The sequence below is a fragment of the Mirounga leonina genome, unplaced genomic scaffold (assembly GCF_011800145.1).
Source record: "Mirounga leonina isolate KUSES-001 unplaced genomic scaffold, KU_Mleo_1.0 Mir_125, whole genome shotgun sequence".
NCBI lineage: Eukaryota > Metazoa > Chordata > Mammalia > Carnivora > Phocidae > Mirounga > Mirounga leonina.
Genome location: NW_023270305.1, coordinates 18,132,680 through 18,264,999, shown reverse-complemented (window position 1 = coordinate 18,264,999; position 132,320 = coordinate 18,132,680). Strand labels below are relative to the sequence as shown.

Genomic DNA, 132,320 nt, shown 5'->3' with positions numbered 1-132,320 from the left:
GAGAGACACAGCGAGAGAGGGAACACAAGCAGGGGGAGTGGGAGAGGGAGAAGCAGGCTTCCCGCGGAGCAGGGAGCCTGATGCGGGGCTGGATCCCAGGACCCTGGGATCATGACCTGAGCTTAAGGCAGATGCTTAATGACAGCCACCCAGGCGCCCCTCAGCTTGTCAATTTCTACAAAAATTCCTGCTGGGAATTTGGGAAGATTTGACACCTTAACAATATTGAGTTGTCTAACCCAGAAACAGCATATGTCTCCATTTATTTGGATCTTCTTAATTTCTCTCAGCTATATTCTTTATTTTTTAGCATACAAGTCTTTCATATTTTTGGTCAGATTTATCCCTAAGTACTTCATATATCTTGATGGTATTATTGTTAAATTTTAATTTCAACTGTTTGTTGCTAGTGTATAGAAATAGTTTTTGTGTGTATTGCTCTTGTGTTCTGCAACCTTACTTAAACTCATTTATTAGTTCTAGTAGCTTTGTTGTAGATTCTATTAGATTTTCTACATAGATGATTACACTGTCTCAAATAAAGAAAGTTTTACTTCTTTCTTTCTAATCTGTATGCCTTTAATTTCTTTTTGTTGCTTGGTTCCACTGGCTAGAAACTCCAGTACCATGTTGCATAAAAGTTGTGAGAGCAGATGTCTTTGTCTTGTTCCTGAACTTAGGTGAATGCATTCAGGTTTTCACCATCAACTATGCTGTTAGCTGTAGGTTTTTTGGTAGATGCTCTTTATGAGGTGAGGAAGTTTCCTTCTTCATCCTAGTTTGCTAAGAGTTTTTTTTTTTTTAATTTTATTATGTTATGTTAATCACCATACATTACATCATTAGTTTTTGATGTAGTGTTCCATGATTCATTGTTTGTGCATAACACCCAGTGCTCCATGCAGAACGTGCCCTCTTTAATACCCATCACCGGGCTAACCCATTCCCCACCCCCCTCCCCTCTAGAACCCTCAGTTTGTTTCTCAGAGTCCATAGTCTCTCATGGTTCATCTCCTTAGTTTTTGATGTAGTGTCCCATGATTCGTTGTTTCCGTGTAACACCCAGTGCGCCATTCAATAAGTGCCCTCTTTAATACCCACCACCAGGCTAACCCATCCCCCCACCCCCCTCTCCTCTAGAACCCTCAGTTTGTTTCTCAGAGTCCATAGACTCTCATGGTTTGTCTCCCCCTCTCATTTCCCCCCCTTCATTTTTCCCTTCCTACTATCCTCTTTTTTTTTTTTTTAACATATAATGTAGAGTTTTTTGTTTGTTTGTTTTTTAACAGGAATGGATATTGCATTTTGTCAAAAGCTTTTTCTGAGTCTGTTAAGGTGATCATATGATTTGTCTTTTTTAGATTTGTTAGTATGGTGAATTGTATTGGTGGATTTTTTGAATCAATTTATTTTCTGGGGAAGACCCACTTGGTCATGGTACATTACTATTTTTTTAATTGTTGGAGTGTAATTGCTAAATTTTGTTTAGAATTTTTGCATGTATATTTATGAGGGATATTGATATGTAGTTTTCTTTTCCTGCAATGTCTCTTTTTGGTATCAGGGTAATGCAGGCCTCATAGAATGAGTTTTGGGAAGTATTCTCTTATCCTCAATTTTCTGAAAGTTTGTGTAGAATTGTTATTGGCTTTCTTCCTAAATTTTACCATTGAGGCATCTATATCTAGAGATTTTTAGTTGGTAGGTTTTTAACTATAAATTCCATTTCTTTAATAGACATGACTCTCAGGTTATCTATTTCTTCATAAGTGAACTTTCATAAATTGACAAATAAAGAATTTTTCAATTTCACCTAAGTTGTAAATTTTTTTGACATAAAGTTGTTCATAATAGTTATTTTTTATCCTTTTAATTTTATGGAATCTGTGGTGATGTTACATTTTTCTTTTTGGTAATTAGCAATTGGTATGCTCTTTTTCTCCTTATTAGTGTAACTAGGGTTTGTCAATTTTATTGAACTTCTCAAAGAACCAGCTTTTGGTTTAGTTGATTTTATCTATTAGTTCTGTTTTCTATTTGTTTGATTTCTGCTTTGATCTTAATTATTTCATTACTTCTGATTGTTTAATTTGCTCTTATTTTCTGTTTTCTTTTCATGGAAGCTGAGGTCATTGATTTGTGAATCTCCTTTTTTCTACTATAGACATTTAATGCTATAATTTTTCCCCTAAGAACTGTGTTAGCAGCATCTCACAAATTCTTTTATGTTCAGCTTTAACTTTCATTTAGTTCAAAATACTTTATGTTTACCTATTTGATTTTTTTGTGTGTGAATAAAGTTTTATTGGAACACAGTCACACCCATTTACCTATTTGAGTTTTTGCTTTGACTCTTGGGTTATTTATAATTGGCTTTTAGTTTTAAAATATTTGAGCATTTTCCAGATAACTTTCTGTTACTTATTTCTGTTTTGATTCCATATGGTCACAAAACATAATTTCGTATGACTTGAATTATTTTAAATATATTGAGACTAGTTTCATGGCTCCAAACATGGCCTTTCTCAGTAAATGTTGTGTTTATAATTTAATATAGTATGTATTTTGCTTTTTTGGGGTGGGTGCCCTATAAATATCAATCAGTTCAATTTGGTTGATAGTGTTGTTCAAATCTCCTGTATCCTTACTGATTTTCTTTCAGCCTGTTTTTTTCAATTATTGAGAGATGGGTATTGAAATATTTGGCTATCATTGTGTATTTCTTTTTGCAATTTGTATATTTCTCTTTGCAATTCTTTCAGTTCTTACTTAACATATTTTAAAGTTCTGTTCTTAGGTATGTTTAGATTGCTTTGCCCTCTTGAAAAACTGACACCTTTATCATTAGGAAATGTCCTTCTTTATCTATGACAATATTCTTTACCTTAAAATCTGCTTTTTGTAGTAGTAACATAGCCATTCCAACTTTCTTTTGACTTCTGTTAGTGTCGTTAGTCTGTTTCCATCTGTGACAGTTAATTTTTTGTGTCAACCTAGCTAGGTGATGGTGCCCAGTTTTTGGTAAAACACTAGTCTAGATGTTGCTGTAAAGGTATTTTGTAGATATGATTAACATTTACAACCAGTTGACTTTAAAATATTTTTTGAAATTTTTAAAGTTTGTTTGTTTGTTTTTAAGTAATCTCTATGCCCAACATGGGGCCTGAACTCACAACCCCGAGATCAAGAGTCACATGCTTTTCCAACTAAGCCAGTCAGGCACCCCTCCAATCAGTTGACTTTAAGTAAAGATTACTCTCCATAATATGGTTAGCGCCTCAGCTAATCAATTGAAGACATTAAGAGCAAAACAGGTTTTCTGGAGAAGAAGGAATTCTGACACAAGACTGTAATAGAAATTCTGTCTGAGTTTCTGGCCTGCTGGCCTAGTCTGTGAATTTCCAACTCAAGACTGCAACATCAACTCTTACTTGAATTTCCAGCCTGCTGCTCTGCCCTATGGTTTCTAGACTTGCCATCCTTCATATACATGTGAGCCTGTTCCCCAAAATAAATATCTCTGTCTCTCTTTCTTTCTCTCTCTCTTTGGGTGATCTCTCACTACCTAAATAGAAAAAGAGGGAAAATAGAACAAAGAACAAATAGGACAAAGAAAATAAATAGCAAAATGACAGACTTAAGCGTAACCATATCAATATTAACATTAAATGTAAATATTCTAAAAAAAACAATTAAAATATAGAGATTGCCAAATTGCATAAAAAAATCAAGACCCAATTATATTCTGCCTTTAGTAATGTACCTAAAATATAAAGACACAAATAGATTAAAAGTAAAAGAATGTTGTATCAGTCTGGGCTCTTCAGAAAAAATATAATCAATAGGATATCTTTCTCTTTGTCTATCAGACTTTAAAATGAACGTTTCTACTGTATTACCTAATTTCTGTAGATATCCTTTATTAATTTAAGGTTTTAAAATGTATAATAAATGCACAATTTTGTTAAATGATTTTTAAAAAATCTGTTGAGATAATCACATAGTGTTCTGCTTTGCATCTGTGTTTTGAGTAGTTAGTATATTGTTTTCTTTCTGGACTGTACTTATTCTGCATTGGCATAACAATTATCCTGGCTTCTTAGAAAGAGATGGGACACTCTCTCTTTTTATATGCTCTATAAATATTTCTGGGCTCAGTGGCTTATTTTAGCAGCAAATGTTTTTGTTTTTTTTAATGTGTTTTTATATGGTTATTTTGCTAACTTTTCAAAAAAGTGAAGAAAGATTTATTATATCTTTCTTTTAAACTTCTTTATTGAGATATAATTCAGATACCATAAAAGCCACACATTTGAAGAATACAATGTAATGGTTTTAGTATATTCAGAGTTGTACAATATAATGGGTTGAATGGTATCCCCCAAAAGATAGATCCACCCAGAACCTCAGAATCTGGTCTTATTTGGAGTAGGTGCCTTGGAACTGTAACTAGGGTGAGGATCTCAAGATGAGATCACTGTGGATTAGGGTGGGCCCTAAATCTGGTGATGAGCATCCTCATGAGAGCAGAAAAGAAAAGACACAGGGAAAGATGGGGCCAGCCATGTGATGATAGGGGTAAAGAATGGAGTGATGCATCTACAAGCCAAGGAATGTCAAGGAAGGACAGAGCCATCAGAAAGTTGGAGAGAAGCATGGGACAGAGTCTCCTTCAGACTCCAGTAGGAACCAATGCTGCTGAGACCTTGATCTCAGACTTCTGGACTCCAGAGCTCTGATACAATTCACTTCTATTTTCCTTAAGATTTTATTTATGTATCTATCAGATGGAGAGAGAGAGTAACAAGCAGGGGGAGCGGCAGGCAGAGGGAGAAGCAGGCACCCTGCTAGGCAAGGAGCCTTGTGCGGGACTCAATCCCAGGACCCTGGGATCATGACCTGAGCCAAAGGCAGATGTTTAACCAACTGAGCCACACAGGCATCTCTCACTTATATTGTTTTAAGCCACCACATTTGTGGTAATTTGTTTTGGAAGCCCCAGGAAACTAATGCAGATTTTGGCACTGGGAAGCAGCAAACAATACCTAAACAAATACCTCACAAATACCTAAAACTGTGGGGTTGGCTTTGGAATGGAGTAATTAGCAGAAGGTAGAAGAATTTTTAGGTGCATGATAGAAAAAGCCTAGATTGGGGCACCTGGTTGGCTCAGTCATTGAGCATCTGCCTTAGGCTCAGGTCATGATCCCAGGGTTCCGGGATCAAGCCCCACATTGGGCTCCCTGCTCAGTGGGAAGCCTGCTTCTCCATCTCCCACTCCCCCTGCTTGTGTTCCCTTCTCACTGTGTCTCTCTCTGTCAAATAAATAAATAAAATCTTAAAAAAAAGAAAGAAAGAAAGAGAAAGCCTAGATTACCAAGATGTGAATGTTAACGGTGATTCTATTGAGAGTTCAGAAGAAAGTGAAGAGCATGGTAGAGAAAGTTTCTTTCATCTCAGGAGTACATATATCGTCATGAAGAGAATGCTAGTAGAAATATGAATGTTAAGGTGCTTCTGGTGACATCTCAAAAGAAAATGAGGAGCATGTTACTGGAAGCTGGAGGAAAAGCAGTCTTTATTATAAAGTGGCAGAAGACTTGGCTGAATTGTGTTCTACTCTTGAGATGAAGTCAGAACTTATAAGCAATGAATGTAGATATTTAACTAAGGAGATTTTAGCAAAGGAAGGTGAAGCCTTGTTTCTTCTTGCTGCTTAGAGTAAAATGTGAGAGGAATGAAATAAACTGAAGAGAGATTTGTTAAACAAAGTGGAACCAGCGCTTGATGATTTGAAGTGTTCTTGGCCTATCTGGATTGCAAAGGATGCTAAAATTAGGAAGCTTATTATTGGAAAAGCATGCTCTAGAGAGAAGTCCAAGGGTATGACTGGTCAACATTTTGTTGAAGAGATTAAGTGTGTGATTCATGTAAACCATCAGCTATCCCAGCAGAAATTAGGAATACAAATGAGGTTATCCAGGAAGGATCTGTAGAGACCCACTTATCTAATGATGTGGATCCCCATGACATACACAGGAAGCCTACAAGGCTTTTGAGAATATTGTCCTATTCTCAAAGCTGCTACTGTGAGTCCACAGGCTTAAAAAGGCTGAATTGTGGGCCTAGACACTCAGTTATTGATTTGAAGTCTTCTTTTTCAATATAGGTATTTGTAGCTATACATTTCCCTCTGAGCACTGCCTTAGCTGCATCTCATAACTGTTGGTAACTTGCCTTTTTAAATTTTTCATTCATCTCAAGGTATTTTCTAATTTCCCTTGTGATATTTTCTTTGCTTTTTGGTTATTTTCAAGGTTGTTATTTTATTATTTTATTATTTTTATTTTTAAAGATTTTATTTATTTATTTGACAGAGAGATACACAGCGGGAGAGGGAACACAAGCAGGAGGAGTGGGAGAGGGAGAAGCAGGCTTCCCGCTCAGCAGAGAGCCTAATGTGGGGCTCGATCCCAGGACCCTGGGACCATGATCTGATCTGAAGGCAGACGCTTAACCATCTGAGCCACCCAGGTGCCCCTCAAGTTTGTTATTTTAATTTCCACACTATTTGTCAGTTTTCCAAATGTTGTTGTGTGTTGATTTCTAATTTAATGCCATTGTGGTCAGGGAACATACTTTGGATAATTTCAAACTTTGAGGCTTGTCTTGTGACATACATATGTTTTACTCTAGAGGATATTTTATGTGCACTGGGGAAAATGTATATTCTGCTGTTGTTGAGAGGAGTGTTCTATAGATGTCTGTTATGTGTAGCTGGCTTGTAGTGTTGTTTGAGTCTTCTATTTTCTTGTTGATCTTCTGACTAGTTGGACATATCCTGCCTGTCTTTGTTTACCTGTGGCCTTGGGCCACACTAGATAGTTTATACTGAAAATGTGATTTATGGTGGGTGCCTCAGGCCAAGTAGTATCAGTTGACATCTGAAGGGGCTGACGACTGAGTAACTAAGGTCAGCCACATTACCTTTGCTGATTTCAATCTCTATCTTTTAGCTTTAACAAACTGTAATCATGAGTATAAAAGTCTACAATTAAGTTCCAATGAACATGAACAAAGTACTAAACACATAAGAAAACCAGTCATTGTGGATGAGGGTCAGCAAAAACAACAAAATGTGAAGCCATACCAACAGATATGGAAATCATTGGATGTAGACTATAAAAAAGAGGAGTGTTTAATACCTTTAAGTAAATGAAAGAGGACTTTAAAATATTAATAAGGAAAGAAACTATCAAGAAATGACCAGGCAGATTTGAAGAGGAATCAAAGTACATTTTTTCTTTAAATAAGAAGATGCAATTTAAATAGAACATAAAATATAATGTTAAAAAGATTTAATAAAAATATAAAGAATTACTATGAATTCAATCAATCTAACAGCATAAAAGCAAATTCTAGACGAAATAAGGAAATAATGTAATCATTAAAATTTGGTGGTGGAAAAAAGGAAGGGGATATATAGAAAGTGAAAGGAAGTAGAAGTGGGGGTGATACTAAAAATGTTATTTATGAACCAGTATGGCATGGGCACCAACCAATCACAATGGACATTGGCCATTGTAGAAGTAGGATCCTGAGGGTCATCTGCTGTGCCAGAGATTGGTGTTTTGTTGCATGAGGAGGTTTGGGAGTTCCAGAAGAGTGGCAGGGAAGACACTTTGATTTTTGTTTTGTTTTGTTTTTTAAATTTAAATTATCATTTTATTTACTTAAGTTTCAAGTTCAAAAATTTCCTTAAACTTTTAAAAAATATTTTATTTATTTATTTATTTGAGAGAGAGCATGTGCATGAGCGGGGGGAGGGGTAGAGGCAGAGAGAGAATCCCAAGCAGACTCTTGCTGAATGCGGAACCCAATGAGGGGCTTGATCCCACGACCCTAAGATCATGACCTGAGCCAAAACCAAGAGTTGGACACTTAACCGATTAAGCTACCCAGTAGCCCCCCAAAATCTTCTGAAACTGTTAAACTCACTTCACATAGCTTATTACTCTTTTATCATTCTTTCTTTTTTTAACAATCACTTTTTAAAAATTTTATTTCATTATTATTTTTTTCATCCTTGTAAATGTACTCGTTAATCCCCATCACCTATTTCACCCATCCTCCCTACCCACCTCCTCTGGTAATCATCAGTTTGCTTTCTATAGTTAAGAGTCTATTTCTGGGTTTGTCTCTCTCTCTTTTTTTTCTTTGCTTGTTTATTTTGTTTCTTATATTCCACATGAGTGAGATCATATGTCTTTCTCTGACTGGCTTATTTCACTTAGCATTATACATTCTAGTCCTATCCATGTTGTTGCAAATGGCAAGATTTCATTCTTTTTTATCACTGGATAATATTCCATCATATATATATATATTATATATATATATTATATATATAATATATATATTATATATATATATATTATATATATATAATATACATAAAAGTGCCACATTTTCTTTATCCATTCATCTATTGATGAACACTTGGACTGTTTCCACAATTTGGCTATTATAAATAATGCTGCTAAACATAGGGGTGCACATATCCCTTCAAATTAGTGTTTTTGTATTTTTGGATAAATGCCTAGTAGTGTTATTTTTAATTTTTTGAGAAATCTCCATGCTGTCTTTCACAGTGGCTTTACCAGTTTGCACTTCCACCAAAAGAGGGTTCCTTTTTCCTCACATCCTCAGCAACACTTGTTGTTTCTTGTGTTGTTAATATTAGTCTTTCTGACAAGTGTGAGGTGATAGCTCATTGTAGTTTTGATTTACATTTCCCTGATGATCAATGATGTTGAGCATCTTTTCTTGTGTCTGTTGGCCGTCTGTATTTCTTCTTTGGAAAAATGGGTGTTCAGATACCCTGTCCCTTTTTAGTCAGACTGTATCTTTTTCTTTTTCTTTTTTTTTTGCTATTGAGTCATATGAGTTTTTTTTTAAATTTTTATTTTATTTTATTATGTTATGTTAGACACCATACAATACATCATTAGTTTTTGATGTAGTGATCCATGATTCATTGTTTTCATATAACACCCAGAGTTATATGAGTTCTTTAAATATTTTGGATACTAGCCCCTTATCAGATATATGATTTGCAAACTCCCATTCAATAGGTTGTCTTTTTATTTTGTTGATTTATTTGGAATCTTGAAGCTAGGAAACCAAAGCCAATAAACTCCACCAGATTTTACTTTGAATATCTATAAATTTGCATAAATTCCTCTTTTTTTTTTTTTTTTTTAGGTCTCCCAAATAGCCTAAGTCTCTTGGCCTTATTTCTGCCTTGTAAAAAATAATCAGAACAACATTCCTTTAATTTAAGAGACTTCATTATCCAATTTATTAATACCCTTGGGAGATAGAAAAACATTATACATTCACAGAGGTAAAGCCTTTCCAATTACAGACATACAGACATACAAATTGCTTAAAACTCCAATCCTATAATGTCAACCACAGTTCAAGAATTGAAAGAGAAACACCAAAACATTGTGGTCTAGATAGCAAACAGCTGTTTTCCTTCCCAGTGAGCATGAAAAAATAAACAAATAAAAACAAACAAACAACAACCAAATTCTCTGTCTTCTTTCACTCGATGAAAAAAAATGGTCTTTGTTAATAGAATCTATTAACTCAATTTTGGAGATCACCAAATGGTCATACATTCAAATGAAATTACCAGTTTTTGCTGACACCAAGAAGGAATAATTTCTCAGCCACAAATTCAACATACACACACATATATGCAATTAGTAGAAAGAGAAAATGCTAACTAGAGAAATGGAGAGTCAATGAAGTTCAACTTTTACTGTTGCTTGGCATTCACCTCTGGGAGCAAAGAGAATATGTGCCTAGGCTTAAGCTACTTACTGGGTACACTTCCTAATAATACAGTTTACTTAGTTCTGTCAGGTAAATTCTCTGGGCATCTTGGTGGAAGACCTCCAGAAAGAGAATTTTCAAAAAGGTAAAATCATGATTCCAATACAAATGTAAAATGAACGTGTGTCAAGATTTTATTAAGCCCATTTATTAATGAGGGAGCCAGTAAGCTATCACAACCAGTTCCTTCTTCCCAATAATGAACAAAAAATCCCCCAAAATTCAGACTGGGGTCTCCCTGGTCTGCCTGAAGTCATTTATACCCAAATTTGAACTAATCATTATGGCTAGGAAATGGAATGCTTTGATTGTTCATGAGTTGGGTCTATGCCCACACATGGACTGAGAATGGGGGAGGTGTGGTTCCCCAACAAAAAATGGGGCATTGTTATTGACAATAGGAAGGAAGATGGATGCTGGGCACACAAAACAACAGGCGTCCACTCTGTCAGTATTTGGCTGGGTAAGAGAGTAGAAAGGCTGGAGATTGGAAACCTAATTTTTTACTATCATATTGTAGGCCATCTAAAAATGGAGAGTCTGATAAGAGAGATATTATAGATCTTGGTTTGGCCAAACTTGGCAAAAGGACTAATATTGGAGGAAAAATGTCAATGTCTTCTAGCCTGTGGGTCTGGGATGATTATGGGAGTCATAATAAAAATGTACAACACAAAGGAAGAGCAGATGTGGGGGATAAGATGATGAATGCAGTCTAAACACTTAAAATGTGTTGGGACATGGGTGTATTTCCAGGCTTAGTCAAAGAAGCTAACAGAGCAGAAAAAAGTGAGATAAAAAAGAAATTGTTGGAGGGGCTTCTGGGTGGCTCAGCTGGTTAAGCACCCGACTCTTGATCTTGACTTAGGTCATGAGATGGAGCCCCGCATCAGCTCTGTGCTCAATGCAGAGTCTGTTTGGGATTCTCTCTCTCCTTCTTCCTCTGCTCCTTTCCCAGCCAGTGTTCTCTCTCTCTCTCTCAAATTAAAAAAAAGTAAATAAATAAAAAGAATCTTAAAAAAAAAAAGAAAAGAAATTTTTGGAGCAAGAGGTCAGCAGAGATGGAATTAACTGGAAGCGTTGGTATTGCAAATGGGTTGATATGATATTCCTTTAGAAGCAAAAGAGAAAGGTCAGAGGATAGCTAAAGATCTGGAAACATTTTGAAATGGGAGGCAGAGAAATTGCAGAAGTTTATGTGGGATGACTCCAAATTCCTTAGAGGAGGATGAAGAGACAGAGGTGGATTTACCATGAACCTAATGATGCCTAAAGCTCTGGAACCCTTATTTTCATGGGCCTCTCCCATTTCTAGTGATGTGTTCATATGTTTTTATAGAATTTGCCAAACTAAGATATTTAAACTGCAGTTGGTTTAGATTGATGTTTCTTTCCACTTCAGCTTCTTCTTTGTCACACCTTGCCCTCATCTGGATTGGCAATGAAATGGCAAAAGCATTTTTGGGATCTGGTTAATGGAAGTTGAGTTGGGGCTATGTTAAACTTGGGTTTAGTGGGATATATTTGTTTTGTTCTCAGTTACTTCTGTGTATAGTTAAGCAATTTCTAGCAATCTTGGTATAGGAATAGCTTCCGGAATACTCTGTCAACCATTGAATTAACTTAATCTGGCATCATAACATGTAGGTACAGGACCAAAGATCATAGGCCAACATGAACATTTTCTATGGTGCTTGCCATCAGAAGTATGTGGATGGTGGAAGAGAAACAAACTTTGAAAAATATGGAGTCAGAAGCTAATCTGTAGGAGTTTCTTCCATATCTTATAGGTTATATCTGAAAGAAAATTAACAGAGGTTTTTCCTAAATTTGACAATGATCCTAAAAATTTGTGTGACATAAACAATAACAGAATTAGGAAATTGAAAGAAACTTTTAAAAATATCAATTAAAACCCTCCAGAAATTTATCAACCATGCTAAGGGAAAGACTGAATTATCTTTTTGTTCTCTCTGTAGAAAATAATATTATAAAGACATTATTATATGAAGAGATGATCAAAGAGTATGCAGGCAAAAAATTGTAAGAAAAAGTATTATAGAGGTGTGTCAGGCAATTAATTACTAAAAACATTGTGTAATGTTTCTATATATTATGACATTGTGGTATTTTCCACTTTTAAAACATTTGTGCTCTGTGTTATTTCTTATGAACACAAAATATTGTATTCACAGTTTTGTATTCTTTTCCTTAAAGAATTCCTCTCCCTAAGTTGTGTAAGCTTTAGGTCATGTGTGCATTTGGAGGTGGGGTGTGGGAGAATGCCATGTGAGTTTCTATTTGAGGGCTTAAAGAGAGTGGAAAAAAGTCTGGAGTGAAGACTGTACAGCTGGGCTGGCGAGTCAACCGAGGAAGAGAGATGAAGGGGCAGGAGAGCTGCCCTGGAGGTCTAGCTGTGGCTGGATAGAGTATCTTTGCGATATGAAGAACACCAGATGATCCCTTGTAAAACAGCATGGTGCCATTATAGATTTTGAGTGTAGATCAATGTCAGATTAAGATTTTAAAAATGGATCTGACAGCTGATAAAAGGACTATAACTAGCTCCTCTGGCAGAATTTCATGCATCCTTTGATAACTCATTAACATGTCATCCTGAGATGATCTCACCTTTCACTGGGCTTTTGCCTTATCCATTACTGCTTTATCTCTTGTTGACACACCTGCACTTACAATGTTGGGATTCACAGTTTATGAGTCATTTGCTGTTGTTCCACTGATGCATAGACTCCTCCATGGGGATAGGTCTCTTTTCTCTCTTGGGATGTTTTGGACCAGACACATGATCTGATCTCAATTAGTGTTCTAGAAGCATTCTTGACGGCTAGGGCCGCTTCTTTCTGCTGGGGCAAATGTTTGGGACCCAATCTGAAGTGTTGATGCTGGTGAGTAGAGAGGAAACACCATTTTGCCTCTAAGCAGTCCTTCCCAAAGTCTAGGAAACTAACCCAGTGGGTGGCCCAGTGGGTAAGTCTTTGAAATGCAAAGGAGAGGTATTGCTTCAACAATGCACCAAGTGGAGACTAATGATTGAACTTGTAGTCCATCGGATTACTAATGTAGCTCTTGATAAGGTTCCAGGAGAGCTTCTACAAATGTTGCTTCATTTGATTGAGCTCCCATTCTGCTTCTGTTTATAATATCTTACTGTTTTCTTTACCAGAGAGTTCAGAACATAAGTTTCTCTCCACAGTAAACACAGGACCACGAAAAATTGACAGAAAAGGAGAGTGGAGAAAGTGGATTAGATAGATATGGGATGAAGTAATAAAAGTGTAGTTAAGATTTGTTCAGTGGTTAATGTGTGCCAGACATTGTGATAGCTTGCATATACAATACCTATCTATCTATCGATCGATCTATCATCTACTCTTATCTATTCATCCATATCTATCTATATTTATCTATCTATCTTCATCTCCACTTAGTTTTCACAGTAGCATATGAGACAGATACTCTTACTATCTCCCTTTTACATGTGAGATAACTGCATCTTAGAGAAACTTAGTAACCTGCCAAGGTCACACAGTAAGAAAGTGTCCAAGCCAGGATGCAGACCCAAGTATGTCTGACTCCAGATCCCATTCTCTTTTACCCCCATGAGAGGCTGAGAGGTTGGTAGATGGAGATGAGCTTGGGTGGGTGTAGATAGGGCACAGTAGTAGGTATGAAAGAGAATATCATGGGGCAAAAAACCTGGTATCAACTTTTGGTGACAATTTGAAACTATATCGCAAGTAATTTGTGCTACTAATTATTTGTTATTACTAATAATGCAATGTTTGTGAATGACTTACATGAAGATAAATTAGAGCAGATTTTACTATCACTCTTAATATTACTCTTACTTGGATTCTGCTATGTTCACTTTAAGTTAGAAAGAAAGTACTGGATTTACAGATGGGTGTTCCTTTGAAGGACTGGAGTTCCAGATGAAGTGATCCAAGAGGTACATTGACTATCATGGAATTTAAGTGGAAACCAGGTAAGAACCACCAGAGTGAAGATGCTGTGTGCAGAAGGATGTTGCAACTCTTGTGCATATGCTCTCAAATCTCCTTTCCATTGGGTTCCAGACTCTTTAATAGAGGTGGGAGTTGTTTATATCTGGGAGCAAAACTCTATGCAGAAAGTAGTTTGACCCATGCACAGGGCAGGAACCAAAGTAGACACAGAGGTCAGAAGCAACCAGGTTGAAGCTGCTACCTATTAAGCTGTACGACTCTGAGCAAGTCACTTAGCTTTCCCCAGCTTTAGTTCCCTTTTCTTAGTGTGGGTAATGGTTGGTATACTTGATTCACAGGCTCGTTGCAAGAACCAAAGGAGATTGTGACCTCTAGCTGTGATTGCTCTTTGAAAATCTGGTAGCAAGAAAGACCTTTAATTTCAGTGGGCTAAGGTCCCTGGAAAATGGCATCCTGATAGCATGTTGGAATGACCTTAACTCACAAGTCTCTTCCTTCATCCCTCCCACACACTAACACACACATTTTCAGGGACCCCTCCACCCAAGCCTCTGCTTCCCAAATGCTTGAACACACCACTTTCCCAACAAAAACTATTAGGAATATTTTAGAGGAGTTGAAGTCCCTGACAGGGCTGGGCCCCAATTTTGGTAACATGCTAATAGGATGTTTGAGAATTAGTTCTGAAAGTCATTACTTTCCCCCTAAATGGAATTTTTCCTGGGAGGCCATAAAAATGGAAAGATTAAAATTTTTTACTAGGTTGATCAGTAAACCTGATCCTCTGGCTTGATACATCACAAACAAGAAAATAATAAAAGGCATTTAAACAGAGGCTTTTTGCCAGGGGTCTTCTCAACACATTGTAAAACATTAGGACATGACAAGTAAGAGACTGGGATCAGCTGTGCCTGTAAACTAGCACTCATTCACAGACTGTGCATTCAGGGCAGGAGAAAACTTGAAGGGCATGGGGGGTTGCATAATCAGGCCTTGTGAGCCAGCAAGAGCGCACTCTGGGCTGGGCTTCTGCCCTGAGCCTTGTTGGCTGTTCTAGTGTCCTCTACCAAGGAAAATCGGAGTCTAGCTTGCTCATGGCTGCTCTGACCAGCAGCTTCAGGCTCCATCTGTTCCTAATACTGAGGACATCCCAAATGCTGGGCATGACATCTTACCCAGTGCCTACAGCCCTTTAAATTCAGTCTGTAAGAAGACAAGACTGAAAGAATGATGTTATCAATAAAAATGGAGATTTCCTTTGGAGGAAGTTGGAAAGTTCAGACTGTGATAATATTTCATACGTCATTCAGTTTACATTTGTTGGCTCTTTTTCATGGTCCATCCCATGTAACTGGATGAGAGCTAGGATAGAAAGGGATGCTTTCTCTCACCCCCACTCAACACTGTTTTGCCCATATTTTATCATAGCATTTACCATTGATGTGGCTTTCCACTAGACTATAAATCTATTGAGTGCTTGATGTGTTAGGCTTCAATGAATGTTTGCCTTTATATTCTCCACCTGACCAGGCTGATGAATTCCTCTAGATTTAAAAACCATCTTCTCATTGATAAAATTTTATCCTAGATTATATGATCTCTCCTTAGCAGTTATCTACTTGATACATTCATGAATTTCTCATAGAAATTTCAAAGTCAAAATGTAAAAAATGCCAACAGAAGTTTATTCCCCACCAACCTGCCCTTCGTGACACCCACCCTCAAGTTTTTTCTTATCTCAGTGAGTGACACCACATCTACTCACTTATTCAAACTGGAAACGGGGAAGTCACGTGTGGTTCTTTCCTTTCTCTGACTCAGACATTCAATTTGCCATCAAGGCCATGTCCCAGATGTGTCTCAAATTCTTCTACTTTGCTTCATTATTTTAGTCTGAGTCACCATCACCTCTTATCTGGATACAAGAGGCTCCTGAATGGTCTTCTTGTTTGTATTCTTATTCCCACTAACCCATCCTCCCATTCTCTACACAATATTCTTTTTTGTTTTGTTTTGTTTTCACACTCTTATCTACTTCTCATCTTCCTTTGTTAGTTTTAAGCAAATCTCAGACACCTTAATTTTCATCCATAAACATTATAGATCTATGTACATATATGTGTATATGGGTATAGTGTAATATATATATGCACACATATTCCTTTTCGGTAAACTTAACCACAATAGTATTATTTACTTAAAAATGTAATAATACTTAAAAATACCATCAGTTACTTTTGAGCCACTATTCAAATTTTCAACTATATCATAAATTTCATAGTTTTAACAGTTTTTAAAATATCAGAATCCCAATAAGATCTATGCATTGTGATTCTTTGATATGTCTCATAAATCTATTTTAATCTCTAGGTCCACCAATCCTCTTTTTTTCCCCTGTAATTTATTTGGTAAAGAAATCAAGTTGTTTCTCATGACTGTCTCGCAGTCTGGATTTTTCTCATTGCATCTTTTTTAAAAAAATTAATTAATTAATTAATTTTTATTCTTATGTTAATCCCCATACATTACATCATTACTTTTAGATGAAGTGTTCCATGATTCATTGTTTGTGCATAACACCCAGTGCTCCATGCAGAATGTGCCCTCCTCAATACACACCACCAGGCTAACCCATCCTCCCACCCCCCTCCCCTCCAGAATCCTGTTTGTTTTTCAGAGTCCATCGTCTCTCATGGTTCGTCTACCCCTCCGATTTCCCCTGCTTCATTCTTCCCCTCCTGCTACCTTCTTCTTCTTCTTTTTTTTTTTCTTAACATATATTGCATTATTTGTTTCAGAGGTACAGATCTGAGATTCAACAGTCTTGCACAATTCACAGCGCTTACCAGAGCACATACCCTCCCCAGTGTCTATCACCCAGTCACCCCATCCCTCCCACCCCACCCCCACTCCAGCAACCCTCAGTTTGTTTCCTGCGATTAAGAATTCCTCATATCAGTGAGGTCATATGATACATATCTTTCTCTGTTTGACTTATTTCACTCAACATAATACCCTCCAGTTCCATCCCCGTCGTTGCAAATGGCAAGATCTCATTCCTTTTGATGGCTGCATAATATTCCATTGTATATATATACCACCTCTTCTTTATCCATTCATCTGTCGATGGACATCTTGGCTCTTTCCATAGTTTGGCTATTGTGGACATTGCTGCTATAAACATCGGGGTGCACGTACCCCTTCGGATCCCTACTTTTGTATCTTTGGGGTAAATACCCAGTAGTGCAATTGCTGGATCATATGGTAGCTCTATTTTCAACTTTTTGAGGAACCTCCATACAGTTTTCCAGAGTGGCTGCACCAGCTTGCATTCCCACCAACAGTGTAGGAGGGTTCCCCTTTCTCCACATCCCTGCCAACATCTGTCATTTCCTGACTTGTTAATTTTAGCCATTCTCACTGGTGTGAGGTGGTATCTCATTGAGGTTTTGATTTGGATTTCCCTGATGCCGAGCGATATTGAGCACTTTTTCATGTGTCTGTTGGCCATTTGGATGTCTTCTTTGGAAAAATGTCTGTTCATGTCTTCTGCCCATTTCTTGATTGGATTCTTTGTTCTTTGAGTGTTGAGTTTAAGAAGTTCTTTATAGATTTTGGATACTAGCCCTTTATCAGATAATGTCATTTGCAAATATCTTCTCCCATTCTGTCGGTTGTCTTTTGGTTTTGTTGACTGTTTCCTTTGCTTTGCAAAAGCTTTTTATCTTGATGAAGTCCCAATAGTTCATTTTTGCCCTTGCTTCCCTTGCCTTTGGCGATAGGAAGAAGCTGCTTTGGCTGAGGTCAAAGAGGTTGCTGCCTGTGTTCTCCTTTAGGATTTTGATGGACTCCTGTCTCACATTGAGGTCTTTCAACCACTTGGAGTCTATTTTTGTGTGTGGTGTAAGGAAATGGTCCAGTTTCATTCTTCTGCATGTGGCTATCCAATTTTCCCAACACCATTTGTTGAAGAGACTGTCTTTGTTCCATTGGACATTCTTTCCTGCTTTGTCAAAGATGAGTTGACCATAGAGTTGAGGGTCCATTTCTGGGCTCTCTATTCTGTTCCATTGATCTATGTGTCTGTTTTTGTGCCAGTACATGCTGTCTTGATGATGACAGCTTTGTAATAGAACTGGAAGTCTGGAACTGTGATGCCACCAGCTTTGCTTTTCTTTTTCAACATTCCTCTGGCTATCCGGGGTCTTTTCTGGTTCCATCCAAATTTTAGGATTATTTGTTCCATTTCTTTGAAAAAAGTGGATGGTATTTTGATGGGGATTGCATTGAATGTGTAGATTGCTCTAGGTAGCATTGACATCTTCACAATATTTGTTCTTCCAATCCATGAGCATGGAACGTTTTTCCATTTCTTTGTGTCTTCCTCAATTTCTTTCATGAGTATTTTATAGTTTTCTGAGTACAGATCCTTTGTCTCTTTGGTTAGATTTATTCCTAGGTATCTTATGGTTTTGGGTGCAATTGTAAATGGGATTGACTCCTTAATTTCTCTTTCTTCTGTATTGTTGTTGGTGTATAGGAATGCCACTGACTTCTGTGCATTGATTTTATATCCTGCCACTTTACTGAATTCCTGTATGAGTTCTAGCAGTTTTGGGGTGGAGTCTTTTGGGTTTTCCACATAAAGTATCATATCATCTGCAAAGAGTGAGAGTTTGACTTCTTCTTTGCCAATTTGGATGCCTTTGATTTCTTTTTGTTGTCTGATTGCTGTGGCTAGACTTCCAATATTATGTTGAATAGCAGTGGTGATAATGGACATCCCTGCCGTGTTCCTGACCTTAGGGGGAAAGGTCTCAGTTTTTCCCCATTGAGAATGATATTCGCTGTAAGTTTTTCATAGATGGCTTTTATGATATTGAGGTATGTACCCTCGATCCCTATACTCTGAACAGTTTTGATCAAGAAAGGATGCTGTACTTTGTCAAAAGCTTTTTCTGCATCTATTGAGAGGATCCTATGATTCTTGTTCTTTCTTTTGTTAATGTATTGTATCACATTGATTGATTTGTGGATGTTGAACGAACCTTGCAGCCCAGGGATAAATCCCACTTGGTCATGGTGAATAATCCTTTTAATGTACTGTTGGATCCTATTGGCTAGTATTTTGGTGAGAATTTTTGCATCCATGTTCATCAGGGATATTGGTCTGTAATTCTCCTTTTTGATGGGGTCTTTGTCTGGTTTGGGGATCAAGGTAATGCTGGCCTCATAAAATGAGTTTGGAAGTTTTCCTTCCATTTCTATCTTTTGGAACAGTTTCAGAAGAATAGGTATTAATTCTTCTTGAAATGTTTGGTAGGATTCCCCTGGGAAGCCATCTGGCCCTGGGCTCTTGTTTATTGGGAGATATTTGATGACTGCTTCAATTTCCTTAGTGGTTATAGGTCTGTTCAGGTTTTCTATTTCATCCTGGTTCAGTTTTGGTAGTTGATACATCTCTAGAATGCCTCCATTTCTTCCAGGTTATCTAATTTGCTGGCATAGAGTTGCTCATAATATGTTCTTATAATTGTTTGTATTTCTTTGGTGTTGGTTGTGATCTCTCCTCTTTCATTCATGATTTTGTTGATTTGGGTCATTTCTCTTCTCTTTTTGATAAGTCTGGCCAGGGGTTTATCAATCTTGTTAATTCTTTCAAAGAACCAGCTGTAGTTTCGTTGATCTGTTCTACTGTTCTTTTAGTTTCTATTTCATTGATTTCTGCTCTGATCTTTATTATTTCTCTTCTCCTGCTGGGTTTAGGCTTTATTTGCTGTTCTTTCTCCAGCTCCTTTAGGTGTAGGGTTAGGTTGTGTACTTGAGACCTTTCTTGTTTCTTGAGGAAGGCTTCTATTGCTATATACTTTCCTCTTAGGACTGCCTTTGCTGCATCCCAAAGATTTTGAATAGTTGTGTTTTCATTTTCATTGGTTTCCATGTATTTTTTTAATTCTTCTTTAATTTCCTGGTTGACCCATTCATTCTTCAGTAGGATGCTCTTTAGCCTCCATGTATTTGAGTTCTTTCCGACTTTCCTCTTGTGATTGAGTTCTAGTTTCAAAGCATTGTGGTCTGAAAATAGGCAGGGAATGATCCCAATCTTTTGGTACCGGTTGAGACCTGATTTATGACCTAGGATGTGATCTATTCTGGAGAATGTTCCATGGGCACTAGAGAAGAATGTGTATGCCGTTGCTTTGGGGTGGAATGTTCTGAATAGGTCTGTGAAGTTCATTTGGTCCAGTGTGTCATTTAAAGTCTTTATTTCCTTGTTGATCTTTTGCTTAGACGATCTGTCCATTTCAGTGAGGGGGGTGTTAAAGTCCCCCACTATTATTGTATTGTTGTCGATGTGTTTCTTTGCTTTTGTTATTAATTGCCTTATATAATTGGCTTCTCCCATGTTAGGGGCATAGATATTTACAATTATTAGATCTTCTTGTTGCATAGATCCTTTAAGTAGGATATAATGTCCTTCCTCATCTCTTATTACAGTCTTTGATTTAAAATCTAATTTGTCTGATATAAGGATTGCCACCCCAGCTTTCTTTTGGTGTCCATTAGCATGGTAAATGGTTTTCCACCCCCTCACACTCAATCTGGGGGTGTCTTTGGTTCTAAAATGAGTCTCTTGCAGACAGCATATAGATGTGTCTTGTTTTTTAATCCAGTCTGATAGCCTGTGTCTTTTGATTGGGGCATTTAGCCCATTTACATTCAGGGTAACTATTGAAAGATAGGAATTTAGTGCCATTGTATTGCCTGTAAGGTGACTGTTACTGTATATTGTCTGTGTTCCTTTCTGGTCTATGTTGCTTTTAGGCTCTCTCTTTGTTTAGAGGACCCCTTTCAAGATTTCCTGTAGGGCTGGTTTCATGTTTGCAAATTCCTTTAGTTTTTGTTTGTCCTGGAAGCTTTTTATCCCTCCTTCAATTTTCAATGACAGCCTAGCTGGATATAGTATTCTTGGCTGCATATTTTTCTCATTTAGTGCTCTGAATATATCCTGCCAGTCCTTTCTGGCCTGCCAGGTCTCTGTGGATAGGTGTGTTGCCAATCTAATGTTTCTACCATTGTAGGTTACAGATCTCTTCTCCCGAGCTGCTTTCAGGATTTTCTCTTTGTCTATGAGACTCGTAAGTTTTACTATTAGATGTCGGGGTGTTGACCTATTTTTATTGATTTTGAGAGGGGTTGTCTGTGCTTCCTGGATTTTGATGCCTGTTTCCTTCCCCAAATTAGGGAAGTTCTCTGCTATAGTTTGGTCCAATATACCTTCTGCCCCTCTCTCTCTTTCTTCTTCTTCTGGGATCCCAATTATTCTAATGTTGTTTCGTCTTATGGTATCGCTTATCTCTCGAATTCTGCCCTCGTGATCCAGTAGTTGTTTATCTCTCTTTTTCTCAGCTTCTTTATTTTCCATCATTTCATCTTCTATATTACTGATTCTCTCTTCTGCCTCATTTATTCTAGCAGTTAGCGCCTCCATTTTTGATTGCACCTCATTAATAGCCTTTTTGATTTCTACTTGGTTGGATTTTAGTTCTTTTACTTCTCCAGAAAGGGTTTCTCTAATAACTTCCATATTTTTTTCAAGCCCAGCTAGTATCTTTAAAGTGATGATTCTGAACTCTAGATCTGACATCGTACTAATGTCTGTATTGAGTAGGTCCCTGGCAGTCGGTACTACCTCTTGTTCTTTTTGTTGAGGTGACTTTTTCCATCTCGTCATTTTGTGCAGAGGAGAATAGATTAATGAGAGAACAAAATGCTAGCAGAGTAACAACGTCCCCAGAAAATATACTCTAAACAAATCAGAAAAGACCTGAAGCAGTGGGAAAAGAAAGGGAAAGAGAGAAAAAAGAAAAAAAAAAAAAAGAAAAAGATAAAGATAAAGATAAAAACAAAAACAAACAAAACAAAACAAAACAACAACAACAAAAAACCAGAATGTGATCAAATATGATCAGGCTGGTATATAGATCAGTGCCACACACTAGATTTGGGGTGTATTTTGGTCTTTTAGGAGAAAGTGCCTCCCAAAATTTTAAAGAAAGAAAAACTTATATATGTACAAAAATAAGGGTTGATATGATGAAGGGATGGAATATAACTGTAAAGATGGAAATTATAAAAAATTTTATAAAAGGAATTGATAAGAAGTTGTTTGGAAAAAGAAAGAAGAGGATTTAAAAATAGAAAAAAGAAAAAAAAAGGGAGAGGATGTGATCAGGCAGGGGAATAGAAAACACCATATACTAGAGATTTAGGGTATATTTTAATTTGTTAGAAGAAACTATCTCAAAATTTTAAAGAGAGAACAACTTATATATATAAGCCAAAAATATGGGTAACTACTATGAAGGGATAGAATATGACTCTAAAAATGAAAAATAAAAATGTTTTTTTTAAAAAAAGGGATTGATAAGATGTTAGTTGAAAAAGGGAAAAAGAAAAATTCAAAAAGAAAAAAAAAGAAAAAAAGACAGTTAAAAAAAAATTAACTTTGAAAGACTAAAGAATCATGGTAAAAAAGCCATGATTTCTATGTGCAGTATTCCCCTAGCGCTGGAGTTCTGCCGTTCTCATTGATCGGTAAACTTGGTCTTGGCTGGCTGTTCTCGCTGATCTTCTGGGGAGGGGCCTGTTGCCGTGGTTTCCAAATGTCTCCGCCGGAGGCAGAATTGCCCCGCCCTTGCCCCCTCCCAGCGAAGTCATCCGCTCGGGTTTGCTCTCCAGGGCTTTTGTTCCCTGCGAGCTTTCCGTACAGCTTTGGAGGCGGAGAGTGAAAATGACGGCCTCCCAATCTCCGCCCCGAGGAGCCGAGAACTCGGGGCCCCGCTCCTCAGTGAGCCCCAGAGAAAAGCCGCCAGTCACTCCCGTCTCCCCAGTCTCCGGCCGCACTCCGTGCTCACCCGGCCTGTGACCGCGCGTTTCTATCTCTGGCACCTGACCCGGGGTGGAGTCTCCAAACCCAGCAGATCCCTGCGGTGCACTCCCGCGCGGCTCCTCCCGGGGGAGGAAGGTGAGTCTCCCCGGATCTGCCGCTTGTCGGGTCCCTGCTGGAGGAGCAGTGGCCCGACTGTGCCGCGGATCACGGTTTATGGCCACCCCGAGCTGAGACCCCGCGCCTGGGCTCCACCTCTGCAGCCGGCTTCCCCGCTCCGATACCTGGGAGCTCTGCCGCACTCAGGCACCCCCGGTCTTTCTGTGACCCCGAGGGCCCTGAGACCACACTGTCCCGGAGGGTTCCAGCCCCCGCTTAGCCACCAGAGTGACGTCCCTCAGCGGAGCAGACTTTTAAAAGTTCCGATTTTGTGCTCCGCGGCTCTATCACTTGCCAGAAGCGGCCAATGGAGGCCCCTCCCCCGCCGTCTATCCTCCCGAATATTGCCTCGGATTCACTTTCCCGCACGTCCTACCTTCCAGAAAGTGGTCGCTTTTCTGTTGAGAGAGCTGTTGCTATTTTTTTCTTTGATCTCCTGTTGGGTTTGTAGGTGTTCAGAATGGTTTGATCCCTATCCAGCTGAATTCCTGAGAGGAGACGAAATCCAGGTCTCCTACTCCTCCGCCATCGTGCTCCGCCCCTGCGCTGTCTTTTTAAATACAGCAAACTTCACGGTCACCTCTGAGCCTGCCGAACCCCTTTCTCCTTCATATCTCTTATTGCATCTTTATGATATATTTAAACCTGTCCCTTTGTCTTCAGTATTTCTTATAGATTGGTAGATAGATCTAGAGGTTTGACTAGATTAAGGTTTGAGTTTTTAGAGATGACTACCCCATAGTGGCATTGTGTTTTTCCACTAGGAGACTTGTGATGTCTAGTTGTCCCTCTTTTTGTCATATTAGCAGATATTAATTCAATACTCAGATTCATTACTTCATTAGGAGTTATAAGACAATGATATTCAAATTATTATTTCTTTTTCATTAATTAGATGGGCTACATCTATAAAGAGAAATGTCCTCTAATCTACTTTTTGGAGAGCAATGTTACCAGAATGACAAGGAATCTGGCTTTGGCAATATCCCTCCCTCTGAAGACAACTAAAAAAGCTGGACAGAAAAAAATATAGTCTTTTTTTTTTTTTAAGATTTTATTTATTTGACAAAGAGACACAGCAAGAGAGGGAACACAAGCAGGGGGAGTGGGAGAGGGAGAAGCAGGCTTCCCGCCGAGCAGGGAGCCCAATGTGGGGCTCAATCCCAGGACCCTGGGGCCATGACCTGTGCCGAAGGCAGACGCTCAATCACCGAGCCACCCAGGCGCACCCCCCAAAAAAGTCTTAAAGTAACAATGAGGGGCGCCTGGGTGGCTCAGTTGGTTAAGTGACCGCCTTCAGCTCAGGTCATGATCCCGGAGTTCCAGGATCAAGTCCCGCATCGGGCTCCCTGCTCAGCAGGGTGTCTGCTTCTCCCTCTGACCCTCCATGCTCTCATGCTCTCTTTCTCATTCTGCCTCTCAAATAAATAAATAAATAAATAAATAAATTTTTAAAAATTAACAATGAGGAAAAGCAATAATTATGAGACAGTTCTGAGAGATGAACCTCAGCTGCTTCTGCCCTGGAGGTGTTCAATAGACACCTCCAGGGCAGAGCCACATTTTTGACAGTTTAGTGTGGGAAGGGGACAAGAGTTAGTCAGGAGGTTGAGACCCTGAAGAATTGCACTGTTCAAAAATGTTCTTGCCCTGGGGGCACGTGACCATTCCAGGGAAAAGGATGAAAGACAGAGACAAGGATTGGAGTCCAGCACCCTCCAAGGGGGAAAAAAACTTGAAACATTCCCTACTCAGGCCTGAGAACTCAACAGGATGTGCCTTGGGAATGGGGATATGACTTTACTTTGGGAGGTCATCTTGGTGACTCAGAAAACCTTGGTTCCCAGTAGCTAGGACCCTCAGGTACCTGGTAAAAGGAGAAAAAACAAAAATACCTCTCTGAAGGAGATAAGACCATCTAAGGTCATCTAAGGTCTCAAATTATTTCTGTAGATAATTAAAAAAAGAAAAGGTCTGAAAACTATCAGAAACCATGAGATACATAGGGGCGCCTGGGTGGCTCAGTTGGTTAAGCGACTGCCTTCGGCTCAGGTCATGATCCTGGAGTCCCAGGATCGAGTCCCGCATCGGGCTCCCTGCTCAGCAGGGAGTCTGCTTCTCCCTCTGACCCTCACCCCTCTCATGGTCTCTCTCTCAAATAAATAAATAAAATCTTTAAAAAAAAAAAAAAAGAAACAATGAGATACACCAATGGATAAAACAATGGAAGCCAGAACCAGCAAAAAAACACAAACCACAGAGATGCCAGTTTCAGAATTATCAGATATGGGCTACAGAACTACTATACTTACTAAATTCATGGAGATAAATTTGAAATGTGAACATTCCAGCAGGGAGCTAGATACTATAAAGAGTGAAACTCAATGTTTCCCTTCCAACATCAGGAACAATTTCAAAAAGTGTATTTGCTCTTGTCACTCCTATTTATCGTTGTACTAGAGGTTCTAGCAAGGGCAATTAGGATAAGTAAGTAAATAAGTAAATAAATAGCATCTGGATTGGAAAGGAAGAAGTAAAATTATCTCTATCCATAGATAAAGTGATCTTGTGTATAGAAAATCCTAAGGAACCCACAAAAAAACTATTAGGACTAAACAAGTTCATCAAGGTTGCAGGATATAAGATCAATACATAAAAATCAATTGCATTTCATACACTAACAATGAGCATTCTGAAAATAAAATTGAGAAAACAATTCAATTTATAATGGCATCAAAAAGAGTAAAATAGATACAAATTTAACAAAAGAAGTGCAAAATTCATACACTGAAAACTGCAAAACATGGGCTGAAGAAATGAAAAAAATTTAAGTGAATGGAAAAATATTCCATGTTCATGGATTGGAATACTTAATGTTGTTAAGATATCAATATTCCTTAAATTTATCTACAAATTCAACACAATCCCTATCCAAATCCTAGCTGGCTTTTTTCCAGAAATGGACAAGTTGATCTTAAAATTCATATGGGAATAATTAAGAGTATACTTACCTTGATGCGCACTGAATAATATATGGAATTGTTGAACTACTATATTGTACACTTGAAACAAATATAACACTGTATGTTAACTACACTGGAATTAAAAAAAAAACATGAAAAAACAATTCATATGGCAACGCAAGGGGCTCATAATAACCAAAACAAACTAGAAAAAGAACAAAGTTGTAGGACTCATACTCTCTGATTTAAAACATTACTACAAAGCTGAGTAATGAGGATAGACATGTTGATCAATGGAATAGAAATGCAAATACAGAAATAATACCCTACATTCTGGTAAATTGACTTTTGACAAAAGTATCAAAATAATTCAATGGTAAAAGGATAATCTTTTCAAAACATGTTACTGGGACAATTGGAAATCCACATGCAAAGGAATGAATTTATACTCTGAGTTAACTCAAAACGGATCATAAAAATTAAATGTTAGAGCTAAAACTACAAAACTCTTAGAAATAATAGGAGTAACTCTTCATGGTCTTGGATTAGCCAATAATTTCTAAAATATGACACAAAACGCATAACAAAAAAACAGATAAATTGGACCTCACCAAATTTTTAAAAGGATTTTATTTATTTATTTGACACAGAGAGAGAGCAAGCGAGCACAAGCATGGGGAGTGGGAGAGGGAGAAGCAGGCTCCTGGCTAAGCAGGGAACCCAATGCGGGGCTCTATCTCAGGACCCTGGGATCATGACCTGAGCCAAAGGGAGATGCTTAACCACCAAAGGAGGTTATCTTTACATTAAGATAAACATTAAGAGAGTGAAAAATGTGTGTGTAACTTGCACACTGATAGATGGAAAACAGAATGATAAAAAATAATTAATTCAAAGGAAGGCATGAAAGGAGAGCCTTAGGAACAAAGAACAGGTGGCTTAAATAGAAGGATACAAGAAAATGATAGGTTTAAATCCAACTGGGCTAGCGCTAGGACCTAAAGGGACCAAGTGTTCCAGTTAAAAGATGAAAGTTTTTCTAGATAGAATTTAAGAAATATCCACTATAGGTTGTTTATAAGAGAAAGATTAAAAACACAAGGTTTTAAAAAGGTTGAAAATAAGTGAACAAAGATACCATGGGAAAAACTACAAGAACACTGGTGTAGCTATTATCAGGCAAGTGGACTTTAAGATAGAGAGCATTGGGGGCACCTGGGTGGCTCAGTTGGTTAAGCTTCTGCCTTTGGCTCAGGTCGTGATCCCAGGGTCCTGGGATGGAGCCCTGCATCGGGCTCCTTGCTCAGTGGGGAGCCTGCTTCTCCCTCTGCACCTCCCCCTGCTTGTGCTTATGCTCTCTCTCTCTCTGTGTGTCAAATAAATAAAAAAAAACCCTTAAAAAAAAAAAGAGACCATTTTTAGAGTGGGTCACTACATAATGATAAAAGGTTCAAATCACTAGAAAGATTTAATAATTTTAAACTTTTAGTTCTTGTAAATGTTTACAAATTTGTAATTTGTGGGATTTATTTTCTTATCCTAAACCAACTTACTTTTGTACCTAATTCTGTATTAAAAATGTATTTTTTTAGTTAGTCACCATACAGTACATCATTAGTTTTTGATGTAGTGTTCCATGATTCATTGTTTGCATATAATATAATATAATAAAAAATTATATAAAAAAAGAAGCAGATCCTTTAACAACACTTTTTTGGGGGGCATTTCTCAATAACTAAACCTGTCCACTTACGGAGATACAAAATACTGTAAAAAAGAGATGCTTGCACTGGAATCCTCCAGACTTGGGATCAAATCCCAGCTCTATCATTTAGTATAAACTGAGTAACATCTCCAAATCTCTGTTTTCTCATCCATAAAGTGTGAATACTATTATTTAAATCACAAGGTGATTGTGAGGACTCAGTGAAATAAAGTATACAAAGGCTAAAAAATGTATTTTTTTTTCTTAAAGAGTTCTCCTTATCACCTGGTTTCCTGCCTGTGTCAATCTCCCCCTTACTCACTGTGCTTCAGTCTCTCTGGGCTCCTTTCAGTTGCTTGAGTGTATCAAGTCTTGGGACCTTTGCATATGGCCGGACTACGGTCTCCTCATCCTGCAGGTCTCAACTCAGGTGACATGTACTGAAAGTACCTTCTCTGGCTACTCTGATTCTCCACATAGATTATAAGCCTCCATTATTTTTCATCTCAGCCCTTTTTTGAAGGGATAACCTGCCTTCAATTATAGAATATAAACCCTATGAGGTCAGTAACCATGTCTTGCTTACCATTGTATTTCTAGGATTTATAAAAATGTTGAAGGAATGAATGGGAAGGAGTGGATGAAGGAAGAAAGGAGAGTCGTGGAGCTAGCATGTATCTGCTCAGGGTGGTCTAAGCAGGTGTGATGAAATCTGGGGCCAGAGTAAAAGGCTTAGACTGAGGTAAGAGGTGACTACAGGCAGAGAATGAAGGAAGCCATGGAGATCCAAGGGAAGAAGATGATTCCATGCCCAGGGCAGATCCTGGGCAGCACAGAGGGAGAAGGAGAAGCAGGGTGAACCTCACCCAGGGGCCAGATGTGATTCTGCCTAGGGCTGGTGCTGTTCTCCATCCCTGGGTGTTTCCATTCCTGGCCTTTAATGTGATGCGAGAGCCATGTTCTAAGAACTCTGACTAAAAGCAAAGTCCTCCTGTTTACTCCAGCACCACCTTTTTTTTTTTAATTTAATTTTATTATGTTATGTTAATCACCATACATTACATCATTAGTTTTTGATGTAGTGTTCCACGATTCATTGTTTGTGTATAACACCCAGTGCTCCATTCAATACGTGCCCTCTTTAATACCCCTCACCAGGATAACCCATCCCCCCACCCCTCTCCCTTCTAGAACCCTCAGTTTGTTTCTCAGAGTCCATAGTCTCTCATGGTTTGTCTCCCCCTCTGATTTCTCCCCCTTCATTTTTCCCTTCCTACTATCTTCTTCTTCTTTTTTTTAACATATAATGTATTATTTGTTTCAGAGGTACAGGTCTGTGATTCATCGGTCTTACACAATTCACAGTGCTCACCATAGCACATACCCTCCCCAATGTCTATCATCCAGCCACCCCATCCCTCCCACACCCCACCACTCCAGCAACCCTCAGTTTGTTTCCTGAGATTAAGAATTCCTCAAATCAGTGAGATCATATGATACGTGTCTTCCTCTGATTTTTTGCTTAGCATAATACCCTCTAGTTCCATCCATGTCGTTGCAAATGACAAGATTTTGTTTTTTGGGGGGTGCTTGGGTGGCTCCATTGTTAAGCATCTGTCTTCCGCTCAGGTCATGATCCCAGGGTCCTGGGATCGAACCCTGCATTGGGCTCCCTGCTCAGTGGGAAGCCTGCTTCTCCCTCTCCAGCTCTCCCTGCTTGTGTTCCCTCTCTCGCTGTGTCTCTCTCTGTCAAATAAATAAATTAAATTAAATAAAAAAGATTTCATTTTTTTGATGGCTGCATAATATTCCATTGTATATATATACCACATCTTCTTTATCCATTCATCTGTTGATGGACATCTTGGCTCTTTCCATAGTTTGGCTATTGTGGACATTGCTGCTATAAACATTAGGGTGCATATGACCCTTCTTTTCACTACATTTGTATCTTTGGGGTAAATACCCAGTAGTGCAATTGCTGGGTCGTATGGTAGCTCTATTTTCAAATTTTGAGGACTCTCCATACTGTTTTCCAGAGTGGCTGCACCAGCTTGCATTCCCACCAACAGTGTAGGAGGGTTCCCCTTTCTCCACATCCCCGCCAACATCTGTCATTTCCTGACTTGTTAATTTTAGCCATTCTGACTGGTGTGAGGTGGTATCTCATTGAGGTTTTGATTTGGATTTCCCTGATGCTGAGTGATGTTGAGTACTTTTTCATGTGTCTGTTGGCCATTTGGAGGTCTTCTTTGGAAAAATGTCTGTTCATATCTTCTGCCCATTTCTTGATTGGGTTATTTGTTCTTTGGGTGTTGAGTTTGATAAGTTCTTTATAGATTTTATCTGATATGTCATTTGCAAATATCTTCTCCCATTCTGTCGGTTGTCTTTTGGTTTTGCTGACTGTTTCCTTTGCTGTGCAAAAGCTTTTTATCTTGATGAAGTCCCAATAGTTCATTTTTGCCCTTGCTTCCCTTGCCTTTGGCGATGTTTCTAGGAAGAAGCTGCTGCAGCTGAGGCCAAAGAGGTTGCTGCCTGTGTTCTCCTCTAGGATTTTGATGGACTCCTGTCTCACATTTAGATCTTTCATCTATTTTGAGTCTATTTTTGTGTGTGGTGTAAGGAAATGGTCCAGTTTCATTCTTCTGCATGTGGCTGTCCAATTTTCCCAACACCATTTGTTGAAGAGACTGTCTTTTTTCCATTGGACATTCTTTCCTGCTTTGTCAAAGATGAGTTGACCATAGAGTTGAGGGTCCATTTCTGGGCTCTCTATTCTGTTCCATTGATCTATGTGTCTGTTTTTGTGCCAGTACCATACTGTCTTGATGATGACAGCTTTGCAATAGAGCTTGAAGTCCAGAATTGTGATGCCACCAGCTTTGCTTTTCTGTTTCAACTCCAGCACCACCTTTTGCCTAGAGTCATCATCTATAAAACTCACTACTTGGACAAGATAATCTGTAAGGAATTCTCCAGATCTAACAGTTTATTTTTCTCTGCCTTCCTTCTTGCCCCCTCTCAGATCTTCACCCTTCCAGTCATGCAAGCTGGAAATCTTTAAAGCATTTTTGATGTTTCCCTTTGTCACCTCATCCCCCCCCTTTTCACCTCATCCTTCCCAAGTTTTAATGGTGATTCAGTCTCTTTCCTCTTTTTGGTTTCCTTTGTAGTCTCTCTGTCTAGACTTCATTATTTCCAACTTCCTAACGAGTCATTCTGATTCCAGTGCAGTCCCCTCACCTTCCTGGTCCATCTTTCAAAATTACCATCTTGTTCAAGTCAACTCAATATTAAAGCACTTTTAAGAGAATCTCAGTGTCTCAGGTTAGAGTCTGAATTCTCTGACCTTTAAGCGGCCCTAGATTTTTACCCCAACCTACCCTCCCAGCCTTATCTCCCACTATTTCCCTTAAAGAAACTTCTGGCCCCTCCATACTGACTTAGTTATTATTTTCCTCAATACACCATGTTTTTTTCTGATTGCCACATTTTGCTGATTCCATCTTTCCTTCATGGAATGCCCTATTCATGCTCTTCCATCAAAATCTGGTTAAGTTCTACCTTCTCAGATAATGCTTGGCCTCCTCCATGCTGACACGACATCAATTATTTATATGGTCCTCCACACCTCCACACCTCTTGCATTTCTGCCTATCTAACCCTGAGGCCCTTTTTTATGAAATAAGGCGATGACTTATTTCTATGAAATAAGGGGAGATGACTTTTAAGTTTCCTTCCCACAGTAATAGTCTGTAGTTTGCTGATTTCTTTGTGTCTGTGTCTTTTTCCTCGTATGGATCGTGATGCCTTTCGGTTTACCAGATATTCTTGAGACTCCGCCATGTGTCCAGATCTGTGTTAGGCCCTGTGAGGAGTGCAGAGGTGAATAACAGAGAGCCCTGGATTCTTAGGGACCCATAATGACGTGTGGGTGTGTATGTGGGAGTGATGGGGGATGGGCAGAGGGGAACAGAGACAGATCTACTCATGAGAAACTATGACATAAGACCAAGTAAGAAAGGTGCTATTGAATAATTATAAAGTGGGATTGGAGAGGGAAGGAGGGAGTACTTTTGACTGGGATCATCTGGAGAGGCCCCAGGGCAAAGAGGCCATGCTGCTAAACTTTGGCTGATGAATGACTGTTAAGAGCAGACATGGAGTTTTGAGGAGGGAGGGTGAAGAAACCATAATAATAAGGACATGAGCAGAGGGGTGGGAGACACAGGGAGAATCCTGGAAATTGTATGGACTTCAGTGTGGCCAACATATGGGGGATATGGAGCATTCTTCTCTGAGATAAGTTTGGAGAGGCCCTGCAGCAGTGAGAGAGGCTGACTCCTCTTCTCCCACAGCCTTCTCTCTTCCCTGGCTTCACATTGCTTGCAACTCTCCACACTCACCGACCAAGTTCCTGCTTTGTTTCTGTTGACAGTTTTGCCCCAGTGCCCTCCCAGGCCCTTTACTGGCTCTTTCTTCCACCCTGCCTGACTCATCCCATCATTCCCAATTGCACTCAGGCTTCAGCTCCTCCAGGAGTCCAGGCTGGGTTTGGCAGCTTATGTCTGGTCCCTTAACATCCCTCTCGTAACACTCACCGCTTTAATGCGATCTCCTCATGTCTGTTTTCTCCACTAGTCTATGAGTACTTCTTATTTTTTAAAAATGCCTACGTTGCCAATGTGTCTTGAAGGCATAGTGTGCTGTAGTAGAAAAAGCACTGATATAGGAGTCAGAAACTTTGAGTCCTAATCTCAAATACCACTTGGGCAGCATTGTCTCTGGGCAGCTTTCTGGATATTTTCTGGGGTTGTTGTGGTAACTATGAGAGATAATACATGGAAAATCCTTAAAGAGCAAGGTCCTAAACAGATAGACAACCACTAGTTACTTCCTAAGTCTCACATTTAATAGCTTTTCCTTATTTCTCATCATATAGGACCTTTCTGCATTTGACAGGCTTATAATCACTATGACCTCTGCCTTTTATATGTTCCAGCTCTTGAATGATTTTTCTCAATTCTCTGGTTCTTGTTTTTCCACCCACATCCCAAGTGTTCTTTCATTAGCATTATTTCCTCCTGTGTCCAAGTTTTACTGGTGGCTTCCATGCCTTCTATTTCCAGTTACAGACTGATGAATCCTTGATCTTTATCATCCAGGCTGACCTTTCTCCTAAGCTTCATATCTTTCTTTCCAACGGTATGCTCACTATGTCCACCTGTTATTTCTCCCTTAGGCACCTTGAAACTAAGGTGTCTCAAAAATAACTTCTCATATTAAATCTGGACTTTCTCCTCCATGTTTCCATGAATGGCACTCTCCACTCTATGAGTCAAGCTAGAAACTTCAGACACATCTTTAGCTCTTTGTCTTCTTCAACACTGCAATATGATGGAAAAGAAGGGGGGAACAGAGATGGGAGTTTGGGAGGCAAATCCTTCAGTGGGACAAAGAATGCAAAGGGAAACAAGGAGGGGCTGAGTGGTGAAGGAAGGTAGGCAGGAGCTAGATCTCAAAGGGTCACATAAGTCACGGTAAGGAATTTGGACTTGAGGAAGCCCGATGCGGGCTTCCTGCTCAGCAGGGAGCCTGCTTCTCCCTCTGCCTGCTTCTCTCCCTGCTTGTGTGCATGCTCTCTCTCTCTCTCTCTCGCTCTCTCTCTGACAAATAAATAAAATATTAAAAAAAAAAAAGGAATTTGGACTTGATTCTGGAGGCAGCAGGGATCCATCCATTGGATGGCTTTAAGGAGGGGGCATACATGCTGAGTTTGTGGCTGTGGAATGCTTAAACTGATTGCAGTGTGTAGAATGGGTTATAGGGTTCCAATATGAGAAAGGAAGAATGTTAGGACCTGGATGCAGAAGGGGAGATGATGATGTGATGAGAAGATGAGGTCCCGAACAAAGTCAAGGTGTGGGGCAGCAAGATAAAGTTGGATTTTTTAGTGAAAAAGAATCCTTGGAGGATGGCCACTTGGAGAGCTACTTCTCCCTCATCTAGGGAAATGGTGAAGGGAAAGGAAAGGAGAAGGCTGTGTGGGGATGAGAACACCCAGAAGTAAATAAACTAGCCCATGAGAGTGAAGGGCAGGTCTGGATTCTGACCACCTTTCTCCTCCTCATGGTTGGAGTTTATCTTGCTTGCTGAGCTTATGAGAGAAATAATCAGGTCATGATGAATAAAAATAATTTTGGAATAAATCACAAAGAACAGAACTTATTATTAAAAATCGGTGCACAATGATTGGAATAGGAACTGAAGGACAGCGAGGCTACTTTTCTTACAAACTATAGTTGTTGATTATTCACAAGTCCTTAATGTCTTTTTTGAGAAAATGGTTTTATTTTCCAGCTGTTGTTCATGGCTGCAATCACACTGGTGAGTGGTTACAAGGGAAAGTAAAGAAAACAGCAGGTTGTTTGATATTGCTAAAAAGCCTGTCTATGAACCATTCACTGAAGATAACAGATTCTTCCAAAGGATAATGTTTATAAATTCACAGTGCTTCTCTGCTTATAAAAAAATGAGAGGAGAAAATGAAAATCAGGAAAGAGGAATTACTCGTATACAGTACCTCTGCTCATAGAGACTTGGACTTGTAACAGCCAGGCCACATTTGTGTTTTTTTTTTTTTTTAAAGATTTTATTTATTTATTTGACAGAGAGAGACACAACGAGAGAGGGAACACAAGCAGGGAGTGGGAGAGGGAGAAGCAGGCCCCCGCGGAGCAAGGAGCCTGATGCAGGGCTCAATCCCAGCACCCTGGGATCATGACCTGAGCTGAACGCAGATGCTTAACAACTGAGCCACCCATGCGCCCCAACATTTGTGGGTTTTGTTGGGAATAATTGGAATAAGGAAGGAGAGAAAAGTCAGTTTCTTTTTCATTGTAACTTTGGGACTGATGAAGGGACGTGTGATGTGGCTGAGGGTGCTAAGGATCAGGTCTTAGGCTCTTTTATGTCCTGGAAGATGTTACTATGGGTGAAACTTAGCTACTGGTGAAATGATTGAAGAATCCACCCCCTACCCATGAGTAAAGTGGAGGCTTTCCCATTAGTTTGGTTAAGCGACTTAATAAGTCTCTCCTTAAAAATAGTGATTCGAAGGGGCACCTGCACCCCAATGTTTATAGCAGCAATGTCCACAATAACCAAAATATGGAAAGAACCCAGATGTCCATTGACAGATGAATGGATAAAGAAGATGTGGTGTGTGTGTGTGTGTGTGAGTGTGTGTGTATATATATATATAAAACTCAGCCATCAAAAAGAATGAAATCTTGCCATTTGCAACACCATGGATGGAACTAGAGGGTATTATGCTAAGTGAAATAAGTCAGTCAGAGAAAGACAAATACCATACAGTCTCATTCATATGTGGAATTTAAGAAACAAGACAGATGAACATAGGGGAAGGGAAGGAAAAATAAAATAAGATGGAAATTGAGAGGGAGGCAAACCATCAGAGTCTCTGAACAAACTGAGGGTTGCTGGAGGGGAGGTGGGTGGGGGGAAAGGATAACTGGGTGATGGGCATTAAGGAGGGCACTTAATGTAATGAACACTGGGTGTTATATGCAACTGATGAATCACTAAATTCTACCCCTGAGACTAATAATACACTATATGTTAACTCAATTGAATTTAAATAAAAAAATAAAACAAGGAGTCAATATAAAACTTAGAAACTTTTTTTCCTTATAAAAAGAGTTCAACAAAGATTAAGCTTAATTTACAAACTCCTCAAATTGACATATGATCTTTGTTAGTGTGCATTCAGTCATGTTTGCCTTGTTGCATGGTTTCGTGCACTGGACTTTAGGGTCCTTCAGACATCACCTCATTATTGCCTACTGTGATTTGCAGGTGCACTGCGAGAAATGGATCCTGAGTCTTACTTAAGTGGTCTAGTCCTTTCAGCAGCTGAGAGTTTGTTGCATTTAAAGGCAGCATTTTCATATTCATATACTTGATGCAGTTGTTCAGAACTATCTTCTTATTAAGCAACCAAACTTTCTGTTTATTGACATACTTTCCATAAATGCATCTAAACAGACATGGAGAAATAGGTCTCAGAATCAGTAAGTGAAATACCCTAGAGTAAGAAAAGAACACAAAGATTTCCTAAAAGGCAGAGGACCTAGGTCATGGCTAAGTTTTAAGAGAGGATGTAATATCATTAAAAATGGGATCTTGCTGGCCTCACCAAAGTACACGATGATGCTCATTTTAAGTGAAGATTTATTTTATAGTCTTAATATTACAGATGTGGACAAAGTGTTCCAAAGAGCTAGCCATCAAAAATGCCAAAGATCTAAATCTTAATGACTTTATCTCTGAAATTCAGTTTAAAAAAATCAATGATTGTCATTAGCTTTGGGAGAGCAAGCCCTCAAATATGACTTCCCTATAGCTTCTACAGTTTATTGCTCAGGAGTCTAAATTTTATTGATGCCTCATGCTGACATCAGAAGTGCCCCTTGTACATTTTTGTTCCTTCCCTGCCTAGTATACTGAAATTAATGAAAAAGGAAAAACTAAAGTAATGACATGGAGACAATAGGCCTGCTAGATCTTGCTAGATTTTTAAGTGAGAAATCAGCAGCTGGAGCTGTTGTTGCCTTTCATGGGAAGATGAAGGGACTCAGGTGAAAATTTCCATGTCAAATTATACTTTTCTGAAATGAAAGTGTGATAATTTTTTTGTCTTCTATTTTAAAAAGTTGTTTGCCAAAAGGATGAATGAGTGTGCAACCCAGGATGGCATGTCGATTAGCAAGGGGGCTTTTTTATTTTCTGTAAGCTTCTGTTGTGCAGCACAATACAGGCCTATACTCCAGGGCCCCCCTTTGGACAGAACTTGACAATGTCTTCAAATGCACTGAAGGCTTGTGCTCATACAGAACAACTCCCATGGTCCAATTTTGCATCGTCAACTGAAGTCGGAGGCAGGTTGAATGTTATGTTTTGCTCCTCCAAAGCCTAATCCTCACCAGGGAACAGAGGTTTTCCAGCCTGGAGGGGGACTCTGAGGCCTATAGTCACCATTGCTAGAGTAAGTAACACTGCAGAGTGTGTCAGAGAGCCACCTGTTCTCTCAACTCAAAACAAGCACACTGATTCAGATAATTGTGAATTTAACCCAATTAGATTTCCAAATGAGGGACTTAGAGGTCCTACTGGCTGTAGAGATTGTGCTTACCACTCAGGATGGTCCATAATGTCAAGAACTGGTTTTGGTCTAGTGAGTTTAACCTGGCACTGAGGTGTCAATGCATACCCCCCCTGGAAAAAAACAACAACAAACCATACATTTCAAAAACAAGCTGTTGCAGCCCTCTTTCCCCATTGAATAATATTTTTTTATTCATTTAGCTGATAAATAAAAATCAAATATAGCGTGCATCCTGCATTGCGCTTAGTGCGTAGACCGCACAAATATGTAAAGTGTGTTCTCTGCCTTTCGGGAAGTTTTCAATCAAATCGGGAAGATGAATCACGTATTCAAATATTCACACCCACGAAAGAGTTGAGGGAGCGGCAGGAAGGAGACAGGTGCACTGTGGGGGTTGGTTCTAAAGGGTTTCAGGGATTCTCCAAATGGGAGGCAGGAGCAAGTCAGCATTTAGACAGCTGTGATACAAAGACACCCGGGGACATAGAAGATATATTCCCTTTATCTTCTATCTCTTTCCAGGCCCTATTTACCAGATTGCTCACTGTGTGACACGCATTGAGCTAAACAAGATGTATCCACCTAAAACTCCCAGTTGACCTGAAAGGTAAGTGCTCTTTTCTCTATCTACTCAAAGAGTTTAAATAATGTGCCTCAAATCATATAGCTAATAAATATCAGTACTGGAATCTGACCAAGTTGGAGGAGCTTTCTAAAAAAGAATGACTTCAGTTGACTCCACGTTCCAGGAAAAGATATTGAAGCCAAGGCATGCCAAGAGGAGTGAGTCAGGAGTAGACAGTAGCAAAGTGCCCCTTTCTTTTTGGCTGATTACATTTCATAGCACCACACAACAGGGAAACAGAAGTGGGTGAGATAATGGTGATGCCACCTTATAAAGATCTCATTTAGTGGTAATACATTCTAAGGAAAGTTTTTTCATTTTCTCCTTAAATCTCCATTAAGGATAGTATACCTTTTCTAATATGTCCCCATTCTCCAGAATGCCATAGCTCCTTTGATTTCATAAAACGATATCCTGACAATGATATTAAAAGTGTGATAATTTCTAAATTAATAAATTGTGTATAGTTTGAATAAAATGAATATTGATAGCTGGTCAATACTTGAAATCATGCCAGTACTATGAAAAAGCCAGAGACATGATGTGAATTTAAGATAACCAAATTTTAATTTATGACTTATTCCTGTAAGAATGGAAATTACTGCTTGTATGTCTGAAATAAAGGGAAAAAGATGCCCTTTCTGCTCTTGGAAGATGTGGTGGCTCCCACCAGTTGTAGGTGGGTGTCCAGTGTGGCACTGGTTTGTTCCAGATGCTTAGAGTGTTGTTCAGACTGTGTCAGAAGGTCAGACACATGGAATCCTTGGATCATTGTAAAATTTTTGTATTGCCACTTAATAAATTCCCACAAACTTAGTGGCTTAAAACAACACACACTTATTGTCTTATATTTCTGGCTTCCAGAACTCTGAAACCAGTTTCACTGACCCCAAACCAAGGTGTTGGCAGGACTACACTCTCTGCAGAGGGTCATGGAATCAGTTTCCCTGGCCTTTCTCCAGCTTCTACAGTGGCATTGCTTGTATTCCTTGGCTCATGGCCTTTTCCTCTATCTTCAAAGCCCACAGTGTAGCATCCTGAAATCTCTCAGTCTGCCTGTCTTTCTGTCTCTCTCTGTGTCCTTTACACTCTACTGAGTGGAAACACATTGCCTTCTCTCTTCCATAGGATACATGTGATTACATGTAGGGCTCACCTGGATAATACAGGATAATCTCATCTCAAGATTCTTTTTTTTTTAAAAAGATGTATTTATTTATTTGATAGAGAGCAAGCTTGTGAGCTATCCAGGTCCTAATCCGGGTGGGGGTGGGCAGAGGGAGAGGGAGAGAAACTTTAGCAGACTCTGTGTTGAGCACGGAGCCTGATGCAGGGCTTGATCCCAGGACCCTGAGATCATGACGGGAGCAGAAACCAAGAGTTGGCTCCTTAACTGACTGAGCCACCCAGGTGTCTCTCATTTCAAGATTCTTAATCACATTTACAAAGTCTCTCTTACCACTTTTATTCAACATAATACTGGAGTCCTAACCAGTGCAATTAGGCAAGGAAAAGAAATAAAGTCATCTAAATTGGAAGGGATGAAGTAAAACTGTAAATGTTTATACTACTCAAAGCAATCTACATATTTAACTTAATCCCTATCAAAATACCACCAGCATCTTTCACAGAACTAGAACAAATAATCTTAATATTTGTATGGAACCACAAAAGACCCCAAATATCCAAAGCAATCTTGAAAACAAAGAACAAAACTGGAGGTATCACAATTCCAGACTTCAAGTTTATTATAAAGCTATAGTAATCAAAACAGTATGGTACTGGCACAAAAATAGACACATAGATCAATAGAACAGAATAGAAAGCCCAGAAATAAACCCACAATTATATGATCAATTAGTCTTCTACAAAACAGGAAAGAATATGCAATGGGAAAAAGTCTATTCAACAAATGGTACTGGGAAAACTGGACAGCTCCATGCAAAAGAATGAAACTGGACCACTTTCTTATACCATACACAAAAATAAACTCAAAATGGATTAAGAACCTAAATGTGAGAGCTGAAATGGTAAAAATCCTAGAAGAGAACACAGGCAGTAATTTCTTTGACATTGGCTATAGCTAACAACATCTTTGTAGATATGTCTCTTGAGGCAAGGGAAACAAAAGCAAAAATAAACTATTGAGACTACATCAAAATAAGCTTCTGCACAGCAAAGGAAGCAACCAAAAAACCTAAAAGGCAACCTACTGAATGGGAGAAGATTTTTGCAAATGACATATCTGAGAAAGGGTTAGTATCAAAATTTTTAAAGAACTTATACAACTCAACTCCACAAAAAGACCCAAACAAAAGAAACAAACCAAATAATCCCATTAAAAACGGGCAGAAGACTTGAACAGACATTTCTCCAAAGAAGACATAGAGATGGCCAAGAGACACATGAAAAGATGCTCTACATCACTCATCATCAGGGAAGTGCAAATCAAAACTACAATGAGATATTACCTGTCAGAATGGCTAAAACAACAAAACTCAAGAAACAAGTGTTGGCAAGGATGTGGAGAAAAAGGAACCCTTATATACTGTTGGTGGGAATGCAAACTGGTACAGCCACTGTGGAAAACAGTATGGACGTTCCTCAAAAAAATTAAATAGAACTACCTCATGACCCAGTAATCGCATTACTGGGTATTTACCCTAAGAATATGAAAACATTAATTCAAAAAGATATATGCACCCCTATGTTTTTTGCAGCATTATTTACAAGAGCCAGATTATGGAAGCAGCCCAAGTGTCCTTCGATAGATGAGTGGATAAAATATTACAAAGCCATAAAAAAGAATGAAATCTTCCCATTTGCAATGACATGGATGGAGCTAGAACGTATAATGCTAATAAGCAAAATAAGTCAGTCAGAGAAGGACAATACCCAATGATTTCACTCATATGTGGAATTTAAAAAAGAAAACAAAGAGGAAAAAAAAAAGACAAACCAAAAACCAGACTCTTAACTATAGTGAACAAACAGATGATTACCAGAGGGGAGGTGGGTGGGGGATGGGTGAAACAGGTGAAGGGGATTAAGAGCATACTTACTGTGATGAGTACTAATATATATAATTGTTGAATCACTATATTGTGTGTCTGAAACTAATCTAACACTGTATGTTAATTACACTGGAATTAAAATTCTTTAAAAAAGAGTGAAGGGTAGAAATAATAGGGAGGCAGATTGGCTGCACATTAGAAAGCACTTCACAATACTCTCAAGATAGTGCATGCCTATCACTGAGGGTGGATAGGCAGGACAGGATCATTGTCTGCTGGAATTGGGGCACAGAGCATTTCTGTTTTTTTATAGGAGATTGGGGGCGGGTAGACATCCTCCAAGGAAGATTTTTGAATGATACAAACTGAGAAGATTTCAAAATAACTTGGAGAACTCACATAAGAATACTAATTCAGTCATGATATGCTATAAAGGTGATGATAACAAAAACACCACAAAACAGGTTTATTTTTTGCTCGCACAACATACCCATTTTAGGTTGACAAGGGGCTCCATCTTATATTGCCCCCACTCAGGAACCCAGGCTACGGGAGCTCCATCATTTGGAATGTTGCCAGTTGCTGAAACAGTGTTTCACACTGGCAAGCAATTAAATATTCCAGCTCCCAAATCAATGCCCTATATTACATATGCTCCCAAATTATTGCCAGAACCAGTCACATGGTCAATCCTATCATATATATTGAAGGAGGAGAGATAGAAATTTAGGAGAATAAATTGATATCCACTATAGCTCACTTTCTGGATGCTAAATCCTTGGTTCACACTCCTTCCCATACCCAGAATGCTTCCATCCCCTCCACACGGGAGATGACCCCAAACCCAAGGATCCCTGTGTGATGACTAGAGTCTCTACATGTAGTGGCTCTTGATTGTGAGATTTATGAACTTAAAATACAAGTTATCTTCCCTTGCAACTTAGCCGGTGTCCAGTGGTGTAACAGGGATAGGGTCACCAGAATAAACATTTCCATTCTGAAAGGGAAAAAAAAAAAAAATAGAAACAGTAGATATTGATCTGTAGCGATTCTGAAATCCACCTAGGTAGATATTTTTGAGAGCCCTTTACCTAAAGACATGTAGATAAATGAGAGTTTGCACTTACCCTCAAGGAACTCAGTTTAGATGGGGGACATGCATGTACATACATGACTGTAATACAGGAGAGGTGTAAAAGTAGTGTTTTCACAGCATCAAAGAGGATGGTTAATTCTCATGGCCACACATGAAATGAGCATTGGGACAGTTTTTTCTTGGACCACTTGGGCTGTCCAAATATGATGTCATATTTGGAATCCAAGGGTTGTTTTAAGTTTTGAACAAAGACTCTTTTAGTCCTAGCCCATGCTTTCTTGGGTCATTCAGTTATCTCATAATCTTAGGAGCCTCTTTATTAGCATGATTAAAATCAGTTCCATGTGTCAAATAGTCACATCCACATTTTTTTTTAAGACACAGTCCTCAGATTTTCTGTATTTGCTTTCTCATCCTGATCTCTCTCTTGACTTAACTGTAATTGCAGATGCCTTGATGGCTTATTGGACTGTAGTGGGACAACCACACTTTTAGCACCTTTTTCCTGAGTTGTTTTGTCTAATTGAAAGAATTTCATTGGTGGCACACTTTAATAGGATTTTTTGTTTGTTTGAGATGACTTAATTCACTCACAGGTGTTAACTGTAGATATAATGGCTCTTGATTCGCTTCTTTCTTTAAGCCTGATTTTAATTAACTTGTTTCTCAAATATGTCTTTCCTGTTGGCGTTGGGCAGCAGTTGCCTCTTCCAGTCCTGCTAGACCCCATATTCTTTTTGTTATGGTTTGCAAACAAACAAAAGCCAAATGCTTTATGAGCTCATTTCGTTTTTGTAATTCTTTGCCAAATGCAGTGATACACACAACTCTTGTTCTGTTTTCAAATTCTGTGTACAAATTCACTGAGTACATAGTTGCCTCCTCCCAGCTTACTGTTAGCTACAGTCTTACCCAATGATTTGTCACTGGATAACTTGAATTGCTCTCTCTCCAGCCTCCAGTATCCATTTCCTCTCCTCCCATGGTGTGATTTTTTAGCCAGGGCCACAGATTTTAGATTATTGGTTAGCGATATCCCTTACCCCTTCTGTTATCAATATATGTATCAGTCATAATAGGTTAGATTATGTTACTAGAATAAACAGTCCCCAATCTCTATGGCTTAAATTGATAAAGAGTCATTTGGAGATTAGAACTGGTTAGGTTTGAAGCAGTAATGACCACATCCATTGGTGAAGCACAGATATTGGCGTATAGCGGCAAAACATCTACTTAAATTACTAACTGTAGTTGTCTATAAAAAAATGTCTGTTGAAGGCAAGGCTTTGGGGGACCAAGTCCTGCTTCAATAGAGTATTATCATGGATATGAGGAACACAAGGACTATGGAGTGGGATAACTGCTTCTGACTACATTGGAGAACATTTAAAAAGAAAAATTTTCAACTCAGGACCTAATTTTCTTGGCTGAAAGCATAGTCAGAAAAACAGAGAGCTTTTATGACTGCCTTAAAAGAACCTTTTATTTCTTGTATTCATAGCCATCGTTAATGTATCAAAAAAATCAGACTCATAATTTGATGCTGTGGATTGCAGAATTAAAGGAAATTTGGCTTCAGGGCTCACTAGATTTTTTTTTTTTTGTAAAAGTTGGGGCATTGTAAAGAATGGGATCCTAATAAATGAAATAGAGAAATCTAGGTGGATTTTAGTGATCTGAGTTCTTGTAATAACTTCCATTGCTTGAAGTCTCTGTCATGACCTCATTTATAGTTATTTCACAGGGATGCTTATTCATCTCAAGACTCTTCCTAACACCTTTTATTACTCCAGACCCATAGCCAGAGTTAGATCATCAAGGATTTCAGGGGACAGGTAATAATGTCTGACATTTGGAGGAGAATTATAAGATTTTACCAATTTGTATCAGTCTGCGGAAGGAATGCAGCCTTGCTGACACTTGATTACAGCCTTGCAAAACACATTTTCAGATTTTTGACCTTCAGAAGTGTAATATAACAAATTTGTGTTAAGCCACTAAGTATGCAGTTATTTATTATAGCAGCAATAGGAAACAAATACAATGACCTCCTAAAGTTTTATTTACTATGTATCATCAAAACAATTCTAGTTCTGGTGAACAGAGAAATAATTTATGTAGTCACAATCTATCACTTAATTCCAAGATCTAAGCCAGCTCTCAAAGAGGAGCCCCTTGAATGAAGTGAAGAACATGAAGGATCCTGCAACACACCTACAAGTATGTACTCTAAATCTTTCTCTTAGCTTTTCCCTAAAGGGTTTATGAACTGGAAAATGGGAAATACTTAAACTTTCCAGGGGTTATTGTACAGTGACTCTGAAGCGACGCTAATCCCTGACGACCAAAAATGCTACTGTGGTCTGTCAGAGTAGGGTTTATAGGTGTCAGATGATAGAGTTTTCACCTGAGTCCTGCTCACAGTGGGTAGTGTATTAGTTTTCTATGCTGTATATCAAATTACCACAAACTGAGTGGCTTAAAATGACACTCATTTATTAGCTCACAGTTCTGTAAATCAGCTGTCTGTGTAGGCTTGGCTGGAATCTCACTTTAGGGTTTTCCAAGGTCAAAGATATCATGTAGACTAGACTCTTATTTGAAGGCTCTATGGATAAACCCAGTGCAAAACTCATCAAGTTGTTGGCAGAATTCAGTTCCTTGTTCTTGCAGGACTGAGATCTCAGTTTCCTTGCTGGCTGTTGGCCAGGGAGGTTCTCCTCTGTTCCCAGAGGTTGCCTGCATTCCTTTGCACGTGACTACCCCTTTCCATATTCAAAGCCAGGAATGGCACATCGAGTTCTTCTCACACATTGAATCTCTCTGACTTTTTCTTATGCCGCCAGCTGGAGAAAGTGCTCTGCTTTTAAGGGCTCGTGTGATTAGATTAGGTTCAGCCAGATACTATTCTTGTCTTAAAGGCAGTTCTGCCATGTAACTATCATAATCATGAAGATGATAACTCATCATATCCACAGGTTCCTGGGATTAGAGTGGAACATCTTTGGGGGACCATTTTAGAAATTTTGCCTATAATACTGGGCCAAGTGGACCTATGAACCTACTCAGCAATTATTTTCTGTTTCATAGATGGAATAGATATTCTTGGCTACTGGGAGAGTCCCAACAATGGGTATCTGACTTGTGCAAAGGTACTATTATCATTGGAAAGGCCAGTTAGAAGTCTTTGGAGACATGGTAGAGAATAGTGCCAACATCAGTCTCTGGTACCTGATGTATAGCTTTAATTCTGGGATGTGCTTTATTCTCTAAATCAACAGAAAAGAACACAAGAAGTAGGTAATTATTTTGGCTTTTTTATGTTGTCGGGACAACAGTTTGGTTTTACTGTTTTATGCAAGGGCTGGGTCAACTGTCAAAATCGAATCTGCAGAGACCTTGAACATGTCAATTTTCTATAGAATATCATGCTCTCCACTACACTGATAACATGTATTGATGGACCTAGTAAACAGAAACTAGCAAATATGCTAGGTATCTTTGCTAGACATATACATGCCAGAGGGGGGGATATAAATTGACTGCACTAGTGAAATTTCTAGGAATTCTGTGGTCTGGGGTTTATGGAGATCATTTCTTTCAAAGTGAAAGACACATTGCTGCGTCTTGAGTCCTGTTACTAAGAAAGAGGCATAGCACTCAATGGGATATCTTATTTGTGTTTACTGCTCTAACTTATTTATTAAGTAATCCATAAGCATAAGCTGCTTTGCTACTTGGACCTTATGATCCAGCTGGTCCAATAATGCCCAAAGTATCTGGTAGGGACCTTAGCATGCACGCACATGTGTTACACACGCATATAGGTGTGATACTATATTATAATATATGATGTTAAATATTATATTGGTATTATAATATATAATGTTATATTACATTATAATATATATATTATATATACGCATTATAACATGCATTATAATATGTAATATAAATGTATAATACAAATTATCTATATCTATCTACCTACAAAATCAGGCTTGAACAAGTACTAAAGGTACAAATAAATTGTGCAAGTAGCTCAGACTCCTGGGGAGTTCCTTTTTTTTTTTTTTTAAAGATTTTATTTATTTATTTAATTGACAGAGAGAGAGAGAGAGAGACAGCATGAGGGGGAACACAAGTAGGGGGAGTGGGTGAGGGAGAAGCAGGCTTCCAGCTGAGCAGGGAGCCCGATGCGGGGCTCGATCCCAGGACCCTGGGATCATGACCTGAGCCGAAGGCAGTCGCTTAACCAACTGAGCCACCCAGGCGCCCCCTGGGCAGTTCCTTTTGACCAATTAATGAAGGAGAAGAAACTGGCTTAAAGAATATTCCACATGATATGCTGGTACCAGGTACATCATTATAGTTCCACTGATGGGCATACTGGAAAGACTGGAAGGAAAGAATTATCTATTGTTTACTCATTTATGTGTCCACAAGAAGAAAACACCTGATGGGTTAGGGTGCTGTCCTGTAAGATATAGTATATGCTCTGAACCAGTAAGTTATATAAGGTGATGTTTCTTCCATTTTCTACCATTATTCCATAGTCCATAAAAGGGAGGAAGTGGCCTGGCTCCTCTCTCTATTATACCTAGTAATATACATTTTGCTTCCCATTTCTGCAACTTTGGACTCTATTCATTTAGAAGTCTTAAGTTTAATTTCCAATGGAGGCTTATTTCCACTACTGGACACACAATGGCTCAATTAAGCTAGAAGTTGAAAATGCCACTTGGTCTCTTTGGATTCATCATGTCACTGAAACAACAGACAAAGAAGAGGATTACTGTACTGTATGGAGTTATTGATCCTGATTTTTAAGGGGGAACAGGGTTGTTGCTATACAATGTGAGTAAGAAGGAGTATATCAGGAATCTTAGAGGTTCTCTAGGGCATCTCAATGCCCAGTAGTAAAAATTAATGGCAGACTATAGCAACCCAGTACAGACTAGTGACTCAGACTCTTTGGGAATGAAACTTTGAATTATCCTATTAGATCAAGAAACATTTCTAGCTGAGGGGCTGGCTGAGGGACAGGAGCAATGGAATGGATAATGGAAGAAGTTATAGATACCTATGATGGACCAGTTGTAGAAACAAGGATTGTAATAGTTGTACATACTTTCTACTGAAAAACCTCCAAAGTAGCTTCCATATCAGTTTAATTTTACAAATAAGGAAACCAAGATAAACAGAAGTTAAGTAACTTGCCTATATTCACACAGGTGTCAGGTGGCAGGGCCAAGCTCAAACTAGATCTGTCAGACTTTAAAGCCCATGTTTCTTCAATCTTACTCCAGAGAAGACAAGACAGGAATGCAATTTATTTTTTATTTCATTTTATTTTATTTTTTAAGATTTATTTATTTGAGAGAGGGAGACAGTACAAGCAGGGGGAGGAGCAGAGGGAGAGAAACTTAAACAGACTCCCCACTGGGCAGGGAGCCTGATGTGGGGCTCAATCCCACAACTCTGAGCTCATGACCTGACCTGAAATCATGAGTCGGATGCCTAACTGACTGAGCCACCTAGGTGGCCCAGGTATGCAGTTTAAAAGAAGATAGCTAAATGGTTGGCATAATGATGGTATGAGGAAAATGGTCCATGCGGCATTTCAGTTACCTGGAAAAATAAAAATAAAACTCAGTAGGATAATTTTGCCATAATTTCAAATCCTGTGGCAAGGAGCACAGAAGGAACACAGGGAAGGAGACTCTAGCTGTGGGGCCTTCTAGCATGAAAGGGAAGTGCACTCCTTCCTCCTCTCCCCAGCAAATCATTTTTGTATATGTGGTTCTTAGGGAGGTAATTCCAGTATGGAGCCCACAGAGCAACAAAACCATGTGTCCTTCATGCACTTTGTAATTCTCAAGTGCTGTGTCATTGCTAAGTGAGTGGGAGGCTAAGTGTTTACTTAGGACATTGTGAGATGAGACTTCAAAGGAAATTTTAGGCACAATTCTGAATTTTCTTCAGTCTGGGATGGGGCTCGGAAGGATCCAAGACCACAAAGAGCATTTTTGGGTCTCAGCCTACTATTGTTTGGAATCCAGGGCTGCTCCTGGTGTTCTGGAGGAACTGGAGGGTACATCTGGAGGGTTGCCTTGCTGCTCAAAGTGCTCAAGAAAGCTCTGCCATTTCTTCTCAGTGCACTACAGAAGAATTTCCCAAGCCTGTGAATGGAATGTCAATTCCAAACTGGGACAGCATAAATCTTTGAGCCCTCTTTAAAACCAGTGCATTCAGAGTAGAGGAACAGAAAAGCTATTAAATCAGGGGAAGTCCTCGCAAAAAGCCTCTTTCAGAATGGAAGATGCTGGGTATGAACGGTACTGAGGTACCCTTGTCAAACTCCTGTTGCTCTGTGCAAGGCCATGTTCTGGTAGGTGCTTGAAGAATAGGACTAGCACAAGTGTAAAAGGAAAGCTCTGGTCTGGAAGAGCAGCACCACCACTGTCTCCAGCTCTCCTCCTTTTGGGATTTGTCCTTACAAATTGCCTATGGGTTTTTGATTGGGCTGGGGAGTTGCCACCATTACAGGTAGCCCTGAGGGGAGGGTTCCTAACAGAGTACTCTCAGACCACCTGCATCTGTGGCACCCAGAGTGGCACTAAAAATGTAGGTTTCCTCATATCAAATCTGGATTCCCTTGACATCTGTATTTAGATAAGATTCTTACACATTAAAGTTGAGACCCACTTCTTTTCTTTTTCTTTTTTTTTTTAAAGATTTTATTTATTTATTTGCCAGAGAGAGAGAGAGAGAGAGAGATGGAGAGCACAAGCAGGAGGAATGACAGGCAGAGGGAGAGGCAGGCTCCCCGCTGAGCAAGGAGTCCAATATGGAACTTGATCCCAGGACTCTGGGATCATGACCTGAGCCAAAGGCAGAAGCGTAACAGACTGAGCCACCCAGGTGTCCCATTGAGACCCACTTCTGCAAGGGCTTCTCCTTTTTACCCAATAGTAAAAGTTAACATCTAATGAATGCTTATTATATACCAGGCATCATTCTAAGAGCTTTATCTGTCTTATTTTATTTAACGTTCACACTATTTCTCAAGATGAGAGCTATTATCATCCCCCAAATTCTTGTAGAAGCCAAACCTGAGGCACAGGGTAAATAAAGAACTTGTTCCAAGTCACACAGTCATTGATGGAGTCAGGATTTGAACCCAGGTAGTCTAATACAGAAATCGTGTTCTTAGTCACTATGCTATACCCTATGAACTTGTCCTTCTTTTCCTTACTTTGGCCAAGAAATACTGGATATTTTTAAAAACAAACTTTCCTAAGAAATGAAGGGAAGTTGTGTTTTCAGAGAAGAATTTCTGTATCCCTACATCACAAGACCGTCTGACATCATTGGTTTGGTTGGCATAGCTTCCCCGGCACAGAGTCCCCACCTCCCTCCGGTCCTGGTCCTTCACTCATGAGGAGACATGTCACCCCCAATCTGCTTCAGTCTGCTTTCCAACTTTCCTTCTGCTCCCCTGCAGGAACCCTGGCTCCAGGTGGGCAGGTCTGTGTACTTCCTTATGCCTACATCTTGGCCCAGGGTGGTTGCTTTGGTCTTCCCACCTAGTGAAGGACAAATGTATCCTCATACAACCTCTAAAGAGCGTCCAGTTCACAACCTCCTTTCTCCAAGAAGCTACCAGGAAACCCACAAAGGTCCTTCCACCCCCAAGCTTTCAGCCCACTTTTCAGCCCTATCTTTCTGGGTTCTTCTTTTCATACAAATTTTAGGATTGTTTGTTTTAGCTCTGTGAAAGATGTTGGTAGTATTTTGATAGGGATTGCATTAAAGGTGTAGATTGCTTTGGGTAGTATAGACATTTTAACAATATTTGTTCTTCCAGCTCATGAGCATGGAGTATCTTTCAAACATTTGTTTGTGTCACCTTCAATTTCTTTCATCAGTGTTTTTATTGTTTTCAGAGTACAGATCTTTTACCTCTTTGGTTAGGTTTGTTCCTAGATATCTTATTTTTTTTGGTGCTGTTGTAAATGGAATTGAGTCCTTAATTTCTCTTTCTGCTGCTTCATTATTGGTGTATAGAAATGCAACACATTGATTTTATATCTCGTGATTACTGAATTTGCGTATCAGTCCATCGACTGATGAATGGATAAAGATGTGATGCTCACGCGTGCGCGCGTGCGCACACACACACAAAGGAATATTATTCAGCCACAAAAAAGACTGAAACCATGCTGTTTGTAATGACATGGATGGAGCTAGAGAGTATCATGCTAAGCAAAATAAATTAGAGAAAGACAAATACATGATTTCACTCATATGTGGAATTTAAGAAACAAAACAAATGAGCAAAGGGGGAAAAAGAGAGAGAGAAAGAGGCAAACCAAGAAACAGACTCTTAGCTATAGAGAACAAACTGGTGGTTAGCAGTAGAGAGGTGGGTGAGAGGATGGGTTAAACAGGTGATGGGGATTAAGAAGGATACTTGTGTTGAGTATTGGGGTGTTGTATCACTGTCTTGTATACCTGAAACTAGTATTACACTGTGTGTTAGCTAACTGGAATTTAAATAAAAACTTAAGAAAAAAAGAGGAGAGGAACTCAGTAGATATTTCTCAAGTCAGGAAAAGGGGGAAACATGTACTGTTCTAGCTTTGGAGGTTAGTCAGTGATGTGAGGCAGAGACTCCACGAAGATGGAGTGGGCCTCGGGGGCATTAGAATGTATGGGCTGAAGAGTGGACTCTGGAGTCAAACAAGCTAGTTTTGAATCTGGCTGTCTGACTTACCAGCTCTAGAAACTTAATATGGGCAAGTTAATGAATTGCTGTTTCTCAGTGTGCTTATCTGTTGAAGGATAATAATCATACCTACTTTGTAGGGTTGTTGTTAAGACTAATGAGTTAATATAAGTGAATGGCAAAGGGCAGTGCTTGGCATGTAGAAAGTGCTATATGGGTGTTAGCTACCTGAAGGCCATATGATGAGAGAGGGGGGTGGGGGGGACAGGGAGAGAGTATGGAAGTGTCTGGGGAAGAAGACAGGACTATAAAGGTGGAGGCACTTTCAGGAAGATCAGAGGAAACATCTGCTCAGCTTCTGGTGCGGAAAGTTTGGAAAGGGTGCTTGGGACTCTCATGAAAGGAACAAAGGGACAGAGAAGCCAAGGGGTACACCTGCCTAACCTGGAGGTGTATGGGGAGACTCAACAAAGAGAAAAAGGAGGTATTGAGAATCTCATCAGACCTCACAGTGAAGCCTGGCCAGAGGCCCTTCAGCTTGGGTATTCAGACAGTTGGCCTAAGGCGCAACTGGGATATGGGTGATGGAGCCCTTGGTGCCCAGTGTGTTGTGCCAGCCACACCAAGTTTCAACCAGGTTTCTGTTACACTAGGATGAAGAAACTATATTCGATAACTTCTTTAGTGCTTAGGAACACATTTAAAATTTCCCCTTTTCCTTGACAAATAAAAAAAAAATTACAGTCTGGTCTCAGCCAAAGTTAAAATTGTGAGCAGAAGCCATTTGGGCAGTGTTTCTTTTTTTTTTTTTTAAATGAATTTTAAACAAGGTTTTAATTTAAATTCCAGTTAGTTAACATACAGTGTAATATTAATTTCAGATGTAGTGTTTCTTAAATTTTGATATGCATCAGGATCACCCCCTTGTCTGGGGTGGAACCTGGCAGCTGTATGTTTAAGAAGGCCCCACATGATTTCGGTGTTTACCAAAATGTTTGGGAAACACTTCTCCCTCAGTGCTCCTTACTCTTCAGTGGAGATATATATATATCACCTGGGGATCTTGTTGAAGTGCATATTCTGAAGGTCTGTGGTGGAGCCTGAGATCCTGCTTCTCTCAAGCTCCCAGGTGAAGCTGCTGCTGGGCTGGTCGAGGAGCACAGTTTGAATAGCAAGACCGAGAGCAGGTACCAAAGTCCAGGGAGAATGCAGGGAGAGCCTGGAATGGTTGCAAGAGGAAGTGAGGCATGGGAGAGTTGGAAAGAGCTGTATCTGCTGTTCTCCTGTCGTATCTGCAGGTTAACTTAGCTTCATGCAGAATCACCTGAGACAAACAGGCAGGTAGTTACAGAGTCGTGGGTCCCACCCTGGACTTACTGAATCAGAATCTCCAGAGGAGGGTTTTGGGATTTGACATTTTTTATAAGCACCCAAAATGATCTGTATCATTAGACAAGTTTAGGAAACACCGATAAGAGTGTCAAGGAGAAAGACAAATAAAAACTACGAAGCTACGTGAAAACTTTGGTCTTAAAATGGAACACTGAAAGTTATGTGTGATATCAGAGGGGTTTTCCCAGTCATCTGTAATTGTTTCCCTTGTTGCTTGAAGAAATTTTCCATTTTACTGAATGTTAGTTTAATGATTTACAAGCAAAATTCACAATATTTTATTTTATGGCTTCAAGTTCAGAGGAAAACAGGGAAACTTTGGAGATGAGAGAAAGTGGCAACAAAATATTGGAACAAGATACCTGAAAAAAATGTGAGTTCCCAGAACAGTGCCATTAGCAAATGAAACATTAAATGCCTACCACATGTTGCATTATGAAATTATTGAAATCCGGGTAAACTTTGATTTTACTTGGAGACTTTGCAAATCAGCATTAAACGTTAAACGTCAGTGTTAAACACCAGGAAAATGTCTCCAGGCATGTTTTACAAATTTGAAAATCTTGATTAATGGGGTGGGCAATTTCATCATGTTAGGAGCCACAGAGAGGTTTTTATTTATTTACTTATTTTCCTTTTTACCTTTTTTAAAGTTTTAAGTTTTTATTTAAATTTCAGTTAACAAATAGTGTAATACTAGTTTCAGGTGCAGAATTTAGTGATTCATCACTTACATACAACACCTGGTGCTTATCACAACCAGTGCCCTCCTTAATCCCCATCACCCATTTAGCCCATACCCACCCTCCCCTTCAGCAACCCTCAGTTTTCTATAGTTAAGAGAATTCTATGGTTTGCCTCTCTTTTTTCCCCCATGTTCCTTTGTTTTGTTTCTTAAATTCCACATATGAGCGAAATCATATGTATTTGTCTTTCTCTGACTGACTGACTTCGATTAGCATAATACTCTCTAGCTCCATCCGTGTCATTGTAAATGGCAAGATTTCATTCTTTTTTATGGCTGAGTAATATTCCATTGTATATGCATTACCACATCTTTATATATTCATCAGTTGGACACTTGGGCTCTTTCCATAATTTGGCTATTGTTGATAATGCTGCTATAAACCATCAAGGTGCATATATCCCTTCGAATCAGTATTTTTATATCCTTTGGGTAAATAGCTAGTAGTGCAATTACTGTGTTGTAGGGCATTTCTATTTTTAACTTTTTGAGGAAACTCCATATTGTTTTCCAGGGTGGCTGCACCAGTTTGCATTCCCACCAACAATGTAAGATTCCCCTTTCTGCATATCCTTGCCAACATCTGTTGTTTCCTGTGTTGTTGATTTTAGACATTCTGACAGGTGTGAGGTGATATCTCATTATAGTTTTGATTTGTATTTCCCTGACGTTGAGTGATGTTGAGCATCTCTTCATGTGTCTGTTAGCCATCTGGATGTCTTCTTTGGAGAAATGTCTGTTCATGTCTTCTGCTCATTTTTTAACTGGTTTATTTGGTTCTTGGGTGTTGAGCTTGATAAGTTCTTTATAGATTTTGGATGCTAACCCTTTATCAGATATGTGATTTGCATATATCTTCTCTCATTCTGAAGGTTGTCTTTTAGTTTTGTTGATTGTTTCCTTCACTGTGCAGAAGCTTTTTATTTTGATGAAGTCCCAATAGTTTATTTTTGCTTTTGTTTCCCTTGCCTCAGAAGAAATGTCTAGTAAGAAGTTGCTATAGCTGATGTCAAAGAGGTTACTGCCTGTGTTCTCCTCTACAATTTTGATGGTTTCCTATCTCACATTTAGGTCTTTCATCTATTTTGAGTTTATTTTTGTGTAGGGTGTAAGAAAGTGATCCAGTTTCATTCCTTTGCATGCTGCTGTTCAGTTTTCCCAACACCATTAGTTAAAGAGATGTCTTTTTTCCATTGGATATTCTTTCTTACTTTGTCGAAGATGAGTTGACTATATAGTTGTGGGTCCATTTCAGGGTTTTCTATTCTGTTCCATTGATCTATGTGTCTGCTTTTGTGTCACTACCTTACTGTCTTGATCACAACAGCTTTGTAATATAACTTGAAGTCTGGAATTTTGATGCCTCCAGCTTTGTTTTTTCTTTTTCAAGATTGCTTTGGCTATTTGGGGTCCTAAATGGTCTATACAAATTTTAGGATTGTTTGTTCTAGTTCTGTGAAAAATGCTATTGGTATTTTGATAGGGATTGCATTAAACATGTAGATTGCTTTGGGTAGTATAGACATTTTAACAATATTTGTTCTTCCAGCCCATAAGCATGGAATGTTTTTCCATTTCTTTCTGTCATCTTCAATTTCTTTCATAAGTGTTCTGTAGTTTTCAGAGTACAGATCTTTAACCTCTTTGGTTAGGTTTATTCCTAGGTGTCTTACGGTTTTTGGTGCAATTGTAAATGGGATTGATTCCTTGATTTCTCTTTCTGCTGCTTCATTATTAGCGTATAGAAGTGCAATAGATTTTTGTACATTGATCTTTGTATCTGCCACTTTACTGATTTTGTGATCAGTTCTAGCAATTTTTTGGTGAGGTCTTTTGTGTTTTCTACATAGAGTATCATGTTTTCTGCAAATAGTGAAAGTTTGACTTCTTCCTTGTGGATTTGGATGCCTTTTATTTCTTTTTTGTTGTCTGATTGCTGAGGCTAGGACTTCCAGCATTATGTTAAATAATAGTGGTGACAGTGGACATCCCTGTCTTGTTCCTGACTGTAGAGGAAAAGCTCTTTTTCTCCATTGAGGATATTAGCTGTGGGTCTTTAATATATGGGCTTTATGATATTGAAGTATTTTCCCTCTATTCCTACTTTGTTGAGGGTTTTTATCAAGAATGGATGCTGTACTTTGTCAAATGCTTTTTCTGCCTCCATTGAGAGGATCATATGGTTCTTATCCTTTCTTTTATTAATGTGGTGTATCATGCTGATTGATTTGCAAATATTGGACCACGCTTGCAACCCATGAATAAATCACACTTGATCATGGTGAATGATTCTTTTAATGTACTGTTGGATTTAATTTGCTATTATTTTGTTGAGAATTTTTGCATCCATGTTCAGCAGGGATATTGGCTAATAGTTCTCTTTTTTAGTGGGATCTTTGTCTGGTTTTGGAATCAATGTAATGATGACTTTGTAGAATGAGTTTGGAAGTTTTCCTTCTATTTCTATTTTTTGGAACAGTTTGAGAAGAATAGGTATTAACTCTTCTTTAAATGGTGAATTCCCCTGTGAAACCACCTGGCCCTGGACTTTTGTTTGTTGGGAGATTTTTTATTACTGATTTAATTTCTTTGCTGGTTTTCAGTCTGTTCAAGTTTTCTCTTCCTGTTAAAGTTTTGATAGTTTATATGTTTCTAGAAATTTATCCATTTCTCCCAGATTGCCCAATTTGTTGGTATCTAATTTGTCATAATATTCTCTTACAATTGTTTGTATTTCTGTGGTGTTGGTTGTGATCTCTTTTCTCTTATTCATGATTTTATTTATTTGGGTCCTTTCCCTTTTCTTTTTTCATAACTCTGGCTAGGGGTTTATCAATTTTATTAATTTTTTCAAAGAACCAGCTCCTGGTTTCATTGATCTGTTCTGGGGTTTTTGTTTTTGTTCTATATCATTTATTTCTGTTCTAATCTTTATTATTTCCCTTCTTCTGCTGGCTTTAAGCTCCATTTGCTGTTCTTTTTCTAGCTCCTTTAAGTGTAAAGTTAAGTTACATATTTGAGTTATTTTTTTTTTAAAGCAGGAGAGAGAGAGAGAGGAGAGGCAGAGGGAGTGAGAGAATCTCAAGCAGGCTCTATGCCCAGTGTGGAGCCTGACATGGGGCTCAATCTCACAATCCTGAGATCATGACCTGAGCTGAAATCAAGAGTTGGATGCTTAACCAACTGAGCCACCCAGGTGCCCCTATTTGAGATTTTTCTTGCTTTTTGAGGTAGGTCTGCATTGCTATATAATTCCCTCTTAGGACCATTTTTGCTGCATCCCAAAGGTTTTGGACCATTGTGTTTTCATTTTTGTTTGTTTCCATATATTTTTTTTATTGCTTCTTTAATTTCCTGGTTGACTCATCCATTCCATAGTGGGATGTTCTTTAACCTCCATTATTTATGGTCTTTCTGAAAATTTTCTTGTGGTTGGAAAATATGCATGGTATGATCTCAATCTTTTTGTACTTTTGAGGACTGATTTTTGACCTATAATGTGATCTATTCTGGAGAATGTTCCATGTGCACTTGAAAAGAATGTGTATTCTGCTGCTTTAGGATGAAATGTTTGAATATATCTGTTAAGTCCATCTGGTCAAAACCATTGTTTCCTTGTTGATTTTCTGCTTAGATGACCTGTCCATTGCTGTAAGTGGGGTGTTAAAAGTCCCCTACTCTTATTGTTTATTATCAATCAGGTCCTTTATGTTTGTTATTGTTTTGTATATTTGAGTGCTCAAATTGGGGGCATGAATATTTATAATTGTTAGATCTTCTTGTTGATAGACCCCTTTATTATGATGTAGTGCCCTTCTTTATCTCTTGTTACAGTCTTTGGTTTAGAATCTAGTTTGTCTGATATAAGTATTGTTACTCTGGCTTTCTTTTGACATCCATTTGCATGATAAATATTTCTCCAGGTATCTTCAGGTCTGAAATGTGTCTCATGTAGGCAGCATATTGATGGGCCTTTTTTTTTTAATCCATTCTGACAACCTATATCTTTTGATTGGAGCATTTAATCCATTTATGTTCAGAGTAATTACTGATAGATATTAGTTTAGTGCCATTTTATTACTTGTTTCATCATTGTTTCTGGAGTTTGTCTCTGTTCCTTTCTAGTCTTTGTCAATTTTGGTCTTTCTTTCCCACTCAAAGAGTCCCCTTTAATATATCTTGCAGGGCTGGTTTAGTCAAGAACTTCTTTAGTTTTTGTTTGTCTGGGAAACTCGTTATCTCTCTTTGTATTCTGAATGATAGCCTTGCTGGATAGAGTATTCTTGGCTGCATATTTTTCCCATTCAGCACGTTGAATATATCATGCTGCTCTCTTCTGGTCTGCCAAGTTTCTTTGGACAGATCTGCTGCTGACCTCATTTATCTTCCCTTGTAAATTAGGGACTTCTTTTGTCTTGCTGCTTTTAGGATGTTTTCTTTATTTTTTCAAATTTAACTATGATATGTCTTGGTGTTGACTTGCTTTTGTTGATTTTGATGGGAATTCTCTGTTCCTCCTAGATTTGGATGTCTGTTTCCTTCCCCAGATTAGGGAAGTTTTCAGCTATAATTTCCTCGAATAAACCTTTTGCCCCCTTTTCCCTCTCTTCTTCTGGGACTCCTATGATACAAATATTACTACGCTTTATGGAGTCATTGAGTTCCCTAAGTCTACATTCGTAATCTAATATTTTTCTTTCCTTCTTCTTCTCAGCTTCATTATTTTCCATAATTTTATCTTCTATATTACTTATTCATTCCTCTGCTTCTTCCATCCTTGTGGTCATTATATCCAGTTGGTTTCAAATCTCAGTTATTGCATTTTTCATTTCAGCCTGACTAGTTTTCAGGCTCTGTGGTTAGGGACTCCCTGGTGTCTCTATGCTTTTCTCAAGCCCAGCTAGTAACCTTATGATTGTTCCTTTAAATTCTGGATCACACATATTACTTATATCTGTTTATTTTTTAAAATTTAATTTAATTTTATTATGTTAGTCACCATCCATTACATCATTAGTTTTTGATGTAGTGATCCACGATTCATTGTTTTCGTATAACACCTAGTGCTCCATGCAGTACGTGCCCTCCTTAATACCCATCACTGGGCTAACCCATCCCCCCACCCCCCTCCCCTCTAGGACTCTCAGTTTGTTTCTCGGAGTCCATAGTCTCTCATGGTTTGTCTCTCCCTCCGATTTCCCCTGCTTCATTTTTCCCTTCCTTCTCCTAATGTCCTCCATGCTATTCCTTATGTTCCACAAATAAGTGAACCCATATGGTAATTGACTTTCTCTGCTTGACTTATTTCACTTAGCATAATACTTATATCTGTTTAGATTAACTCCCTGGCCATGACTTTTCCTTGTTCTTTCTTTTGGGATGAATTCCTCCATTTTAGCATTTTTGTCTAGGTCTCTGTCTTCTTCTCTGTGTTAGGAAAGCCTGCTGTATTTCCTGCCCCTGAGAGTAATGGCTTCACGAAGCAGAGGTCGTGTACTGTCCAGCGACTGGCACTTCAGGAAGTATCTCTGATGTATCCTGGGTACGGCTGCTGTGTTTTGGCTGCTCCTTCCCTCAGGTCAGTCCTCTGCAGAGTTTTTCCTTGCCTGCAGTGGGGAGTGTTTGGACCTTGGCCAGAGTGTGGTGAGTTTTAACTAGGTGTGCTCTGGTCTGCTTTTTGAAAGATGCCATTTCCACTAGAGCTGAAGCTTTGCAAGAACTTTATGGTCAGTGGATGTGGTGCCTGCCAGGGTTTGTGCTGGTCTTCTGAGGGAGGGGCCCGCTGCTCTGGTTCTCAGGCACACTTGCCCCAGAGGAGCGGCACTTGCAGAATGCAGGGGTGGGGGTGAAGGGGTGGGGCTTGGTGTAAGTGGTTTAGGCTGACACCATTGGTGTTGTGCTGCTTACTGAAGTTAGTTTATGCTAAGGGGTGGGGGAGGGAAATGGTGCCAGCCAACTCGTTTGTCCCTGGAGAGGTAATGCCACCTCTCCCAGATGTTCTCTAAGAAGTGGGAACCATTTCTGCCAGTACATCCCAGGGGATCCTCAGATTGTGCCATCTGCTCCCAGGCTCTCTGCTCTCCTTCTTCATAGGAGCATGCAGCACCCTCCGAGCTCCACACTGGCCATGCCACAGACCTCTAAAACTCCAGTCTTTGAGCCCCGCTGGTTGTGAAAAAAAATAAAACAAAACACCCCCCACGAAAATCAGCCCTTTTCATTTCCCCAGTCAATGGCTTTGGGGATGTGTTTTCCTTGTGCAACCCCCTGTGAACTCCTCTCTTTTTTTTTCTCTCTCCCTCTCCTCTCTTCATGACCAGGGCTCCTTCCCCTCTGCGGCACCTGCAATCCATTTCTCCCCCAAATCACAGCTCTGCACATCCTACCTTCCACAAAATTTACTATCTGAACCATTTTTAAGTGTGCAGTTCAGTGTTATTGAATACATTTGCATTGTTGTATGACCAACACCACCTTCCATCCCCAGAGCTCTTTTCATCTTGTGAAACTGAAACTCTGGGCCCATTAAACAATAATAACTCCTCATTTCCCCTCCTCCCAGTCCCTGGCAGTCACCATGCTACTTTCTGTCTCTATGATTTTGACTACTCTAAGTACCTCATATAAATGGAATTATTTGGTATTTGTCTTTGTGTGTCATCTTCCACTTTTAAAGCAGGGAAAATTTGTTTTATACCCTAGTTTTTCTCTCTTGTGCTTCCCCCACCTCTCTCTCTCTTTCTATCTTTCTCTTTCCATATATATATATATTCCTCTAGTATATTCCTCTGTATTCATATATACATTCTCTAATATATTCCCCTCTCTCTCTATATATGAATATAGAGGAATATATACATATAATATATATTAGCTTATATGATATATATGGTAGCTTATATGATATATATGAATTATATCATATAAGCTATCATATGTATACTTAGATAGTTAGATATAGTTATTTCTTTGGTGTTTATATCTCTAATATGATGTATATCTCTTTTCCCACATGTGAAGCTTTTCAGAATGTTCATGCAAAAGACAGATTAAACACATTTTTGTTCTCACTAAACTGTCCAAGAGGGACACCTGGGTGGCTCAGTTGGTTAAGCATCTGCCTTTGGCTTACGTCATGATTTTTTTGAAGATTTTATTTATTTTAGAGAGAGAGAATGCAAGTGGGGGAAGGGAGGGAGGGAGAGGGAGATAGAGAATCCCTATCAGACTCTACGCTGAGCGCAAAGCTGGATGTGGGGCTCGATCTCATGACCCTGAGATCACAACCTGAGCTGAAACCAAGAGGTGGAGGCTCAACCCACTGAGCCACCGACATGCCCCTTAATTCATATTTTCTTAATGAAGTGTTGCTATTTTAACAGAAGCAAATTCTTAGCAAAGAAGTAAATCTCAGACATCAATGAGTAGATAAATGATATTTATGTTGGTGGGGAAGTGTGGGTAGAGATAAAAATTCCAAATCCCAGGCCACAGCCCAGACCAATTAAATGAGAATCTTGGTGAGGTGGGCTCCAGACATCAGTGTTTTTTACATCTCCTTCAGTGACTTAAATGTGTAGCCAAAGTTGAGAGTCGCTGTCCAAAGTAGGGACTAAGGCAGTGACTCACAGTCATGCCTACACATTAGAATCAACTGGGGAGGTTTAAAAAAAAAAAAAAAAAGCCTAGTGCTTGAGTTCTGTCTCAGACCAATTAAATCAGAACCTTTGAGGAATAGTCTGGGCAATAGTGTCTTTAAAAAAAAAAAAACTTCCAGGAGATTATAATATAAAGCAACTGAACTCCTCTCCAAGTGAGGAAAACCACTATACTAAAAGATGGACATTCTGAGAAATTAGCAATAAATCTATCATCGTATTCTAAAAGCAAGACCCATAATTCAGTTTATGGGTGAATTTTTTCAAACTTAAAACAAAAAATAATTGTGATGCTTCATATATAGTTTGTGCTTATGGAAAAAAAAGTGGAATGCTACTATAAAGCAAAATGGTGACCATGGTATGATACTGGAATATAGTGAAAATATGGAGAAATAGCAGAGACTAGAGAACTTAGAAATAGGCCATAATTTATATTAGAATTTTGGACGCTCTTAGTATAAAAGTAATTTGCATTTAGTGTAGATCATTTAAAAAATAGAAACAAGCAAATGATAATAAAAGTGACCAGATATAATCATTCTTTTTAATGTGTACCATTTATTTTTTTCCTTTTTAAATTTCCATATTTAAATGCATTGTACATAGTTTAAAAAGAACTTTATTGTAGAGAATTTTCAGCATACGCAACAACAGTCTGAATAGTATAATGATCTCCATTTCCCAGTTTCTTCACTTCTGTAATTATCAACCCATGGTCCATCTTATTTTATCTAAACCCTACTCCATATCTCCCTCTCCTAAATCATTGTTAAAGCAAATCCAAGATATTATATCATTTTATCCATAGTTATTTTTTTCAGTTAATATGTTGTGAATATTTTCCATGTCACTAAATATTTTCCTATTACTTAATTTTTAATGGCGATATAGTATTTCATCATATGAATGTATCATTATTTATTTGGACAAGGCTCTATTGTTGAACATTAAAATTGTTTCTAGTATTTTATTATTAAACACAGACCTTTAGTGATTATCCTTGTAAAAAAAAATACATGCTTGATTGTTTAACAAAATCAATTATTAGAAAGGGAACTGGTGCTCAAAAATTTGCATGTTTTAGACACTTTTTGACACATTTTATCAAATTGCCCTGTAGCAAGCTTGTATCCTATTGGCCCTCTATGAAAATGTCTTCTCTTGCACATCTTTGCCAATATTGAGTATTATTTCAAGAAGCCTTCACCAATTCGATAAGTAAAAAATAGTATTTTATTATTACTTTAATTTATGTTCTTATTTCTAGTGAGAATAGACTTTTTACAGAAAAAAACTTAAATGTTATTGGATTTTGTGTACTGATGGTCACAAATGGCAGGCCCATGCCTAAACCCCTTCCCATCCACAGGCGCCCCAGAGGCACCAATTCTTTTAGGTATTTCTTCTGGTGGTTACTTCGGTATCTCTAAATGATTCAACCTGTATTTATTATTTGTTAATAGTAGACATTTTCTACTAGTTTTCTGTTATAATAGTTGAGAATTTATATTTCATTTCCCACCTTAAATATTTATATCACTCTTTTTTTTAAGTTTATCAATTACATATTAATCTTTTTGTTTCTGGTTCCACTAACTAGAGATTGTTCACTTTGTATTTGCTCAGTTATAGAATTCAAGATTAGAAATCTTTTTCCCTCAGAGCTTTATATACATTGCTTTTTTGTCTGTTGGCATTTAATGTTGCTTATGTGATAACCTAATATCATTTAAATTTTTGTTCCCTTTTGATGACTTGTTTTATTTCCTTTTTCCTCTCACTCTGGAAACATCTAGGATAATTTCTTTATCATTAATATTACTATTATTTTTGGTACCTTGAAGTTGGTTTTTTTTCTTTCACATTGCCATGCACTTAGCAGCCCCACGAGTTTGGTGGAGTTGCATTCCCTCTATAACTTCACCCGAGTTTTCTCACTTTTTTCGTCTTGGACGTCTTTCCCTAATACTTTCTTTACCTGTTACCTTGAGCCTCTCTGCGAAAGACACAAGATCGAGCAATCAATCACTGTTTATAAATTGCTACTGTGAGGGATAAAAAAAACCAGGTAGGCTACATAATCTCTCTAAGAAACTTACACATTGTAACTATATTATTTGGAGAGATGCTCTAAGATCAATAAGTGGCCATGATAAAGTAGAAAATGTGTTTTCCTCAGGATCAGGGACATCATGTGAAGATGGCTTTTGAGTGGGAGCAGTAGTATTAGGATGTACTACTATTAGTCATACAATAAGTAATATTTGGAACATGCATTTTTGCTTACTCCAGTGGGTGAATCCTGTGTTAATCCTCAATACAGAAGAGGCCACAGATTAATCATAACTAAGTAAGATAAATTCTCAGAGGGACTGAGGAAATGTGATTTTTGTTTATTTTTCCTGATGGTCTGATGCAGTCTGGGACAGAACTAAATGAGAGAGGGATTGACAATAACAATGAACTTTCCCACACGTTTGATGTCTTAAATGAGCTTTGGAAGTGGCTGCTTCTTACTCTATTTGAAATTAACCAAAGCTTCTGGTTGCACACAATAAGTTCAGCTTTGTTAAAAGTAATGGACATAACCAGCAATCCCATGGGCATCATAAAATATAATTTGCCAAGCTTCTACAGAGAAAGAAGAGATAAGATCTGAATGCAAATGAAACAACACAAGATAAGCCGAATTTTTATCAATTTCTTTTTAAACATTTAAAATCTATATTGATGTTATTTTTATATAAAATGTTTGATACATAGAAAAATCTGTGTAACATGTATGTAAGTTATTAATAAAGTGAATAGCCATGAACCCATCACTCAGTTTAAGACCTAGAACATTACCAGTACACTGCAGTTTCCCATGTCCTTTTCCCTCTTGTCCATGTCCCTCCCCTCCCCTCAAAAGTGAATGTGATTCTAGATTTTAACTTATCATGTTAATTTTGAAAAACTTTTTTGGGGTCAAGAAATAGAATATTGGAAGAAACTCAGAAGCTTTCCTGAGCACTTTTTTGGTCATAAACCCTTCTCTTTCCCCGAAAGATAATTATTAACTTTAATAGCCATCACACCCTTACTTTTCCTGTTAGTTTTACTACTGAGGTATGCATCCTTAAACACCATACTGTAGTTTTGTCTGGTTATGAACTTTATGAAAAGGAATCAAAAGTATGCACTTTTTGGTCTGGTTTCTTTTGCCATAGAGTGTTTATTTTCATTGTTATATAGTAAAACATTGTATATACAATTGTTGATGGACATTTGGTTTGTGTCTAATTTTTGTAAAGCACATGGCTCACATGTGTGAGTACTTCTGTAGGGAATATCATCAAGAGTAAAACTGCTCAGTCATAGGTTGGACATATCTTCAATTTGAATAAATAATGATAAACATTTTCCAAGATAGTAGAACTTGGAAATTTAATCTCTCACCAGGAGTCTATGAAACCCCATTTGCCCACACGTTACCAACATTTGATATTGTTACACTTTTAAATTTTAGTCTTTATGAAATCACAGAAAATATATATGTTGGTCTGTGTACCCCCCCCCATTCCAGAGGTTAGGCACAGAGCTTCTAAAACCTTGCAAATAATTTCCTAAGTGATAGCAACACTAGTTCCATTTTTTTGTTTTAATATTTGATCATTGGGTTATACTCAAGTTTTGCTATTATGGACAATGCCACAATTTTTATAATATTTAATGAAATTATTTTTTAAACAATCTAAATAAATGGAGACATATGCCATATTCATGCATAAGGAGATTCCATATTGCAAACATGTCCGTTTTCCCTGAGTTGATTTATAGATTCAATTCACTTTTCAAACAAACAAAAAACCTCAACAAGCTTGTTAATCATGTTGTATTTGAGTGAAATAATTTTTGCATTCCAGTGAGATAATTGATTCACTCAAATATTCTCAATGATATAATAAGTGAAAGGTGGTTGGGAAAGGATATTTACACAATGCCAAGGTATCATGCCACAGCTTATTTGCTAATTGCAACGGGAAATGCACTTTTACAATGGAGAGGTCTGGCAGTTACTCTCTTACCAGTGAACAAACTCAGCATCAATAATGGTGGGACAGTCAATCATGATGTGACTCTTGATGTGATGCAGTATAAAGTACCCAACAATAAATATGACTTATTTGTGCCAAAAGTATTGAATCTGAATTTAACCATACTCTCAAGACTAATTTCCCACTTACAGGAAATATAGGATATAGAGGAAAAAATTAAATAACATTCTCCAGAAATTATCAGACAAATCCAGAATGTAGGACAGTCTATAGGATAACTAACCTGATAGCTAAAAAAAAGTCAATGTTATGAAAAAAATGGCAAGGGGACTATTCTAGAATAGAAGAGACTTAAGAGACATAATAATCAAATATGATGTATGTGCCTTGACTGGATCCTATTACAAAAAACCCACTAATTTTTGAAGACATTTTTGGAGAATTGTGGAAATTTAAATATGGATTGAATATGAGATGATTATAGGGAATTGCTAACTTTCTCAGGTGTGATAATGGCATTCTAGTTATGGAGGAGGGGACTCATATTTTTAGCAAATTAGCACTGAAATCTTTAAGAGTGAAATGTCATAATGCCTATTTTCAAATGTATAGAAATGAAAATAATCTCTACAAATACACTCACATATAAGTAAAGCAAATTTGTCATATATTAAAAATTATTGAATCTAGGGTTCCTGAGTGGCTCAGTCGGTTAAGCTTCTGCCTTCGGCTCAGGTCATGATCCTAGGGTCCTGGGATCGAGTCCCACATCAGGCTCCCTGCTCAGCGGGAAGCCTGCTTCTCTCTCTCCCACTCCCCCTGCTTGTGTTCCCTCTCTCACTGTGTCTCTCTCTGTCAAAAAAATAAATAAAATCTTTAAAAAAAAATTATTGAATCTAGGTGGTGATTATACAGGTGGTCATTGTACTATTCTTTCTGTATGCTTGAAATTTTCATAAAAATCACAGAAAACCACATCAAATTGGATTATGGAAACTTCAGTGGGAATTTTCATACAACTTAGCAAGTTGATTTTAAAATTTATATGGAAGAAAGGGCCAGAAAAAACCTTTTTCATGGAAAAGGGTGATAAATAGCCAAGACATAGTTGAAATAGAACCAGATGGGGACATTTATTATAAGATATGGTAATTAGGACAGTGGTATTGGCCAGTGATAGATAACAAGCCAAGAAGAAGATTAGGGATCCCAGGAAGAGATCTTAAATTTATGGAAACTTCATATATGACAGAAATGGTGTTGCAGATAAACAGGCAAAGGATAAACCATTCAGTAAATGGGCTGGGACAATTAGTTTTCCGTATGGAAGAAAATGAAGTTGGATTTCCATATCACATCATACATAAAAATCTATTCTAGATAGATTGTAGTTTAAATGTGAAGGGCAAACTTAAAAGAGTATCTTAGAGAGTAACTTAGAGAGTCTCTTTATGACTTCGGGGTAGGAAAGATTTTTTTTTTAAGATTTTATTTATTTATTTGACAGAGAGAGACACAGCAAGAGAGGGAACACAAGCAGAGGGGGTGGGAGAGGGAGAAGCAGGCTTCCCACTGAGCAGGGAGCCCGATAAGGGACTCGATCCCAGGACCCCAGGATCATGACCTGAGCCGAAGGCAGATGCTTAACAACTGAACCACCCAGGCGCCCCTAGGAAAGACTTTCTTAAAAAAAAAAACATACAAAATCCTTAACAACAATAGAGGACTGAAATACGATATTAATTTTAGGAATCTGTACATAAAAAATCATAAAATGAAGAGACAAAACAAACTAGAAGAACATATTTTCATATATATATAACAAAATTAAAGGATAACATGTGAAATGCAAAAAAACCCACAAAACAACAACAACAAAAAACCCTTAAAATCAGTAAGAAAAAGTTAACCCAACAGAGAAGTAGGCAAAAGATGTATTTGATAGAGAGATTGAAAGAAGTTGAACGTTTGATTTTGAATGTCTCAGTTCTGAGCCCAGCATAAGGCAATAGTAGTAAACAAAAGAGATAAATAACCTTGCCCTTGAGTGACTAATATTTTAGTGGGTAACATTGGTAAAGAGAAATAAGAACTCAAGACTGAAAAAGAAACTGAGTCAATGGTGTGGTGGAAAGAGAGCAGGCTCTGTGGTCAAACTCCTGGATACAGTCCCAGCTTCTCCTCTGACTAACTCTGGCATCTTGTGAGCATTACTCCAATTCTTCAAGCTTCCGTTTCCTCTTCTGGGAATAGCAGCATCCACCCCATATGGTTGTTGAGAAAGTTAAATGAGATGATGATACACGCAAAGCACTTAGCATGGTGCCTGTTATATAATAATCACCCAATAAATACTAGATCTTCTCTTCTTGATCTTCTATTATTAATAACAATCCCACTGAATGGCTCTAAGTTAAATCCTGAAACCACCACACAACATTTTGCAACACATTTGCACCATCAATGCCGGGCAAGTGGACTGTGGATCCTGTGGCTGCCCTGCTTGTTCCCGGAAACTCAACTGGTGCAAAGTCAATTTCAATTACTTAGGGAATAAACCAAGCAGGCACTCATAGAGAAGGGCATTGATGAGCTCACTGGTGAGAATATAAAGAATGAGAAGAAAATCCAGAGAAAAGAGTGTCTCCCTTAAGGGACGAACAGAGGCAGTGAATCCCATAGAAGACACTGAAAAGCAGCCACAAAGAGTCAGAGAGACAACTGACAGGGCAGTGATTTGGAGCTCAGGGAAGAAAGGGCTTCTGGGAGGGAGGGGGTGATTGACGGTGCCTCATGCTGCTGAGAGGTGCATTAAGGACTCACAAATATCTTCTGGGTTCAGCAAGGAGGAGGTTGTTTATGACCTTGCTGAAAACAGTTTTGCAGGGTCAGGACGAGGGGAGGAAGGGGGACAGAAGCCAGGTTGCCTTGGGTTGTGGAATTGGTGGGAGGCAAGGGTGGAGGCAATGAGTGTCTCTCAAGATCATTGGTTAGGAGGGGACGGAGAGAACCAGAGGGACGTGGACTTAAGATACCCAGGAGGTTTGTTTTGTTTTGCTTAAAGATGGGAGAGATTTGAGGATATCTAAATGCAGACGTGAAAGAACCTGAAGAAATGAAAAGTTTGAGAAGTGGGAGCGAGAGAAGATTCTGCTGTAGTAATAACCTCCTGAGGAAGAAGAGCAAATGTGTATGGAGAGTCTACTGCCCAAGAGACATACTGAAAAATAGAAGATGGTCCCTGACTGCCACAAAATACGGGGCCAAGGCAAGTTGTTTTACCTCTCTTTCTCTTCCACTCTCTTTGCCCAAAGTGGTAACGTCTTTTAATTGGAAAAAAGAGGACTGAACTTAATAAATATTTTCAACTTTAAGTAAATTTTATGCTGTGAAATATAAAGTATTAAGAATGTTCTAAATGTTCTAAATCCTGAACACTTTCACCTGGGACATGTTCTCAGAATTACATCTCCAATGGTAGCAAATCATCACGAACAGATTTAGGGAGAGGCACACAAGGGACCCCAGAGTTCTTTTTCTGATGGTGGTGATGGGCCAGAGATGTTAGTTATATCATTTTTCTTTATAGTTACTCTTTATGGTTTTCTTTCTATATGTGCTTGATATTTAATAAGAGCAATTATAAAACTGCTTTGTAATAGAGCAGAAGATGTGTTTTTAATGTTGCAGTTCTTAGATTGGATAGTGGGCTCATGAGTATGTGTTTTATAGGCATACACATACATTTATACTTTTGTATGTATCAAATCTTACAAAACACAATCCGTTTTGAAGTTAAAACCGGAGAGAGGCAGGTACTCCATGAACTTGGTGAAGATTATCAGTCTGGAAATCTTAATTAGGAAATTCCTGTTTCTGCGTGGGGATAGGTTTGGGGAGATGAGGAGGAACGGGTGGGAGGAGGAATTTGCTTCTGAGTCAGAGTTATGCAGTCTTTGCGTTGGCCTCTGTGCTCTGTGGTTCGTTGCCATAGGTGAGGCCCCATAAGCCTTGGGTCAAGTGCCTGGGGCCACTGGGTCTAGTTGACAGACTGGGTCAAGGCTGATGTAACGCATGTGTCCTTACCTGGTCTCTAGATGGGGACGAAGGAGTAGCCACATCCTTTGAAATGTTGATGCTGCAATGGCAGTCCTCCAATATACAGAACTGGCCGAGAAGCAGCAGAACTGAGGTGGGAACTGGACCAATTCCAGACAGCACGTGGATGCTAGCGGGAGGCGATAGGTGGGGGTTATCCCAGAGTGGTAAATCTGAGAAACAGCACTCCTGTGGCTCCTCCTGAAATCACAGCCTCCTATTTCTGCCTTCTCTGGACCAGCCATGGCTGCTGCCGGCTTCAGGGCACAACGGGAGGGGGGATGTGGAGGGTGTTGATGCTAGTGAAGTATTTGGATTCCCAGGTCTCTCTCCAGACGTGCTGCCTTCTGATCTCTAGATGATGACTCTAGAATCTTTTTAACGGTCTTATTTGGGAAACAGGCACAGAGGAAAGTGCATCCTAAATCTGGGGGTTTGGCCTGTTAACCTATTCTTCCTTTGGCCCTCTGCTGCAAATGTGTGCTTTGATTTGTGCCTGGTGATTTCCACCCCAGCATGATTGCAGACTCTGTAGTAACACGTGGGCACCTTACTGTGATAGAAATATAGAATGTTGTAACTCAAAGGACCCTTTCAAAAGTCAGGGAAAGGGACAAGTACCTACTATTCTCTAGAGAGCATTCCAGACACTTTTACAAGCATTATCTCATTTATTTCGGATAGCCACCTCCAGTGGGTAACATTATTTCCTTTTATACAGAAGGAAAATGAGGCTCACACAGGTTAAGTAACTCACCCCAAATCTTAGCTTTGCTAAGACTTATTTGAACACTCTTTGGTTGACATTGCTTTTGAGATCAGCAAGATGCTTGATCTTGGGGAGAAATAAACAAAGCACAGAGATGTGAAGTGACTTCCTGGAAGTCACATGGGGAATTATAGCAGATCCAGGGTGGGTCCCAGGACCCCAGGCTCTGTTCTGGGGCGCTTCCTATGAAGTTGTGCAGGCGCCTTCCTGTGGGAGGAAACCAGGGTCCTGTGAGCCCCATCGAGATCTCCTGCATCGAGTTCTTCCTGGTGGAAATGCCTCCCATGGAGGTTTGCTCTCTGGACCGTGTTCTGTCCTTCTTGGCTAGCTTCACCGATCAAACTCAAACACATGTCTCTCTGCCAACATCTCAGATCTTTTTTTTTTTTTTTAAAGATTTTATTTATTTATTTGACAGAGAGAGAGAGATAGAGCAGGAACACAAGCAGGGGGAGTGGGAGAGGGAGAAGCAGGCTTCCCGCCAAGCAGGGAGCTGGATGCGGGGCTCAATCTCAGGACCCTGGGATCATGATCTGAGCCAAAGGCAGACGCTTAACGACTGAGCCACCCAGGTACCCCAACATCTCAGACCTTTATATTATCTGTCTCTCATTTGCTATTTCCTGTACATGGGTAGAAAATAAGAAAAGTACAGTTGACTCTTGAACAACTCAGGTTGAACTACAAGGGTCTACTTCTATGTGGATTTTTTTTTGATAGATACTGTACTGTAAATGTATTTTCCTATGATTTTCTTCATAATATTTTTTTTCTAGCTTACTTTATTGTAAGAACACAGTATATAATACATATAACATACAAAATAGGTCTTAATTGACTTTATGTTCTTGGCAAGGCTTCGGGTCAACAGTAGGCTATTAGTAGTTAAGTTTTTGAGGAATCAAAAGTCATATGCAGGTTTTTGACTGCACGGGGGTCAGTGCCTTTAACCCCTGAGTTGTTTGAGGATCAACCGTGCATCAAAGCAAATGTTTATAAGAGTCAGCTTTTTTAGATGAGGTTTTTACAAAAGTTTCTCTTGAGATAGAAGTTAGGCCTTTTGTTTTAGTGGTTGCCTATGAAAACTTGCCTTGTTCTCATTAAAAAAGTACAGGAGGAAGGTTGCCAGGCGGGGGCAAAAATGCAGAGAGGTAAACGACTCAGTGGGCAGCAGGCTGTGTTCTTTGACCGGTGAACTTCCTCAAGGTCACGGTTTGTGCCCAGCAGCCTCAGGACACCGCAGGGAGCATGGACCTGCACATTTCTCCTCCTCCTCCTCTTCCTCCTCACCCCCATTCCAGAACCTCACAGTGTTCTGAGAACATGCTCTGAGCTTGCTTCTTTCCACGCCGTCTCTCATCAAGTCCCCTCCGCCAGGGATGCCCTTCCTGATGTTCTCTCAATGCCTATTCCTGCTCTAAAACCAAATTTGAATTCTGCCTCCTTCATGAACATTTTTTTGTCCCTCCTGTGGAGATAACTGCACTCCCACATCAGACTTCCCAGCATTTGGTGTCTCTTACCTGTTCCACTAAATGTTACCCTGTTTTGTGCTGACTTCTGTTTCTGTCTTAGCTGCAGGATCAGAAGTTCCTTGAGGGTGAGGAATCCCGTGTTTCTCATCTTGTTTCCCTGCACTGCCTAGCACGGTACCTTCTAGGGTAACATCAGTGATTAAGGGACACTGTACTAAACCTCACAACAGGATCTCTGACATGGAGCCCAGCATTGGAAACACTGGGATGGCCTTCCACCCCCTAATTTCTGAGTGCCTTCTATCTGAGAAATCTTACAGCTACTCTCCCACAGTCCTCAACTTCTTCCCGTCTTTCTGCAGCTCTGCTTCTTTCAAAGAACCAGCTTCTAGTTTTGTTGATCTGATCTGCTGTGTTTCTGGTTTCTAATTCATTGATCTCTGCTCTAATCTTAATTATTTCTCTTCTAATGCATGGCTTAGGCATCGTTTGTTGCTTTTTCTCTAGTTCTTTAAGGTGTAGAGTTAGTAACAGACACATGAAAAAGTGTTCATCATCATTAGCCATCAGGGAAATTCAAATCAAAATCACACTGAGATACCACCTTACACCAGTTAGAATGGCAAAAATTGACAAGGCAAGAAACAACAAATGTTGGAGAGGTTGTGGAGAAAGGGGAACCCTCTTACACTGTTGGTGGGAATGCAAGTTGGTACAGCCACTTTGGAAAACAGGGTGGAGGTGTCTCAAAAAATTAAAAATAGAGCTACCCTATGACCCAGCAGTTGCACTCCTGGGTATTTACCCCAAAGACACAGATGTAGTGAAAAGAAGGCCCATATGCACCCCAATGTTCATAGCGGCAATGTCCGCAATAGCCAAACTGGAAAGAGCCGAGATGCCCCTCAACAGATGAGTGGATAAAAAAGATGTGGTCCATATATACAATGGAATATTACTCAGCCATCAGAAAGGATGAATACCCAACTTTAAATCAACATGGATGGGACTGGAGGAGATTATGCTAAGTGAAATAAGTCAAGCAGAGAAAGTCAATTATCATATGGTTTCACTTATTTGTGGAACATAAAGAATAGCATGGAGGACATTAGGAGAAGGAAGGGAAAAATGAAAGGGGGGAGATTGGAAGAGGAGACGAACCATGAGAGACTGTGGAGTCTGAGAAACAAACTGAGGGTTTTAGAGGGGAGGCGGATGGGGGCATGGGTTAGCCCAGTGACGGGTATTAAGGAGGGCATGTACTGCATGGAGCACTGGCTGTTATATGAAAACAATGAATAGTGGATCACTACATCAAAAACTAATGATGTAGTGTATGGTGACTAACATAACATAATAAATTAAACAAAACAAAACCCAAAATATATCCTACAAAACTTTAAACAAAGGTATGCAACAATTTTTCCCTCTTTGGAGTAAAAGTGCTGAAATAAAAAAAAAAGAAATTTCTTTTTATTCTTTTGGGTTTAATTTGCTCTGTTTTTCTAATCTATTGAATCTGATACTTTAATAATTGACTTTCAGTTTTTCTTCTTATTTAATATACACATTTAATATTATGGAGTCTTCTTTAAGTACTGCTTTAGCTGTGTTTGCAAGTTCTGATGTCATGTTTTTATTTATTCAGTCTTTCCTCAAAATACTTTCGTTTTTAAAAAATTGTTAAAAATTTAGTTATTTATTTGAGAGAGAGAATGAGTTCACAAGCAGGGGGAGTCGCAGAGGGAGAGGGAGAAGCAGGCTCCCTGCTGCTGAGCAGGGAGCCCGACGAGGGGCTCGATCCCAGGACCCTGGGTGGAAGGCAGACGCTTAACCGACTGAGCCACCCAGGTGCCCCTCCTCAAAATAGTTTCTAATTTTATTTGCAATTTCTGCTTTGACCCATGGGTTATTAGAAGCATTACTGCTTGATGCCAACTTATGTTGAGCACTTTTTCATGTGTCTGTTGGCCACTTGGATGTCTTCTTTGGGGAAAAAAACAAAAACAAAAACAGCATTACTGCTTGATTTCCAAGCAGTTAGAGATTATCTAGTTATTATTTTCATGTTGATTTGTAGTTTAATTTCACTATGGTTAGGGTGCTGAGTCATTTCTGTCCTTTCAAATTTGTTGAGGCTTGCTGTTATAGGTTCAACTGTGCTTTCCGAAAGATGTTGAAGTCCTTGTCCTCCGTACCTGTGAGTGTGACCTTACTTGGAAATAGAGTCTTTGCAGATTACCAAATTAAGATGAGGTCTTTGGGTGGCTCTAATCCAATATGACTGTGTCCTTATAAAAAGGGGAAAATTTAGACACAGAGACCAAAACATACCAGGAGAGCACCATGTAGAGATGAAGGTAGAGATTGGGGTAATGCGTTTACAAGTCAAAGAACACCAAAGATTGCCAGCAAACCTCCAGAAACGAGGAGAGAGGCATGGAACAAATTCTTCCTCACAGACCACAGAAAGAATCACTTCTGCTGACACCTTAATCTCAGATTCCTAGCCTCCACAACTGTGAGATAATACATTTCTGTTGTTTAAGCCACCCAGTTTGTGGTGCTCTGTTATGGCAGCCCGAGGAAACTAATACACTTGCTTCACGATTCAGGAAATGTTCAGTTTTGCCAAATGTTCCATGTGTACTTGAAAAGACTGTATTTTGTGCCATTGTTCAGTGCAATATTCTCTATATGTATATTAATGAACTTAAATTTGTTAATTGTGTTCCTTAGGTCTTCTATAGCCTTACTGATTTCTTGGATACTTGTTCTGTCAGCTATCAGGAGAGGTATGTTAAAATCCCTCTCTATGATTTTGGATCTGCCTGCTTCTGTTTTTAGTCTTTAAATTTTTGCTTCATGCTAGGTTCTTGGATACATATATATTCAAGATTGTCATATCTTCTTGGTAAATTGATTTATCATTATGAAGTTATTTCTTTTTTCTCTAGTAATATTTTTTGTCCTCCAGTATTTGTCTGATATTACTATGGTTATACTAACTTTTTTGGGGTGAGTGCATAGTATATCCTTTTCCAACATTTTACTTTCAATCTTTCTGTGGCCCTGTCCTGAAGATGTGTCTCTTATAAGTAGCATCTAGCTTTAAAAAAATCCAATTTGATTTTTTTTTAAACTAGAGAGTTAGCCAATTTATAAGTAGTGGAATTGTGGATAAATCTGGGTCATCTACCATCTTACTATTTGTTTTCTATTTGACCTACCTGTTTTATGTTTTTCGTTCTTTCCTTTCTTGTCTTCTTTTGGATTAATCAAATAATGTTTCTATTGTTTTACTCCTATCCTCTGTATTAGTTTGTTACTTATATATTCTTTTAAGTTCTTTTAGTGGGTTATCATAGAGATTACAACACACCTCCTTGACTTAATACCACTTTAGTATAAATAAGTTTACCATTCTCTTGACAAAAAATAGAGCCTTAGAACACTCAAGTTATATATAAACCCTTCCTGTTTTTGCATTTTGTTGTCATATATTTTATTTCTTTCTATATTTTAAACCTCACAAATTCAAATCTTAGTTGGGAAGGAAATGTTAGCTTCATGACACTTGATACACACCTCTCCCCAGCTTTACCTAGACTAGCATTGGCAAACTCATTGGTAAGTTGGTACTTTTTAGTTCACACCTGAAAACTTATCCTATCCACATATATTTTAGACTCTAACTGTCCATTTTAGCTCTGGAAATTCTAATTTGAGAATTAAAATTTAGGAAAGGATTTCTAAACTTCCCTGGTTTGGTGCACCTTCATTGTCCTGAAAACTGGAATAAGAATTTTAAAATAAGGAGCTTTTCAGAGTCAGCAGTTGCTGGGACAGAAATCCAATGTAAGCAGTGCAATGCTTTGAGTGCTTCTTTGGTCACCAAAAGTGTTAGGGATTGGAGGACCTGGGCCCCCACTTTGTTCTTGGACCACTTGAATACGTAGCCCCAAATTCCCAAGGTAATTTTTTATTAGCTTACAAAAGTAACATTTAGACCATTAGCTCCCTGACCTTTTCTTTCACTCTCAGAAGCTAATCTCCCACTCCACAAGAGGCAAGAGGTATGATCTCTGGAAAAATAGAATCAGAGAGTCTCTGGACATAAGGCAAAGTGGAGATTCTGAGCTGAAAGGATAAGGAATGTTTTTTTTTTTTAATATATATAATTTTAATCTTTATCTCTAGTTTTTTTTTAAATTTTATTTTATTATGTTATGTTAATCACCATACATTACATCATTAGTTTTTGATGTAGTGTTCCATGATTCATTGTTTGCGTATAACACCCAGTGTTTTTAAACAGTGAGACCAACAATCCCCTTTCTTCAACTGGTTCTCAGAAAGCATTCCCGAAGCAAAGAGTTTTGATGATACTTCTCTGGAAATACTAATATCTTCAGAGGAAATATCTACCAATACTGACATATGAGTGAGTCTCCAGGGAAAAGTGGACTTCCGGCAGGCATATCCTGCTCATGCACATAGAACTCTTACATTTTTTTAGTGTGCCTCTCTTACATAAAGATGGAAACCCAAGGATCACCAGACATTTTTAAAGAGATTTTTTTTTAAAGACTTTATTTATTTATTTGAGAGAGAGCATGAGCTGTGGAAGGGGCAGGGGCAGAGGGAGAAGTGGACTCCCTGCTGAGCAGGCAGCCTGACATGGGGCTCGATCCCAGGACCCTGGAATTATGACCGAGCTGAAGGCAGACGCTTAACCAAGTGAGCCACCCAGAAGCCCCTTTAAAGAGAGTTTTAAGAAATTTTTTGAGATCCCAGAAAATTGACTTACCACATATATTTTATCAGGAATTTACCAGAGAATGTGCTCCACCAAAGTAAGTGAATAAACCAAGAAAGAAGAAGATACAGGATGTATGAGCCAGAGGATCCGATTTAGAACAGCACTAATGGACAATCCTCAAATGATACAGCTGTGCAGCCATCCTGGAGAAGCAACCTATGCGGAGAGAAGCCCCAGGCTGGCGGCTCTGGGAGGGCGGAGTGCGCTTGACAGAGAGGGAGTACATGATATATTTACAAGACAGCCAAAGACGATTCACCTTTATATAATTGAAGACTGTGAAAAAACAAAAACAAAACAATGAAGTAAAACTAGTACATAAAAATTATATTTCAAGAAAAAAATCTGCTGAAATAAAACCTGCATTTACATGTTGAAAAGTACACACCATGACTTTGGGGGAATATCTGTGACAGTGACAGTGAACTCTAGACATGTCCTAATAAAACGATTAGATCTTGAAGATAAAGGAAAAAATCTGGGCCTCCAGGTGAAAAACCAAAATCACTTACAGAAGGAAGAATATTAGGGCTTCATCAGACTTCTCAACAACCACATTCAATGCAGAAAGTTGCTGAGGAAATTCTGTAGGATACAAAAGGAAATAAGTATGAGCCAATGATGGCATAACCAACCAATCTATTCTTCAAGTATCAAGGATACATAAAATCTGTTTTGAATATGCAAGTACTTGTTGGCTTATCCTGTGTAATCTACTAGAAGATAAGCTTCAGCCAACCAAGTGATGATTGGAGAAACAAAGGCCAAAGAATTGATGGTAAGCACTGGATACATTCAACTGTAGACCCAAGATTAAATCAAAGGAGGAAGTAAGAGTGGAAGAATAGTATCTAAATGCTCTGTGTATGGTAAAGGATAAAACATCAAAACTATAAAAATATGAGAGAAGGAGGAAAGGAAAAGGGAAATAAAACAAGCTAAGTGATTGCCACACGTGGGAATGAAAGAATATGATATAAACTCGTCAAATCTAATAGTAGAAGCCAAGTTAAGGTTAAATATGCCAAGATACGTACTAAAGATACTATTTAATGACACCACAGTAGCAGAGTACTCCCAGTGGCCAGATTCTGGTTTATTAATACCATTTTCTTTTTTTTTTTTTTTAAAGATTTTATTTATTTATTCATGAGAGACAGAGAGAGAGAGAGAGGCAGAGGGAGAAGCAGGCTCCCAAGGAGCAGGAAGCCCACTGCGGGACTCAATCCCACGACCCTGAGATCATGACCTGAGCCGAAGGCAGACGCTTAACCATCTGAGCCACCCAGGCGCCCTATTAATACCATTTTCCACAAAAAGAAGCAGGACTCCTTGGGGTAGGTGGCTGGTTTTGGGTCTGGGGCAGAGAATGTATAAGATGAGCCTGGAATAACTTGTTTTGCAGAAAGCAGGTAAGCACTCAAGTATAACAGAATCATGTCAAAAGGAGTCAGGAGGCAGCCTGGAGGGCTCCTACTGGCCGAAGTTGGGACAATTTGAGGATCCAAAAAAAGAACCAAAACAAAAAACCCCCAAAACCCCAATGACTATAGATGATTAAAACATATTAAACATATGAAAAGTCAGTAAATCTCTAATCATACTGAAAAAAATCCCAAACAAACAAAACCTTGCTTACTAATCATTGGGGGTGACTACTACAGCTACTCCTTACCTTGGATATAGTAATTAAAGGGAAAGGATCAAGCACAGAGTAAGGATTTATATCAGGACAACTGCATTGTTTCAGTTCTTAAGGGCAAACTCTTTCTCACTGAAGAATGTCTACTAAAAACTAAAAAGAGTTGAAGAGCTAGACCGTTACAAAATATTACTGTCCAGAGCCAGAGCTAGTCCCAAGGGCAAAAACAAGAATTTATGGTGGAGGGATCTGGTAATTCCCACCTCACCCCGATGATTAAATCAGTACCTGACGGTGGGATAACCAGATGCCACATGCTCTTTCCAGCCGGGATGCATGGCGACACACAGAGTATCACCTGTGATCACCTATGTCAAAAATGTTTAAACAAAATCTCATTAAGCCTTTTGATCTAACTTCATTTTATAAGACATGCAGAGGGTACAGAAAAAAAAAAAATTTAAACCACTAGGAAACCAATAGACAAAGCCAGGATGTGGCTGTTCTAAAGACAGTCACTTTGGTTTCTTCAGTAACAGAAGAAGAAAGGAAAGGGTGCTTATTCTCACGTAAAAGAGACCTCAGGGACACAGCCACCAAATGTAGTGCGTGGTACTTGCCTGGACATTGGTTCAAATAAACCAGTTATAAAAGATATTTTTTGGGGGGAGGTTACAGGTAACTGGAAAATTTGAGTGTAGATTAGGTATTCGTTGATATTAGGAGAGTATTACGAATTTTTTTATGTGTGAAAAATGCTATTGTAATTATATAAATAGGTCCTTACTTTTTCAGAGATGCATACTTAGATATATAGGGGTGAGAGATTATAATATCTATTACTTGAAAATAACAGAAGAAAACAAAAAGAAGCGAATATTGCCAAACATTTACAATTTTGAAGTCTAGGTGATGGGTATATGTGTGTTCATTAGATCATATTCTCTGCTCTTTTGTATGTTTGAATGTTGAAATAATACAAATTTAAAAAGCGTTTTGCAGCTGAACATGTCTGACAACTGAAATGTCTGGCTGCCTGAATGTTCCTGGTTTGTCTTTGAGATTAGTGGCGAGGGAACTGGAAGTTATTGGCTACAGAGATAGCATTGTTCCTTCACTGGCTGCGAGCTTCGAGGCCCGCAATCACAAGGTTGGATAGTGGCCAGCAGGACAACTGGCCAGGACATAGATCACAGGCTGTGACTGTCTGTCTGAGGACTTCTTTCTCAGTTCCTGCCCTGAGGCTTTGAGTACTGTCTTACTGGGGTCAAACTGTCCTGGATGAAGTCCCTTAAACAGGGGAGCCATCGTTCAGATGGACTTTTGCAGCTTGTGGTCTTCCCTGTACCCCTTTAGGCAGGCTCAGTTGGGGTTAATTATTTGTTATCTTTAGCCCTGAAAGTCATTTATCCTCACATACTTGTATCTCTGGCCCAGTAGAAGCATAGGAGCTTGGGAGAAAGCATGAACCTCCTTTATAAAATGAAATAACTGTATCTTTCCCTGAAAACACCAGATTTGGGGGAAATCGAGACTTCAGTAATTAAATAGTTGATGTTCTAGTTTTTAACCTCAGCATATTATATACAGATCCACTGTAGTAGATACCTGAAAATTCTAGGTGATCCTTCCCTTTACAGATGAAGATGTTGAGATGCAGAGAAAGTGAGGAATTCATTAGTGGCAGAACTGAGGCTAGAACCCAGCTCTCTTCATGTCGGGTTCAAACTCTTTTCAACTTACCATACTTCCTACTGACTGGCTCCAAATTCTTTTTTTTTTTTAAGATTTTATTTATTTATTTGACAGAGAGAGACACAGCGAGAGAGGGAACACAAGCGGGGGGAGTGCGAGAGGGAGAAGCAGGCTTCCCGCCGAGCAGGGAGCCCGATGTGGGGCTCGATCCCAGGACCCTGGGACTATGACCTGAGCCGAAGGCAGACGCTTAAGGACTGAGCCACCCAAGTGCCCCAAACTTTTTTCTTTTCAAAGATTTTATTTTGGGGGCTCCTGGGTGGCTCAGTTGGTTAAGCACCTGACTTGAGCTCAGGTCATGATCTCAGGGTCCTGGGATTGAGCCTCTTGCTCAGCAGGGAGTCTGCTTCTTCTCCCTCTGCCCCTTATCCTGCCCCTGCTCTCTCTCTCTCTCAAATAAATAAATAAAATCTTAAGATTTTATTTTATTTTACTTTATTTATTTTTTTAAAAGATTTTATTTATTTATTTGAGAGAGAGAGACATAGCGAGAGCAGGAACACAAGCAGGGGGAGTGGGAGAGGGAGAAGCAGGCTTCCCGCCGAGCAGGGAGCCCGACGCGGGGCTCGATCCCAGGACCCTGGGATCATGACCTGAGCCGAAGGCAGACGCTTAACGACTGAGCCACCCAGGCGCCCCGGCTCCAAATTCTTTGCCTCCATTCAGACCCTTCCCTGGTGATACAAGAAGTTTTTTAGATGTTTCTGCTCTCATGCACCTTGCAACATACTTGGATAAACATTTTCAGGACCAGATTGTGCTTCACTTGGAAAATTGGGGGTGTCACAGTACCTGTAACACAGGGCAGCCTATGGAGGGGGCAAATGAGTGATGCATGCAGATGTCAGAAGTTGCTGCTGGAAAAAGACACCGAGGGAGGTTGGTTGCGTGATATCCTTAAATCATATTTAGTCTTGTAGGGCAAGGAACTTGGTTTCGTCTGTGTTCACAGAGAGCACAAGACTGTCCAGGCCCAATCCACCCAGTGAAATTTGCAAGAGATCTCTTTGTAAACCAGAATGCCATTTTTTTGGTTTTCAGGGGAGGACATGCCTGTCCAGAGGCCCCAGATATTTGTGCCTGTATTCAGAGCATCCTGTCCTCAAGAGACAAAGAATCAAAACCATTACCAACATTTTGCCTGGTGAATTTTGCCTCAGAGCAAAAATGTTGGGTAGACGAGGAGGGTAGAATAACTTTATGTGATCAGACCATCAGCTCATCCAGTTCAGTGCCTTCACTGTACCTCCTTTGGACCCAGTGGGATTAACATTTGCTAAAACTTGCTCTTTGGTTTCATTTGTTCATATACATTAATAGGGTCAATGAGATAATTTTTTCCACCTCAAGTTTATTCATACCTTGATTTGATTCCTAGGTCATTCTTCCTGCTTTGACCAAGCAATCATCATGTTCCTTTAGGTAAAGATATCATGAGACTTTTGCTAGCTCAACTTCTAGATGGTAAGTTAGTTCAAAGTCCCAGGGACATTGCTCTGTAGCTACCAGCCAGGCACTGAGCAAATGCGGAGTGCTCTTGGCCGGTGGTTCCCAGACAGGAAACCCCACTGGGGCTATGACTGAAAGTTTTGTCTGGTTAGAAGTCATTTAAGAAGCTCTGCTTAAGGCTGTGGTGGCTCTGTCAGTCATTCCTCCATGGCTGTTGCCAGTGCCTCCATCTCTGAAGGACCATTTTGAATAAGACTATCATGTCACCCATCACTTGACAGAGTCGTCTTCTCTCTAGGTGCCTATGTGGAATAAAATTATCCATAGAAAGCATAGAATGGCATGCACATTTACAGCAATGGCTATACCTCAGGTGGGCTCCTCGAATTATTACCCTGACCTCACAGACAGCAAGCTTGAGGCACATAGATCTGAGGTGAGGTGAGATAGTGTGAGGTGATAATACCCAAAATATAATACCACAGATCAGTGGAGGAATTGACACTAGAACTTAGAAATATATGCCAGCATGCTTTCAGCTCCCGATGTTTCTCCAGAAGCTAGAAATAGGTCAAGGTTTCTCATGGTTAGTTTATAGTGAGGAAAACAAAAGTTGAGGGCCAAAGCAGGTCTGTGTGATCTCGACTAAATAACACCCGGGGAAGAGGGGAAACACTTTGACTATTGTTCAACAGTGGCTCCTCCACATCTTCCCATCCTGCTGCCCGGCATCTGAGCCCACCCAGCCTCTCAGGGGCTGTGCCAAAACCTCTGCTGGCCTGACCGTCTCTCAAGCAGGTGCAACGAGAGCCAGGGGGTGTTGGAAGCACACCTTCAGCTGGCCGCCCGCGCACCTGCTCCCTCTAGCTTGTGCCCCCCACGGGTCTACTGGCTACAGTTAGAAACCTCGCTTCCTGAAAGACTGAGTCACACCAGGAAACAATAGCCACCTTGGTGCTTTGAACATCCCTTTCCCCCTGGATTCAAGCCAGGCCCTCTCTTGCAGGATAGGAGGAGAGTGTGAGTTACTTTCCAGGTAAGAACCATCTGGTATCAAGCCCTTTCTGGGCCAAGCTCTGCTCGAGGTCTGAACTCACCCCAAATTCTGATTAACATCAAAGGTAGAAGTTTACGGGAAGCCTTATTGGAGAAAGCACAAGGAGGCCCATTGTGGAGGTCCAAAATGGCCACAGGCTTCTGTTCCAGGAAGCCACAGGGACTCCCCCCGATCATAAAGCTAGTCCAGGGCGCCTGGGTGGCTCAGTTGGTTAAGCAACTGCCTTCGGCTCAGGTCATGATCCTGGAGTCCCTGGATTGAGTCCCACATCGGGCTCCCTGCTCGGCAGGGAGTCTGCTTCTCCCTCTGACCCTCCTCCCTCTCATGTGCTCTCTCTCATTCTCTCTCTCTCCAATAAATAAATAAAATCTTTAAAAATAAATAAATAAATAAATAAATAAATAAATAAATAAATAAAAATAAAGCTAAGCCAGATTCCTGATGTTGAACATGGCCCTGGGACAGTGAGCCCAGAGCTCGAGCTTGGTTGTGGAACAGAGATTCTAGCTGCTCACTTCCGGGACCATGCCAGTCCACAGTGACGTTTCCATTGGGGTGCTGCTAAGTGTCAGTGTCAGCTGTTATTTATAGAATGGAAAAGATTTCCCTTTATTCTGTAATTGTATTTTTCTACTTTTTTGATGTCAAAATATTATTTTCTTATATGAAATTATTGTAATGACAAATGTTAGGTTTTTAAAAAATGTATTCAATTAGCAAAGTAAAAAGTTGGCAATTCATGTATCCCGATTTAAAAAATTAAGTGTAGTCTGTGAAATTTCAAAGTGTAGGAACCACTGTTTTTTGATGTTCCAAGGAAAAATTGGTTTTCCAGATGCTTGGGACTTGAAGTAAGTGCTTTTTAGAAGAGGTGGGTTTAAAGCTCCTCGTTTCTAGATTCGTTCAGCTCCTACTTCCCACATGCACAATTCTTTTATTAGACCTCATCTGCCCTTACTCTTGACCCAGTTTCCTCATGTGGACTTGTTTCTCCAAGAACACAGTGAACTTGGCCTAGCAGAGCTGTGGTGTGTGTCCACTCCCATAGCTTATATCCTTTGATGTTTGCACTTCTGCCTGACTAATGGCCTGTCCATTCCCCTTCAGGACATAGAAGGGGTTATCTCCTGTTCTTCCTAATGATATTTTTGGCTGACTACTAGGGGAAAGGATCACATTAATACATAAAGTGTCCCATGGAACAGATTCTAATTTGGTGATATGATTTGAAAGCTCTGTGTAACCCTCAAATATCTTCCAGAAAGATCTGCTACCATGTCTAAAAATCCTCACAGAGTCATTCTTCAAAGGTTTTGCAGAAACAAAAATTAAATCTTGTTGAAGCTTGATATCACCTGGGAGTGGTAGCACATTAGCATAGTTTAACAGAGCTGAGTAGTCCACTATCATAAAATAATTTATTTACCAATCATTTTCTTATCTAGCATCTTATAGGGCCCTGAGGGAATGACAAGGTAAGGTAGGTTTTGATGTAGGGATGGGATGGAATGTCAGTTTTCTTTTCTGACTAGCTTAGGTTTGTTTCTTTTCTGGGTAGAGTAAGTTTCTGAAGAAAGTCGTGATGCATAGGTGAGTGTGTAGGTTTGTGTGTGTGTGTGTCTCCAAGCATAGGGAGGTAATGATGGTTTATGAATAAGAGGACAAGAGTTAAGTTATTACATGCCCCAAAATGTGTAGATGAAAGGCATTAGCCACAAATTCTGCCTGCTTCACAATTCTGACCAGGGCTGGCCCTTAGGGCGAAGAGCAGGCCTTCCCCCAACATCTGGGCAAGAGTCAAGTTGAAGTCCCAATTCCATATGTCTAAATATTTAAAAGTTATAAATCAAGCCAATGAAGTATCAAATAGCCTTCTAACTTGCCTTCTAACTTCCAACTATATAGTTGATTCTCATTACTTGTGGATTCTGTATTTTCAAATTTGCCTCCCTCTAAAATTTATTTCTAACCCCCAAATCAATACTTGTAGCACTTTTGTGGTCACTCACAAGCATGCACAGAATGGTGAAAAATTTGAGTTGCCTAATATGCATGTTCCCAACTGAGGTCAAAGAAGGCAACACTCTGCCTTCTTCTTCTTTTTATTTTTTATTTTATTTTTTTCTTCTTCTTTTTAAAAATAAAGGTATAATTCACATATAACATTATGTTAGTTATGTTATATTATGTATAATATAATGATTTGAAAGTTGTATATATTATAGAATAATCACAATAAATTTAGTTAATTTCCATTACAACACATAGCAACAAAATGTTTTTTCTTGTAAAAAGAACTTTTAAGATATATTTTCTTAATAACTTTCAGATATACAATTTAGTAGTATTAACTATAGTCACCATGCTGTACTTTGACATCCTTGGGAATTATATATTTCACAACTGGAAGTTAATTATCTTTTGCCCAACCCTACCTCCTGCCTGAACTGTTCTCTGTATCCATGAGTTTATTTTTTAAAAAAAGATTCCACATATAGGTGAGATCATATAGTTTTTTCTCTCTCTGTCTGGCTTATTTCACTTAGCATAATGCCCTCAAGGTCCATCCATCCATTCATCCATCCATCCATGCTGTCACAAATGGCAAGTTTTCCTTCTTTTTATGGCTGAATAATATTCCTTTTTTTTTTTTTTTAAAGATTTTATTTATTTATTTGAGAGAGAGAGAATGAGAGACAGAGAGCACGAGAGGGAAGAGGGCAGAGGGAGAAGCAGACCCCCTGCTGAGCAGGGAGCCCGATGTGGGACTCGATCCCGGGACTCCAGGATCATGACCTGAGCCGAAGGCAGTCGCTCAACCAACTGAGCCACCCAGGCGCCCTGAATAATATTCCTAAATATATATAAATAAAATTCATTTTCTTAGGTTGCTTCCATATTTTGGCCATTGTAAATAATGCTGCAGTGAACATGGGGGTACATATGTCTTTTCAAGGAGGTGTTTTGTTTCCTTCAGATAAATACTCAGAAGTGGAATTGCTGGATTTTACAGTAGTTCTATTTTTCATTTTTTGAGGAACAGCTACATGGTTTTCCACAGTACTGCACCAATTTACATTCTCAACAACAAAGTGCAAGGGTTGCCTTTTCTCCACATCCTCGTCAACATGTTATTTTTTTTATAACAGCCCTTTAAACAGATGTGAGGAGATATCTCATTGTGGTTTTGATTTGTGTTTCCCTAATAATTAGTGATGTTGAGCCTCTTTTTGTGTACCTGTTGGCCAGCTATATCTCTTCTTTGGAAAAGGCTCTATTTAGATCCTCTGCCCATTTTTTAATTGGAAGATGATGATGATGATGATGATCTTACTATTGAGTTTCATGATTTCTTTCTATATTTTGGATATTAGTCCCTTATCAGTGATATAATTTACAAATATTTTCTCCCACTGAGTAGGTTACATTTTCATTGTGTTGATGAGTTCCTTTGCTGTGCAGAAGCTTTTTAGTTTGATGTAGTCCTACTTGTATATTTTTGCTTTTGTTGCCTTCACTTTTTGTTTCTCTTTTTGTTTCAAATCATAAGCAAGACCTATGTTAAGAAGCTTGCTGCCTATGTTTTCTTCTAGGGGTTTTATGGCTTCAGGTGTTATGTTCAAGTCTTTAATCCATTTTGAGTTAATTTTTGTGTAAGAGATCTAAGAAAATGGTCCAGTTTCATTCTTTTGCATGTGGCTGTCCAGTTTTTCCAACACTATTTATTAAAGAGACTGTCCTTGGGGCACCTGGGTGGCTCAGTTGTTAGGTGTCTGCCTTTGGCTCTGGTCGTGATTCCAGGGTCCTGGGATCGAGCCCCACATCAGGCTCTCTGCTCGGCGGGAAGCCTGCTTCTCCCTCTCCCACTCCCCCTGCTTGTGTTCCCTCTCTCGCTGTGTCTCTCTCTGTCAAAATAAATAAATAAAATCTTAAAAAAAAAACAAACAGTAAAAAGAACCACACTTCTAAACAGGAGAGTGGCTGATGGTCACGGACCTGGGGCTTGCCAAGCCTGCACTTGGCCAATCCCTCAGCAGCCCTCCAGGGTGGGCTCGATCCACACCCCCTTTAAAAAAATAAATTAATTAAGTAAAAATAAAGAGACTGTCCTTTTCCCATAGTATATGCTTGGCTCCTTTGTCATAAATTAATTGATTCCATGTGTGTGTGTTTATTTTTGGATTCTCTATTCTGTTTCACTGGTCTATATGTCTGTTTTTATGCCAGTACTATATTGTTTGATTACTATAGCTTCATAATATAGTTTGAAATCAGGAAGTATGATGCCTCTAGCTTTATTCTTCTTTCTCAAAATTTCTTTGACTATTGGGGGTCTTTTGTGGTTCTATATAAATTTAAGGACTGTTTGTTCTAGTTCTGTGAAAAATGCTATTGGAGTTTTTCTTTTTTTTCTTTCAAGTTTTTATTTAAATTACAGTTAGGTAGTTAACATACTAATATTAGTTTCAGGTGTAGAATTTAGTGATTCAACACTTACACACAACACCCAGTGCTCATTACAGGTGCCCTCCTTAATCCCCATCATCTATGTAACACATCCCCCCCACCTCCCCTGTGGTAACCATTAGTTTGTTGTCTATAATTAAGAGTCTGTTTCTTGGTTTTCTTCTCTTTTTCTTCCCCCAAGCTCATTTGTTTTGTTTCTTAAATTCCACATATGAGTGAAATCATATGGTATTTGTCTTTCTCTGACTGACTTATTTCACTTAGCATAACTCTAGCTCCATCCACATCATTGCAAATGGCAAGATTTCATTCTTTTTTTATGGCTATAAATATATAGCATTTAGCCACACACATACACACACACACACACACACAGATATCACCTCACACCAATCAGAATGGCTAAAATTACCAACACAGGAAACAACAGGTGCTGGCGAGGATGCAAAGGGGGACCCTCTTATACTGTTGGTGGGAATGCAAAGTGGAGCAGCCACTCTGGAAAACAATACGGAGGTTCCTCAAAAGTTAAAAATAGAACTACCCTGTGATCCAGCAATTGCACCACTAGGTATTTACCCAAAGGATTAAAAAAAAACAAACAAAGGGATACATGCACCCCGATGTTTATAGCAGCCATTGGAATTTTGATAGGGATTACATTGAATCTGTAGATTTCTTTGTGTAGTATGGACATTTTAATAATATTAATTTTTTTCCAATCCATGAACATGGAATATCTTTCCATTTCTTTGTGTCTTCTTCATTTTCTTTCATCATGTCTTAGAGTTTTCAGTGTATAAGTCTTTCGCTTCCTTGGTTAAATTTATTTCTAGGTATTTTATTCTTTTTGATGCATTTGTAAATGGGATTGTTTTCTTTTTTATAAATTTTTTTTTTAAAGATTTTATTTATTTATGTATTAGAAAGCGAGAGAGAGAGAAACAGCATGAGAAGGGAGAAGGTCAGAGGGAGAAGCAGGCCCGCCGCTGAGCTGGGAGCCCGATGCGGGACTCAATCCCAGGACTCCAGGATCATGACCTGAGCCAAAAACAGTCGCTTAACCAACTGAGCCACCCAGGCGCCCGGGATTGTTTTCTTAATTTCTCTTTCTGATAGTTTGTTATTAGTGCATAGAAATACAACAGATTTTTATATATTGATTTTATGTACTGCAACTCTACTGAATTTGTTACTAATAGTTTTTTGGTGGAGTCTTTAGGGTTTTCTATATATAATGTCATCTGTAAATAGTGACAGTTTTACTTCTTTCTTTCTGATATGGATGCTTTTTATTTATTTTTCTTGCCTAATCACTCTGGCTAGTACTTCCAATACTATGTTTAGTAAAAGTGGAAAGAATGGCATTCTTGTCTTGTTCCTGATCTTAGAAGAAAAGCTTTCAGCTTTTCACCATTGAGTGTGTTGTTATCTGTGGGCTTGTCATATATGGCCTTTATTATGTTGAGATATTTTCCCTCCATACCCAATTTGTTTAGAGTTTTAATCATGAAAGGATGTTGAATTTTGTCAAGTGCTTTTTCTGCATCTATTGAGATGCTCATATGATTGTTGTCCTTCATTTCGATAATGTGGTGTATTATATGGATTGATTTGCAAATGTTGAACCATCCTTGTATCTCTAGAAAAAATCCCACTTCATCATGGTTTTAATGTAATATTGAATTTAGTTTCTTAATAGTTTGTTGAGGAATTTTGCATCTATGCTCATCAGAGATATTGGTCTTTAATTTTCTTTTCTTGTAGCATTCTTGTCTTGTTTTGGTATCAGGGTAATGCTGGCCTTGTAAAATGAATTTGGAAATGTTCCCTCCTTTTCTAATTTTTGGAAGTGTTTGAGAAGAACTAGTATTAATTCTTCTTTCTCTGCATATTTGGTAGACTTCACCAGTAAATCCTTCTGGTCTTAGACTTTTGTTTGTTGGGAGGATTACTGATTCATTCTTACTAGTAATCAGTCTATTCAGATTTTCTGTTCATGATTCAGTCTTTGTACATTTTATGTTTCTTGGAATTTATCCATTTCCTATAGATTGTTCAATTCATCAGTGTATAATTTTTCATTGTAGCTCTTATTATCCTTTGTATTTCTGTGGTATCAGTTGTAATGTGTCCTCTTTCATTTCTGATTTTATTTATTTGAATGCTCTCTTTTTTTCTTGGAAAGTCTAGCTAAAGGTTGACACATTTTGTTTAACTTTTCAAAAAAATCGTCTCTTCAATGGACTCTGAAAAACAAACAGGGTTTTAGAGGGGAGGGGGGGTGGGAGGATGGGTTAGCCTGGTGGTGGGTATTGAGGAGGACACATTCTGCATGGAGCACTGGGTGTTGTGCACAAACAATGAATCATGGAACACTTCATCTAAAACTAATGTTGTAATGTATGGGGATTAACATAAGAATAAAAAAAATAAATAAATTTAAAAAAAGAAAAAAAAATCGTCTCTTAGCTTCATTGATATTTTCTATCATCTTTTTAGTTCCTGTTTCATCTATTTCTATTTTGATCTTTGTTATTTCCTTCCTTCTTCCAAATTTGGGTTTGTTCCTCTTTTTCTCTTTCCCTCAGGTGTAAAATTAGGTTGTTTAGCTAAGATTTTCTTTTGTTTCTTGATATAGGCATTTGTCACTATGAATTTTCCTCTTAAAATTGTTCTTGCTGCATCCCAGAAGTTTTGGTATGTCATATGTTTATTTTCATTTGTCTCAATGTATTTTTGAATTTTCTTTTAATTTCTTCTTTGATCCATTGGTTGTTCAGTAACATGTTGTTTTATCTCCACATATTTGTGAATTTATCTCCACATATTTGTAAGTTTTCTTCTTATAACTGATTTCTAGTTTGATTACCATTGTGGTTGGAAAAGATGCTTGATATGATTTCAATCTTAAATTATTAAGATTTATTTTGTGACCTCACATATGATCTGTCCTCAGGAATGTTCACTTGAGAAGAATGTGTATTCTGTTGCTTTCAGGTGGAACATTCCATATATGTCTGTTAAGTCCATCTGGTCTAATATGTCATTTAAAGCCACTGTTTCCTTATTGATATTCTGTCGAGATGATTTATCTATTGATGACATTGGGGTACTAAAGTCCCCTACTGTTATTGTTATCGATCTATGTCTCTTTCTTCCTTTCAGTCTGTTAATATTTGCTTTATATGTTTAAGTGCTCCTATGTTGGATACATAAATATTTACAAATGGATATCCTCTTGCTGGATTGACTGCTTTCCTTCTTTGTCTCTTATTACAGATTTTGTCTTAAAGTCTATTTTGTCTGATATAAGTATAGCTACCCCAGCTTTGCTTTGGTTTCCATTTGCATTGGATATAATCTTCTATCCCTTCACTTTCACTCTGTGTGTGTCCTTACATGTGGAGTGAGTCTCCTGTAGGCAGCAAATAGATGGGTCTTGCTTTTTTTTTTTTTAATTTATTCAGCCATTCTATGACTTTTGATTGGAGAATTTAGTCTATTAACATTTAAAGTAATTATTGATAAGTATGTTCTTATTGCCACTTTGTTAAATGTTTTATTGGCTATTTTATAATACCTGTCTCTGCACTATGCACTGGGATAGCTGGTTAAGAACTTTTTCTCTGTATGTTACAGTCTTATGGAACCCATTATTGTCAGCCCCACTGGCCACCGGAGCCAGTCAATCAAGGTGTGTTCCTTAGGTAACAGCCACAAAAACCAGTGCATCAGTGGTATGTGAAAACTTCTTTTTGGGAGATAAGTGACCTGGAGCAACACAGAGGGGAAGTGTGAAGATAACACCCACTCTCCAAGGTCTTTGGAGAGGATTATGGTTGGCTCTTAGATGTGTGATTAATTAGGACTCTGCTCTTCAGGCTGCAGCTATGAAAGTAGTCCTCTTTCACAGAAAGATTGGGCATTTCAGTCTATTGTCTCTGTGCTGTGCCCTGGAGTATATAGCCAGTTAAGAACACTTTATCTATATTTTACAGTCTTGTGGTAACCATTAGCACAAATTCCACCGTGCACCAGAGCCAGATGATTAGGAAGTTTTCTTTGGGTGGCAGCTGCAAATATTAGGGTGCCAAATGAGTGCGTCAGTGCCTTTCTGGGAGATCCTGGTGACCTGGAGCAAGGCAGAGGGAGAGGCAAAGATGGCATCTGGTGGCCTCCATTTTTGGAGAGTATTTCAGTAGGCTTCTAGATGTGTGTTAAATTGGATGCTTGCCCCTAATGCCAAAGATTTAAGATAAGCAAATAGAACTCTTTCACAGAAAGACTGGGTGCTCTTCAGTAGGCTGTCTCTGTGCTGCGTCTTGGTCTTGGGTGAGTAAGTACACATGAATCCTTCAAGAACTGTTTCTCAGACTGCTATAGCCTTGTGGATCTTGTGGACACAAACCCTGCTGGCTTTCAAAGGTAGATGTTTTGGGAACCTGTCTTGCTAATGCAGATCTTAAACATTGAGGTACCAGATATGGGGTTCAACCCCTTTACTCCTCAGGTAGAAGCTTGGGATTGTGAGTTTTCTCCTTATTGTGCATTGCTGCACCAGGGGTGAGATTTAAGGTGAGATTATGTCTCAGCCTCTCCGATCCATTTCAATAGTGGTTTTTCCTTGGTAGCCTGATGCATAGGATTCACTCAGCTAGTTTTGGGGATTGTTTCAGAGGAAATTGTTCCAAATGTAGCTGTAGATTTGGTGTACCCATGAAAGAAGATAAGTTCAGGATCTCCTATGTCACCATCTTGAACTCTTGCTCTAGTCTTTACTGTTCTTTCTTCACTTTAGTGATCCATCCCATAATTCTCCTAGGTTTCTCCTACCCTTTCCCAATTTTGTAACCCCCTCACTGCTTTTTTGTTTGTTTGAGGAGCTATATATGCCCTACTGTAAAGCAAGGATTTTCTCCCTATAATTATAACTCAGAAAAGAGTTTGTCATATTTAGGGCATCCTCTTATTTGCTTCATTTTGGATAACAATCTACTGTTCAGGGCTCACATGAGTTGAAATAACCTCAATCCAGTACTAGTTTTGAGTTCTGATATAGTGTGTTTGATTAGAAATGATTTTAAAAGGACAGAGAAATTTAACACAGTTTTGGTCATTATAACAATATAGTGAAATGTTATTTTGGGCTTTAGAAATATACACTTCTAGGGTGAATGGGGAAAAAACTCTCCTGTTCTACATTATGTGATAATGCTTATGGATTGGGATAAAACTTCCAGAGATAGTATCATATACAGATCCAAAAAAATTCTAAATTTGAAAAAACCCAGAAATGATAATATACACTGGGAAAGTGGTGTTGAGTCACTTAGTAAGAAGAAGCATCAGAGGAATTTAGATAAAGTGATTTAAAGAAATACATAGAATGTCTTTAAAAATACTTAACATGGTAATTTCTATTATTTTATATATAATTTAAAATATATATGTAATAAAAATAACAAGACAAGTATTATACATAGATATTTGACTATTTTATCTTAATCTCTAAAAGCAAATACATTCATGTGGGCTAAAATTTATTTTTTAATTTTTAAATGTTCTCATTGGGAAATCAGAAGCCTACAGGTGAATATACAAGGGAGTGAGAATTGGGTGTCAACTGCTTACAACAGGAATCATCCTGTCTAATATGTCAGGAGTCAGTGGTATATCTCTGTAATATAGGTAATCAATAAGGTATTGAGTCAACTGATTGTCATTCTTTCTCTTCCAAGAAGTATGGCTGAGTAAAAAAATCTTAAAGTATTAAGATTAAGGCCAAGGGAAATAGAATAGCCAAGAGCTGCTTAAACTATGGGAGAGATAGAAGCATTGACCAACAATCCACTCCAAATTAGAAATGTGTACTAGAAAATATGTTGGAGACATGGTTGGGTTCTAGAAATAAATACACAGTCCATCTGTGGAATTGAGGCACCTGTTTATTTAGAGGGCTGTGAATTCCAGTCACTGATCAAAGTGGGAAACCCAAGGAAGAAAAGCATATCTAAGAGGACCTCCAAGGGTATTTTGTTTTCTGCTAGTCTTTCCTAAGAATGTAGGTACCATGGCAACTGACACATGTAAAACTGTATAAAAAATAGCAAATAAATGTTCAATAATGCTACCCAGAGGGTGAAGCATATTTTCATATTGTGAATTGGAAGTCTCAAATAGAATTAAAGCTTAGAAAAGTTTATATGTCTGAAGGAAAGGAGTGCAGTATTCCTAATGATATTTAGGTTCAAGTTCATAGATGTTCAAACCAGAAAAGGCCATGAAGCATCCATGAAGTTAAACTGCCCTCTTTTGAGGAAAGTGAACTGGAGCAGTCTTTTTCTTTTTAAGAAGATGTGACTCTGGCCTAACTGTTGGTCCAACGACTAATGTATGTTAAAGAGAACTCACATATAGGTTGATAGGAATGGAGTCTGACTGCCTTTTATGTGGCTGGCATGAAATTGGGTCCATAACAAGCAACAGAAACCAACTCTGGCTAGCTCAAGCTTCAAACTGTGGATGTTATTGTTATGTTGAAATGTGGTTTCTGGGTGACTTACTAGGGTCACTTGTTTACTAAGGGAATCACCCACATACATATGGTTGGACTAGACCTTTAGTGGTTTAACCGTTGAAACATATTATATCTCCTCATACATGTAATTCAAATAGAAAACAGTACTAAACCACAAAATAAGTAAAGTTTTTATTTTTTCCATGATGACTATTTAAATTCTTCTTTTGAAAATTCAAATAACAGATTTATAAAACATTTTTTCTCATTTTTAAATGCCTTTACTATGCTGGTGCATTTGGCACACGCTTAATTTACATATTGGGCAATTTAACCCTCCTCACATAGCAGTTTCACAGTGAATAATCCTCATATGTTGCTGAGAATGGGATGTAAATTGTTAGAAACCTGTAAAGAGGGCAATTTGGTACTGTTAGCAAAATAAAACAGGCATGCACCCTTTGGCCCAATTCTACTTCTAGGAATTCATCCTACAAACACACTCATACTTGTGCAAGGTAATATGTACACATGAATACAAAAGGTTATTTGTAATAGCAAAATGGTAGAAATGGTCTACATGTACATAAAAAATTAGGCACATCCATAGAATAAACCCTTATGCATTTGTTAGAAAGAATGAAACAATTCTGGAGTGACATTGGCAGGATGGCCAAATAAGACGTCCCTTACTCATATTCTCCCTCAACAACAAGAATTTAGTATCCATCCATGGACAAGAGTGCTTTTGTGGGAGCTTTGGGTTCCAGGTAGGAGATTGCAAAACCCCAGGCAGTCTAAGGCTAAGGAGAGCCATTTTGAGAAGCCAGACCCACACCCATGGACTTCATTGCAGACCCAGTGATAGCCTCAAAATTTGCTCCACTCTAGCATAACTGTGATTCTGGAGGTAATCCCATTGCCCTAGGGAATAGAAAGGAGACAGCTAATACCTGTCAAAATCAGTCTGTAAAGACTGGTGCTAGCTCCTTCAAATGCAGACATCAATGCAAATCTACATGAATCATGAAGAATCAGACAAATATGACACCACCAAAAGAAATTAATAAAACTCTAATAACTGAATCCAAAGAAATGGAAATCTATGATTTGCCTGACAAATAGTTAAAAATAAAAATCTTAAAGAAACTCAGTGAAATGCAAGAGAACAGATAAACAACTAATTGAAATCAGGAAAACAATGCATGAAAAGATTAGAGATTTAATGTGCATCAGGTAATACACATATAAGTATGTGTGTATGGTTCTAAAAAAGAACCATAAAGAACCATATTTTTATGGAAATCCTGGAGCTGAAGAATACAATGATAGAACTGAAGCATTTAATAGATTGCTTCAGTGACAGACTTGATTATGCAGAAGAAAGACTCAGCAAGCTCAAAGACAGATCATTTGAAAGTAGCCACTTAGAGGAATAAAAAGAAAAAGGAATGAAAAAGAGTAAAGAAAGCCTACATTAATTATGGGACATCATCAAGCAAATGAACATTTGTGTCATGAGAATCCCAGTAGGAGAAGAGAAATCATAAATCTTAGAAGATCTATCCAGGTACAGGAAGCTCAAAGGACCCTGACCAAGATCAACCCAAAGATGATTACTCAGACACATTATAATAAAAAATGTTAAAAGTCAAAGACAGGGGGCGCCTGGGTGGCTCAGTCGGTTAAGCGACTGCCTTCGGCTCAGGTCATGATCCTGGAGTCCCGGGATCGAGTCCCGCATCGGGCTCCCTGCTCGGCGGGGAGTCTGCTTCTCCCTCTGACCCTCCTCCCTCTCATGCTCTCTGTCTCTCATTCTCTCTCTCAAATAAATAAATAAAATCTTAAAAAAAAAAAAAAAAGTCAAAGATAGAGGGGTGCCTGTCCAACCAACTCAGTTGGTTGAATGCCTGACTCTTGATTTTGGCTCAGGTCCGGATCTCATGGTTGTGGGATTGAGCACTGCACTGGGCTCTGAGCTTAGTGTGGAGTCTGCTTAAGATTCTCTCTCTCCCTCTGCCCCTTTCCCCATTCACACACATTCTCTTTCTCTCTCTCTCTAAAATAAAATCTTAAAAAAAAAGTCAAAGATGGAATTTTGAAAAAGCAGGAGAAAAATGACTCACCACATACAAGGGAACCCCTATAAGACTATCTGTGGATTTCTCTGCAGAAACTTTGCAGGCCATGAGGGAATGGGATGATATATCCAAAGTGCTGAAAGTAAAAAACATGCTAGCCAAAAATACTGTACCTGGTAAAACTCCTTCACAAATGATGGAGAATAAAGACATTCCCAAACAAACAAAAGCTAAGGGAGTTCATTGCCTCACAAGGAATGCTAAAAGGAGTTCTTCAAGTTGGAGCAAAAGGACACTAAGTGACAACATGAAACCATATAAAAGTGTAAAACTCACTGGTAAAGGTAAATATATAGTCAAATTCAGAATGTAATGGTGGTATATAAATCAGTTTTATCTCTAGATATTTATTTTTCTAGTATTATTTATCTCTAGTATATATATTATAGTATAAAAAGTATAACTACAATAACTTGTGAATGGATGCACAATATAAAAAGACATGAAGTGTGACATCAGTAGCATAAAGTATGGAAGGAGGAGAAGTAACAGTTTAGAGTTTTTGTATGTGATGGAAGAAAAATTATCAGCTTAAAATAGATTGTTAAAACTATATTTATGTAAGCCTATCTCCAAGCTCAGTAATTTTTTTCTTGGAATCCAATCTACTAATAAGCCTATCAAAACAATTCTTCATTTCTAATTTCATATGTTTTATTGGTAGCTTTCCATTTAACTTCTTGTAGTTTCCATCACTCTTGTGAAAATTTCCTGTTCATTCATACTGTTCACCTTTTCCATGATAGACTAGCATATTAATTGTAGTTACGTTAACTTGTCTGCCTGATACATTCAACATCTGAGTTATCTCTGTGTCTGTCTCTGTTGATTGCACTATCTCTTCTCCTGGGTTATTTCTTGCTTTTTTTGTGTGTCTGATTTCTTGGTTGAATGATTGACATTGTATGTAGAACACTAGAATCTGAGGTAAATAATATTTATGCCTGGAAATGAGAACATAGTTTATTCTGCTTGGCTGTTCATGTTTGTGAGTTGAGTCAGTCTGTTCAGAAAATGAGGTTTGGCTATTGTTGCTGTTATGCTTACCTTTAGTGCATCACTGTTTTCAAATCCCCGTGTGTTATTCTGTGTGTTGGGTGAAGGGATGTGAGTAAGTTTATGCTGATGTTTCTGGTCCAGTCTCAGCTTCTAGCCTTTCCTATATGCCTACACCACAGAACATATCTCTTTATACACTGTTGCCCTTTCCCCATTGGTAGACTGCTATTGCTTATAATTCAGTGCTTGCTATATTGGTGTTGGGGCAGTGTTTTCTGTTGTCCTGCCCCCAAACCAGTCTAGTGTAAATAAGTTTCACCAGTAAGGCTTTTATTTTTTATTTTTATTTATTTTTTATAAAAGTTTTGTTTATTTATTTGAGAGCGAGAATGTGAGTGAGAGAGAGAACACAAGTGGGGGGAGGGGCAGAGGGAGAGGGACAAGCAGACTCCCCACTGATCAGGGAGCCAACACAGGGCTGGTTCCCAGGGCCCTGGGATCATGACTTGAACTGAAGGCAGATGTTTAGCCAACTGGGCCACCCAGGCACCAGTTAGGCTTTTAATTTGATTTTAAATTGGCCGAGGAACATCACACAAAGAACTGTATGAGTTTAAAATGTGACTAAAGTATAATTTGAGACTAATATTATCTAATACTAATAAATCCCTTGCTAAGTGTCAAACCCAGTTCCAAGTACTTTACATATATTAATTCATTTAATTCTTAAAGTGATTCTATAAGCCTAAGGTCATTTTTTAACTGCAAGTGAATTTACTGAAATTATGCACTTTGGGTTTTTCAAGGATAGACTTAGCTTACACAACTGTTCAACTAAGGACCTTGGGACATACTGTTGAAAACATAGACTGCTTTTTGGATAATTTTTTGTATATGTTTTCACCATGAAGCACACTAAGTAAATGCTAAGAAGTAATATTTCAACATTATGATTTTAGGCAAAGATTCATCAGTGTACTTGATAAAAGTTTCTTTCTTTCTTATCTTTTTTTTAAAGATTTTATTTATTTGTTTGACAGAGAGAGAGACAGAGAGAGAGGGAACACAAGCAGGGGGAGTGGGAGAGGGAGAAGCAGACTTCCCGCTGAGCAGGGAGCCCGATGAGGGGCTTGATCCCAGGACCCTGGGATCATGACCTGAGCCAAAGACAGATGCCTAACGACTGAGCCACCCAGGTGCCCCTGACAAAAATTCTAATCAGGAAATAGCATTCAGAACAGATTTGAATTGTACATCATGTTTGGATGAGCCCCAGACATTTTGCTTTTTGTGTATATGCTAGGTAAGAAGGGTGAAGAAGTAGCGTGGTTTTTCAAGTCTCATGTATGTGTACATGATTCCATGCATTTCAAAATGTTCTTATGTTTATTTCATTCTATTTTTTTCTTTACATTAAGTGCATCTTGAATCTAAGATAACCACAAGCCACCGAAAGATTGAAATATTTATGAACAAAATGGTGCAGAGAGAAAAATGTGCCTTCCAAAGAATTACTCTGTTGTAGCTTTCCTCCTACATCAGTTACCACCTCTTATCAGGTTTTCCTTACTTTCTTTAATGAGTACAATAAACCTTCTTTAAATTTCATTTTATGTCCAAACTTCACGTATTCATTTAAAAATTGCTATGTATTATGTATAAGAAGTTACTTCGGTGTTCAGTTGACTTTTTCGTCAGCTTTTTTTGTCCAGTCTTGGTTTGGAATTCATCTTGATTTTTCTTGTTAAAATTAATGGAATTTTTGCCTATTTAACATCTGTTTACTTAGCACATTTTTTAGGAATGAATTAAAGTTGTTAGGTGACAAATAGAAGTTCTGATATTTTCATTTATAATAATTTTTAGCTACTATATAACAATAATCATGGGAACAAACTTCCCTCACACTGAAAGTACAGTAAGAATTTACAATTACACATGGAAAAAAATTAGCAATTATAGTTCTTATGTTTCAGTTGCTCAAGTGTTAAACTGTGAAATGTGCATTAAAATAGATATTGAAAACCTGTTATCTGTTACTTTTGGTTGCCAGTGTTAAGTGTTATTTATTGATAGTCAGTTTCCATGTCCCTCCCTCCTGTGATCTCCTTGTATTACAAGAAGTAGTCTAACACTACCTTGCAATTAGGGTTCTAGATGTGATTTAGTTCCTGCTAGTGAGATGTACTCCCACGAAGCTTAGAATGTGAAAGGGAAGGGAAGGTCAGCTTATTTGTCCTGGTGGTGGCTTTTGGAGTGTTCTGAAGAAGTGAGTCTCTGCAGCTGCCAGAACCCACTTTCCAGAGTATGTTCACCAACTTCATGGGCCACACTAAGAGGCTGACCTCTGCATGTCAGTTGTAATGGTGTGACTTTGAAGTCAATGGTGAGGTGAATTTGCAGCCCAGCAGCAGTGTCTTGACTTTAGCTGTTGGAGCCCCTTCCAACAACTTTGTAATTCCCTGCAAGACAGGCCTTTCTGCTTGAAGTAGTTTGAATACTATTGGTTTTTGCACTGAATTATGACTAACTCCCACCCCTGTATGTGCATGCACACATGCGTGTGCACACATGTACACACACGTATACACACAACCATGTGAATTCTAGGTTTCATGGGATTATCAATAGAGGCCTCCTGGCCATAAGCTGGGCACAAAATGTACCTCATTAAGAATAGCCTGTACCCAGGGGAATTCTACCAAACATTTAAGGAAGAATTAATACCTATTCTTCTGAAGCTGGTTCAAAAAATAGAAATGGAAGGAAAACTTCCAAACTCTTTCTATGAGGCCAGCATTACCTTGATCTTAAAACCAGACAAAGACCCCACCAAAAAGGAGAATTACAGACCAATATCCCTGATGAACATGGGTGCAAAAATTCTCACCAAAATACTAGCCAGTAGGATCCAACAGTACATTGAAAGGATTATGCACCATGACCAAGTGGAATTTATTCCTGGGTTGCAAGGGTAGTTCAACATCTGCAAATCAATCAATGTGATACACTACATAAATAAAATAAAGGACAAGAACCATATAATCCTCTCAATAGATGCAGAAAGAGCATATGACAAAGTATAGCATCCTTTCTTGATTAAAACTCTTCACAGTGTAGGTAGGGATAGAGGGAACATATCTCAATATCATAAAAGCCATCTACGAAAAGCCCACAGCAAGTATTATTCTCAATGGGGAAAAATTGAGAGCTTTTCCCCTAAGGTTAGGAGCACAGCAGGGATGTCCACTATGACCACTGCTGTTCAACATAGTACTAGAAGTCCTAGCCTCAGCAATCAGACAACAGAAAGAAATAAAAGGCATCCAAATCAGCAAAGAAGAAGTCAAACTCTCACTCTTCACAGATGACATGATACTCTATGTGGAAAATCCAAAAGACTCCACCCCAAAATTTCTAGAACTCATACAGGAATTCAGCAAAGTGGCAGGATACAAAATCAGTGCACAGAAATCAGTTGCATTTCTATACACTAGCAATGAGACAGAAAAAAGAGAAATTAAGGCGTTGATCCCATTTACAATTGAATCCCAAATGATAAGATACCTCAGAATAAACTTAACCAAAGAGGCAAATGATCTGTACTCAGAAAACTACAGAGCACTCATGAAAGAAATTGAGGAAGACACAAAGAGATGGGAAAACGTTCCATGCTCATGGATTGGAAAAACAAATATTGTTAAAATGTCTATGCTACCTAGAGCAATCTGCAATCCTTATCAAAATACCATCAACTGTTTTCACAGGGGTGGAACAAATAATCCTAAAATTTGTATGGAGCCAGAAAAGACCCCCAATAGCCAGGGGAATGTTGGAAAAAGAAAACCAAAGCTGGGGGTATCACAATGCCTGACTTCAAGCTCTATTACAAAGCTGTAATCATCAAGACAGTACAGTACTGGCAGAAAAACAGACACAAGATCAATGGAACAGAAGAGAGAGCCCAGAAATGGACCCTCACCTCTATGGTCAACTAATCTTTGACAAAGCAGGAAAGAATGTCCAATGGAAAAAAGACAGTCTCTTCAACAAATGGTGTTGGGAAAATTGGACAGCCACATGCAGAAGAATGAAACTGGACCATTCCCTTACACCATACACAAAAATAGACTCAAAATGGTTGAAAGATCTAAATTTGAGACAGGAATCCATCAAAATCCTCTCAAATAAATAAATTAAAAAAAATTTTTTAAAGTCTCTTATAGTTTGTCTCCCTCTCTGGTTTCGTCTTGTTTTATTTTTTCCTCTCTTCCGCTATGATCCTCTGTTTTGTTTTTTAAATTCCACATATCAGTGAGATCACATGATAATTGTCTTTCTCTGATTGACTTATTTCATTTAGCATAATACCTTCTAGTTCCATCCATGTCATTGCAAATGGCAAGATTTCCATTTTTTTTTGGTGGAGAACACAGGCAGCAATCTCTTTGGCCTCAGTTGCAGCAACTTTTTCCTAGAAAAATCGCCAAAGGCAAGGGAAGCAAGGGCAAAAATGAACTATTGGGACTTCATCAAGATAAAAAGCTTTTGCACAAAAAAGGAAACAGTTGACGAAACCAAAAGAAAACCGACAGAGTGGGACAAGATATTTGCAAATGACATATCAGATAAAGGGCTAGTATCCAAAATCTGTAAAGAACTTATCAAACTCAACACCCGAAGAACAAATAATCCAATCAAGAAATGGGCAGAAGACATGAACAGACATTTCTCCAAAGAAGACATCCAAATGGCCAACAGACACATGAAAAAATGTTCAACATCGCTCGGCATCAGGGAAATCCAAATCAAAACCTCAATGAGATACCACCTCACACTGGTCAGAATGGCTAAAATTAACAAGTCAGGAAAGAGCAGATGTTGGAGAGGATGCAGAGAAAGGGGAACCCTCCTACACTGTTGGTGGGAATGCAAGCTGGTGCAGCCACTCTGGAAAACAGTATGGACGTTCCTCAAAAAGTAAAAATAGAGCTACCCTACACCCAGCAATTGCACTACTGGGTATTTACCACAAAGATACAAATGTAGGGATCCGAAGGGGCACCTGCACCCCAGTGTTCATAGCAGCAATGTTCACAATAGCCAAACTATGGAAAGAACCCAGATGTCCATTGACAGATGAATGGATAAAGAAGATGTGAGATATATATAATGAAATATTACTCAGCCACCAAAAATATTGAAATCTTGTCATTTGCAATGACATGGATGGAACTAGAGGGTATTATGCTAAATGAAATAAGTCAATCAGAGAAAGACAATTATCATGTGATCTCACTGATATGTGGAGTTTAAAAAACAAAGCAGAGGATCATAGGGGAAGAGAGGAAAAAATAAAACAAGACGAAACCAGAGAGGGAGACAAACTATGAGACTTTAAAAAAATTTTTTAAATTTATTTATTTGAGAGAGAGAGAGAGAGAGAAAGAGAGCCTGAGCGAGGGGCTGGGGCAGAGGGAGAAGCAGGCTTCCTGCTGAGCAGGCAGCCCAATGTGGGGCTCAATCCCAGGACTCTGGGATCATGACTGAGCTGAAGGCAGATGCTTAACCGCTTAAGCAACTGAGCCACCCAGGTGCACCATGAGGCTCTTAATCACAGGAAACAAACTGAGCGTTGCTGGAGGGGAGGGGGGTGGAGGGATGGGGTAACTGGGTGATGGACATTAAGGAGGGCATGTGATATAATGAGTACTGGGTATTATATAAGAGTGATGAATCATAGACCTGTACCTCTGAAACCAATAATACATTGTATGTTAATTTAAAAAAATAAAGTTTGTTAAAGTTAAAAAAAAAGAAAGAAAAAGAGTAGCCTTTATCTTTTCCAGGAATATGAACTAAGCAGGAGTAGAATTTTCTTAGGGGAATGATTTCTTCACAGAGGAATCTACTTAGATTGCGAGAACTAAGGCCTGGATGAATCTGGAGCTTCTAGAATACCCTTCCTGAAAATGAAGCAGAAGAAATTAGAGTTTATAGATGATGGATAGGAGAGTCTAGTGACAATATTTTGAGTTAGATTTCTGTCAATTTTTATCGTAAAAACTACTGTTCATTGTAGTATTATTATACCCATTTTAATGATGTAGAAAATCTCTGTCAGAGAGTTTAAGTCTGATGCTCAGGGTTATACAGCTCTTTATAGTAGAAAAAAGAATCAACATTTGACTTCAAGCCGATGATCTTAGCAGTTATGCAATACTGCCCTCAAGGGGCTCATATCCTTCAGGGGAACAGCCATGTAAACAGAAACTTGTGAACACTCTTTTGCTTGTCGCCGTACAGTTTTCCCAACACCATTTGTTGAAGAGACTTTTAAAAAAATTTTATTTATTTATTTGAGAGAGAGAGAGAGAGAAAGTGGGGGGTGGGCAGAGGGAGAGAATCTCCAAGCAGACTCTGAGCTGGGAGCCTGACACGGGGCTCCATCCCATGACCATGAGATCATGACCTGAGCTGCAACCAAGAGTTGGACGCTCAACTGACTGAGCCACCCTGGCACCCTGAGACTGTCTTTTCCATTCAATATTCTTTCCTGCTTTGTCAAAGATTAATTGACCATATGGTTGTGGGTTCATTTCTGGGTTTTCTATTCTGTTCCATTGATCTTTCTGTCTGTTTTTGTGCCAGTACCATACTGTCTTGATCATGACAGCTTTGTAATATAACAAGTCCAGAATTGTGATGCCTCCAGCTTTGCTTTTCTTTTTCAAGATTGCTTTTGCTATTCAGGGTGTTTTGTGGTTCCATACAAATTTTAGGATTGTTTGTTCTAGCTCTTTTTAAAAAATGGTGGTATTTTCACAGGAATTGCTTTAAATGTGTAGATTGCTTTGCAAAATAATGAAACTGGACCACTTCTTACACTATACACAAAAATAAATTCAAAATGGATGAAAGACCTAAATGTGAGATAGGAAACCATCAAAATTCTAGAGAAGAACACAGGCAGCAACCTCCTTGACGTCAGCTGTAGCAACTTCTTACTAGATATGTCTCCTGAGGCAAGGGAAACAAAAGGAAAAATAAATTATTGGGACTTCATCAAAATAAAAAGCTTCTGCACAGTGAAGGAAACAATCACCAAAACTAAAAGGCAACCTTTGGAATGAGAGAAGATATATGCAAATCACATATCTGATAAAGGGTTAGTATCCAAAGTCTATAAACAACTTATCAAATTCATCACACAAAAAAACAAATAATCCAGTTAAAAAATAGGCAGAAGACATTAATAGACATTTTTCTAAAAAAAATCCAGTTAGCTAACAGACACATGAAAAGATCCTCAATATCATTCATCATCGGAGAAATACAAATCAAAACTATCATGAGATATCACCTCACACCTGTTAGAATGGCTAAAATTAACAACACGGGAAACAAGAGGTGTTGGTAAGGATTCAGAGAAAGGGGAACCCTCCTACACTGTTGGTGGGAATGTAAACTGGTGCAACCACTCTGGAGAACAGTATGGAGGTTCCTCAAAAAGTTAAAAATAGAGCTATCCTGCGACCCATCAACTGCACTACTAGGTATTTATCCAAAGGATACAAAAATACTGATTTAAAGGGTACATGCACCTTGATGTTTGTAGCAGCATTATCAACAATAGCCAAGTTATGGAAAGAGCCCAAATGTCCATCAAGTGATGAATGTATAAAGAAGATGTGTTATATAGACACAATTGAATGTGACTCAGCCATCAATAAGAATGAAATCTTGCCATTTGCAATGACATGGATGGAGCTAGAGACTATTATGCTAAGAGATAAGTCAGAGAAAGACAAATTCCATATGATTTCACTCGTAATATGGAATTTAAGAAACAAAACAGATGAACAAAGTCTGGTGGGGGAAAGAGAGGCAAACCAGGAAATAGACTCTTAACTATAGAGACACACAGAGGGTTGTTGGAGGGAGGTGGGAGGAGTATGGGCTAAATGGGCGATGGGTATTAAGGAGGGCACTTGTGAAGAACACTGAGTGTTACATGTAAGTGATGAATCACTAAATTCTACGTCTGAAACTAATATTACACTGTGTGTTAACTAACTAGAATTTAAATAAAAATTTGGAGAAAGAAAAAAACTTTTTTCAAGTAAAAAAAAGAAATGTGAAAACTGTGGCAAGTGATACAGTAATACATGCTGAAAGTACCATGAAATCATAGAACAGGAGTAATTAATTCTTCCTGGAAAAGCTTCACAGGAGAGGTAAGTTTGAGCTGGGTTTTGAAGCATGATTAGGAGTTTTCCAAGCAGATGAGTTTTGGTGTTATAGAAATAAGAATCTTTAAATCTAAGAATTTAGATATTTATAACATTCATCTATTAGTGGAATATTTCTCTGTAATCAATCTTTAAAAATTGCTCTTGCATACAAAACAAAAAAACAACAATAACAACAACATCAAAATATTAGTTTTATTGGTAAAGTTGCTTTGGAGAACACAGCTTTGACCTGTAGCTCCAGTTATACTTCCTAGTATTTTTCTCTTGAATTGAATTGAATTGGTTTACCCAAACTAAGGTGGAGGAACTAAGACAACTCAGGGCTTCTCTCCCAACCCCCGGGCCAGAGCCCATTTCCCTAAGCAACACTTGGAAGAAAGAAGACTCCTCGTGTCCCAAGGAGGGCTACTCGGAAAACAAGAGAGAGAGGAGCCTGGGCTGCATATACAGTTAAGTTTCTCCACATCTCCGCATCAGATATATCAGCCCTGCCCACCCCCTTTATGTACCTTCTCTTTAGGGAGAATAAGTGAAGGGAGAGGACTGGAGCTCTCTTCTCTATACTTCCTAAAAGTTTCTATTTTATGGGGTGAAATAGAAATTTAGGAAGAGAAAAAAACTGTCCCTCCTAGTCTAGAGTGTTCAAAAAATGGAGCTGAGTTAATGAGCAGCATGGGTGATGTTTCCAAAGATGCATGAGAAAAGAAGTAGCAAGGAGGACCCAGAGAGAACAAAGTCAAATCCATGCTAGATACACTTCTCTGCCTAGAAAACATCTATAGAGCATGTCTAACGGGCCAGAAATTATTATAAATTTGGGGGCTTGAAAGGTGAACAAGACTTGGTTCTGAGGCAAACTCACAATCAATTATTTTCAATATGATCCACTGTTATTTAGGGGCTGTTGGATGCAAGCAACAGAAACTGACCTAAAACTCTATATTTTTAAAATTTTTTTAAAAATTTGCCTTTTATTATTAGTATTGGCATGCGATTACCATGCATTTTAAAAAATTTTTATTTTATTATGTTATGTTAGTCACCATACATTACATTGTTAGCTCTAAAACTTATCGATGGAGGCTACTAACAAATGAATAAATCCAGACAAATGCCTCTTTAGAAATTTCTGATTAAGGCTAAAGAAAGAAGGTGGTCATTATTGTAAGGATTTGGATACCAAAAAATCCCAAACCCCCCAATCCAAAAACAAAACCAAAAAACCCAATCTGATTTCCTGATAAAATTCAGAAGAAAATTTTGAAAAACTCAGGTTTTATAATGATTCTCCTTTGAGAGACCTAATGTTGCTTAATAATCTCTCTTGTTTCTTTGATCAGTATTCTAAATAGATACTGCTTCTCTATTTCTCTTTTATATGCTGCTATTTTATTCCAACTTACTCTTGTGGTCTGTACAAGAGTTGATAAAATATTCTTTCCTTCCTCCCTCCCTCCTTTTCTCCCTTTCTTTCTTTCTTTCTTTCTTTTTCTTTCTTTCTTTCTTTCTTTCTTTCTTTCTTTCTTTCTTTCTTTCTTTCTTCTATCTGAAAACAAATTGGTATAAATTGTCTTTCACCAAAGGAAATTAAAAGATGTCTTGTAAATGAAATCTTAATTAAATGGAGCAAGCTTATAGAACAGTATTAGGTATTTATATATATGTTAAGTACAAGAAACTCAAATATGTCTAAACCAGTGATCTTCAACTGGGGAACTTTTGCCTCTCCAGGGGACATTTGGCACTCTTTGGACATATTTTTGGTTGTTACAACTGGGAGTGTGTATGCTATTGATATGTATTACCTAATATTTTGTATTTGACTTTATAGCATGATGTTTTTGAGATTCATCCATGTTATTGCGTGTGTATTTTGTTTCTTTATATTGCTGAGTAGTGGTCCATGATATTTATACATATATATATTTTTTACCCATTCACCTGTTGAGTGAACATTTGGGTTGCGTCTAGCTTTTGGCTATTATGAATAATGTTGCTTTGAACACTCAGATACATGTTTTATGTGGACATATGTTTCCTTTCTTTTTGAGTAAATACTTAAATGAGTGGAATTACTCAGTCACATGGTAAATGTATGTTTATAAGTTACTGCTGACAGTTTTTCAAAGTGACTGTACCATTTTGCATCCCTATCAAGCAATATATGAGATTTTGTTGTTAATTAATTTTAATCACTCTTGTGGGTATGTAGTTATATCTCATTGTGCTTTTTTTTAAAGATTTTATTTATTTATTTGACAGAGAGACGGCGAGAGAGGGAACACAAGCAGGGGGAGTGGGAGAGGGAGAAGCAGGCTTCCTGCCGAGCAGGGAGCCGGATGCAGGGCTCGATCCTAGGACCCTGGGATCATAACCTGAGCCAAAGGCAGTCGCTTAACGACTGAGCCACCCAGGCGCCCCATCATTGTGCTTTAATTTGCATTTTTTGATGACTAATTATGTTGAACATATTTTCATGTGCCTTTTGGCTATTGTAGATCTTCTTTGTGAAATGGCTTTAAAATATTTTGCCCATTTTAATTGGGTTGCTTGTCATGTAATTATTGAATTATAAGAGTCATTTGTATATTCTGGATATAATTCCTTTGTTGAATATATGTGTGGCGAAAATTTTCTGCAAATGTATGGCTTGCCATTTAGTTTTCTTAACTGTGTCTTTAGAAAAAGCAAAAGTTTTTAATCTTAATGAAGTTGATATTTATCAATATTTTTGTACTTTGTTCTTTGGAGTGTCTTGTTTAAGAAATCTTGACCTACCCCAATATCACAAAGATGTTATTCTGGGTTTCCTTTTAGAATTTTAATAGTTTTAATTCATACAATTAGATCTATAATGTATTTTCAGTTAATTTTGTACATGATGTGGAGGAAGAGTTGACGTTCATCTTTTACAAAGAGAGATCCAATTGTTCTAGCACCCTTTTTTCTCCATTGGATAGTTTTGGTAACTTTTGTTGAAAATCAAACTGTACTACAAATCTATAGCAATTAAAACAGTATGGTATTGGCATTAAAATAGACAAGTTGATCAATGTAATAGAATAGAGAGACCAGAAATAAACCCCTGGTTACAGAGTCATCTAATATTTGACAAGGGAGCCAGAACACTCAATGGGGAAAGGATGGTCTCTTCAATAAATGGTGCTGGGAAAACTGAATAATCATATGTAGAGAAGTAATATTGGAACCCTATCATATCACTCACAAAAATTAACTTGCAATTGATTAAAGACTTAAACATAAGACCTGATACCATCAAATCCCTAGAAGTAAACATACTGCATAGGGAAGAAGCTTCTTGACATCAGTCTTGGCAATGATTTTTTTTTATATGACACCAAAGCACAAGCAACAAAAGAAAAATAAACGAGTGGGACTACACCAAATTTAAAATCAGCTACTACACAGCAAAAGAAGCAATCAACAAAATGAAGGCAACCTGTGGAATGGAAGGAAATATTTGCACACCATATATCAGATAAGGGTTAATATCCAAAATATATAAAGAACCCATACAACTTAATAACAAAAGTCTGGTTAAAAAATGGGCAAAGGAACTGAACAGACATTTTCCCAAAGAAGACATACAAATGGCTAATAGTACATGAAGAGATGCTCAATATCACTAATCAGGGAAATTCATATCAAAACCACAATAAGATAGCATCTCATTAGAATGGCTATCATCAAGAAGACAAGCGATAACAAGTGTCAGTGAGTTTGTGGAGAAAAAAAGGAATCCCATGTACTGTTGGTGGGAATATTAAAAATTAGTTCAACCACTAGTGGGAAACAGGATGGAGGGTCCTCAAAAAATTAAAAATAGAACTACCATATGATCCAGCAATCCTACTTCTGGGTATATAGTCAAAGGAAATGAAAACAGGGTATCAGGAAGATTATCTGCACTCCCATGTTTATTGCAGCATCGTTTACAATAGCCAAGATATGAAAACAACCTAAGTGTTCATCAATGGATGAATGGATAGCAAGGATGTGATAATGATGGAATATTATTCTGCTATGAGAAAGAAGGAAATCCTGACATGTGTGACAACATGGTTGGACCTTAAAGATATTATGCTAAGTGAGATAAGCCAGACAAAGACAAATGTCATATGACATTACTTACATATGCAGTGTAAAAAGGCCAAACAAAGAGTAGAATTGTGGTTACCAGGGCTGGAAGTTGGTAGAATTGGGGAGATGGTGTTAAAATGTACAAAGTTGCGACTAGTAGTTTAGTAAGTTCTGGAGATCTAATGCACAGCATAGTGACTTTTCACTTTCTTGGTAGTATTACTTGCAGAAAAGTTTTTAGTCTTAATGAAGCCAAATTGATCTTTTTTCCCTTTTGTTACTAGTGCTTTGTGTTATAGAAACCATTGCCTAATTTTTTATTTTATTTTATTTTTTTAAGATTTATTTATTTATTTATTTGAGACAGAGAGAATGAGAGAGAGAGAGCACATGAGAGGGGGGAGGGTCAGAGGCAGAAGCAGGCTCCCTGCCGAGCAGGGAGCCCAAAACCATTGCCTAATTTAAGGTCATGTTTATACCTCTATTTTCTTCTAAGAGTTTTATAGTTTTAACCCACATTTATGTGCTTGATCAATTTTGAGTTAATTTTTGTATATGGTGTGAATTAGGGGTCCAATTTCATTGTTTTGCATGGGGCTATTTATTTATACCAGCAACATTTTTTGAAAAGGCTATTCTTTCCCCATTGAATGATCTTGTCACTCTTGTAGAAAACCAGTTTACCATAGATGTGCGAATTTATATCTGGACTCTAAATTCTCTTCCATCAATCTATATATCTATTTTTATGCTGGTACCACACTGTCTTGGTTATTGTTTCTTTGTAGTAAGTTTGGAAATCAGGATGTAGAAGTCCTTCAATTTTTTCTTCTTTTAAAAGATTGCTTTGTCTATTCTTGGCCCCTTGCATTTGCATATGAATGTTAGGACCAGCTTTTCCATTTCTGAAAAGTCAGCTGGGATTTTGATAGGAACTGAATTGAATACGTAGACCAGTTTGGAGTGTCTTAGTCTGCTCAGACTGCCATAATAAAATACCATAGACTGGGTGACAATAAACTTAAATTTATTGTGACAATTCTGGAGAATAGAAGTCCAAGATCAGAGTACTAGCAAGGTTGGTGTGTGGTGAGAGTTCTCTCCTTGGGCCACAGATAGCTGCCTTCTCACTGTTTCTTCACATGGGAGAGAGAGAGACTGACAGAAAGAGAGAGAGGGAGAAAGAGAGAGAGATCTTTTTCGTATCATAAGGCCACAGTCTTTCATCTGATTAGAGCCCCATCCTTATGACCTCATTTGACCTTAATTACCTCCTAAAGACCCTATATTCAGGTACAGATACAATCACATTAGGAGTTAGGGCTTCAATATACAAATTTTAGGGGAACACAATTCAGTCTATAGCAGGGAATATGACATCTTTTTTTTTTTTTTTTTTAAAGATTTCATTTGTTTATTTGAGAGAGCGTGAGCAGAGGGAGAGGGAGAAGCAGACTCCCCGCTGAGCAGAGAGCCTGATGTGGGGCTCAATCCCAGGACCCTTGAATCATGACCTGAGCCGAAGGCAGACACTTAACTGACTGAGCCACCCAGGCACCTCAGGGAGTATGACATCTTAACAATATTAAGGCTTCCAATCCATGAACATAGGATATCTTTCCATTTATTTAAGTGTTCTTTAATTTCTTTCAACAATGTTTTATAGTTTTCAGTGTTTTGGTTTTTTTTTTAAACTTTTTAAGATTTTATTTATTTATTTGAGAGAGAGATACAGCGGGAGAGGGAGCACAAGATGGGGGAGTGGGAGAGGGAGAAGCAGACTCCCTGCTGAGCAGGGAGCCTGACGCAGGGCTCCATCCCGGGATGCAGGGATCATGACCTGAGCCAAAGGCAGATGTTTAATGGCCGAGCCACCCAGACACCCCTAGTTTTTAGTGTTTAAGTCCCATTCCTTTTTTTGTCTCATTCCTTTGTTTTCCCTAAGTATTTTGGGTTTTTTGGTGCTATTGTAAATTGATTGTTTTTATAATTTCATTTCAGATTCTTATTGCTAGTTTCAGTTGATATTTGTATATTGATCCTGTATCTTGTAACCTTGGTACACTCGCTTATTTGTGCTAAAAGCTTTTTAGTAGATTCCTTAGAGTTTTACATATAAGATCATGTCATTTATGAAGATACAGTTTCACTTCTTCCTTTCCAAGCTGTTACAACCGTTTAGCTCTTCTTTGTTTTGTTTTTGTTATTCTCTTCCTGTCCCCTCCTTCTGATTATTTGATTATCTTTTTATATTCTTATTTTAATTTTACTATTGAATTTGTAGTTATTCTTTTTTTAAATTGAGGTATAATTTACATATAACATTATATTAGTTTTGGGAGTACAACATAATGATTCAATGTTTGTATGTATTGTGAAATGATCACCACAATAAACTAGTTAACATTCAACCTTATACATAGTAGTTATTCTTTTTTAAAAAAATAGCTTTAAAAAAAGATTTTATTTATTTATTTGACAGAGAGAGACACAGCGAGAGAAGGAACACAAGCAGGGGGAGTGCGAGAGGGAAAAGCAGGCTTCCTGCCAAGCAGGGAGCCCAATGTGGGGCTTGATCCCAGGACCCTGGGATCATGACCTGAGCCAAAGGCAGATGCTTAACAACTGAGCCACCCAGGCGCCCCTATATAGTAGTTATTCTTTATTAAATTTTTTATAGGATTGCCCTATGGATTTCAACCTTCATTCACAACTGTCACAGTATAATTATAGTTGCAATGTAGTACTTCATTTAAAAAAAAATAGAAATCTTGCAAACTTATAAACTCATATCTCACCATCCTTTATGTTTTTATCAGTTATCTTTTCCCTTCAGCCACAAGGACTTTACCATTTATTATACTGAAGTTATGAATGCTCATAGTTTTTGTTTATCTGAAAATATCCATATTTCACCTTCATTATTGAATAATACTTTTTGGATATAGGTAGAATTCTGGGCAGAGATTTTTTTCTTTCAGAATTTTAAAGATGTTCCACTCTCTTCTGATTTACATGTTTCTGATAAGAAGTTAGCTGTTAATCAGATTGTTGTCCTCCTGTATATGTTGTTTTTCTATTTTTTTAAGATTCTCTTTCTTTTAATCTTTTCTAAGATTTCTATTACTTTTAAGATTCATTCTTTATCTTTGACCTTTAATAACTTAAATATGATTTGCTTTGCCTCAGTATGGGCTTTTTTGTTTATCTGCTTATTTCTCATTGAATAATTTGAATTTGTAAATTTCTGCCTTTTATCAAATAATCTCTCTTCAAGTTCACTTATTCTTCCTTCCATCTTCTTTGTTCAGCTGTATGTCTATCCCATAATTTTTTTATTTCATAAATTGTATTTTTTGGTTCTAGAATTTCCATCTTTATTTTATTTTACTTTATTTTATTTAAAATCAATTAATTAACATATAGTGTATTATTAGAATTTCCATCTTTAAAAACTCATTTCAATTTCTCATCATTTCCCATTTCTATACTGTGATTTCATGTACTGAAAGCATGTTTTGTTTTATACTTTACTGAGGTTAATTATTGCTATTGGTTAAGTTGTGTCTCCCTCCATATATATATATATTTTTTTTTTTGAGAGAGAGAGAGCACGAATTGGGGGGGGTGCAGAGGAAGAGGGAGAGAGAGAATCCTAAACAGGCTCCACACTCTGCACAGAGCCTAATGTGGGGCTTGATCCCACAACCCAGAGATCACGACCTGAGTCAAAACCAAGAGTGCGATGCTTAACTGACTGAGTCACCCTGGTGACCCTCTCTCGCAAAACTTCTATGTTGAAGTTCTAACTCCAAGCACTTAAGAATGTGATCCTATTTGGAAAAAGGATCATGGGAGATATAATTGGTTAAAATGAGATTATACTGGAGTAGGGTGGGCTCTTAATCCAATATGACTGGTATCCTTATTAAAAGGAGAAATTTGGACACAGATACATACACATAGGGAGAAGGCTATGTGAAAATGAAGCTTCTACATGCCAAGGAATGCCAAAGATTTCCAGCAAATTACCAGAAACAAGAGGAGAGTCATGGAACAGATTATCCCCCACTGACCTTAGAAGAACTAACCTTGCTGACACCTTGATCTTGGACTTCTAGCCTCCAGCACTGAGTGGCAATAAACTTCTGTTGTTTAAGCCATCAAGTTTGTGATATTTGTTATAGCAGCCCTAGCAAACTATTGCAATTACAATAGTTACTTTAAAATCCTCGTCTGCTGATTCTAAGTTTGGTTCATCTTAGTATTGGACTTGATTGATTTTTGTTTCTCTTGAGAATGTGTTTCATTGAATTGATTTTTCCTGTGTCAGGTAATTTCAGACATTATGCATGCTAAGTAGGAGAGATTATGGGTTATATTCTTTTTCTCTTATGAATATTATTTGTTTTAGCTGGCAATTTTCTTGGTTGGGATTGAACTTCAAACTTTGTTTCTTGTGTCTGTTCAGAACTTTGTCTGAGCTGACTTGCTTTAAGTCTCCTATAATGTGCTGTTCAGGAGTCATCCAGAGATATGGGTAGACAGAGTTTAGGAATTCCCTCTCTGGCTCTTTCCTTTTCAGGACTATGGTAAGTTTTATTTTTCACATGTGTCTCTGCTGCTATGTGCATTATTCGGACTGCACTTGTCCAGGCTGAAAGTCTCAGAAAAGGAGTGCTTATGCCTACAACTTTCCATGTCCTCCTGCTATGTGAAGGCCATTTCCCCATCAGTAACTGTTTGCTCCTGTTCATTCTCTAGTAACTTCAGATAGATTTTCTTCCCAGGTTTTGTCATTGCTTTCTGCTTGTGTGTGTGTCTGTCTGTCAGAATCTTAGTCCATTATGTCTGGAAACCAATCTCCTCACCTTCGTTTTTGAAGGATATTTTCATTAGATGTGAAATTTTTTTAAAAGAAGATTTTATTTATTTGAGAGAGAGAGCACATGCTCGAGAGAGAGAGAGAGAGAGAGAGAGCGCACAAGCAGGGGGAGGGGCAGGCAGAGGGAGAAGGAGAAGAAGGCTCCCCTCCGAGCAGGGAGCCCGATCTAGGGCCTGATCCCAGGACTCTGGGGTCATGATCTGAGCTGAAGGCAGCCTCTTAACCGACTGAGCCACCCAGGTGCCCTAGATGTGAAATTCTTGGTTGAAAATTTTTTTCTTTCAGCACTTCACATGTACCATCCCATTTTCTTCTGGCTTGCATAGCGTCTGAGAAATCTGTTGTACTTATTACCTTTGTCCCTATTACCTAGGTCTTTTTTTTTTCCTTCTTTCTTTTTTCTGGCTGCTTTAAAGATTTTCCTCCTTATCACTGGTTCTCAGCAAGTCGATTGCTGAGTGTGCTGGGGGTGTGTGTTCATCTTGCTTAGGGTTTACCAAGGTTCTTAGATCTATAAGATGGGGTTCTCATCAAATTTGGAAAGCGTCCCAGGTATAAAGAAACAGCCTCAAACTGGGCAGATGGGACAATGTGCCTTTCACTGGAACAGCCCGTAGGACAGAGCATGAGTGGATGGGGGGAAACTGAGAGGGGCTCCTGAGGCAGTGAGTTGGCACTAAGAGAGAGGAGGAAGAAAGAGCCAAGGAAAGGTGCGGGGGAAGGCTGGGGTGGAGCCTGAAGTAGGGACCAGAGAAGAAAATTAATAGGGATAAAGTAATCCCTATTCGAGGTGGGACATGAAGATGGAAGACTGATGTAGGCAGCACTAGGGTAGAGAAGGTCAACCTGGAGGAGGAAGCGAGGTCAAAGAAAGACGAAGAGATTAAAAGGGGCACACAACTTCGGAGGAGGGCAGCTAAGGAGGTCTGGACACTCAGTCAGAGAAGGCAAGAAGAAATAGGTAATGAACGAGCGGGTGAAGGATGAGAGGAGGGTGGAAAATAGAAGGAAGAACCACGTCTGGCTGTTCAGAGCACGGTAGCATCTCCAGTACCACCACCACGTGGAACCCGACTCATCCGCTCAAAGAGTAGGGAGAGGGGTCCCGCGGCAGAATCCGTAGACTTTAGCCGGAGTCCGGGCCGGCTCCAGGGGGCCGGTGGTGGAGGAGAGGCAAGGCCTCGGACGGGATCACCGCTCCCGGCCGCCACCCTTGCTGGTGCGTCCGTGCGTTGGGGATGCGCCTCTTTGACAGAGGCCGGAGACCCAGGGGCGCAGCCAGCAAAGCAGAGAGAAACGGCGGAGGAATGAGGGCCCTGGGGACGTGGTGGGGTAGAGGGGGCACTGGCTGAGAGGGAGAAGGCGCACCGAGCCCCCAAGCAGAAGGGCTGGAGGGCGCGGGAAGTGCCTTGGATGCCCGGCCCAAGGTCGCAAGAAGGATGCATGACAGGGTGGGAGCGGACGCGGAGTGAAGGAGCGTAGGGAAGCGGAGGGACTGGGGAGATCCAGGCTTGGGGTGGTCTGAGGGTGGAGGCTGCGTGGCGGCGGCCCATGGGTGTGTTGGGGGCGAGACAACTACCCCGGCTAAATCGTCCCTGTGGTTTTTCTCTTCCGATTTCCTAGTCCTAGAAGCTGCAGCATCAGAGGGCGATGTACGGTGAGGAACAGGTCTTCGAAGGGCAAAGGGAAGACCAGTGGCAGGCGGTGGAGAGGGTGGGCGCGCGGGTGGAGGTGCAGATGTGGCCTAGCCCCAGGCGGGGCGGGGAAGGGGGGCGGGCAGGACACGTTTTTGGCCCCTGGGTCCTCCCCTCCGCCCCGGCTGCCACCCCAAGCGCCAGCCGGGCGAAAGGGGCATTGATGCTGAGCCAAGCCAGGGCTGGCCACGCCGAGCCGAAAGCAGGACGGAAGGGCGGGAGCCAAGGCCGAAGGGGCGGACGCAGGGTGGCGTCTCGCGCCCCATAAAGGGGCCGTGGAGACCGCGCTCTCTTCTGCGCGAGCGGCGGCCACCGGCGGGGAACACGGCGCGATGTCCGTTCACTGCCAGCAGAGCCCGGTGCTGGCAGGCAGCGCCACTTTGGCCGCTCTGGGGGCACTGGTCCTGTACCTCGCGAAGCCCTCCGGCTACGGGAAGTACTCGGAGAGCCTGATGCCCGCCGCCACCCGCCTGCCCGCGCGCGCCGCCTGGTTCCTGCAGGAGCTGCCCTCCTTCGCGGTGCCCGCGGGGATCCTCGCCCGGCAGCCGCGCTCGCTCTTCGGCCAGCCCGCGACGGTGCTCCTGGGCCTCTTCTGCGCACATTACTTCCACAGGTAGCGTTTGCCCGCTGCGGGCGCGGCGCCCCGCCAGGCTCCCGGCGTCCAGGAGCGCGGCGCACTTGGGAACGCCGAGCGGAGCGCGGAGCAGTGCTCGAGGGGAGCCCCGGCGGGGCCGGGCTGCGGGCCGCACGCCGGCCAAGGCGAGAAGCCGTCGCGGGGCAGACGCCCCGGCACCTTGCCTGCCCCGCGCGCCTCTCCGGCCGGCTCCAAATCCTCTGGCTGCTGCGGGGAAGGAGGCGAGCGGGAGGGAGGCGAGCCGGCAAGGTTCCCTCCGCAGCTGCACGCGGGCCGCCTCACCTGTGGCGCTCGCCCCCCTCTCCCGTTCCACCTCCCTTCTCCTTTCCCTTGCAGGGCGGGGGCACGCTGGTTCTGGGATCCGCAGAGAGTCTACGTGTGGGCATGTCCCGAAGGACCCCCGGCTCAGAGGGGCCCATAACTTAATCTTTGCGGGTCGGAGGGAGGTGGGCAGAGCCGGAGCCGGACTTCCCCGTGGGAGAGGCAACGGGATGGGGACCCACTGGCCTGAGCGAGAACCCCACTTCTCAGCACCCTTCCCCGCAAAGGGGGCGGCGCTCGCCACCGCTCCTCTACCTGTCCCGTTCCCGGGGACGGAAGCGTGACGGGGTCGAAGTTAATGTAGAGCTCAAATGCTCTTCTAAATGAAGAGTCCCAAGTTCAGGACAGCTTTGCCTTCTGGTCTAAGGACAGCCTGAAAAGAAATCAAAGGCTTTCGGACAATGACTGCAGACCCTCAAAAAGACTCCCAGGGGAGGGGAAGAGCGCCTGAGTGAGTTGCTAGTCGTGCCCAGTCAGTTGTCTCTAGGAGCCCCACTGTAACCTTGTGAGATCTGTGTTTATGATGCCCGCTTTATAGACAAAGAAACCGAGGCTGAGTGAGGGTCAGTGACTAACGGAAGGTGATGCAGCTAGTGCCCAGCCAGATTCAAATCTAAGCCCGTGGAACACCACAGTTCAGGGCGTTTTCACCGCGTTCAGCGGGCAGAAACCCCATGCAAGGAGAGTCTGTGACAGAGGAAAGTTGCCAAACCAAGTCAAGAACGGACAGAAGCGCAGCCTTATTTTGAGTAGAGAATTCCTAGGGCCAAAAGATCAAGGAAATCTAGATTGGAAATTAGGGAAAAGAATGCTGGAAGCTGAAAGGCACAATTCTTTTTCATAAGGATGCCTCATTTCATTTGTAGAGAAACAAATTTTAATCTGTCTAATCCTCTGGATCTTCTTTATTGGTTAAGATTTCATATTTATGCAATCTGAACTGAATTCTCATTCTTTTAAAAAGATGAGTACTGGCAAGCAATAAAAACTAAAATTTCAGAAATGGGTGTCCTTTCTGCAAATATTTACTAAAAGTCTGTTGTGGACAAGGTGCAGGCTTAATTAACGACCACATGATCTTACCCAGATTTAAGTGGTTTAATTTGTACAGAAAAAAAATGTTGGGTGCAGGAGTTAAGAGGCTAGCTTTTCATTGCACTGTTTTTGGAACCAACATTTGACAAAAAATATGATTCTATCAGACAGTTACTTTTATCTTCAAATTAACAACTGTCAGACCATAAACAGTATTTTTATGAGGTCATTTCATCTTAAAGTAACGTGTAGTATTTTCCGATGGTCCTATTAACATAATTTTCAGACTTGTTTTTGAAATTAAAGTCACTGTGCACAGTAAATGATGACCAGTACATTAAAAAAAAACAACAACAACAAGACACCCAAGGAAATAATTACCCATAAAATGAGTATCAACATACTGTCCATCTTCAGGGGAAAATTTAAAAGTCAAGGATTTGGGGTTTGATGCTGAGTGAGGGAAAATTGCCCACTGAAAACACAGTTCTGAGTTAGCTGTTCCTGAGATGTGAAGATATCCCACCCTCCCCTCTTGTGTGAACTCTTTTTTGAGGCCACTGGAGTATTGGGTCTGTTATTTTGAGGGCTTATGAGGTGCTCAACACTCTTCATGAATTATCTACTAATTCTCATAGGCACTATTTTTACCCCCATTTCGCAGGTGAGAAACTAGGGGGAAGAAACGTTAAATAATCTGCCCAAGGTCACAGAGTAACTTGGGGAGCCGTGGTTCTGACCCAGGGTTCTGAATTCAGATCTCAGGCTCTTAGCTACCATGATAAACTGTTTTATACTTGTTCTTGCCACCTTGTCCTTGCCTTTTAAAAACTATTATTTAGACTTAAAATTATTATTTTTTAATTCTGAAAATAATAAATGTTGACTAAAGAAAAAAAGGAAAATACAAAAGTAGAAAAACACCCATAATTTTAACACCTAAGTATATCAGTGGTTAATGTTTTGGAACATTTCCAACAAGGCTTTTATTTTTCTTAGTAGTTTTTTACACAGGTTTGTTATATTGAATATATATAGCTTTGTTCTGCTTGATTACCTAACATTTTATAATAAGTGTTTTCCTACATTATCATGGAGTCTTTGTGAATATAATCTTAATGGCTGCATGGGATTTCATCTCATGTAAAAACAATAATTTATCTATCCATTAATTTAGAGTTGGACGTTTAATTTACCCCCTTATTTTGCAGGCGGGGGGGAAGCTAGGTTAAAGTGGTGATGCACATTTTTGCAACCTAAAATCTCTTCAGAAGTTAGGTGTGTTTTCTCAGTCAAGATTCCCAGAAGTGGTTCAAAGCCTGTGAACATTTTTGTTTCGAGGCTTTAGGAGTCATGTGGCTTGATAATGAGGGTACATTAAGAAAAAAGCATCAGGCTGCCTTGACCTCACCTTCCACAGTAAATTGCTTGTGACACAGAGACTAAGATGAAGGGACAAGGGATCAGGAGGAAGGCTGGCTCAGGTGTGGCTTAGACTCTTGGAAAATGTCCCTTCAGGACTGTTCAGAACAGCAATATGTCCTATTGGATAGTAGTTAAAACTCTGTGCTTTTCTCTGTACAAAGAATTTAAGTTCCACAAGGGCAAGGATTTTTGTCTCCTCTCTTCATGGCTGTGTCCATAGTGTATAGAAAAGTGCTGGTACATAGTTGGTAACTCACTGAATTTGTTGAATGCATGAATGAATTCTGCCTCTGACATTGGTACAAACGGTTGGATTGTGGGAGAGCCAGTGATTACTTAGAAATCACTGCTGAGATTGCATGGCTAGGTCAACTGAGATAATTCTCCTCCCTTCAGAATCTATTGTTGTGAATGTTTGGATGGTCTAGCCAAATGGGAATGATTGCTGTGTAAGCACGTTGTCTAACCACATTGCCAAAGTTGTTTGAAGTCAGAGTTATCTCTTGTTGACCTTGCCTACAGCCCTGGAATGACCCTTTGCTCACACTCTCTGATTGATCCTCATTTTCCCAAGAAGGCTTTGTGTCCTATGCAATGATCATCACACCACCCAAGCCTGTGGCAGTTGATGTCTTTTTCAAGACTTGGATGTGACCTTGGTATTAAGCTGAAGAAGGAAAAGAAACCTCTTTTCACAGAAAAGGAGGATTATATTGTGAAAAGTTGCTTGCAGAGTGACTTTTTCATGATGTGTATCCAGAAGCACAGTGTAATGCACACATGAGGGTCGGTTTGAATTTAGATCTTTCCTGGGGTTTAGATGTTTAAACAGATGACATTTCCTAATTAGCCAAATAACATGATGGCTTCCATAAGATGCATTTTTGCTTTATTGGTCAGTTCATTCTCCAGCAGCATGAATTCTTCCCTATTCTTCAAAACTCAGATCAGAATCACTTCCTCCAAGAAGCCTTCTCTGAGTCCCTTCTCTGTGAATCCCGGTGTGATACCATTCCTTGGGCTTTCATAGCAGCCAGTGTGGCGTTCTAGGATGCACTTCACACTCTGGACTATAATTATCTGCTTTAAGGAAACTCCATCCTCATCTGTCCAGCCTCCTCATTTTATAGAAGTAAAGCAACGAGAGGTTTAGCCAATTAGGGGCAAAGAGGAGGCTGGAATTTGAGTCCCCTGATGGGCCTTGCCAATGCTTCTCCAATCTCTTAAGAGATGCCGATGTCTGAACTATTCAGAAGTAATCAAATCTCATGATGGAAACAAACTGATGGTTGCCCCAGGAGGGGGCGGTAGAGAATGGGCAAAATGAGTGATGAGGGGAATGGGAAATACAGGCTTTCAGTAATGGACTGAATAAGTCGCTGGGCTGAAAGGTACAGCACAGGAAATATAGTCGATGGTATTGTAATAGCGTTGTATGGTGACAGATGGGAGCTACACTTGTGGTGAACATAGCATAATATATAAACTTGTGAAAGCACTATGTTGTACACCTGAAACTAAGGTAACATTGTGTGTCCACTATACTTCAGTTAAAAAAAGAGAAATGTGTCTTTAAATATAAAACAAAATCATAAAAACTCAAAAAAAAAAAGCCTCTCCAAAAACCTCATGAAGGAAATTACTCATTGGCTGAGAGTCAGAGTATTGACTGATGCTTATGTTGGAAACCACCTAGACAAATTTCTTCTCTTGCAGATTGAGAAGAAAGGCCATTCAGGAGAAGCCACATTCTTGTGGTCACTTAATCATGTGTTAAGGACGTTTATGAGGTATAATTTGATCAAGTATGATTAACTGAAAATTGTTCAGAATGAGGGTTAGCAAACTTTTTCTGTAGAAAAGCCAGATAGTAACTCCTTTAGGGTTCGTAGGCATACAGTCTCTGTTACAACTATTATACTCTGCTATTGTAGCATGAAAGCAGCCACAGATAATATGGACACAAATGAGTGTGGTTGTGTTCCAGTAAAACTTCACTTACACAAACAGGGAGTGGGCAGTATTTGGCCTGTGGGCCCCAGTTTTGGCCAGCCCCTGCTTAAGAAAACCATGAATGGCATGCTCTACAATCAGTAAATTGATTACATTCCTGGTAATACTATAATAAAATTTTGTTAAATCCTGTAGCAAAGCAGTGGGCCAATTCTAGGATATATCTGGTCCATTTAAACAGGAATTTAGTAGTAACATCATTTTCTGAGAATCCCTAGGTTCCAAGTCCTTTATCTGAACACTTGTGGGAAATAGTAGGAGTCTTGGAGTTTACATTCTAAATGGGTCGACATCATAAGCACATCTGAAAAATGTAGAGCTCTGTTTGCCAAAAATATAAACAAGTGTTCGAGATCTTGACCATTTCATTTTTGCCACATTGAAGAAAAGCTGAAGTTCTTGCTCATTCTACCGTAACGTCACTTAAAAAGAACAAACAAGATGAGGAAACAATGATCCAAATAGGTGAAGTGGTGTGTATGAAGTCACATGGCTAGGAAGGGACAGAGTGGGGCTTGAACCCAGTGTCCTGATTCTTTTTTTTTTTTTTAATTTTTTTATTCTTATGTTAATCCCCATACATTACAACATTAGTTTTAGATGAAGTGTTCCATGATTCATTGTTTGTGCACAACACCCAGTGCTCCATGCAGAATGTGCCCTCCTCAATACCCACCACCAGGCTAACCCATCCTCCCACCCCCCTCCCCTCTAGAACCCTGTTTGTTTTTCAGAGTCCATCGTCTCTCATGGTTCGTCTACCCCTCTGATTTCCTCCGCTTCATTCTTCCCCTCCCACTACCTTCTTCTTCTTCTTCTTTTTTTTTTTTCTTAACATATATTGCATTATTTGTTTCAGAGGTACAGATCTGAGATTCAACAGTCTTGCACAATTCACAGCGCTTACCAGAGCACATACCCTCCCCAGTGTCTATCACCCAGTCACCCCATCCCTCCCACCCCACCCCCCACTCCAACAACACTCAGTTTGTTTCCTGCGATTAAGAATTCCTCATATCAGTGAGATCATATGATACATGTCTTTCTCTGTTTGACTTATTTCACTCAACATAATACCCTCCAGTTCCATCCACATCGTTGCAAATGGCAAGATCTCATTCCTTTTGATGGCTGCATAATATTCCATTGTATATATATACCACATCTTCTTTATCCATTCATCTGTCGATTGTCCTGATTCTTTATCAGAGTTCCACATGCTCAGAACCATGCAAAGTCCTATGGGAGACACCGAAGTACAACACCTTGACCTCCAGGAGGAAGACAAAGAAAGAATCACCATTATGTGTCTCTCATTCTTTCTCGCGTGAAAGTTGGTGGTGGCAATGTCAGTCTGAGAGGCTTAGAGCAGGTGGGGAAATGCAAACTGAGGGGGACCTCCACGGGGCCACAGTCATGCCCCTGAATGTGCTGTCTCTGATGCTTCTCTGTGCTTGGGTGTTCATGGACTAGAGGGCACTCCTCTCCCCCAGCCAAGTTCAGAACCAACTGAGAGGTAAACCTAGGAGTTAAGCAACAGTGACCACCCTTATTAGAGTTCATTAAAGCTGATTTGGGGCAATGTGGCTTACATGTGGGCCTCCTAACACTGTACCTCAAAAATGCCCAGCAACACTCACAGCTGAACAAGCACAGGCCTTTCCCAGTGGAGCCTGTTCTGAGAAAGCAGCAGAGTGGGAGGTGGGCTGAGCTGCACACACCACTTGAGAGGTGCTGCTTTTAAGTTTACCAGTCAGGCAATTCGCTTCTCCTTCCCTGAGGAGGAATGAGTTGGGGACAGTGGAAAGGCCGGGAGGGATACTCAAAATGATGGGCCCTCAGCCAGCAGGAGGGGGGAGCATAAATGCTTTCTGTTTTGTTTTTTTTTTTATTATGTTAATCACCATACATTATATCATTAGTTGTTTTTTTTTTTTTTAAAGATTTTATTTATTTGACAGAGAAACAGCAAAAGAGGGAACACAAGCAGGGGGAGTGGGAGAGGGAGAAGCAGGCTTCTCGCCAAGCAGAGAGCCTGATGCGGGGCTCGATCCCAGGACCCTGGGATCATGACCTGAGCCGAAGGCAGACGCTTAACGACTCAGCCACCCAGGTGCCCCTATATCATTAGTTTTTGATGTAGTGTTCCATGATTCATTGTTTGCGTATAACACCCAGTGCTCCATTCAGTACGTGCCCTCTTTAATACCCATCACCAGGCTAACCCATCCTCCCACCCCCTCCCCTCTAGAACCCTCAGTTTGTTTCTCAAAGTCCATAGTCTCTCATGGTTTGTCTCCCCCTCCGAATGCTTTCTGTTTCTAGAACAGAAAAGTTGTCTACCTATTGATTTTTGCCAGAGCCTGGCAACTTGGTTCTGGAGCCTGGGGCCCCTCCCATTCTGCTTTTTGACTCCCTGCCACATATGGCAATGGGGCCATCAAAATCTGGAATCAAGTTGTTTAAAAAGTCGCCGTGCTCAACCCAGGATCCTTTAGTAAGAGCTCAGCATAGGAGGTCTAAATTAAAAAACCCTCTGAACTGAGGCCAGCACTGCAATTTGCCTTCCATTTGGTTAGGGAAGGGGGCAAAGAAAAGGGAAACCAATATTTATTGAGCTCGGGGTGTTCCAGGAATTATGTTACATGATTTACATTGGTTATCTCATTTTGTCTTTGAGACAATCCACTATTATTAATGCTATTTCACAAATGACTGCACTCCATCTGATCGCAGTGATTGGTGGGGGTGAGTGGGAGTGATGGGCAGGCACTGGAGCGGGTCCTGAAAGGATGGTCCATTCCCAGACTTTTGGGGTGGGAATGTGATGGTCAGGAAAAGGGGCCTGATAACCTATGACATAAAATTGCCCGGTTCTTCAGATACTCTGACTTGGAATGCCTCTCCTCCTTTTAATACCAAATATCTTTTGAATATATGCCATAATATCCAATCCTCCTATCCAGACCTTAATCAGGCTCCACGCCCTTTTCAAAACTCTTCTTTTATACTTGGGACATGCTGTCAAAAGCTGATCCTAGAACTTACTGTGAAGAAAATAGGCAATATGCTTTTGACAGTTTTCCTACCTGACTGTGAAACACCCCGTGATCCTTTTCTGTGTATGGTGTCTGTTTCTCTCTCCTGCCCCTATTTGCTCTCTTTAACAACAGTACAAGGCCTCACTTCAGTCTCTCATTGAGTGTTTTTTACTTGCCCAAAGTTGTATATCTGATAAACAAATCTAAATATTAGAGTATTGGATCCTTTGTTTTCATATTATTGAGTTTTGAAAGTTCTTTATATATTCTGGATACAAATCCTTTACCAGATATATGCTTTGCAAGTTTTTTCCCCCAGTCTGTGTGGCTTTTATTTTTCATTCTCTTGACCATGTCTTTTGAAAAGCAGAAGTTTAAAATTTTAATGCGACCCAATTTTTCTATTTGTTTTTGTGCTTTTGGTGTCATATCAAAGAAATCCTTAGGTCATGAGGGTTTTCTCTTAGTTTCCTTATAAAAGATTTATAACTTTGGGTTTTACATTTATGTATGTGATCCATCTTGAGTTAATTTTTTTTTACATGGGGGAGGGGCAGAGGGACATGGCGAGAAAGAATCTTAGGTGGGTTCCAAGCCCAGCATGGAGCCTGACATGGGGCTTAGTCTCACAATCCTGAGATCATGACCTGAGCTGAAATCAAGAGTTGGACACTTAACCGACTGAGCCACCCAGGCGTCCTGAGTTAATTTTTATATAGTGTTAGCAGTATGAATCAAAGTATGAATCTCCTTTTATTGTGTATGGATATCCAATTGTTTCAGTATCATTCATTGAAAATACTGTTCTTTCTTTAATGAATTGCTCTTGCATCTAGTGATATGAACAGATACTTCGCTAAAGAAAACATAAAGGCAAATAAAAGCATGAAAAGATGCTCAACATCATTAGTCATTAGGGAAATGTAAATGAAAGCAAAATGTGATACCAGTATGCAACCACTAGAATGGCTGAAATTAAAAAGACTGACCATACTAATTCACCTACATCGTTGATGGGAATGTACAATGGCAATCACTTTGGAGAGTATTTTGACAGTCTCTTAAAAAGTTAAACATAAATCTACCATATGACCTAGCCATTCCATTGCTAGCTATTTTCCCAATAAAAATAAAAGCACATATTTATAGAAAGATTTGTATGCAAATGTTGGTAGTAGCTTTAGTTGTGGTAGCCAAAACCTGGAAACAACCCAAATGTCCATTAACAGGTGAATTAGCAAACAAAGTGTGTTATATCCATATAATAGAATACTACTCATCAATAAAAATGAAGGAACTATTGATGTGTGCTACAACATGGGATGAAATTCAAAATAATTATTCTGGGTAAAAGAAACCAAGCCAAAAGAGTGCATGCTTTATGATTCCATTTATATAGAATTCTATGAGCTTGAAACTAATCTAGAGTACATAAAGTATCAGTGGTTTCCTAGGGGAAAACAGGGATAGAAGGTGGGATTATGAAGGGTATGAGCAAAATTTGGTGGTGATGGATGTGTTCATGATTTGATATCATGATAGTTTCAAAATTTATCAGAGTACATACTTTGAATATGTGCAGTTGGTTGTTAATTATACCTCAATAAATATTAAAAAAATTGTAGGTGGGCCAGTGGGAAAATTATATGTATATGTGGCCCTGTGTCCCACTGAGAATTGCTCTAAGTTTTTGTGAGGCTAATCTGGCAATGTTTAAAAAATAGCTGAAAAACTGTTCACTTTTTTTTGGTTTCATTTTGGGTTTTTTTTGGCTCAGGAATTTCATTTAGGGGAAATTCTCAAGGGAAAGAATCTAAAAGAAAGAAATCAATTTATATAAAATTATAGTGTTACTATTCACAACTGTGAAACACTGGAAGTTACTTAAATGCTCTATAACTAAGTGCTGATTATAATGAATATGATTAAATATCAGGTATACTTACAAATATTAGTTTTTTGGGCTATATGATGAAAATAGGTATATAAAATCATTTAGTAAAAAACAGCACATAAAGAGTACACTGAAAAATCCACATTAACATGTATGAATTAATATTGGTAATGGTTGGAATACAAAATGATGGAATTAGCTGATACTTCAGGTTTGCATTTTTCTTTTCTAAGATTTATTTTAGAGTGGGGGGGGCAGAGGGAGAGGGAGAAAGAGTATCTCAAGCAGACTCCTTGCTTGATCTCATGACCCTGAGATCATGACCTGAGCTGAAATCAAGAGTCCTATGCTCAGCTGACTGAGTCACCCAGGTGCCCCGGGTTTGCATTTTTTCTTGTAATATTTTCAGTGTCCACTAAACTTAATAGGAGAAATAACACTGATATTACAAGATTTTAAGAAGTACCTTGCAAACTGACCATGCAATTAAGTTTCCATAGAGATCAAGATACTCCTACAAGTAGGCGCTGCTTTGAAGGATTTGCTTTGAGGGAAAAGTCACCATTTATGTGTAAGTTCTCTTTTACTAAGCCACTATGACATCACTAGCTCCTGAAATTGTCACCTTTCATATTGATACTTTGAGTTTGGATGTTGAAGGTCCCTTAAAATGTAATCGTGTTACTTGGTAAGTTGTCAACACACAAATATCCTTTTTATATCTGTGGGGGTATCACGTCTCTCATTCTTAATAATGGTAATTTATGTCTTCTCACTACCTCCCCATCTGTCTAGTTAGAGCTTTATCAATTTTATTAATCTTCTCAACCAGAGTTTGGTTTCATTGAGTTTCTCTATTGATTTTTCTGTTTCCTATTTGTTTTCTGTTTTGATATTTATTTATTTATTTATTTTTTAAAAGATTTTATTTATTTTTTAGATAGCGAGTGAGAGAGAAACAGCATGAGAGGGGAGAGTGTCAGAGGGAGAAGCAGGCTCCCTGCTGAGCCGGGAACCCGACGTGGGACTCGATCCCAGGACCCTGGGATCATGACCTGAGTCGAAGGCAGACGCTTAACCATCTGAGCCACCCAGGCGCCCCTGTTTTGATATTTATATTTATCTTCCTTCTACTTTGGGTTTGATTTGTTCTCCTTTTTCTAGTATCTTAAGGCAGAAATTCAAGTTATAGATTGAGACCTTCTCCTTTTTCTAATGTAGGCACTTACCGCTATGAGTTTCACACAAAAAACTGCTTATTGCACCTCACAAATTCTTATGTGTTGCTTTCATCTTAATTCATTTCAAAATATCTTTTTTATTCCTTCTCTGATCCATGGGTTATTTGGAAGGGTGCTATTTGGTTTCCAAATGTTTAGGGATTTTATGTTACTAATTTATAATTGAATTCCGCTGTGGAATATTGCTATTTGTTTCTATTTGTCCCTCTGTTGTTTGTTCCCATTTTCTCTTTATCCTCTATCATTTGGATTGTTATTTTTTCATTTTATATCTTTTTGGCTTATTACCTATAACTCTTTTGTTAGTTTGTTTATAGGTTTATTGCATGCATCTTAAATTTATCACAGTCTACCTTCAAGTATTATTATGCCATTTCATGTACAGTATAAGAATATGAAATAAATACTTCCATTTCTTCTCTTGAAATTTATGTGACCATCATTATTTATTTTACTTATATACATGCTATAAAAAGCTTCACCATACTGCTATTATTTTTTAAACAATTATCTTTTTTAAAAAAGATTTTATTTATTTATTTGAGAGAGAGACAGAATGAGAGAGAGAGAGAGAGCTTGAGCAGTGGGGAGAGGCAGAGGGAGAAGCTGACTCCCTGCTGAGTGGGGAGCCTGATGCAGGGCTCAATCCCAGGACCATGAGATCATGACCTGAGCTGAAAGCAGATGCTTAACTGACTGAGCCACCCAGGCATCCCAGTCAATTATCTTTTAAAGAGATTTAAATAATAAAAAACATATATTTACCTGTGTAGTTGCCACTTCTGATATTCTTCACTTTTGGGGATTGATCCATATTTATATCTGGTATTATTTTTTATTTTGCCTGAAGAACTTTATTTCTTTTAGAACAGTTCTTTTAGATTTTGAATATCTGAAAATGTCTTTATGTCTCCTTTGTTTTTGAAGATATGTATTTCTAGGATATAGAATTCTAGAATGACAGCTATCCTCATGAAGTACTTTAAAGATGTAACTCCATTGTCATCTTGCTTGCATTGTTTATAAAAAGAAATCTGCTGTCCTTCATATCTTTGTTCCTCTGTATGCATGTCTTTTTATCTCTGTCTACTTTTAGTATTTTCTCCTTATCATTGGTTTTGAGCAATTTATTATGTTCTTTGGCGTAGTTTTCTTCATGACTTTAATGCTGGGGTTCTTTAAACTCCTTAGATCCATGGATTTAAGGTTTTCATCAAATTTGGACTATTTTTATACATTATTCTTCATCTCCCTGCTTCTCTCTCCTATTGTTCAGAAACTGCAATTACAAATCTATGAGGCCCACACATGTATAAAACCATCCCAGAACTTGCTGATGCTCCTTTCATTTTTCCTGATTCTTTTTTTTCAGTGTATTTCATTTTGAGTAGTTTCTATTGCTATGTTTTCAATTCATAGTCTTTTCTAGGGCATTGTCTTAGCCTGTTAATTCCATCCGGGATATTTTCAACTCGGACATTGTAGTTTTAATCACTAGAAGTGTGATTTTGGTCTTTCTGCTGTCTTCCATGTCTCTACTTAATTTTGTGAACATGTGGAATGCAGTTATAATAGCTGTTTTTTAAAAATTGAAGTACTTTCAGGTGTATGACATAGTGATTCAACCAGTTTATACATTTTGCTGTGCTCACCACAGTGTAGCTACCATTGGTCACATACAACACTTTTATAATACCAATGACTATATTCCCCATGCCATACCTTTTATCCCCATGATTTATTCATTCCATAACTGGAATAGTTATAATAGCTGTTTTAATGTCATTGTCTGCTAATTCTAACATCTCTAGCATTTCTGTGTCAGTTTTGATTGATTTTTCTTCCAATTATGGGGAAGAAATGCCTGGTAATCTTTGATTGGTTGGTCAATCTTTGATTGGTTGGGTGTTAAATATTTTTGTATTCCTATAAATATTCTTGAGCTTTACTCTGGGATGCAGTTAAATTACTTGGAAATAATTTAATCCTTTCAGGTCTTGATCTGATTTTTCTAAGTGGTTTTAGAAGAGTGCTAGTGACAGGGCTAATTAATCCTTTCCTCTGAGGTAAGACCTTTATGAATATTCTATCCAATGTCCCATGTATTATGACTTTCTATGTCTGCCCCCCCCCCAACGGAAGGGGGGCTTTATTCCTGACCATGTGTGAATACTGGGCACTGTTCCCTTTAATCCTTTTGAGTCATCCTTTCCTTACATAAATGCATTAATTAAGGCTCTGCTGAATACTTGAGAAGGATTCTCTGCAGGTCTCTTTGTATCTCTCTCATCTTCAGTATTCTGTCCTGAGACTTCTAGATTTCTTGATCTAGAATCTCAGTTGTGTTTCCTCAGTGCAGCAAGTCTTTAAACTTCTGTCTGAGATCCCCTTCCCTGAAAGGGAAAATTCTCTCAAAGAAATAACCTGGATCAGTTGTTATAAGGCTCACGTCATTTTTATGTGTCTCTCAGGGATCCTTGTCTTTCATTGCCTGATGTTCAATGTTTTGTAAATCATTATTTCATGTAATTTGTCTTGTTATTTTGTATTTTTGTTGTTTAGCCTGGAGGGTAAATCTAGTCCTTGTTACTCCATCTTGACTGGAAACAAAAGTCCCTCCAATGGGTTTTAGCATTTATCTTTGCTAATTTGATCATTTGTAGTACTTGCTGACTTGTAGGTTTTAGTAGCCTCTGCTTGTACTCAGTGTTATTATACTGAAGCTCATTGGTTTGTGTTTCTAAACTTTCCACCAATTTGTTATGAGTGTTTCTGTCTTAGCTCAGGTTGCTATAACAAAACATCATAATTGAGACATCTAGGTGGCTCAGTCAGTTAAGCATCTGCCTTCAGCTCAGGTCATGATCCCAGGGTCCAGGGATCGAGTCCTGCATTGGGCTCCTTGCTCAGCAGGGAGCCTGCTTCTCCCTCTGACTGCTGTTCCTTCTGCTTGTGCTCTCTCTCTCTCTGATAAATAAATAAATAAATAAATAAATAAATAAATAAATAAATAATCAGTCAATCAATCTTAAAAAAAAAACCCACCATAATCTGGGTGGTTTATCAACAACAGAAATTTATTTCTCACATTCTGGAGGCTGGAAGTCTAAGATCATGGTGCCAGCAAGGTCCAATTTGGGTGATGGCCCTTTTCTGGGTTTCAGATGGCTGACTTCCTGTTGTATCCTCACATGGTGGAAATAGGGTGAGTTAGCTCTCTGGCCTCATTTTAAAGGGCACTAATCCTGTTCATGAAGGTTCAACCTTCATGACCTAATTACCTCCAAAGGCCCCATCTCCAAATACCATCACATTGTGGATTAGATTTTAACATGAATTTTTGGGGGACACAAACATTTCATCCATAATAGTTTCCTTTTTTTTCTCCATTTAACCCTATTGCTTTTTCCGTCCTCGGGCTTAATGTGCAATGACCTTTAGGTCCCATGTTACAAGTGTCTAAACTTGTGGAGAGCTAAGCATGATAGGAGAATGGTGGCTTCCTTTATAGGAGTTAAGTGGCTCCGTGTAGCTGTTGCTGGCAAGGTGGCCCTAAGACAATAAGGCGGGGGATAGAGTGTGGGAGATATCAGCAGGTGCTTATGAATGACAGGTCTGAAACTTTCACATGGTAAATTCTGCCACAAAGAACCCAGAAAAGGATTTTTCTTTTTTTCATCAGTGTGAACAATGGAAGATGTAGGAGGGAGATGCACTGAGGCAGATCCATCTTTGAAAGTTGTGCCCTTTGATCAGGGCTACTAAGTCCCAGGACAATATTTGTAGAATGTAGATATGAAGGTAGAAACTTCTCAGAGGTTCTCAGAATGATGACACTATATAGGCCTCATTGGCACATATCTGTACAGAACAGTTTCCAAACAATAGGAGAAGCCCTATAAAGCTGGGCTGCAGTATGAAGCCAAACAGCTGGAATTAGAAAACCAGAAATTTCTTTTTGCAAACAATGAGAAATAAAGGAGACAAAACTGCAGCTTAGAGAAATGATGTATTTGTGTCCAACAGTGAACATGCCTTGCCCTGAGCCTACAATAATAGGCTTACTGAACTTTGTGCTTCAAGCTGAAAACTACCCCATGCCACCATTTACAATTCATTTATTTGGTCATGAGCAGTTAGCATGAATGGTTGAGCAGGTATGCCTACACAATGCCAAAATCCACCTCAAATTGATCAACTTAAACAAAAAAGTTAAACTAGTTATTCAAATTAATCTATTAGTTACTCAGGCCAAGAGGTTGATCTGATTCTCTTTGTACACTCAGATTTTCACCTTTGAGGGTATAAGTAGTGGTCAGTAGTAGTATGTCTCTTGTAGGAGATTGTACCTCAATGATGATTATCTTTCTATCACTCAGAGGAACGCTCAAAGTTCCTTAAAACTTTGGTAATTCATCATATGTTTAGATTGAACTTCTATGTAGGGGCAGAAAGAAAAAGAAGTGAGTTCCAGGGTCTCCCAGTACTACCAGAACATAAATATAAAGATATAAAAACACATAAGTAGAAAATTAAAAATAGTTTGCTGTATTTTAGGTCTTCATGAGCTAATCATCTCAATGTTTTTCGTAATTTAAATAGATCTGCTGGATCATGACCACTAGATAATTCAAACCAGATGACATCTGCTGGACGTTGACAATGGGACCTGACTATCCTCACTTGTAGGGTGTCGGAGCAAGATGAGAAGTCACAGGATCCTTTGGGGAAACCTCACATTGAATTTTTCCCATGGTATAGTCCTTGATACGAAATGGTCAGCTACTCCACTGCAGGAAAAAACAATGTGGTATTATTGACTTGGGCCTTTTGCTAGGTTTTGCATTCTAATTTCTCTGTGTAGACATAGCTTTTGGAGAAGCCAAACATCTAGCCAATGCTAACTTGAAAAAATTAGTTAAATCTGCAATTGGAGGTTATTATGTCAGTGTTTTTTAACCCTGGCTGCACATTAGAATCATCTGGGGGAACTCTTAAGAACTGCTGATGTTCAGGATTCTACACTGAAGATTATGAATAATTTGTCTTCAGTGTGCTTCTTCCTCCTTAATGTGTTCCTAAAGCCCTTTGAGTGATTTGAAAGTGCTACCAGAAGTGAGAACTTCTGATGTAGACAAATTTCCACATAGTAACTGCTATAGAGCAGTGGTCAAGAGCATAAACTCTGGAATTAGCTCCACCTGGACTTAATTCGTAGCTCTGATATTTCATAGCTGTGTGACCCTGAGCTAGCTTAATCTCACTGTGCCTCAGTTTCCTGATCTGTAAAATGGGATAATTATAATAATATCTATCTCCTAGGGTAACTATAAAGATTAAATGAGTTAATGTCGCAAAGAACATAGTAAGCACTATATAAACATTAGCTGTCTGTTGTCCTTTGTTGGTATTTCCCTACCAAATGTCTGAACTGAAATTAATTTCAATGGCCTAATATTATTCTAACAAGGTGTATTAGTTCCCTGTAGCTGCTATAACAAATTACCACAAAGCGGGTAGCTTAAAATAACATAAATTTTTTTTCTCTCACCATTCTGGAGGCCAGAAGTCTGAAATCATGGTGTCAGCAGGGCTTTGCTCCCTCAGGAAGCTCGCATTCCTTCTCTCTTCCGTCTTCTGGTGGCTGTCAGCATTCCTTGGCTTAGGGTCACATCTCTGTTCTCTGTCTTCACATTGTCTTTTCTCTGTGTGTCTTTCTTCTCTTTTTCTGTCCCTTTCTTGTATGAGGATACATGCATGTGATTGCATTTAAGGTACACCAAAACTATCCAGGATAATCACCTCAAGATCCTTAATTTAATCACATCTTTTGCCATATAACACAATCTTCACTCTTTTGTTATAAAGTAATATTCAAAGTTCTGGGGATTAGGGCATGGACACATCTTTTCTAGGGGGCCACCATTCAACCCATGACACAAGGTCCATAAAAAAATGTAAGCTTGGATGGGATGCATCACTGACTCATTCCATGTTTAGTCACCTTTGCATTTGGCCTGCACATCCCACTCTCTCATATATCCAAAACCATTATTTACAGTAATAGGTATCATCTTTGTATTTATAGACAAGTGACTATTCATTGTCAGTGTTTGTTATTTCTTGGAAAGGACTCAGGGAAGTGAGCCAGGGCTCAGAGGACTAGTTGGCCCAATGCTTTTGGCATGTAGAGAGGCTCCAACAAGGAAAGAACCTCTTGGTGGGTTCTTCTCCAAAGGGAATAATTGGGGGAAACTCTATTTTATGATTAAATGCAACCCAAAACCCTCACCAATTCTGGCTTTATATTTGGAAAAGTTTGATGCTTATTTCAGAGAGAACAGTGTGATTGTGCTTTAATCAGACTCTTTCAGTTCCAAGTGACAGAAAGGTCTATTCAAATAGGCTGAAGTAAAACATGAATTTATTAATGCTCATGATCGAAAAATCCCAGCTTCAGGTCCAGATTGATGCAGTGGTTCCAAAGATA

The 132,320-nt window shown here is 39.0% G+C and overlaps 1 protein-coding gene and 1 long non-coding RNA gene across 2 annotated transcripts in view; both read left to right on the top strand.

Annotated features, from left to right (window-relative positions):
- The first annotated feature begins 10,931 nt into the window (after nucleotides 1-10,931).
- LOC118007744 lies at nucleotides 10,932-67,471 on the top strand. Its single transcript, XR_004678475.1, has 3 exons — nucleotides 10,932-13,909; nucleotides 37,319-37,403; nucleotides 67,162-67,471. It is a non-coding gene; the product is annotated as an uncharacterized LOC118007744 (long non-coding RNA).
- A 45,478-nt stretch (nucleotides 67,472-112,949) lies between these two features.
- Nucleotides 112,950-132,320, top strand: part of SRD5A2 (steroid 5 alpha-reductase 2) — a 44,636-nt gene continuing 25,265 nt past the window's right edge. Inside the window, exon 1 of the mRNA XM_035000854.1 lies at nucleotides 112,950-114,839. Within this exon, the coding sequence (XP_034856745.1) occupies nucleotides 114,559-114,839 (281 nt within the window). The 5' untranslated portion in view covers nucleotides 112,950-114,558. The remainder of the gene's footprint in view (nucleotides 114,840-132,320) is intronic.